Source organism: Miscanthus floridulus, chromosome 16, assembly GCF_019320115.1.
Source record: "Miscanthus floridulus cultivar M001 chromosome 16, ASM1932011v1, whole genome shotgun sequence".
Taxonomy (NCBI): Eukaryota; Viridiplantae; Streptophyta; class Magnoliopsida; order Poales; family Poaceae; genus Miscanthus; species Miscanthus floridulus.
Genome location: NC_089595.1, coordinates 69014703 through 69158881, shown reverse-complemented (window position 1 = coordinate 69158881; position 144179 = coordinate 69014703). Strand labels below are relative to the sequence as shown.

The window sequence follows — 144179 nt, the reverse complement described above, 5'->3', positions numbered from 1 at the left end:
TCAGAGATCTAATTCTACACTGAGAAACTGCACTGAAGTTTGCATCATATCCCTACCTGCATGCCTACCTAGAAAATCACTATATGGAGGCATCTGAGAGACAACAGCTAAGAAGGAGAGGCCCAGCACATGATCCTGACCACAAAAAAGGCCAAAGGTGAATGGTAGCACCTTAGGGCAGCAGGCCAAAAGATGAATCAAAGCGATTGACACAGGTTGGTTCCTTCTTCCATCATTCTTTCTCTCATGCAACTGAGGTCTGACATTTCTTTTTTTAGAAGAAAGGTTTCCCCCACTTTTATATCCCCAAAAAAGTACAAACATGAAGTTCAGCGTTTAGGCGCCCTAACTAAGTTACCTTGAGGCCAGAGCCTAAATCTTATTACATATAGTGATAGGTCTGACATTTATGCTTTATTTTGTTTATGAACTTATGGGATTTTGACCAGTGTTATGTGCAGGTAAGAGCGAAACCAGATAAATGCTCAGATGAGCAAGAGTTTTCAAACGCTAGGCTTCTTTCATACATCTCAGTGCTCCCTTCAGCATATTTAGATGATAACGCAAATCAGATATTTAATTCTGTGCCTAGCAACCGTGCACCTGACACAAATGTGCATCTAAGAAAGAGAGGCCAACCAGAGGGACCCAATCCTTCTTCAGAATTCGCCAAAAGGTCATGAATGGATCTAACACCTCATGTATCAATCTAAAAGCTGACTCTGGAAAACTGATGCAGGTGGGTTCCTTTTTCTAGAAACAATTTTGTTTTGAGTTGTAACGTGAATATGTGATATTCATTTAGTTACTTTTTTAGATCTTTGATCATTTTGGTGATAGCTGCATCTCTTTGCAAGCCAATCTAGAAACTACTGTGAGCAAATTAATATTTTCTGAGATGAATAGGAAGGACATAATATCTCGTGACATATCTCTTGTACTAATGGAAAAATATTGGAGGAGGCCTATTTACTTTCAGTGTTCTCCATTCCAAGAGATGTATCCTTTAGAATATTTGTTACTTTGTATTGGAGTATTTAATAGTTCTGATATTGGATGTCACTCAGAAACAATATTAATTTTTTGATATGATGTTGTAAGCCTAACCGCAGTAAAGTTGACAAAATTCTTTGATGGAGTTGATTTTGTATAGCATCAGCTGAATCATTAATTATGCATACACAAGTGTTTTTATCTGATTGGCAATCACAGTGTTTGGAAGACATCATGGTAGCACAGACCAAAATGTTGTCTGTAAGAGAAGGTGAAATGATGACATAAAGCTATGTACACCATAAAGCTTCTCTGCTACATATATGAAAGATTGTTTTTATGAAGATTGTTTTATTTTTTAACTTTTCCCCGTCTGGCTGAAAGGAAATGGAGCTTCTTTACATTTCAAATGACCGGAGATGCAATAATTGATTAAGGCTTTTAGAAACGTATGTGAGCACCCTTCTTCTAGCTATTTTGTATGCAGTGACAATATTTTCGGTCTCTGTTTTCTTTCTACTCACGTGCTTTGATTGATGATGGCCATGCCATTACTTAAGCAATTCATAAATTATTTATAGTATGTGAGATATGACTTTATTATGCCTTGTTATGCATGAGTGTTTTTTATATCATATACATAGTCATATATAATTGTATAAGACAAACTATGACAAAATATCGTTGTTTGGTTGTTTTTAATGTACATCCCTGAAATAAAGTCGTAGCGTTAGCACGAGCACTATACTAGTTTGGCTACATAAATCCTCTTAATTGATCTCTTCTCGTCTTTTGTTTGGGCCTAAGGCCTTCGAATATGTATATATCCCTTTTATGAATGAAAAATAGTTAGGAGGGCTCCCCTGCCCGGCTCCCGTTCCTGTAAAAAAGAACGTATGCAGCAGCCTAAGGGGTCGTTCGGCCTGGAACGGAGCCAGAAACCAATCCAGCTGATGAATTGTTACACAAATTAGTCAATCATTCCAGCTGAGAATAGTTCCAGGGCATAGATCCTAGGCAACCGAACTAGCCCTAAGGGTTTAAGTCGTTCCAAATATTTCATCATAAGCAACATGACAGAACGTGCACTTAGCCTATGTCACCACAACCCGAGCCTCTTTTTTATATGAAGGAACCTTGATCTCCTTAAAATACTCCCAACGTTGGGCTAACAAGTCTAGTAACAAAGAATAAATAAATAATAATTCGAGATTTCAACATTGGGCAGTTAGCCAGTTACAATATGTACCCACTCTGTTTCCAGCGCTACATCATTTGGATAAAAAGGAAACAACAGAACAAAACTGCATGCGCCAAACAGAAGAGCATTTCTCTTTTCTTTCAGCTAATCTGCTGTAAACTGCCCGTGCCAAACAGTAGCCATGCATTCAGCAAAAGAGTGCCTGTAGATATTAGAGAAACCGACATCTTTATCCATGTTTCTAACCTTCGATGTTGTTCTGAGTGTTCAGACTTCAGAGCGGATACCATGGCCACTCCCAAGCAGTCAGTGTTCAGAAATCACCAGGCCAACAAAAGATAATTTGATGTACACACTTCCTAATCCCGCATATTTGCTGTGCTAGTCAAGTCACAACACTACCAGTGTCAAGCAATCATCCCAGATCCCCAGTTGATCAATCCTAATATTTCCATCCTCCGGAAAAGGAACACAGCAAACAGACAGGAAAGCTGACTGCGAGGCTGGTGCGTTAGCACTGGCACCTAAAAACCCCAGGAAGGCAGGTGCCTCTCATCTTGGTGCAAGGAGTCCTTTGCTCCACATGCAGATGCAAAAGTTGCTTCTCACCACATGACCAATCCATATGTAGTGGCTTCTTTACCAGTAATAATCGTCTGAATTACTGTACCAACGTGAACATGATGCTCTGCTTGACTGCCACTGGCGTGGATTAAAGCGTCTGTTGCTGTAGTTCTGTTCAGGTGACCTATGCATGCTCCTTGAACTAGATACTCTCCTCCTAGCATTTCTTAGATCCTCTTCAAAGTTGTACTCTTGACGCTGCAAAATCCAAACAGGACAGGGTTCAAAACAAATTTCATTTATCTAGGAAGCGATGAAAATAAAGCAAAAAGCATAAGACTGATATTGAGACTGTAATAAGTTTGAAATAATTGTCATCAATACGTGATAAGTAACAAAAGTAAAGTCTCAAATAACCATGGATGATAAATCTTTTGTAGACAGGAAAACCTAGTGATAGTGGAGCTGTAAAGCACAATTTGTGGTAACTAAGGTCATGGATTCAAGTACACAAAGGCCCTGTTTGGTTGGGCTTTTGGCTTTGGCTTTTGGTCCCAAAAGCCAAAAGCCCAACCAAAGGGGCTGCTTTTGGAGGGTGCTTTTTCAGAAGCAGCTGCTTTTCCGTAGTTCATTTTTGAAAGCTGGTTTGACCCTGCTTTTGGCTTTTGGCTTTCTGCTTTTCGAAATTGGTGGAATAAAAAGTTCTTCCATAGTTGTTTCAAGAGAGATAAAGATAAAAGGTATATTTTATACTTGTTTAACCAAACAGCTTTCAGCTTTTCTACAGCTCACAGCCCACAGCAGCTTTTCCACAGCTCACAGCCCACAGCAGCTTTTTCCCACAGCCACAGCTCAACCAAACAGGGCCAAAGTCCTTAAAATCAAAAGAACCGTTGCTCCCGCTAAGTATTCTACACTTTTTTTGCTATTGCTAGTCTATGTGCCCAGTAGCAATGAGAGATCCCGCAAGGGTCGACTGATTTATCCTTTACTCCTCTTATTTCCAGCAGAATGTTTACACAACAATTGTGACTTGATATAATGGACTTAAGTTATTTTCCCAAACTCTCAATATTCTCCAACCGTATATATAATTAATTCAACACTATGCAAATCTACTGGTACTCGGTTATCATTACCTTGCCCGGGTCAGAAAGAACATTATATGCCTCCCCAATTGTTTTGAACAGATGATCCGCATCTGCATAGACTTCCTTGACAATATCCCTCCAAAATCCATCTTCAGCATTCTCGTTCCTTACTAATAATTGAGCAGCCTGCAGGCCAAAGCATTGTTAAAAGCAAGGTTCAATGTATAGAATCAATAAATAATAATCGTCAAAAGCAGTAAGGACCTTGTCTGGGTGATGTCTCAATGCAGCTTTCCGGTATGCCTTCTTAATATCTTCTGAAGAGCAGGATGCCTCCACTCCCCTGATACAGAAAAGGATAATTAGTAATTAGGTTTATCTCCACATAGTACCAGCAAAATAGAATCTGTCTCATGTCAGGATAATTCATCAGAAGTTAAGAGTGGAATATAAATGAAATAATTTTTTTCACTGTATTATGGCCTGAAACTCCGTCTATGTTGTCTCAACATAGCAGGTCCCAAGCCCTGGTAAAGGAGGGTTGTGATAGGCGTGGCGAGCCAACGTTAAATCTAGCCATTCTAATGGAGATGAAACCCGAAAGAAAACCGTTGGGACGTAACCCTCTTAGCGACGCGCCATATCGGAACCCGGGTATGATGTTAAATGAGCAAGGGCCGGGTCGTCACCCCCGTGACGCGCCGTGTCGCGATCTGGGCGCGGTGTCAAGAGAGGAAGGATCGGGTCGTCGCATCCTTAGTGGCGCGCTACATCAGCGCCCGGGTGTAGTGAAAAATGAGCAAGGGTCTTCAAATCTAAGTCGACGGGTGCGAAAGGTAAGGAAGCTAGTCGAACCAACTAGGATCCGTTTAGGTAGTTGGAATGTAGGGTCGCTTACAGGTAAGTTAAGAGAATTAGTTGATACCACGACTAGGAGGCGTGTAAATATATTATGCGTTCAAGAAACTAAATGGAAGGGTCAAAAGGCGAAGGAGGTGGACAATACAGGTTTTAAGCTTTAGTACACAGGGACAGTTGCGAATAGAAATGGAGTAGGAGTTTTGATTGATAAGAGCCTCCAGAATAGTGTGGTGGGAGTGAGAAGGCAAGGAGATAGGATTATCTTAGTTAAGCTTGTCATTGGTGATATGGTCTTGAACGTAATTAGTGCATATGCCCCTCAAGTAGGCCTCGACGAGAGTGCTAAGAGACAGTTCTATGAAGACTTAGATGGCCTGATTAGAGCTGTACCTAGTAGTGAGAAGCTTTTTATAGGAGGAGATCTTAATGGGCATGTAGTTACTACAAGCACAGGTTTCGAGACAGTTCATGAAGGTTTTGGGTATGGTAGTAGGAATCAGGAGGGGGAGGAAGTTCTGGACTTCGCGGTAGCTTTTGACCTGATGATAGCCAACACTTTCTTTAGAAAGAGAGAATCTCATCTAGTGACCTTCAGTAGCAGACAACGCTCTAGCCAGATTGACTTTGTCCTCACAAGAAGAAAGGACAAACGAGCATGCTTGGGTTGCAAGGTGATACCAGGGGAGTGTTGTTTCTCAACATAAGCTTTTGGTGGCAGACTTTCGTTTTCAGGTGCGTGCCCATAGGGATAAACAAGCTAAGATTGAAAGAACAAAGTGGTGGAAACTGAAAGGGGAGACGTCAAAGGTATTCAGGGAAAAGGTTATCAAAGAGGACTCTTGGAAGGAAGAAGATGACATAAACAACATGTGGGAGAAGATGGCAACCAACATTCGAAAGGTGGCCTCAGAGGTGTGTGGAGTAACCAAAGGAAGTGGAGGCGAGGCTAAAGGTACTTGGTGGTGGAACGAGGAAGTCCAAAGGGCTATTAAGGAGAAGAAAGAATGCTATAGACGTTTATACCATGACAGGAGTGTGGACAACATAGAGAAGTAGAAGGTGGCAAAGAAGACTGCAAAGCGAGCTGTAAGTGTGGCAAATGGTAGAGCGTACGAGGATCTTTACCAACATTTGAGTACGAAGAAAGAAGAGAAAGACATTTATAGGATGGCTAGGGTTCGTTAGAGAAAGACAAGGGACTTCAACCAAGTTAAGTGCATTAAGGATGAAAGGGAGCATCTCTTGGTGAAGGAGGATGAGATCCGACATCGATGGCAAGAGTATTTTGACAAATTGTTCAATGGTGAGAATACGGACACAACCTTTCACTTGGATGACTCTTTTGATGACACCAATATGCGCTTTGTGCGGAGAATCCAAGAATCTGAGGATAGAGAGACGTTGACAATGTTTTCAAGTCGTCTAGTCGACTCTGGTCGCCATGGGACCAACCAGACGATTTGTCGTGATTAGTCGTCGACCAGTACGACTAGTCAAGTCTGGTCTAGGCAGTAGGCACACCTACCATCATTGGAGGAAGAGCTCATCTTCGTGAGCTAGGGAGGAGCAGAGGCGCAGAGCCAAGGAAGAGCTTCACCAAGAGGCGTGCTGGCTGGGGAAGAGAAGCAGAGAAGAGAGAAAGAGCAGAGCAGCAGCAATCGTCACGCACAGGAGAGAAGAAAGAGCAGAGCAGCAGCAGCCGTCACGCACCGCAGAGAATGAGAGATGGGAACCCTTGAGACTTGGCCTCCTGTATATATATTACAGACCCTAGTGGGCCAAATTGGTAGCCCAACTACTCACCTGGAAGCCCAGTCAGGCAAGCCCAAAGAAGGCAGTGCCCAGCCTAGTCGTGCAGCCCCCTGGTGGGACGACTAATCGTGATTAATCATCGACTAGTCGGACAACCAAGTTTCTAGTCGAGCTAATCGAGTCGAAGTCTCTAATCGAGGTCATGGTACCAACCAGACCGACTAATCGCGATTAATCGGACGACTTGAAAACATTGGGCGTTGAAAAGGATGAAAGGAGGTAAAGCGATGGGACCGGATGGTATCCCAATCAAGGTGTGGAGATGCCTCGGGGACATAGCTATAGTATGGCTAACCAAGCTGTTCAACCATATTTTTTTCATCGAACAAGATGCCTGATGAGTGGAGAAGTATATTGGTACCGATCTACAAGAATAAAGGGGATATTCAAAGTTGTACTAATTACCGGGGAATTAAGTTGATGAGCCATACTATGAAGCTATGGGAGAGAGTTATCGAGCATCGCTTGAGAGCAATAACTCGGGTCTCTATGAACTAATTTGGTTTCATGCCCGGAAGGTCAACCATAGAAGCCATTTTCTTAATAAGACAAATGATGAAGCGGTATAGGGAGAAGAAGAAGGACCTACACATGATTTTTATTGACTTGGAGAAAGCTTATGATATAATACCAATGAATGTTATGTGGTGGGCTTTGGACAAACATAAAGTCCCAACAAAGTACGTCGGGCTCATTAAGGACATGTACAACAATGTTGTGACTAGAGTTCGAACAAGTGATGGAGACACGGATGACTTCCCGACTAAGATAGGACTACATCAAGGGTCAGCTTTGAGCCCATATTTGTTTGCCTTAGTGATGGATGAGGTCACAAGGGACATACAAGGGGACATCCCTTGGTGTATGCTTTTCGCGGACGATGTAGTGCTAGTTGATGAAAGCCGGACAGAAGTGAATCAGAAACTGGAGTTATGGCGGGAAACTTTGGAGTCCAAAGGTTTTAGACTCAGTAGAACTAAAACTGAGTATATGAGATGTGACTTCGGCACTACTACTCGGGAGGAGGAAGATATTAGTTTGGAAGGTCAAGTAGTGCCTACGAAGGATACATTTCGATATTTAGGATCAGTGCTACAGAGAGATGGGGATATTGATGAAGATGTTAGCCATAGAATCAAAGCAAGGTGGATAAAGTGGCGCAAGCATCTGGTGTCCTATGTGACAAGGATAACACAGAAGCTAAAAGACAAGTTTTATAGGACGGCAATTAGACCTGCTATGTTGTATGGTGCAGAATGTTGGCCTACGAAATGACGACATGTTCAACAGGTAAGTGTCGTGGAAATACGTATGTTGCGTTGGATTTGCGGTCATACAAGAAGGGATCGAGTTCAGAACGATGATATATGTGATAGATTAGGGGTGCACCAATTGAAGAAAAGCTTGTCCAACACCGGTTGAGATGGTTTGGACATGTCCAACGGAGACCTCTAAAGGCACCGGTGCGTAGTGGAATCCTAAGCCAAGATAGTAACGTGAAGAGAGGCAGAGGAAGACCAAAGTTGACTTGGGTAGAGGCAATAAAAGGAGACTTAAAAGGATGGAATATATCCAAAGACTTAGCCTTAGATAGGAGTGCTTGGAAGACAGCTATTCACGTGCCTGAACCTTGATGGCTTATGCTGGGTTTCAACTCTAGCCTACCCCAACTTGTTTGGTACTTAAAGGCTTTGTTGTTGTTGTTGTTATTGTTGTTGTACTGTATTATGGCCTGACTATCTCACAACACAATAATTCTCTCAAACATTTCTGAGATACTAAATAAAGTTCTAAGCAACTAGTGCTTTTTTTTTAAAAACGCAGGAGAGCTGCATTTCATTGTATTATAGAGATGAAAGGGGGGGGCAACAGGATCCTCACTCATACGGGGACCAAATATGAGTGAGGCAATTACACAGCCTTATGGTTTAAACACACATGACAATATGACTCGACCTTAGCTCAAAAAGACCTAGTCTGCAAGTGCGAGACCTAACCCCTGTAATTTTCTCGCCCCCGCCATGCACCAGAGGCTGTGCTCATTCTTCAGCTCACTCCAAATCATGTTAAGCAACTAGTGCAATTACCACTGCATCTCAAAAAAATGCAATTACCAATGTTTCCCATTCACTAAGCAACTTTATTGGTAGAAAACTATTATGCTAGCACCACTCACTTGATTGCTTTAGACTTGACAAAATGGGTGATTAAAGCAATTGACAAGAGGCCAAGAGGGTTTCTGTGGAAAGGTCAGGAGCAGGCCATGGAAGAAAGTCCAATGTCCATTGCAGTATGGTGGCCTGGGCATTCATAACCTTGAGTCTTTGAGCTAGGCTCTACGAATTAGATGGTTGCGGGCATAAAAAACTGATCGTTCACGACCTTGGGTAGGATTACCTATTCAAGTGCCGCAAATTGCCAGAGCCCTTTTTGACGTAGCTGTTGATTATATTTTGAGCAGCAGAGAATCTATAAAGTTCTGGAAAGATCGTTGGCTACAAGGAAGGACCCTGGCTGAGATTGCACCCAACCTGTATAATTTGGTTCCAAAGAGGGTAGTAAAGACTAGGACAGTTGCAAAGGCCCTTGTCAATCGTGGTTGGGTTGCAGACATAAGAGGTGCTCTATCTGTTCAAGTCCTGGTTGAATATTTGCAGGTTTGGGACTTGGTGGATGGGCTGATTCTGCAGCAAGATACCCCTGATCAATTTCGCTGGAAGTTCACACAATCCGGTTCCTACTCCAGCAAGTCAGCATATGCTGCCTTTTTTTTGGGAACCATCAAATTTTTTCCCTGGCAAAGAATTTGGAAGAGTTGGACTCCTCTAAAATGCAAATTTTTCATTTGGCTAGCCATCAACAACCAGTGTTGGATAACGGACCGTCTGGCCAAACGCGGCTTACCCCACCCATCGGGTTGCCCCTTCTGTGATCAAGGAGTCAATTCAACATATCCTGGTTTCCTGTGTATTCGTTAGACAAGTCTGGAGTCTGGTCCTGAATAGGCTAGGCCTCCTGCTACTCGGACTGATGTGACTCGTTTTTCCAAATGGTGGTGCCAAGCAATCAAGGGGTTTGATAAAAAGATGAGGAAAGGGCTGAATTCTTTAATTATCTTGGTCGCTTGGGAAATTTGGAAGCATCGCACCGCTTGTGTGTTTGAAGGAGCCCTTCCAGATGTCCAATTGGTGCTTCAAGCTGTAACTAATGAGGGTGTTCTTTGGTGCATGGCAGGAGCCTCTGCTCTAAAGCAGATGCTTCTTCAGCTAAGCAGAGATAGGAGTGGTGTTTTAGTGTACTGAGGTGTGAGTGTGGGTTTGGGAGTTTCTCTCCCTTGTTGTAGTAGACACTTGCCTCTCCGAACTTTTATCTCTTCTTAATGAAATTCTCTTGCATTGTTCGAGAAAAAAAAAAGTACCACTCTTATACTGAAAAGTAAGAGTCGCAATTGCTGCAAACTCAAGATATTCTATGTTGTTATCTCAGAATATTGAATTTAAAGCACTCTACACAGTACCAAATAATGATATTTTTCTGCCAGTTTCATTACATTTATTGTGAAACCAATGTTATTGCAACACACATATGGAAGAGGGTAGTTCCTTAAAGAGCTACTAAGTAAAGTGTATTTTGTACTAGTATCCATATAATAAGCAATGCTATTTTTATTGTCTGGGTCAGTAAAATTTATAACGAAAGGTGAAAATTAAATGCACGGATAAGCAGTAACTGCTTTCATGGAATACAAACATTCAGGTTAACCAGGCACAAACTGGGGCAAGAAAATCATACTGAAGGAACAAAAAGGTAAAACCAATTTGGAAAACTTACAAGATTAAATACAAATTCAGGGGGGTATCGTTTTTTGCTTCATCCTCTATGGATGAAAGCCTCGCATGTGCTTGCTTGAGATCTTTGTGCTTGTTGAAAGCTTTTGGTGATATTCCAGACACATGGACTTTCTTTTCAAGAAGAGAGATTAGCTTCCTTACATCATTAGCAGCTTGGTCATAATCCCTTATCATCTCGTATAAGGTGGCTCGTCTTGAAATTGCCTGAAATAGGTACATCACATAAGGTCTGAAAATAGCCATGTAAGGCTTAAAAGTTAAAAGAGTTTGCATGTCTCTCGGCGTTGGGAAATGGATCCTTTCAAAATGAAATGCTTATTATATAAAATAAAGAGCTGCAGCAGTATACCTTGGGATAATTTGTATCAAGAACCATGGCAAGTGAACAATCTGCTATTGCATCAGTAACTTGACCGAGTGCTTGATACGCAGCTGCGCGATTGCAAAAACAGACAGCTGAAAATGGGCGTGATTCACTATTGCATGCCAAAGCTGCTGAATACTGTTTGACAGCATCTGAATATCTACCAGCTTGAAATGATTCATTTCCAGCAGCCTAATGATTAGAAGGTAACAACAGATAAGTGATGCTAGTTCTGTCATCCGTATAAATGAAAATCAAAAGGGGAATTTATATTTTGCTGCTGCAAAGCATTAGGGTTTGCTAAACCATGCATCATGGATTTGCGATCATGTGGTCACATGTCAGCGAAAAAGGAGATGGAAATCCTGTTATCAACTAGATGGAGTGGCAAATCTCAATTTTCAAGGTCATCTAATTTCAGGCTTATTCTGTGATTTTGTACTAAACATTAAGAATAGATGGATATTTAGCTATATGAATTTTTCTGTTTTTATTAAGCAGCGTGCACTTTCTAGCACCAGTACATCCTATGCTCAAAAGAAGAAGAGCAGCATGAAAGCTCAGCATTTTCCCATTTTTAGAGCCAAACTAAACAGTCAAGGTAACTTGGGACATTATAGTACATTTAAAGAGAACAATCATTTGGAAACTATTTCTTTCCTCGAATTTGTGGGAGAGCTGCACATCACCACATTAAAAAGAGTACACAAACACGCACATCACTGGCTCATATCATCACTAGAAACTTATGCAACATGCCCACAAAGAGATGCCATATGCTAGGGTATTTTTCAGTGTTCGCCTAAACGGCCTAAACGGCCGATTAAACGGCCACTAAACGGTAAACGGTGGTAAATTGTTTTGTTTAGGGGGTAAACGGTTGACCGTTTAAACGGTCAAAAAACGGGAAAAAACGGTCTAAACGGCCTAAACGGAACGGAGATAAACAGTATTAAACGGGCTAAACGGCTGTTTAGGCGAACACGAGGTAAATCTAGTTCAGTTTTGTATGGATAAATTTGTATACTTAAGTTTATTATATTTATAAATGTGTACACTTGATATGTTACATGCATAAATATCTATATTTGGTTCTTTTCACATGCATAAATATATATACATACCAAAATAATTGATTTTTACTCGGATAAATATGTATAAATGCTAGAATACTTGATTTTTTACATGCACATATATAATTATATGTATTTTTTAAAAAAAAGTACAAAACCGTTTAGACCGTTTAACTTCGTTTAAACACCGTGTAAACAGCCTAAACGCTAAACGAAGGGCGACCGTGTAAAGACCGTTTACCGTTTAGGAAAACATTGGTATTTTTAGATCTACCACATGCTAGTTCTTAATCTCCATGAGAAGATAAATGTTGGAACACACATGGACATCAAAAGGAGAGCAAATAATAGCATATAATTACATAAAATGGGAAGTATTAGATATGACAAAAATACATCACCAAATTTCTGCCACTGCTACTCAGTAAGAGGACCAAAGATGCAACAAGAGAGATTTTAAAGCATACCTTAAGGGAAAGTAGTTCTCTTATAGTCGCTGACAATGATGAGAATTTTTCTTGATATGTGCTCACGTCACTGTGAGTTGCACCATTCAGAAGTCATACATAACAATTCACTAGACCAGCATGAACTGCCAAAACAAAGGAAATTCAAAAAACATGACAAATTTACCTTTCTTTGACAGGTGTGACTTGCTCATGTTTCTTTAACAATTCAAGAGCCTCATCAAGCTTGCCTGAAAGGAAATAAGACTTGCAAATGAGGTAGGGCTGCCAATACCTTCCAGAGAACTGCGTCTGTTCAGAGACTCTGGAATTCTTTGGTTCTCCATTGTCTTTGAATAAAACTGAATTTCTTTCAGTCGGATTTACAGACTCCTGACATAGTTGAATCACTTCTTCATATCTTCGTAGCTGTTCAGTGCAGCGATGACATTAGTAGCAAGAAATAAATATATGACAAAAAAAGGACATTCCCTGAACATTTGTTAGTATAGATGCTCTTGTAATTCATTGAAGTATAGGCGCTCTTAATAATTCATGGAATGAACCAAAAGAGAAAGAAATACAAACCATCAGCAATGCCTCTGCTTTCATCTCCTTGAGGCTGTCTGAATGTGGACATATGTGCAATGCATTGGAGATCAATTCTAAGGCTTTTGTTGCTTCAGGAGATGTTCTTTTCTCAAGAAGTTCCTTGCACTGGGATACCCAATCGGTCACTCTCTGCAGAAGTAATAAAAGCACATGAGTGTGGTAGAATGATAAACCTCATTTGTGGAGAAAAATTGACCTTAAATGAAACAGAGACTAAGTAATAATGAAACAGAACACATATCTAAATATAACCAAGAATAGATTATATGAAGTGTTAAAGCACAAACTAATAGCAATCAGGAAACAATTTTAATTTGGGCCCATGCTCCATGGAAAACTTTGCAATCTGTACCACCCTTTTAGGAATAAAATGTCGGTGAAAATTCAAATAATGCTAGCACAAACTAAATCTGAAATATGGAACTTGAAAGTTACTTTTAAACAAGAATCTGTGTGTATTTCGTGCCTGAATCAAACCAATCCGCTTGATTGCACCAAAATATTGGTTTATACTAGATATACATACCTCCAAACCAAGAGAAATAAATCTAGGCAAGGTACAGGATAACTCCATAAGTTGTCTAGTGGAAAAAATGGGCAGCTTTGCTGAGCCCATAGATCACAGCAAAAGTTTCTAGTTCGAAAAAAAAATGTATAGAAATTGTGGGGAATCCAATTAGGATGTTTCTAAAAACATCCAGGTCAAATTGAATGCAAAGTATAATGGGAAATCAAGTGCCGCTGCACTAACATGATCACACAAACAAGTATTCGTATCATGTTTCTGAATAACTTACAACAAATCCAGGGGTCATGAATGCAACCATGCATACAAAGATAATTTGATTACGCTGAAGAATTCAATATCAGTCATGCTCCTAAGTCAGCTTTACGCATTGCACAGCATCTTAAAACAAATGAATAACAAAACCCAAATGATTTTGTTAGACACTATTGAGAATTTGTTAGACACTATTGAGAATTCAAGGCTACATGATAACATATGCCATAGTCTGTAGAATGTATTCTTGGATTTTGTGGATCGTGGAGTGAACTCCGTTGCTAAAGCGTAATGCAAAATATTTAATTTTTCCAACTGCAATGAGCATTGTGGAGCCTGTTACAGAAGTAATAGCTGCCCTTTCTAGTATGCCCGTACAAGGCAACTACAGATACAAAGATAGCAAACAGGCCTGCTACCTGACGGGTTAGCCTGGATCAAGTATAACCCCAGGTCCTAGGTGTCCTTATGGGAGTGAATTTAAACATGCATGGGTAAAAAAACACCCCTCATCGGCTGTTTTTTTTTAGTGAAAAATACAGCAGGGGAGGCCCCCACTGTGAGATTTTATTAAAAAGCAAAAGCCAGAAACTGTATAGAGGAGAAAGAACAACAAAAACAAAAACCACCCAAGAGGCTGAGGGAGCCACTGGTCAGCTAAGAACTAAGAAAATGAGTCTATACAAAGGAGGAAAACATAGCGCTTGTCTTCAGACATTCTAAGAGCTTGAAGTCTAGCCTCATCCAAAAAGGAGCATTTCCAGGAGGAGAAAGAGGGTCGTCCTCTGTCAAATATAAAGTTATTTCGCTGCTTCCATATGTGCCAGGCAGCAATGATGAAGATCTCCATAAAGAAGGGGTTTTGATATTGCTGTTTCGACTGCATCATCATTTGGAAGAAATCACTTTGAAAGTTCCAGTGCATATTCAAGTGTTGCCAGCAGGCCTGACTGAATGGACAGCTGAAAAAGAGGTGGAAAGCAGTTTCCTCAACATTCTGATTGCAGAGAATACAGTTATAGTTATTGCCCTCCAACTTGTGTTTTTTCCTTTTAAGAAGGTTCCTTGTGTTTAGCCTATCCATAATCAGGAGCCAGGAGAAGACTTTAAGTTTGTTACTGCATTTTGAGTCCCAGATCCACAGAAAGGAGCGGGGGGGCTGAACATTTCTGTAGGGGAAATTGTAGAATTTAGAAGATGTATAGCTGCTGCTTCCCCAAATATAGTGCCAAGAGTCTTTTGTATCTTGTTGAACCTGTATAGATTGAATGTAATCTTGCATTCTTTGATATTCTTGATAAGCTTGTTCGGACAGAGGAAGGTGGAATTGTGACTGGAGGTTGTTGTTTGAAAGGAACTGCAACACAGAAATCTTCTTGTTTTTGGCAAAAGAGAAAAGTCTTGGAAACTTGCTCTGCATGACATTGTCATTCCAAAGATCTGACCAGAAAAGAACAGTAGATCCATCCCCGAGTTTGCAATTAGCGATTCCTCTGAAGAGATCACAAGTTTCAGGATATCCTTCCACCAAAAAGACCCTTTATCCATAGTTGCATGAGGGATGTCACCATTGGAGTAGTGAGCATGCCAAACAAGCTTGACCCAAGGAATCTCTTTCCTGTTGTAGAATTTGTCTAGGTGTTTAAGGAGTAGAGCAGAGTTTTGGCTTCTAAGATTGATGATACCAAGCCCTCCCTTTCTTTTTGGCTTGCTGCATTTTTTCCAAGCCACCAGAGGTTTCATTTTGGCATTGCTGTCAGAGCCTCTCCAAAGACAGTGTCTTCTTGCTCTGTCAATGTATTATATAACTGAAATAGGCAGCTGAAGAGTGCACATGGCATAGGTAGGAAGAGAGGACAGGACTGAGTTCACTAGCTCTAGTCTTCCAGCATGGGAGAGAAAATTAGAAGTGGCTGTAAGTCTTCTTTCAACTTTGTTCATGATGAATCCAAAGTGCTCCACTCTCGGCTTGGTGGTGCCCATTGGCAATCCAAGGTATGTGAAGGGGAGGGATTCCAGTTTGCATCCAAAAACCCCAGCCAACTGATGAGCTTTCTCAGGAGAGAGATTTAGAGTCACCAAACAAGACTTTTTATAGTTAACCCGAAGTCCAGTTGACTGTGAGAAAGATTCCAGCAATCCTTTTAGAGTGAAAAGTTCCATTTGGGAAGCTTTCATGATAAGAATGGACACCAAGTTTTAGAGTGAAAAGTCTGCATACTGGATAATAGGATACTGAGCTGTTTCATAGGAGGGGATAGGGAGATCAAACAGTCCTTCACTGTGACCTTTGTTAATAATGCACTGAAGGAGATCAGCAGCCAAAACGAAGAGAAGGGGAGAAAGCGGATCTCCCTGTCTCACTCCACGTCTGCATTGGAAGTGTTTTCCAGGGACTCCATTAAGAAGGATGGAAGAGGTTCCTGAATCAAGAATTCGTTGGATCAGTCACACCAAGTATCATCAAAGCCTAGCTGTTTCATCTTTTGTGAAATCAAGCTTGAGAATAATGATTTCTTTCTTGGATTGTTGACACTGATGAATATACTCATAGGTCCACGCCAAGCAGTCCTAGACTGTCCTGGATTTGATGAAGCCATACTGGTTGGTATGAATGAGTGATGTGATCTTGCCTTGGAGCCTATTGGCTAGGAGATTTGTGATAATTTTGAGGACACAGTTTAGAAGTGAGATGGGCCTGAAATCATTTACTGAGACAAGGTTGTTTGTCTTGGGAATCAGAGTGATGAAGGAATTGTTTATAGATTGCAAATCCAGGGTTCCATTGAAGAAGTCAAAGCAGAGGCTGTAGAAATCTCCTTTAATTGTTTCCCAGCAACTTTTGATGAAGTATCCATTAAAACCATCTGGGCCTGGTGCTTTATCAGCAGGCATTTGTTTGACTATATTATTAATCTCCTCAATTGTGAAGGGTCTGGATAGCTGCCTTAGGTTGTTGTTGGACTGGACCAGTTGACTTAAGTTGTATAGCATGTCAGGGCTAGTGGTGCACCCCATTCTTTGTTTGTATTCCTCAAGAAGCAGAGCAGCTTTTTCATTGTGATCACACACAGATCTTCCATCTTCAGTTTCAAGGGAAGTGATGGTATTTATCCTGTATCTTTCGGTTGCAGCAGCATGAAAAAAATTTGTACTTTCATCTCCAAATTTAGTCCATCTAATAGTGTATCTTTTCTTACAATAATCTTCTTGGTGCTTAAGGAGCTTGAGGATGTGGTTCTTCAAAATCTTCCTAAAATTGAATTCTTGAAGAAAATAAGGCCTTTGTTCTTCTAGTGTATCTAGGATCTCCAGTGTAGAATTGCAGTTTTTTATCAGGCAACTGAGGTTAGAAAGACCTTTGCTCCACTTTTTCAGGGCAGCCCTTAAAAGTTTGAATTTGGCAGTGATTCTAGTAGCACTATTAGTTGCTGAGACATTGGAATTCCATACCGAATTTACCATATCAAAGAAGCCAGGATGCTCTACCCAGAAATTTTCAAACCTGAAGACATAAGCTTTGGGAATAGAAGTCCCAATTTGAATCTTGCAAGGAATGTGGTCAGAGGTGGGTCTAGCCATTGGAAGAAGCAAAGTGTTACGGAAGTCACTTGTCCAGTTGGTCCTAAGTAATACAAGTAACCGCCTAAGTCGCTTTCAGCGAGATGCACATGGCCACAGGCATGCGTCCAGAGCACTCAGAGGCACAAGGTGGCATGTCGAGGGCAGCCGGCCATCGGGGTGTTTCTCGGCCTATGCACGAGAAGCTTCTTCTTAAGTGCCCGTGGGGGCAGTCTCTCCCCCGCAGGTCAATTCTTTTTTTACGAGTACAAAGATAGTTATATTAAAATAACTTCAGGTTACAGAACCATCAGTATACCTACTTTTCCTGATTTAAACTTATCATATTAGTCTTGGCATGAGGAAACAGATATCAAACTGAGCTGCTTACAATAGAGGTGTGCAAACAAGAAAGACACAAGAATTAACAATGCAAAAAGTGTGTGTTGCCATCAATTATTATGACGTAAAAGGTTGGTCAACTGAGAACTGATCCTTTCTATGTCGAGGGGTATATAAAGTGCCATGAAAGAATCAAATCAATACATGTATTTCACCCAAACAGATCAGTACTTCCGTCAAAGTTGCATCCTGAATTCTGATGATAAGATGCAAAGGGATATCATCACTTTTGGCAAATCAAAATGTCATATTGCGAATCAATAGATAGTCAATAACCAATTGAGGAATAATTAACCTACATCACAATAGTACCTGAAGGTGTTAAAGACAAAGATAAACTAGGTCTCCTTGCATCATTACTAATAAAGAGTACACATCGATTGAGCAGACCAGTTTAAGTTTTTAGTCATTCTTTTCATAACCTAATTCAGAGTTTTCCATGCTTGATTGTGCCAAATTATAGTTCCGAGCTAATCTCGACCATCTTCTTCAGATAGCACCAAGTGTTCTGCTAACCAGTCCTTATACACCAAGGAAAGCAAAAGCTTACACATGTGGTTCTGTGGAGCATTAGTATTTTTCAAAAATAGTGAATAATCTTGGGAACTAAATAAATAGGTATGTGTTTATATCCAGGAACAGATACATACATACTATAATTTATAAATTTTAGAACATAGAAATATCAATTTAAATATGTACAAAATATGGAATGTAAAAGTTAGATATAGTGAACAGGTGCATTTAAGGTCAGCCCTAGCAAAAAAAAAAGACAAAAATACCTTGACTCTTTCCAAACCATCAGAAGCCTCAGCGAATATTTTAGGGTCAGAGCTCCCAGTGTTACTGTTCAAACAGGACATGTAACTCGTTGATGCATCTTCAAGATCGCCCAATGCAAGCTGGCAACTGCAATTAAAGACGATAAAAAAAATCAACCTAATAGACATTTAAGGATGCAATAAAACAATAAAGAAAGAGAAAAATATGTGCAACTGAAGCTGCAGAGTCAATAATCTCTGCCAAGTCCTCAAATATAACACAAGTGAAGTAAACATATTCCCAGTAGAATACATTTCTGTCCATTTCAAATATAACATGGTTATATTCAAGCTGAAATATCAAATGAAACATGTACCTACGATTTCGCAACTAAGCATATGGTTGAAAACATTGATAAGCTATCATGGCGTGTTACATATAAAAGCAGCACATTCCACCAGTGGGAACATAACAGAATGTTCTTAGACGTACTATGCTTGCAGTCACTGAACTCACCATACTTACATGTTTAAAAGAATACTAATACATATTTAACAAATAAAAGAAAAGGTTGAATTGAGGATAAAAAAGTCTTACTTGGCAGCTCTAACTTTAGCTTTAAGAAAGGTGGGGTCAATTGATGTAGCAGTCAAACAATCATGAAGCGCCTCCCGCATCATGCCATGTGACATTCTTGTAGCTGCACGGTTGCTGTAACACAGCATCAATGCACGGGAACAATGTCCAGAAACGCCATAGTGGGTAACAGAGTTTATTCCACGGGTATAATAATCCTCTGCAGTAGCAAAGTGCCCATTTGCATAGGCTTTATTTCCACTGGAACAAATGAAACAACAGGCTATGTTATAGGAAATTGTGTGTAATCACTAATCACATGAGTTAATACAAACTTATATACAAGTCATGAAAATTGAGATATTAAGATAGCATTAACAGTGTTCACACAAACCTAGTACGCCAGGTTTCACAAGTCTCCAAGGCCGCAGAAGTAGAAGAATCTCTTGATGATTGCTTTTTCACTGAGTCTTCATTTTTACTTGTTTCACCGAAAAACCGCATGCCCTTAGTATCTTGTGAAGATTTTGGCTGTTCAAAAGAGCCGATAGTAGAAGGTTTCGATGCCAGACTGCCCTTTCTTCTTAACTTCCTTCTTGTGTTATGCCTTTGTGCTGCTGCAGAGATTTGTGGAGAGGATGACACACCAAATCTAAAGTTCAGCCCACTGAAATTTGATGAGCTTGATTGAAAAGCAGCAGCCTCAACAAAATCATGGGGAGTTCTGTAGGTATTCTCATTACAGTATTGCCCAATATTAGTGAAAGAATGTTGTGATGCATTACTTCGATCTCCTTCAAAACTAGAAAAGCTGCTACCAAAATTGCTCGCAGATGCATCTAGTTTCGGTCCTCTACCTTGATCTCCAAACATGAGTAGGTCTGCATCAATAACCAAGTGCTCAGTTGCAGAAACTACATCATCTTCAGCACAACTGGTGTTCAAGTTCGAGATAACACTATCACCTATGTGAACAGGCTCATATGCCTCTGTTGACACATGTTCAGCTTCTGCAGGATACGGCGAACAATCCATTGGTGAATAGTCGCCTGCTAAATCTGATGCTTCTCCATTGGTACAGGCTTCCTTAGAAACAACCTGATGGAGCTGAGCATGTTGCTTTAGCCTAGTTGGCCTTTTATTTTTCATTTTGCCTTTATGTGCTTCCCTTTTGTCCTTGTATGCAGATTTTATACTGTCTAAACCAAATAAGGTCTCTCTGGAATACCCAGGCAAATCCTGTTTGACAGAAAAATGATCATCTGGAGCAGTTTCTGTTTCTGCATTCATTGTCCCAAAACTGAAAGCAGGAACTGCATTCTCAAAAGTAGAGGAACTACATGAATTATTCAAATTTGTAAATGGGTATGACTCCTGAACTTTGGTTTGGGGAACAGCCCCATATCCTGAAGTTGCCTCTGCTTTGCTTTGAAAACAAAATTCAGGAGTTGTGGGATCATTCGATTTACTTGCAGTCTGGGCAGAAGAAAAGCTAGAAACATTACATCCAAATACAAATACTTCTGGTGGTTTAGTAGCAGTTTCATCTTTCCTGCTATGATATGGAACTCCGCATCCTATATTTAACTTTGTCATCTTCTCTGGGAGAGCACCTGCACACTCCACTGTACCACGAGCTGAACTACAGGTATCAGTATTATCATCATTGACAAAATTGCCACCGTCATCCATGGCTATGCTTGCAGAGTGCGAAACAGAGCTTCGGGTTTCATTTCTTTCAAATAAAAAGGTCTGCGGTGGACATTTAGAATTATCACTTTCCAAGCTCTGTGACATGACTCCGTCTCCTGCATTCAAATCTGATATCTTCTCTGGAGGCAAACAGTAAGTGCCATTAGCTGAATTAGAAGTGTTGCTATTTGCTGTAGAGAAAAAATCACTGCTTGAACTAGAAGTATTGCTATTTGCAGAGAAGAATTCACTGCTCCTATCTGATGTGCTGCCGGTTTCCTTCCCAAAAACAGCGCCTGGGACTCCTCCACTTCCAAATGTAAACACTTTGGGTTGATAACCACTTTTCATCTCATTCAAGGGCATGTCACTTCCTATACTCAACCGTGTTATCTTTTCCGGAAGCACATCTACATCATCCACACCTTTAGCAACAGTGGACGAACTGGTATTGGCACCAGAGTCGACATTGTTTATATTACCCACATGACCACTTACTGCGGTACTTCGAAACATGAAAGCTTCTGTTGCTCCATTAGTACGATCGATCCCCCCACCCCTGGAAGGTGCTTGACTGCCTATATTGAACTGCATCGACTTCCCAGCCACAGCTTTTGCATCAGTGCCATGAACTGAACTAGGATCATCTGAATGTGCAACAGGGGCAGCTGTGTTCTTACAGTCAGCAAAACTCCCAGCTCCATTACCTCCAAACACAAATGCTTGTGGCACACCATTAGCACTATCCCTCTTCTCACTTTGCAAGGGTTCTCTGTGGCCTAAATTCAATTGTGTAAGCTTCTCCTGGAGCAAATTAGTTTCCTTGTTATTAGAAAACAAACCAGATATATCAACACCAAATGCCGAACTTCCATCCTTTCGATCCCTTCCCTGACCAAGACCATTGCCAGCCTCACCCGACGTCCACAGGTTCAGCTTCTCCATCTTATCAGGGAGCTTTGATGAAGCAGACAATCCCTCGTCAAACCGAGGCAGGCTCTCCCTCACGCTCCCAAACACGAAGGGCGCCTCAGTGGGTGAAGCTACCGCCACTGCTGGCTCCGAAGGCTGCTGTCTCACTGCCGAAGCAGCACCAAACACAAAGCCTCCGGTCTGTCCATCCGTACCGCCGCCGCCGCCACCAAACGGGTTCCATGTTCCGGCTGAGGCCTGCGGCGCGCGGGATTGGGAGGAGGCGGGCGCGTGGCGCCGCTTGGCCAAGCGCGGCGCGCGGCGTGAAGACGGCGTCGCTCCGGCGGAGGGCCCGGCGCCCGGTGGCGCGAGGCCAAGCCCTAGGCCCGGGTTCGCCATGGAAGCCGCGGCGGCGGCGGCGGCGGGGAGCTCGGAGCCGCTAGGGTTTTGGCGCGGCGAGGCGGGCGCTACCGCCGGTGGCATCCCCCGCGTCGGCGGAGCAGCGGCCGGCGGCGGCGCCGGGCTCTGGAAGGCTGGGAATGGCCGAATGGGGCGGGGCGCGTGTGATCGATTGATTCCACACGGGCACACGGCGGTTTGGTTGGTTGGCCGATTTCGGAATTCGTAGTTGGGTTGGGGAAATGCCTTTCGTAGTGGTAGATGCCGATTTTGAGTTCGGATACGGATGGGTCTGTCGCACGTTCAAATTTCAAAGAGTTCCGACCTGTTTCTCCCATGTAGAAGAAGTGATCCTTAAGGGTCGGCAAAATATCCAATACCTAATTTTCGAACCCAAATTATGCGAACCCAGACCCGAAGTACCCGAACCCGAATTCATCAGCCTGTTCGGTTGGCTGGTTCGTATCGTTGCTGGTTTGTGAAGAAATACTGCTGGCTGGTTTGTGTGAGAGAAAAATAATGTTTCGGCCGGAAATTTACGATCGTTTACGACAAGTCACAGCCAAACGAATAGGCTGCATAATTTCGGATAGTGATTATAAAAACCCGAAATTAGTTTGGATAATTCGGATAATGTTTCCCGATACCCGAACTACCCGAATTACTCGAAATGTCTCAAATATTTGTTCTTCTATTCCTAATATGAAGACATGAGGTAGTTCAATGCCATATAAATATATTATTTGGTATGAATTAATGTAGATTTATGCTAACTTGATAATTGATTTGTTGGTAATTGATATGAAGACATGATGTGATTTAAAGGACTATTGTTTATTGCTTTAAAATGGTACTTGAATTCTTCCAAAATGGTTGGTTTTGTCAATTTTGGGTATATCGGGTAAAACCCGAACCCAAACCTGAATTATCGGGTACTTGAAATTTCGAGTAATATTTTTTCGGAGCAAAATTCAGGTAGCAATTTTTAATACCTGAATTTCCAACTACCCGAATTACCCAACCCGAAATTTTGGGTAACCCAAATGCCTAGCCTTAGTGATCCCAGTTGTCGGCGGGTTGAGCACGCAAGAGCGAGCTTGTGGAGTTGTCCCGAGCGAAACTCGAATCGAGTTTTGAACCACTTGAGCCTATTTCGCTCATTTCATTTGCAATTCGAGCCGACCCTGGTTCTCTGCAAAAGTATTCTCAGCAACACAGCTAACATCTCTAAGGAGCTGTTTGGTTGGTTGATTTTTTTTTTTTTGGTGTGATCTCGTCACGGTGTTATCAGATTGCGTTACTTTTTATTTGTTTGATGCACGATGCAAACGGATACCAGGAAAATAGATCGAAGCCTTCTGTGAGCTGACTAATCTCGCTGGAATCGGGATCGTCGATGATAGCTGATTGCACTCGCATCTAGTAACGTGCGATGGCCAACCAAACAAAGAACACAATAGTTGATTCTCCTCCCGTTGTCTCTCGGTATCTGTTCCATTTGTTTTAACATTGTCGGAGGTGAACCAAACATCAATTTAGCTGTTTTAGAAAGGCCTGGTTTAGATTGAGGTTAGGAATCAGTATTTGGCACTATAGCACTTTCGTTTGTATTTGACAATTATTGTCCAATCATGACCTAACTAGGCTCAAAAGATTCGTCTCGTAATTTACAATCAAACTGTGTAATTAGTTATTTTTTTATCTACATTTAATACTCAATGCATGTGTCCAAAGATTTGATGTGATGGAGAGAGAGTGAAAAAACTTACAATCTAAACAAGGCCCAACTTTAATTTTAGTGTCATAGAGACCGTGCGGAAACTTTCTTAACCCATCGGTTCACGAACCTTAAAAAATATGAATCGCGTCTATTGGTTATTTTATTCTTTTCCCAACTTATTTTTCTAAGACTCCCTAAACCTTGACTCAAACCCCCTTAACCAACTATCTCAAGTTGCTTGATGACGCACAGGCCTTCCTTGCCGAAGAACTGTCTCTTGACCTTCCTACATTCATGAAGGACCAATGTAGTTCTCTACTAGGGTAGGAACTTCAAATTCGCTATCCAATCTTATCGCAATGTAGTTCTCTACTAGGGTAGGAACTTCAAATTCGCTATCCAATCTTATCGGCTCTCTAATTATCCCAAGTCAACTAGGGTCAACCCTAGTCAACTCCTTAGTTGATTTGACAAAGATTCTCTAATATATCGTCCCAAGGACTTAGGTCAACCCCTTAATTGAAGGTGAAGGCCACTAGGTCAAAACCCTCTCCCTAAATCAAATTTTCCAAAATCAGTGATCCCTCTGTCTGATGACCTTACAAATCGTTTGGCCAGTCACTTATTCAGCAGATGCAATTTGGATGAGTTGTCTTCCTCTCCCCCCTTGGACCCACCTGTCAGCACGAATTGGAGAGCCAAGCCAGCAGAAACCAGCTCACTCCCACCCCACTTTCTCGATCACTCATTCATTCCCCACTCCCCCCCTCTCTCTCTCTATCTCTGCTCAAGTGAAAAACAAGATGAACTAGAGAGAGAAAGAAAGGAGAGAAGGAAGAGAAAGAAAAAAAAGAAGATCAAGGCATTCTCATGCATCACCATCTCAAGAAGAAGGTGGAGACCTTCGGCCCTGCTTGGTTGAGTTCCAAAATTTGCGATACCAAAGATTTGGTAAGCTAAAAGTTGGGCAAAAAAATACCATAGATTTGGCAAGACAAATACGAGAGTTTGGCAAGTTTTGGTAGCAAACCAAATACTAGCCAAAATCATGACTTGCCAAATCTTTGGTATGGCAAATTTTGGAAGCCAACCAATCAAACCCTTCATCTCCATCTCTATTCTTCGTGAGCTCAGGAAATCCACTTTTCATTTTTCTTGAAATCATCTCTCAAACCCTAACCCTTGGTTTCTCCATGCATGTATGCAAGATGAAGATTTTTAGTTGATCCATCGTCTCAAGTGTAAGCTTAATGTCATCTCTTGCTTAATCCTCTCACTACTAGAAATATCCACTTCTACGACGACCAGCTTTCATCACTGAAAGAGCTAAATTCGTCATAATTTCAGTTTTATGATGAATTTATGACGAAAAATGGTTCGTCATAGAAGTCGCATCATTCTTGCAAAATCGTCATAGAATTGGATAGATCTATGATGAAAACTGATCGTCATAGAACTGCTTTGGCATGCGTGGCAGGGGACAGCCACGCTAGCGGGTGCTTCCGTTAGAGATGCTTTCCACATGTACATGCAATAGCCGGGTTGCATTAGAAATAGTTTGGGTACATGTCACCTTCTTATTGCACAATGTGGCCATCTATGGTTCTTGCACGTTTCAAGTTTTTACTGGACCACATGTCGGGACCCTATTGTTCCACATGTCAGTTTTTATTGGCACACGTGTCGTGTTGCAGTTGGGTCACTTGTCACTTCTTCATTGGACCAAGTGTCGTATTTTTATTGGTCCACATGGTATGACCACAATACCCAGCGTGTCTTTCTTTTACTCGACCATGTGTCTTGATGTTGTACGTCCGCATGTCAGTATTTTATTGGGCCATGTGTCGCGTCCTGAGCTACCCATGTTTCTTTTTCTAATTCGACCACGTGGTAGGATGGATTTATACCATGAATTTTGTTTGTGTTGGCCCATGTGCCCTGTCGTAGCTGTTACATATGTCATTCACTGGTTCGTCCACATGTCACATTCTTATTTAATAACGTGCCTATGCCGGATCTACCACGTGCACACCAATCATTACATCAGAGAAAATGATTTTAGATCTACACTGCTGTACAAAATGACTACATACATAATTATATTGAACATAAATCAAATAACAGCAGTCCAGCTCAACAGCAAACCACTAACAGAGTTCACATATCAAACTACCAAAATTTCACATCAAAAGCAAACAAACCATATGTTCACTGCATCAACAAAACTGAGAGTTACCAGCGCTTAAGACCATGATATGCTCACAGCTTATTGTACTCCTCCTGTTGCTATTTCTTGAACTTCTCAAACTCCCTATTAGTGTTTTTTGTCTTCCTCTTCAGTTGATCCACTTGTTCGGCGAGGACAGCTAAACTTTCCTGATAAGCTACAATCCGTTCCTGAAGTCTGGAGCATCTTATCCTAATACCAGCATTCTTCAAAGAAAAGGTGTTGCAGCTGGCCTGGGAGAGGACCTTGGAAACAACATCAGCATAGTTTCCATAGTTTCCTACGAAAACCAAGGAGTAAACATTAGAAAGAGGACTTAAATCGTAGAACTAATAAATTATTTCAGTACAAGTAATGCACAGGTCTTCCTCAACCTACTACCGATAGAGATTCATAAGCACAATGCATAGGTAATATATTAACTGTTATAATATTATAATTTTAAAATGATGGTGCCACTTTAGGCTCTTCCTACTTTTCCTTCTTTTATGTCAATGGCTTTAGTAGATTTCAATGAAAGCAAATGAAGATACTTATCACTACTTCTCTTACAGCATCGCTTAGTCCCGTGTTGCTACTGGTATGGAAGTTGTTAAAGATTCCCACTGCATCAACATCTTCTTGAGGTCGATCATGTTCTTCAACGAGCACTTCTTGATCGTGTCATGCGTGCTTTCTGTTTTTTGTCATTCTGTTAAAATTGCACATACCTTTCTGTTGACACAAAAGACATTGCGTATTTGATATAAAAAGGGCAACACAACCATCACTTACATATGCTTGTAGGTGGGTAATATAGGAGTGAGATCCTGTAACATGGTGGCACTTGACTTTTGCACGGTTTCGCTTGTTTTGCTCCAAGACGGCCTATAACCATAATTGTGTTAAACTGCAGCACAAGTAGATCACATAAAGACTAGACAAGTGCACACCATTGTATGTCATTCATGCAAGACACATGAGAGGTCTTTTTTATTTCATCAACGGGAACACCGTTGAAGTAAGATCACTCGAACCTATACCATGTCTGCCGTACAATAGACTGTAATACACTCGTGCATGCTTCTTTTGTTGCTTCATCATTGTCATCAATGGCCAGCCTCAACTGTAGAAGTGTGAATGCAAATTAAATCCATTACTAAGTTGCTCAAGGCAGAGTTGAATGTCAATAGAGGATATACATACTTACAGATAGCTTGGCCACAAATCCATTGAGAAGTTCGATCCATTGCTTGTAATGTATCCAGTGCGGGAAAATTGGTACTTGAGACCTGACTACTATACCTGCCTCTAAGGCAAACTTGGCAGCTTGCAATGGATCATGTGGCCTTCTATTCCCCTTGACAGCCAAGATGGGCATCCTTGTTCCCATTAATTGGGTGATTTTGTGAAGCCCAACCCCCTTAGTTGCTTGCCTTGACTTCCTCGTTGTTCTCTACAATGGTACTACATAGTTTTCATACATTCATATTGTTAGAAAAGTAACATGGATATCAAGTAATGTGGCTTGATTTATAGACATGTCTAAGGTAGTACCAACCTTCGCAAGTTTAGTCATTCTACTGGTGGGGAGGTGCAGTCTCCTCTTCGGCATGGCTAAGGTCATCTTCACGTGACTAGTCTCTCACAGGGCTTTGTTCGCCTTGTGCGTGCTGACTTTTGGATCTAGTTGAAACTACAAGATGCTGCAACTCTGCTGGACTAGTTGTCTTCACTCTCTTGGATTGCCATCCCCCAGGACCCATATTGGTGCTACCTTTTACCCTGCTAGCAGGGACTTCTCTATGGCTTGTTCAACCCATAGCCTAAAATTGGAGAAACAAACTTAAGCGGCAAGTATGTAAAAATTGTATTGCTATCCACACAGCAAAGAATTGAATTGCACTACTACCTAAACCAACCCCCTCCCATCCAAACATGACAAAATAGAACAAGCACCTCAATTGCAAGGGGTACTAGCTCTTCTAAATTTGTATCTATATCACCGTATCCCTAAACACGCTCCCCTGCTTCAGGGAGATATTTTGGATGTCAACATGTAGATCACAAAGACATTTATTGAGTTAACCTTGTACCGAATGTCAACAAAACAGAGCAGGAGCGTGCAAATTAGGCACCTAAACTACAGCTTATACGGAAGCCATTACTTGAATAAAGCACATGTTAACTATAGCTTATACGGAAGCTATTATACTCGAATAAAGCACATGTGAAGTACAATCAACTAAGAAACATGTAACCCCATCACTATATATCTACATGTCCCAGGTTCAACCACTAGAGTACAACACGCATCATAAAAGGAATTTGGGTACCTCTTCATATTCCTGGCTATGATGCGTCATCGGTACCGCCCTCTTGTCATCCTGGTCATGAAAGTGGTACAGCCGGTGTCGACGAAGGGTAGCAAATCTGGTGTGGCGGTCATCAACGACGACGCTAGGACTCGATCGTGATAGGTACTAACATAGGGGGTCCGGATCTGGCGTGTACTACCGCTGACGGCGGTCCTTCCGCCGTTAGTGGACCTGCTATCGATGAAGGGAATTGGATCTAGCTCCAGCTCTGGCTAGGGTTCAGAAAGGTATGAGAGAGGGTGCGGCTAGAGAGTGGAGAGGGAATCAAGCTACTATGCCAATGTGCCTAGCTAGGGTTTGGACTGGGGTGGCAGAGGGGGCTCGGCTTTGGAGCGGGAGGAGAGACGGTGCGGCTAGTCCAACTCGAGAATGGAGATGGAGGCAGAGACGATGACTCCTTGAGTTTTTATGTGGCCATCACAATACCGCAAATACCCTTGTCTAAAATTGATGGCGTGGTAAACCAATTTCCACGAGGAGGGCAAAAGAGAGAGAGATCTAATTTTTAGTTCGTGTTGGCGGCACTGCTGAGCGCGGAGATTTCATTTTCATCTGGAATCAAATTTTTGCATGGACAGATCACCACCCCGTCTTGCGTCTTGTGAGTAGAGACCGAATTTTTATATGACGAATGGTGATGATATATACGGAGTAATACACTAATGTGTATTAACTGTCGGATCACCAATATTAATCCCCCCAAGTTTTGGTGGACCCTCAAGTTTCGGTGAACGGTGACTCTTGACAGTGTTTATGTGTCCGTGATGCAATTACGCGACACATGAGACAGTCCGCTACTAAAGGCATTCTCTGATCAGTACCCATCTTTTCCTCTTTTGTGCGCCACTTCTGTCGCCGTTCGCCCCCTCCGGCACCACCCACCCTATGCCACTTCCCCCTCCCCCCTCCACCCACCCCCTCCCTCCACACACAAAAACCTCTTGCCTAGATCCTTCCATGCCATGGGGATCTACTATGCCACAGTGATCTACCGTGCCACCGTCTGTCAGCTCACCACTCCTCCAGCGAGCAAGCTGGTCGAGATCGCCTTCTCGCCTCTACACGGTGAGGCCGTCTACGATCTCTTCTGTTTTTCTTCATGAATTTATGGTGTTGGATGAAACGCATATGTAATTTTTCCTGATTGTTGCAGATGGCCTGAGTTAAATCAAAGCGGGTAGAACTACCACATCATAGAAAGAGCCAGAGGCAGGCAACCATTCTCTAAGAAGCAGAGGAACAAGCACCACCACAACCTTGAAAGAGCTAGAGGAAGGCTCGTAGTGTCCTAGAAGTAGAGGAACAAGCACCACCATAGCCTAGGAAGAGGTAGAGGAAGGCAGACAGTATTCGAGAGGCAGAGGAAGAAGCAACCAAAGCTATGCTAGCCCTGGAGTCTAGGAATTCTTGTAGGCAAACTCAAATAGCCCACCGATAGTAGCAGCGTGAGGAGAGGGCTAAAATGGAACTCAGGGAGGAGGAGCTTACTGAGGAACAACTATAGTAAATGATCGAGTTTCACTCCAAAAACCAGACCAGTCACTTTGCGCCTTCATAGATCAAATCTATAGCTACTCATGGGGGCGTGGGCGCTCGCACTTGTGGAGGTTCGATGTGTGCCACAATTGGTGGTATGAGGAGCAGTTGAGGAGGTAATTTGATGTGTGCCACAATTGGTGGTACGAGGAGCAGTCGAGGAGGTTTGGTGTTTGCCAATGGTGCTATGAGGAGCAGTAATATTGAGAGAAAGAAAGAGGTGGTTCAGTTCTATGACTTTTGGTATTACAACTCAAAAAAGATACAGAGCATCAGGTTCTATGATATTGGGTTCTAGTTTCCACTCCTCAAAGAGCCTGGCATAAAATCATAGTTCTAGACTGTGACTCAGGAGAGTTTCTTCAGGAGCTACCATGCTAGAGGGATGGTGCTAGCATACCAAAGGATACTTGGTTGGGATGGGCTTGAGAGAGCAACTGGTATACCCATCCAACCCCTCTTTGAGCGGTTCCCGGGCTTCGTTCACCTTTTTAGTGAGGTTGATCGAATTGTGCTGGGTGCATCAGTTCTATGCAACAATGTGGATTCATCCAGATTATGACTTCATTGCTTTTATGCTCGATGGTCGGCTAGAGGGAATGTCCTATAACCGCCTACAACAACTCCTTAGGGTTGACACTTCAGACAGGAAGCTCCACTAGATAGTCTACGGAGATGCTCTTCCTCCGCATTGTAGCAAGGATGGAGGTACTTTTCCTACAAATGAGGAGATTCGGTCGCTCTTCATGGAGCCCTTCGCCAATAGCTCCTTTCATACATCGGACAGACTATGTCTAGAGGCTTACGTTCTACACATGGCTCTAAGGAAGACAGTCTTGCCTCCTGGCGGAAACAGGGAGTCATTGACCAACTTGCAGCAGTGGCTACTACTATCAATATGGAGAGGTGAGCAGTTTGACTTCTTACACTTTTTCCTATTTGAGATCGAGGATGTGATAGTTGATGCTATCAGTACTGGACAACAGCACGTGTACCCTCATATAATCAGCTATCTGCTACGCATAATTGACTCTAAAAAGAATGGGCCGCTATACAACGAGTCGACTTGCGAGGTTATGACCTACATGCGAGCAAGTTCGGACGATTGTTGTCATGGACAGTGTGCCCTTAGGTCCGTTCAAGAGCTGTTACCCATACAGGATAGAGAAAGACACGAAATGGTGGATGTAGCCCAAGAGCAGGTAGAGCACCAGTCTAGGATTGGAGGAATCTTGAATATATAAATGCAAGATTCAGACTTTGATGACAGCGACTACCGTGACCCTACGTTAGACGACCACGATGAGGGAGGGTCATCCTCTGGTGGTGTGGCCGACAAAGAGATGGATGATGTTCCACCTACTATAGAGATGTTAGCTAAGCAGGCACCGCCTCCAGTATCCATTCAGCAACCGTCGAAGCTTGGACAGATACTTGCTATGCTAGTTGTCGGCCAGGAAGAAAGCCAGAAGCGTATGGAATGACAAGAGAGGTGTTTGAAAGCAAGTATTGATAAGCAAGAGGAGAGTGTGGTCCTTCTCAAAGAGCAGATGAGCCAGCAATCATCTGCTTTTTGTGAGGCCATCAACCAACAAGGCCAAAAAATCGACCTGATGTGCAATGTGTTCACCAGTTGCTTTAATCAACTCTATAGTGCCATAGGGGCTAAGGCCCCTGACTTTCAAATGCTTCAGTTGCAATGTGGTAGTCAGGTTAACCCTATTGCTGGTTTTCTAACTGGACCTGATAATACAACTGTCCACACAGAGTTACCCATTACGACGATGCTACATAAGCAAAGTTTAGCTTCAGGTCCTAATTAGGCCAGTGATCCACCATCTTTACCCCCTCAGGTCGAGGTGCAAGTCACCATGGAGGCATATACAGAGCCTCTCAGGGCTTCTCCAATGCCCAAGATACCTAAGCTAGCTTTAGGTTCTGATGAGGCAGGTGATCCACCTTATTTGCTCCCTCAGGTCAAGGTGCAAGCTGCCACGGGGACACATATAGAGCCTGCTAATGCTAGCATTACTACAGTCGAACATAAGCAGAGTTCAGCTTCAGCTCATGAGGTAGTTAATCGACCTTCTCCACCTACGTGCGACATCACAGGGGCACATACGGAGCCTCCTAGGGCTTCCCCAACAATCGTAGAGCCTGATGTGACCATCGAGCCTACTAATCCTACCATTAATAGAGCTGAGTCGGCGCTAGGGTCTGGCATTACTACTTTAGTTCAGCAAAGTGGAGAGCCCACCATTTGTCCAAGCAACCACTTCACTGAGCATGATGAGACATCGGATTTGGACGATGAGATTTTAGCGTACTCACCAGGCGAGATGCACTCACTAGGCGAGTTCGACCTCAACAACACCGTCATGACTTCGATGCCTACTTCATCGTCATCACCACATTCTTCAGATGCGTAGTCACCTTGATTCCCTGCCAAGGAAGGGATGTACAAGAGATTGGTGATAGTTCAACAGTCAAAGGGAGGGATGTAGTAGAAGGTGAGGGAACGGAGGTGTTGGAAAATGGTGGTTTCTAGCAGGTGGGACTAGAAGGAGATTGCCGAAGCCTTCTCCTGGACAGGTGCCTCGGGCTAAGGCGTGTCAGGTGGAAAGTGGGTCTAGACCAACTTAGGGTTTCATAAATGCATTCAACTACCACCCACTGTATAGAGTTTTTGTTCCCTTTTTATAAGGCATTGTTTGCTATGGCTACTCTTTACAATTCTATCCCTTGATGGTTACAGTACATCCTCAGAATATCCCTGCACTAACATAAACCATTAAGGGTAATTTGGGTGCCTTCTTCTTTGACCGCCTTTTCTTGATGGGCCACAACCGTGAGTGCATCTGTGGCCCATGGCCTAGCACTGCCGCCCTTTAGGAAGTTCCTTGACCCTCTGAGCCTTCGTCTGGGGCTGCCTTCGGGCATACTTGCACGTCGACTCTCCATAGCCTTTGTAGGTATCACCAGAGCCTTCACCGCCGACAGTCTCTGGGTGCCTTTGCTCTGGCCACTAGCGCCTCCACCTTGGACCTCCTCTGGGCTCCTTTGCTGTGGCTTCCGGTCCTTTGCCCTAATTGGCCGATCAGGCGAAGGCTGTCATCCTCTTTCCCTGCACATCATCCACAAAATTTGTTAACCATTAGCTCTCATCACTGCCCTGGTCCCTAACCTCCGCGACTCACAACCGTGTCCCAATAGTTCCCCCTTGAGGACTTGGTCTGATGCTGGTGGGCCTTTCCCTCAAACATAGTTCTCAGGTTCTGAGGCGCGGAGACTCCTGCGAATGTGGCATGCAGAGGACTTCCCCCCTCTTTTAGTCCCTAGGTTCTAAGACATGGAGGCTCTTGCACATGCAGCGCATGGTGGCTTCTCCCCCCTTTCCCCTTGGGATGCCTAAATTAGACCGTTGCGCTATTGACGTGTCGCTATTTGCTTTGCCGCGAGGGTTGTGGAACTAGCGCGCTTTGAACGGACATGACTATTGGTCCTAGAATTCAAAGCATTGTGGTGAGGGCTATATAAGGGGTGGTAGGTGAAGGGCCCCCTATCCCTTTCCTCGCCATCGCTTTTGCTGCTATGGCCCCCTATGCTGCCGCATTCACCTAGTTGGTTTTTGCCTTCGCTCCTTTGCTAGGTTACTTGTGAGTTTTTAGAAGTGGCTATGCCTGTTAGCCCTCCTCCATGCTGGACTTCCTTCTTTGGGCTATACCAATGCCTTCTTAGTGTTAGGTCTAGTGGGTGGTATGCGCGGTTTTAGGAGTGTATGATTGCTAGCGTGGAGGCGTTAGGGATTGAAGAGGATTTTTCTAGAGTTGAGGCTTCTGTTGTAGACCTGATCACCGCTAAAGAGGGAAGAGACATGGCTGGCACCTCCAAGACATGGGATTTTGGGCCTTCACTCATGACCAAAGACATGATCGAGGATTTACGAAAGCTGGGCTGCTTCAGGGATGCTAAGGTGAAGCCTCCAGAGGGGAAGATGATTCCTAAGCTGAAGGTTGCTGATGCCGTTATTTTCAGGGATTTCTTCCTCTACGACCTTTGCTTTCTAGTGACGCGCTTCCTTCACCAAGTGTTGGAGGCATTTGAGGTACAGCTTCATCATCTAACACCCAATGGGATAGTTATCTTGGCAAGTTTTGCTAGGCGTGCTTGTCTTATGGCGCGAAGCCTAATGTTGGTACTTTCTGTGAGTACTATGAGCTCTAGTGCTAGCCCAAGCGAGTCGGCAAAGATCAGCTGGTGGCATAGTATGGGAGCTATGCTTTTATGCCACGAAGGGCCCAGAGGGGCGAAAAGTTTTAGATCTTCTTCGCCTAGAAGAACAAGTGGTCGAAGGATTGGATGCAATATTGGTTCTATGTGAGGACCGGAGGAATGACATCTACTAGCTCAGATGGAAAGAACACCTGCTACTCGCTGGCCTCCGTAATGACCCTAATGAGGCCCTGGACCTAGGGAACCCCAGGTCTAGGGACTAAAGAAGGTCGCGAAGCATGCGACAGGGCCTTTGCTCTAGCCTACCGGTACTCTGAAGGTCGTGACTTGGTCGAGGAGATGGTGGCAGCTAACTACTGGCCCTTTGAAAGGAACATGCCCGCTATGACCATAGAGATGGTTAGCCTGCCTATGTTTGGTGAAGGTATCGGGGTCCCTTCCTATGCTTTGGCTTTGAGAAGAAGGTGGGCCATGCTACAGAAAGGCTAGTGAAGTCTGCAAAGGTGGGGGCGAGCGAGATACTGGGTGAGATGTCTGATAGAGAGTATCTGGCGTGTCGGGTCATCGCTTATACGATGCCCCGGCTTAATAGAGTCTTTGAAGAATTCAGGATCCACCACGAGGAACATGAAGTTCCTACAAAGGTGTACAAGTCCATAGAGGACAAGGCGAGGAAGGCCAACACCAAGAATACAACTGCTATGGCAGAGGTGAGGAAGAGGAAAGGGGCTACTGCGTCCAAGGTCACTACCAGGGGGTGGAAAACTAGGGCTGCTTCTGCTGCCGCCTCTACCAATGTGGCTGCAGCTGCCTCTGCTAATGATGGTGAGGAGGTTGCCAAGAATGTTGACGAGGGCTCTGGCTCTGCTATTGCCAGGATGGGAGGCGAGTGCTCTACCGCCTCCCTAGATCTTGGCAGCAACGATTTGGCGGATACCGCGCTCCAGGGTACGCGCGGTGCCCTTGCTGCTGAGCCCTCCACCATGGCACCTATGTTCAGTGTTTTGGGTGATGAAACCTCTGACTCCAAGGGCGATGGCGCTGGTGATGGTGATGCTTCTCCGCCTATAGAGGGAGAGACCGCTGGTACTGGCCTTTGTCGACCTACGGCTGGTCTCGATGAGGTGTTCAAGGACAAGGTGGAGGCGAGCTCTCTAGTTACTTTGCCTTAGGGCATAGGGTTTTAGGCCACTAGACACCATGCTAAGGGTGCTAGATGCTTAGGCTGCGTCCTGAGTACTTTGCATCTTGGTAGGTCACTTTCTGGCTTTGCTTTTCCTTTAGTAGGTAAGCTTTCTTATTTTATGGGGACTTGTTTTCTATTTTTTCAAGGGACTTGATGTAGGCCCTTGGAAGGACTGATGAGAACCCTAACGACCCTTTGGGTGTGGACCTCGCTCGAATTGGCTTGGGAGCCCCTTCCATCGGCGCTGGCTTGGATGGTGACGAAGGTTACTTTTTGTTTCTTGATTTTTGTTTCTGCATTATTTTTATATTTGGTCTTTGCTGATTTTGTTTGCTGTTACAGGTGCCTCTAACAACACAATAAGTGGGTGGTGAATGTCCTTGAAGTTGTTTATAAAAAGAAGGTTGTTCTTCCTATATCCCTTATTGCATTATTTTTTGTCTTATGTATCTTACACTTAAATTTGCTGCCAGGCTGCCTTCGCCACCATCCGAGGAACGTGGATTACTTCAAGTTGCTGTGGATGAACTTGGATCAGCAATGTGTGGTATGTTTCTTTTTTGATTTCTTAGCTTGTTACTCTACTCTTTTTGTGGCTGACACTCGTTTGGGCAAAGCCATTATCTTTCGAAGGCCATTGAAGAGCGTGGCACGTGGGAGATGGTTGATTACAATTTGGCCATCAAGGCCTTGAAGAATGAAGTGGAGACTCTAGGGGCTGAGAAAACTCAGCTTGTGGGGGAGGTTGGTAGCCTACACATAGCCCGTGCTGAACTAGAGGAACTCTAAAAGAAGGTTTACTCGCTGAGTAAGGAGGTTGAAGGGGTGAAGGCTATAGAGTGACTGGCTGCTGAACGAGCCTTGAAGGCCATTTAGGTGGGCAACAACCTTCATAGGGAGGTGGATGCCGAGAGGGAGAGTGGCATATCTCTAAAGGAGCAAGTAGATGTGCTATCTAAGCACCTTGAGGATGCCAAGTCCATCGGCCTGGCGGTGGCTGAGCTTTATGTGGGGGCACTCGAGCAGTTCAGAGGCTCCATGCCGTTGTTGCCTTCTGAGCCTTCGGCCTTCAGCATCTTCTAGTGGTTGAAAGCCAACTTCATGAAGCTGCCTGACTTCGCTGGGGGTGCTGTGGATTTTGGAGCTTTGGCCTCCGCTATAAATCTTTTAAAGATGTTAGCGCAAGATGTCTGCCTGCACACGAGGGATGTGAAGGAGAGAGACCTTGAGGGCCCGGTTGACCTTGGGGTGACTTCGCGCGATATCAGTAGATCTGTCCGCCATTTCATGAAGTTGTTCTGGGTGACATTTGGCTGGGCGGAGGCTTGCTCCATTGCGGAGGCACGCCGGGCCGAGGTTAGTTTTCCCGTTTATAACATGTTTGTCTTTGTCTTAGGTACTTTACTGCTTGCTTGCTGTTTTTATAACTTGGTGTTATTTTTTGTAGGAGTTGTAGAAGAAAGAGGCTGCACGTGGAGCTGTTGGTGCATGATCTTCGCCGGCTGTAGAGGCACCAGCTCCGAAGGCTCCATCTTCGGCTACTGAGGCCCTGAATCCCCCGTAGCCCGCGACTGGTCCTGCTGATCCGGAGGTGTAGTGTAGGTTTTAGTTTTCTTTTAGGGTTTGTCAAAGGCGATACGCCATAGTTGTGTATATTTAGGTCTAAATTGAAAACTTGTCCTGCATAGCTCTCCTTCACTGGGACTGTGCAGGACGTGCCTCTTGTTACTATGTTTCAAGACGACATTTATGTTAATGGTGAATTATGGTGATATTGGCAGAAAACTTTTCCCCATTGTTCTGTTGATGATATGTTTGCTTTTGCAAAGTATGATATTGACAATGAGGGTGCAAAGTTTACGAGGTCGCTGGCTTGTCGAGGGCGTCGTCCTTAGTTTTTTAATTGACTTGTTTGGCTGGCCTTCGCGCCTTTGTAATGGTTATTTGGGAGGCCTTAGCGCCTCCTCTTTTTGTCTTGCTACCTTCGGGCTTTTGTACTATTGTGCTTCTGATGCGCTACTATTGTAATTGTATATGTTTTATAATAAACTTTCCCTTGATTGTTTAACTATGTTTTTCTTATTATAGGTGTTCCTATTAAGATTTTGAGTAGATCAAAGGGTTACATTTTCTTGCGCCTTAATTTCTCTTCTCGCCTCTGCCTCTTTCTTTTCTGACCGATGTTGAATATGAGTCTGTGCTTTTGGCGTGAAGGATCTGGTGGGTTGGTTTTTGAAATTGGGCGCCTTGTGGAGGCTTTGGTACTTGTTCTGCCGCTCTAGCCTCCGTCGCTGCTGCTGCTTGGAATTGATAGGGAAGCTCTAGCACATCACAACGGAGGAAGTTAGGTTCTCGTGTTTGATCTTGCCGATGCTGCGAAGGCTTTGGCGCAATTCGAGCATTCATTGGAGATGCTGGCTTTAATTCTTGCTGCTTCTCAAGAGGCCATAGAGCAATTTGGGCAAGCAACAGAGGTCAAAGAAGCATTTCTTGGACATTGGTTCCGCTTGCACTTGGATTTTTTTGCTTTTGCCTTTGGCTATGCTAGAGCAGCTACGCTCCCATCGAACATGGTTGATGTTAGGTTATGCCAGATGGTGTCTTCGGTTGCGGGGGGGGGGGGGTGTTACGAACCTTCACACGATACCCTTCTACAACCTCTAACACTGACTAGCTACTGCTGAACTCATGTTACACATGGCCATGCTGAGGCTTTATGACATCAGTTGTACGATGGGTACAACCTGAACGTGGCCTTCGCTGGGCAACCTGAGCTGCTAGATTTATGATTCTTCACATGATACCTCCTGGTCCCTCACTTCTAAGGAAACTCTGGCATCCATCTTTTCTCTATGATGGCTCTGTAGTGTGTTGTCTTTTGGCTGGTTAGTTTCCCTTTTGGCGCTCTTCTAGGGGAAGTGGTATGGAGATGCACTGACTGGGTCTATTGTGATGGCGGGGTGATGGGTTTTATAGCCTGCCCATTGTATGTTTTTAATAACTCTTGGTGGTTGGACAGTGTTTATTGCTTGGATATGTTTTAAAGTTGAGATTTCCCTATACCTGGCGTATCTTCTGGCCTTTACTATTATTGTACTTTAGCTATTAATTTCACCGATTAACTGAAGCTTGTTAGCGATAAGCCTCTCCTCGATGCCTACGCCGAAGGTAGGTCATTGTCGGGTTAGTTTTGGCCTTTTTGGTCGGTCTGATAAATCCTTGAAGCCTAAGTATGGACAGGACTTTAACAGGGTTGCAGGCAAATTTAGTCAAGAGGTCGTTCCATGCTTTAGAGCCCTTGTCTAAAGCCTTGGAGGGTCCTCTATTTTAATTCTATCGTTGAATATTATGGCTGCGTTGCTAGCCACTATCGATCTTCGCCTTTTGTGCTGTTTTATTTCCTTTTTTAGGGGGATTCCTCTTTATATTTTAGAGGTTTTTACATAGAACTTGCCTCATTAAAAACCTCACCTCCGCTAGGAGTCTCCTTTGTGAGGAAAAGAGTGCAAGCCCTTTTACATGAAAAGTAAAAATGCGAAAAAATAAAAAATGGTGACCTTTGCTTATAGTTCCGCGGAGGTCACCTTTTTACATTTAGATGTAAAACCTACACAACTGTTGATGTTCTTGGTGTGCGTTGTTGTTCTGCCTTCATTGTCGGTCAGGTGGAATGACCCAGGTCTTTCAACGGCCTTTGCCAACTAAGGGCCTTCCCATTTTGGTTGGTGCATTCCAACATTTTGTGGCAGAACCGTCCGAAATAACACACTTACGAAGGCGCTTATCTTCCACTAGACACTAAGCACCCTGAAGGTGAGCTACATCAGGCAGTTCCATTGAGCATACCACATGGGAGAACCTGAAAATCTACATTTTTCCATTAGGATCACAAATGAGAGAATAAAGCTTACAACATTTTAGTCATTTCTTATATCACTTTTCGTGCAACATTAGAGTATAATATTCATTGTTTATAATAGCAGAAAATAACCATGTTATCAGAGTTACAGCGAAAATAAATATATATTCATGACATGATGAAGCATTGATATATAAGCTATGACAACATATTATAGAACTTCTATTTATAAAGACATTTAGTGAGAGTTATAGATAAAAGCTATTATCGCAGCATAAAGAAATCCTCTCTAAGCCCATCAGGAGGAATCCACACACAAGAGTCAGCTATAGCAGCCGCCTATCACCTACAACAGGAGAAAAATAAAACCCTAAGTACTTAATTGTACTCAGCAAGACTTACCCGTCAGGAGGAAAGAAAAGACTCCAAGGGTATGCAAGGCTATCTGGCTTATGGGTTATTGCATCTATGGAAGCATCACTAATCGTGTGTCCTTATATTCAATTTCATTAGCAGTCATCATTAGTTCTTTAACTAACCATTCTATGTAAGCACATGTGCTACTTTCAAGCAGGTGGTAAGCAATCAGAACCATTTTACCATCTTTCATCTTTCAGTTCTTACTACGGTGCCAGATTGTAGACAAGTCATACCGGCTTAACCGGTGATTCATAAATCAATGTGCCTAGCTGGGTACCTCGAACCGCACATCCCGCTTGTACCCTAGGCACAAGCATGACCAACCCATCACTCTCCTATCAAGGGGTCGAGGTCCTCGTCCAAACTTGGACTCCAAGCCCCCACACTGGAGTCTCGGACTTAGTGTAGTGCTTAGACCTCCACCATCCCCGCCTCCAATCAGTCGGTTCGGAAAGAACCGAAACCCACGACAAGAGAGCAACGCGCCTTCCCTGCTCCCATAAACAAGTATGTGCTCAGGATAATAAATCTATGACCTGACTAGAAGCCAATGCAACGGATGGTCCTTAACCGACACAGGCAGAACAAGCACAATTCGAGCCTCGCTCGAATGCCAAACCAAGTCTAGATCCAAAGTACCATTCTGCCCGGTCTCCAATTATCATTCATATATATTTTCTAGGTGATAATAATATAATAGCAATAATAATATCTTTCCTATCTCTCGCGAGTGACAGGCAACCACTCGACTTCTATCGAAGTCCTATAGCAGAGCAATCTACACGATCCTATTAGACTAGTAGGACTCATAGGATAAGGATATATATATATATATATATATATATATATATATATATATATATATATATATATATATATGCAAGTGGGTTTTCATCCAACTCCTTAAAACTTAATGCACGAGCATAAAATAAAGTGCAGAATAATAGGGGTTATGCACCGAGGCTTGTCTGGGTAAGATATAACCAAATATTAGCATTCTATCATGGCGACACGATCAATATGGCACCATCTTTTCTTCTACTCTAGTCGACTCTAGATCCATCGTTGCTCCTATTATGACATTCGTGGATACACGCGAAAAACATAATTAATCAATGGCAACCGCAACTCTTAACATACTTTTACGCCTCTCACGCAAACGAGCTAGCTCTAGTGACTAACGTACTAGGCCACGTATCCATGTTGTCGAACAAGATGTTATTTCCCAATGAGTGTTTTAGTTATACAAACCCAAGTTGTTTCTTTATTCCATTCTATCGATTTAATATTTATTCGAAATAGGCATCATTATCTATCTAGCAAAATAATCATTCTGGTGCTTCAAAAATTATAGTAAGCAGCTAATAATATTATGAATTTACTATAAAATTTTTAGAGTTGACACTATCACCATTTTCTCACAAAAATTCCCACAAGTTCACCTTTTAACGATATTAAACATTTTAAAATAATTAGAGCAACCCTAGAACATTTTTAAACTAGATGAATCAATTACACTACCAGATAGATCATGATTTTAGGAGTCTAAGAAAATTAGTTTCACAATTTTTGGACTCCTATATAATTTTATATTAAATTTACAAGTTTGCCTTAGAAACTAAATTAGAAAAAACACTAGAAAAATACGAAGGGTCGGTGGCGACCGATTCGGCCTAGCAGCTAGGTCCGGCCCAATTCATGCGGATAGCACGCAATGCAACGGCCTAGCGATGGCCCAAGGCCGGGAGGCCCGCGTGTGCTGACGATTTTGCAGGAAAGCCCTCAATCTAACAAATTATCGCACGTCATCAAAAACACTATTGTAGCAGAGACAGACTTCGCAGCTAGCACCCTACAAAACCTTGTCTTTGCAACGGCCATACCTCTAGGCACGGGCGCGCGATGGCACGGTGGCCGGCGGCAACCCATGGTTGCATCGAGCAAACAGGACATATTTTGACCCGTCCAAAGGGCCGATCACCACTTACGGTACACACGACGGCGACGGGTAGCGGTGGGATACGGGGAGGTGCCCTAAGATACACTACAGTGGCAGGCATCAATCCGTAGCAATGGCGTAGTCATCCTAGCGAGCGAGGAGGACAGGGAAGGAAGGGAAGTGGTGCGTGAGCATCAGTGCCATACCATGAGTATAGCTGAGGTGTCGGTGAGAAGGGAGAGGCCCTGGAGGAAGTTGGCCATGTGCACGCGGCAATGATGGCGGCCTCCCGAGTTGGCCTGGCCACGTTAGCCTACCTCCGACGGACCTAAGGCGAGCATCGACATAAGGGGGTCAAGGTACGTCTGTGGCTAACTTGAATTGAACTAAGACTAAGTGTAGGGACTTACCACCACACGTGCTATACCACGATGGTGAGATGACCGACGACAAGTATAACGCCAAATTGGAGATGGCCAAGGCTTGTCTGGCTTGAGGAGAACAGCGCCATCAAGCCTACTGCCTAAGCCACCCACGAACATGAAGCGTTGCACTGTGGAACCCGATCTAGGTGATTAGGAGGAGAGAAAGAGCGACGGTTGTACGTACGACGCGGATGGAAAGGTCACCTGAGCGATCCACGTGACTTAAAATAGGGCGAGACTGACCGAGGAAGCAGCACGCACACATGAGCACAGTTGGGATACGAGAAGGTTTGGCACGGCGTGTATGAATTTGAGCAGCTAGAACCGGACAGAGTTCGCCGCCGTCGGCTAGCGAGTAAAGGCGAGGCGGTAAGGTGTCCATCGTCATGGTGAACAGGACCCAATGACCACGACACGGCGGTACTAGTATATGTCTAAGGTTGGACATGGTAGGTAGGTCGAGAGGTAGAGCGAGCGCCATGGAAGTCGTGCGATGTTGGCCATCGCCTTCTCATGCCCCGGTGCCCAGCACAGAAACCAGTCACCATCGATGGCGCGTGCTCGCTGTGGCAGCAGGGCCAGGACACGCAAGGCCTAGGCGGCACGGCACCGACCAGCACACGAGCTGCTAATGATCGTTGCTTGGCCACATTAGAAGCCCGGTGCCTATAGCGCCCCCACACACACGACGACCCTGACCTCCGGCTCTAAACTGAGGAACAATGCCACACACTCTTTTTAAAGTGGTTCAAAAACCGCTTACTAAAGCGATGAAGGCTCAACCAGCTACGCGAACCTAAAGTCCACACCACCTGCTATCCAACGAAGCAATCATTGAGACTAAAGAGTGACTAGAGATGGAGAGAGGAGGATGCCAAGATGGGTTTGTCAAGCTGGGCACTGGTTCGCGAACTGAGCCGCAATTCGCGGTCTGATGCACGTTCTAATGAAGTTAGGCAATTTCTATGAGAGTACCATGACACCTATCGCCACCTCGACCTACACCATTCTCAAGTGCTCATTTCGACGTAGCTGACGGTGTAAAAAACATGAAGTTGGTGTTTAGGAAATTTTGTGGATATTTAAATATTGAAGTAGCATTGTTATCATCTTTTTAGACTTAAATGGAATTCAAGGTTCCAGTTAGAACTAGCACTCCCTAGCACATTTGGTTGAATTTTTAAACGGTCTAAGCCCCATCAACCTCAACTAAACAACATGTCATGACCTAGCGCATACTTCGTGCTAACTCATAGAAATAAACAGCTAGGAATTATTTAACCCGTTTGTTCAGTACAATTCGCTAAAGATCGATACTTTTAACATAAACTCAAGTTCCTATCGATTCGCGATGAGCTCTTGTCAGGTTCATAAACCTAGGGTTCCCGATGGGCTCGCTTCCTAGCAAAAGCTTAGCCCAGCAGACGGCATTACAACAACGCGCAACTCCTGGGCTAGCCTAGATACCTAACGACCGGCCAGAAGGCCTGGCCAAGGAGGGGAGGATGCTCGCTTCCGACTCCGACCCGTGTCTCTTACTGTAAGGCCTGGCCAAGAAGGGGATGACGCTCGCTTTTGACTCCGACCCACATCTCTGACCGGAAGGCCTAGCGATGGAGGGGACGACGCTCGCTTTTGACTCCGACCCACTTTCCAACCGGGAATACATGAACCTCTACTTATGGCTCTTCTCCGACCGAGGCGGTCGAAACCGACTGGGAACGACTGAACGGGGATGCCTGCTTGGTAAAGACCCAAGAATCAGGCGGAATAGATAAGGCAAGGTGCTCAAGTCAACCGCAATACCAAGGACCGTACCCTGTACACATGTAGGACAGTACTGTCAGGCTATGCCAGAAGGGTGTTTTACAAACTTTCAGACATGTCACAACATGAACAGTGTTGTGGGCGCCGACATTTGTCCTATAGTATGGTAGGCACCGACATTTGCTATACCAGAAGAACATGATGGAGCCTACCACATGCATCTGGGCATCAATAGTATTGTGGGCGCCCACAAACTGTCTTGTACCCAATGGCATGGGCAACAAGACTAAGACACACACACACTCTCTCTCTACTTGTAAAGCCGTCCCCTTCACCTATAAAAGGGGATGCGCTCTCTCCTAAAAGGAGGACAATTCATTTTGACTCTCTCTCTGCTAGGCTCTTGAACTCTAAAGCCACACAGAGCATATGTTCCAATACTTAGCGCATGTTGGAGCTCCCGTCACTCTTGGCCCTTTGGTTCAGAGTCCAACCGGACCTTCAACATCCCCCTTCTTATTCCTATTCGTTTGTAACCCCACAACAAACTTTGAGTACCTAGGCTCATGAATAAAGTCTCCAATCGACTAGAACTAGATATAGGGCACGTTGCCTAAAGCGGTATAAACCCTGTGTCATTGAGTGCTAGGCCACATCCGATCACAACGTTCGACAAAACTACAAATATTTACTTATTGGTCACTTTTCGCACCGACGGTTGGCGCCGTCCATGGGGAGGATGCCATGCGTTCATGCTTTTGGTCATCAGATGGCCCACCTTTCCGCCATCTTCATCATGACGGGCTCAAGCGATAGGATTTGCTTCAGCTCGCTAGAGTTTCCCACGCTCCCACCTGTTGGGATGTGGGTTTCTCCCATCTTCGAGCTATCCTAGACCTTCCTCTTTGGAAGCCTAGGCTTCGTCACTGCCCAGCTCGGCGTGCTCCACCTTCACAAGGGGGCACTTGTCTCGACACCCATCGGAGGAGGAGCGCCCTTCATTGGCTCCAGGCCACCCAACGACCTCAATGACGAGACGCCTACGCTTTGCTTCGATCCCACACTGGGCTCAAACCCCACTATGAGTAACATACATATTGTTCTTTACTCGCTATTTGATATCTTCCACCGACTCTCTGGAGGGACCCCGTTGTCCCTACCGCAATAGCCATGCGACTAGTTCCCCTATGGCCTCGTGTCCCCATGGATGTGTACACATGGGGGCTCTAAAAGATGCTGACGCTGCCCCCTCTCACATCCAAATTCATGGGGATGGCGGGCTACCTCGTCAAGCACCTCTACAAGGACTGCGAACTCCTCAAGCGCTTTCTATAATAGGCCGATGGACCAATAGAAGGAAAGGGCAAGGAGGCAGCGGCCAAGAAAGGAGGCGCTATGGGCAAGGATGGGGAGAGCTTTCCCAATATCGAGGAATGACTCATGATCTTCGGGGGATCTGATGCCATCTACTCCAACTGCCAGTACAAAGTACGTTATAGAGAGGCATGCGTCGCTGAAATAGCCGTCCCCTCTTTCCTTAGCTGGTTAGAGTCTCTGATCACTTTTGATCAGAGGGACCATCCTTCCCACGTCGCCAGACTGGGTCGCTACCCGCTCATCGTCGACCCCATTGTCCATAAGAAATGCCTCACCAAGGTGCTGATGGACGGAGGCAGCGGCCTCAACATTCTCTACGTTAACACCCTCAACGCCAAGCGCATCCCCCGGTCGGAGCTTTGCCCAGTGAGCTCTCCCTTACACGATGTGATTCTAGGGACATAGGCATACCCTCTCGGGCAAATCAACCTGCCCATCACATTTGGCAACCGAGCCAACTTTTGCTCGGAGGTCCTCACCTTTGAGGTGGTGGACTTCCCAGGGTCCTACCATGCCATCTTGGGGCGCCCATGCTACGCCAAGTTCATGGCGATCCCTAATTACACCTACCACAAGTTGAAGATGCCGGGACCGAACGGTGTCATCACTGTGGGTAGCACCTTTTCGCACACCTACACATGCGACCATGAACATTTCAACCTCGCTACTGTCGTCATCAACTCAGTTGAGCTCCCTCAGCTCAGAAATTCATCGACTCCGGCAGTCCTAGACTACAACAAACCAACCTCCTCGACTACCTCCCGCCCAATCGAGGAAACTAAGGCGGTGGGGATTGACCCCACCGACCCAACCAAGACGGTGCGGATCGAGGCTGAGCTCTCGGCCAAATAGGAATGCGAGCTCACCGACTTTCTATGCGCCAATTGCGATGTCTTCGCATGGAAACCTTCTAACATGCCAAGGATACCGCGGGAGGTCACCGAGCATGTGTTACACATCATCCTGGGCTCAAAACTCACCAAGCAACACCTGCGTCGCTTTGACAATGAGAGGCGTAGGGCCATGGGCGAGGAGATCGCAAAACTCCTGGCGGCTAGATTCATCAAGGAGGTATACCCCTTCGACTGGCTTACCAATCATGTTCTTCTTAAAAAGAAGACTAGGAAATGGAGAATGTGCGTTGATTATACTGGCCTCAACAAGGCGTGTCCGAAGGACCATTTTCCTTTGCTATGCATAGACCAGATAGTTGAATCCACCTCAGGATGCAAAATCCTCTCCTTTTTGGATGCCTACTCAGGCTACCACTAGATCGCGATGAAAGAGTCCGACCAGCTCGCGACTTCATTCATCACCCCGTATGGTTCGTACTGCTATGTAACCATGCCTTTCGGTCTGAAGAATGATGGGGCCACCTATCAATGGTGCATGCAGCAATGCTTCGCTAACCAAATCGACCCGCTCGACCAGCCTGACCAAGTCAAGCGTCCAAAACCAACAATCGTCGTCTATGTTGATGACATAGTGGTCAAAATGGCTCAAGCTTGTGACCTGATCACGAACTTGGCCGCAATGTTCGTGAACCTCTGAAGGTTCAACATCAAATTGAATCCCAAAAAATGTGTTTTCAGGGTTCCAAAGGAGAAGCAACTTGGATACATCGTGTCCGAACGAGGCATCGAGGCCAACCTTGAAAAAATCACAGCGGTCTCCAACATGGACCCTATACGCAACATCAAAGGCATACAGAGGCTCACCGATTGTTTGGCCACCCTGAGCCGGTTCATCTCCCGGCTAGGCGAGTGGAGGATGCCTCTCTACAAACTTCTCAAAAAGACAGACATGTTCGTCTAGACTGAGGAAGCACAGCAGGCTTTGGAAAGCCTCAAAGCATCACTAACGTCGGCCCTAATCCTCGTCACTCCCAAATGGGGAGAACCTCTCCTCCTCTATGTCATGGCAAGCAACCACATGGTGAGCGCCACCCTAGTCGTCGAGAGGGAGGAGCCGGGACACCACCTGAAGGTCCAGCGACCCATATACTTCATCGGTGAGGTACTCACCAACACCAAGGTTTGGTACCCTCTAGTGCAGAAACTTCTATATGCCATGCTAGTGGCGACCCAGAAGCTCCTGCACTACTTCACTGACCATGAAGTCATGGTCATCACTTCATTCCTGCTGGGAGACATCGTCTGCATCCATGATGCCATGGGATGAATCTCCAAGTGGGCACTCAAACTAATGGGCCACGACCTTAGGTATATCCCCCACACCGCTATTAAGTCTCAGGCTCTCATGGACTTTGTCACTAAATGGATGGAGCTCTAGCTCCCAACCCTAGACATCACCCACGAGTATTGGACGATGTACTTCAATGGGTCTGTAATGGTGCCTGGCTCAGGGGCTAGAGTGGTTTTGATCTCCCCAGATGGGAGCAGGCTCCGCTACGCGATCTGCCTTCATTTCTCTACCTCAAACAATGCCACGGAATATGATGCCCTCATCAACGGACTGTGCATCGCCATCGAGCTTGGTGCTATGTGGCTGTACGTCTGTGGTGACTCGGAGTTGGTCATCGACCAAGTCATGAAGGAGTACTCTTGCAAAAGCCCCCTCATGGTGGCACACTGCCAGGAGGTACGTAAGCTCGAGGACAAATTCTAGGGGATCAAACTGCATCATGTCCCCCAAAAGGACAACGATGCTACTGATTTTCTCACAAAATTGACTGCCAGGTGGGTTCCATCTCAAGATGGGGTCTTCATCAACGATCTTCATGAGACGTCTGCCCGCATCCTAGAAGGCCCAATCTAGACACACTTAGACACCAACCCAAAGCTCGGGGGCTCCGACCTCAGTGCCTCCATGACAACGTCGCCCATCGACATCATCGTGGTGGTACTCGATCCAACCTACTGGAGATTCTCCCACTAGAAAGGATTGATGCATGACAAATCGCTCAATGCGCCAAGACGTTCATTGCGTTCGGTAACAAACTTTACAAGCAAAGTCTGTTGGGAGTACTCATGAAGTGCATCCCCACCAACAAAGGGAAATAGCTCCTCCTTAAGGTCCATGCTAGAATCTTAGGACATCATGTGGTCCTGAGGTCACTGGTTGGAAAAGCCTTTCATCAAGGTTTTTACTGGCCCACTACACGGTGAGATGTAGAGGAGGTCATCCACAGGTGCGAGGGATGCCAGTTCTACACATGACAAACTCATTTGCTAGCACAAAGAGCTCCAAACCATCCCCATCACCTGGCCATTCGTGGTCTGGGCCTCAACATGGTCGGACCCCTCAAAAAGGGCCCGGGTGGATTCACTTACCTACTCGTAGTAGTGGATAAATTCACCAAGTGGATAGAGGCGAAACCCATCACCAACATTTGCTCGAAAGTGGCGGTCAAGTTCTTCCTTGACATCATCTACCATTTCGGTGTTCCTAACTGTATCATCACTAACCATGGAACTAACTTCACCAGGAAGATGTTCCTGGACTTCTATGATGGATACGACATCAGGATCGACTAGGCCTCGGTCAGACATCCACGTACGAATGGTTAGGTCGAGTGGGCCAATGGCATGGTCCTCCAAGGACTCAAGCCACGCATCTTTGACTGACTCAATAAGTATGCCTCTAGAGCCTAAGAATGGCCCCAAACCGATCCACAGGGTTCACACCTTTCTTCCTAGCCTATGGAGCTGAAGCAGTGTTGCCCTCTGACCTCGACCACGGTGCCCCAAGAGTGAAAACCTTCAACCAAGACCGAGCCATGGAGGCTCAGCAAGACGCGGTTGACCTACTCAACGAGGCTTGTGGGACAACCATCATCCGCTCTGCTTGCTACCAGCAAACTCTCCGTAGGTACCATGAAAGAAAAATCAGAGGGAGGATCCTTGAGGTCTGAGACCTCATGCTCCAAAGAACCCAATCAACCAAGGAGAAACATAAACTCTCTCCACCATGGGAAGGGCCTTATATGGTGACCGAGGTGATCCAACCGAGCACCTACCGACTGAAGGACGACAACGGCAACATCCTCACCAACACATGGAACATCGAACAGTTACGTCGTTTCTTCCCCTAAAGTTTGGTCTTACCATTTTCTTTCATTCAATGTTTGCTCCTACAAGCACCCCAATCCAAGCACTCTAAGCCTGGGTCACTCGGGGGCTCCACGAGGGTGCGATACCACCTCTCTTTTTTACTATCATATAGTAATACTTTTCACCCAAATGAAAGGGTAGTCCATTCCTTTAATTACCCTACATAACTTATGTTTTAAACTCTCGACCGATCACACCCCGCCATGACCTACGGTTACGAGTAGCTGAGCCTCGCGGGCCATGCTTGGGTTCTTAAAGTTGCAGCCTATGGGTCAAACAGGTAGGTACGAAAAAGAAAGGATAAAAAACAAAGCTATGCTGGGGTCAAAACAAGGAACTAATGGGACAAGCTTCCCCTTACGAAGTGATTCCATCACAAAACAAAATTGAAGTATTCATGAATACAAAAAACTGTTCACATGGGGGCATCCCCATGAACTTAACTTTTACATATACTAACTACATCTGCTCTAAATTCTATTATGATCGACCGGCGACATCGGCTGATGGCACGGTCGATGAGGATAAGGGCTGCTTGCTTTCCGATGGGACGACATTCGGCTCGATCAAAGGCGGGATGACGCTCGCTTCCAACCCGATCTCTACTCTATCTATAGGCTAGATGATGTCTTCCCGGTGCATGCCTTTAGCCATGCTTGAATGATGAGCCTCCATCACCCACTACGCGGAGACTTGCTCAACAACCATCTATGCGTATGGCACCAAGCTCTCCTCGAGCGCATGGATGACATCCGCGCTCTAGTCATCGGTGTACCCTCTGCAGATGGTGGTGAAGTCCATATCTGAGTGGTGTGTCACCACTGAGGTCTGCACCCCTAATGTCTGATAGAACATGACATCGGAGATAAGTGCCCAAACTTTGTTCAGGACCTCCACTAGCTGGACAGCGGGCGTGCTGGTGCTCGGCGCTAACCCAAACACCTCCGAAACAACCACCTAGGTGACGTTGTGAATCTGGTCGAGCTCCCCCTCAAGGGCATGTCACTCTTCAAGGGACTTGGCTAGCACCTCCATGCTCTAACCGATCATCGCCCTGGCTGTCTCCAGCTCCCGCTCCAGCGAACCAATTTTTCTGCCCAGTTCTGGAAAAAGGACAACAAGCTCAGAAGTAAAGCAAAGGAAAAACCAAGGCATAAGCCAAAGGTGGAACATGTACATACCGAGGCGGGTGTTCTTGAGGATGGAGAGTCCTTCCTCCTGTCGGGTCACCTTCTCGAGTAGTCGAGCGTTCAACTCCTTCGCCCTAAGCACCTACCCCCGGAGCGTGAGCACTTCTCGATCAGACTCTGACCAGGCCTTTCGCTCTATCTCTAGAGCCTCCAAGGACTTCTGGAGCACCACCTCAGTCTCTGCCAGGTGGACCTTCGCTGCGTCGAGTCCCCACTCGGCAGCAATCGTCCGTTCCACCACGAGCAGTTCCATCACCAGCGCTCTCGTCGCCTCGGCCGCTCATTCTTGGGACTCACAACTGGCGTTCAAGCTCGTCTACCTACCATGATATCATGGCTTCTTGCTCCATCCGACCGTGTTTCTCCCGGAGGAAACAGGACTTATGGATCGACATCGCCTCTAACTCCTATAAAGCGAGAAGCAGGCATGCTGAAACAAACAATGGAATACCTAGGAGTCAAGGACAAACGCTAAAAACATAGAAAGCTTACCTCTGCAATGCATGGTAGGTCAACTGAAACTACCAGATGGATGAGCTCAACCCGCTCCAAGGCCTCCTTGAGCCTCGGCTTGGTTTGGGTGAGATCGGACTCCATCGGTAGTCCTCTCTCCTCTAGGAAGTGCCAGAGTGCCATCTCCTCCTCATCGCGAAGGACGAACTGAGCCTTCCTCGAGTCACCGAGGTAGGGCCACACCAGCTCGTGGGTCGCCCCCAACCTGCTGGAAGATCTAGCCATCGCAATATCGTGCGACGACCGGACCATCGCCAACTCCTACGATGATGGGATGACTGGTGACTCCACCCTAGTTCTTGCCTCGCTAGAGCAGGGGATCTCCACTATCTCGACTCCGTGGCCTACCGGCGGATGTTTTGCCTCTAGCCTGGCTACGTCTCCTCTAGACCCCTCCAGCTCCGACCAGGAGGGCGAGCCATGTGTTCCTCCACCAGGCAAGGCAGGGAGCCTGGTCTCCCTCCTCTCTTCCACCGTGACGGTTGGGGGAGGGATCACAAGGGTCACCTTTGACCCAGCCTCCACCGTCACCATGGGGATCGCCGCCATCACTGCCATCGCCACTGCCATAGTACTCGCAACCAGCTGGGAGGGCACAACCCCTAGAAGGGAAGGGTGCACCTTTGTCAGTCTGCTTTCCCCGCCGCTTGTTGTGACTTGCTATAGGCTGGGTCTCCACTCCTCCTGCATAGGAGGAGGGGCGATGCCTTGTCCCATCAATCCTTGGCCGCTGTCAAAAAAGTATAGGTCAGTCACGCTCAAAGAACTCAACTGTGAGATAAAAAAGGAACAAAGATGCATATCTAGTTGAAAGCGGTAGGGCCCTAAAGCCTTGACCTGCTAGCGACGAGCCTGCTAGACAAGGATAGCTTATGGGTCGTGACCCGTGCCCCCTTGCATCGACCGATCGAGGAGCCAACCCAACCAGTTCCTGATTGGCCCACGAATCGCCATGACCATCGGCTCGTGGCACACCCATCGGAGCAACTGAAGGGGCATCTCCCCATTCTGGGTTGCGCACACACACCGACCCCAAAGATGTGGGGGTACGTGCATGCTCCTCTGACTGACCAGCATGCCTCGCCATGCTCGGAGCAGGGGGGTACAAAGCCACCGACGCATTCGAATGGCATGGCGACCGTGCTTGCTTTGCCTCTCGCTCGACAGCAGCGTCCGAGCTCGCGGCACGCTTCCTTGATGCTAGAACGTCACTGCGCCTCTCGTATCCCGCCCACCGCTGACGCACGCGGCCGCAGGCTCACGACACTCCACCGAGGTCATGACGATGCCCTTGTCTCTTTTAGCCTCAGAGGTGCTTGTGTCACCACCCATCTCTATGGGCTCCTCTGACTCAAGCTCTGCCTCCACGTCGCTCTGGTTTTCACCGGCCCACACCCGCCGGTGATCTCCTTCTCCTTCTCGTGCCTCCTCTGAGCCTTCTCAGCTCTCTTCTTCTTCTTGGCGACCACTGCCTCCTTCAAGGCAGCTTGTCGAGCTGTGCCCTCTAGCCCCCTCAAAAGATGTGGCCATGATTTGTAACCCGCGAGTTACTACAAAACGGATGACTCAAAGTCAAAATACAGGAGAGCAAGAGAGAAAAGAACTTGGAATAAGGAGAGGGGAACATACTAGTTTAGATAGCTTCGTGGCGTGGAGAGGTCCAAGCTTTCCTTAAGGGACTCCTTATCCCTCAATTGCAGCACCTGGTCGAGTCAGCTCTAGACCTCATTCTTCGGCAACTCCTCTGGCGACGCGCGGTTGGGATCCATTGGGCTAGAGTTTACCCACATTGGCCGCTTCCTCTCCTCAAGTGGGGTGACTTGATGATAGAAGAAGGTGTGGAACACCCGCACCCCATCGAGGCCGTGCCGCACTAGCTTCTAAAGCTGCACCTCGATGACCTCCAGCTTGTTCTGCCGACTAGAGGGACCCCACGACCTCTGGCTTTGTTTCGGTGAACGGCAGGAACAGCGCCTCCGCTGGGTTCCTGATGTATAACCACTCCCCATGCCACCCCTGATTGGAGTCACAGGGGGAGTATGCAGGGTAGGAGCTAATGGGAACGGGGATCCCGAACTTTCGTCAGGTAGAGGTAACTATCGTTGTGGCAGAGAATGACACACCGATCTGGCTTCAGATCGAAAGATCGAACCCTGCAATCTTAGCACCACAACTCCTCTAGTTATCAACCAAGACATGGATCCGGTTGACCTTGCCAAGAAGGCTAATCCCTACCTACGCAATGAAGAACACAAGCAAGAACAAGAAAGAAAGCAACCAAATTGCAGATGAATGATTAATCTCATGAAGTTGGGGTCTCACAAATCGATGAACGACGAAACTATTCTTGACAGATTAATCTAAGCAAAACCCAAAACCTAATAGCGGCAGCGGCATATGATTATAAAGGTCTTAGGGTCATCGCCTACCCTAGACGTGCCCCCTAATGGGCCAAACACGATACACGGTCCAACAGACCAAAAGACGGTGTCATAGCACCCTGGCAGATTCTGGACACTAAATTATTTCGACGATTCCCATTGATTCTGAAGGGCTTTTGATGTGAGACCACATGTATTAGCTTCCTTATCAAATTAGCTTTCCAACCATATGTGGATCGTAGAAAACAGAGTCCAGATGCGTCCTGGGTGACCAGTTTAAGGTGTACTAGTCCTAGAGGCCGAGACAGACTCAAAATCATATTGGATCGGGCCTCTAGTTTCTGTTGGACGTCCTCGCTAGTCATCATCGCCTCCACCACGTCCTCTAAGTCCCTCATGACCCTCTCCAATGTTCCTAAGCAAGATAAATTCATTAGGTAGTAGTCTATTCTCAAAAGTATGAAAATGATCGCTTAAGAACGAGCTCACCTCTAAATTGAGTTGACGCATTCGAGCTCGGGTCATTGGACCTTGCATGACGGTTGGAGGATCAGCGGGTACATCTGAAGGAGTGATGTCCTCATCATCCTCCCCCTCTTGAATTTGAGTCATCCTCGACTCAAGCTCATCTTCTTCTCCCAAATAAGACTTCAGATCTGTAATGTTAAAGGTGGGACTAACCCCGAACTCGGGTGGCAACTTAAGTTTGTAGGCATTATCATTTATTTTCACAATTATCTTAAAAGGACCAGTTGCTCTTGGCCTTAATTTAGACTTACGCAGCTCAGGAAATCTATCTTTTTCTCAAATGTAACCAAACCAAATCACCCGGTTCAAGTTTAATTTCTTTTCTACCTTTACTACCAGCAATTCTATACTTTTCATTCATTCTTTCAAAATTTGCTTTAGTTGTTTCGTGCAACTTACGAATGAATTCAGCAGGCTCAACCACCACAAAAATACTATCCCTCCCCCTCTTAGTCCTTGGTAGACCCAACACAAAATCCATAGATATATCGGCCCACGGAGTAGAAGGAACAGAAAGAGGCATATACAAACCATGTGGGTTCAACCGTGACTTAGCTTTTTGACATGTGGTGCACCGAGCCACGTACCGTTCTACATCTCGCCTCATCCTAGGCCAAAAGAAATGTGTGGACAACACCTCCTCTGTCTTCTTAGCTCCAAAATGTCCCATCAATCTGCCTCCATGTGCCTCCTGCAACAACAAAAGACGAACAGAGCCAACTGGAATGCATAGGCCATTAGCTCTAAACAAAAACCCATCATTGATCATAAACTTATTCCATATACGTCCCTCTCTACAATTTAGCAACACGTCCTTAAAATCAGGATCAAGTGCATATTGTTCTTTTACTGATTCAAGCCCAAAAATCCGACAATCAAGTTGGGACAGTAGTGTATATTGTCTAGACAAAGCATCAGCAATCACATTATCCTTCCCTTTCTTGTGTTTGATAATATAAGGAAAAAAATTCAATAAATTCAACCCATTTAGCATGCCTATGATTTAGAATATGTTGAGAGCGAAGATACTTAAGTGATTCATGATCAGAATGAATAACAAATTCTTTAGGCCACAAATAATGGCGCCATGTCTCAAAGAACGGACAAGGGCATACAATTCCTTATCATACGTGGAATAATTCAGAACAGGACCATACAATTTTTCACTAAAGTAAGCAATAGGTTTACCATCTTGCATCAAAATGCCCCCAATGCCAACTCCACTAGCATCACATTCTAGCTCAAAAGTCTTACCAAAATTTGGAAGTTACAGCAATGGTGCATGTGTGAGCTTGTCCTTCAAAGTGTTAAAGGACTCCTCATGTGCCTTTTCCCAGTGAAACACCACCCCTTTCTTCATCAACTCATGCAACAGGGCAACAAAGGTGCTGAAATCTTTGATGAAGCGGCGGTAGAATCCTACAAGACCAATAAAACTCCTCACCTGTTGTCACACCCGTTGTCACACCCAATTTTAAGGATAAAATTGAATGCACAATACTCATGTGTGCCTAGGAAACAGTCACACACACAAGTCGACAAATCATATAAAGTATCATCACGGTGTCTCTTACATCAGATCCATAATACAACTTAGTCTTACATCACATAGCGGAAAATAAAAGATAATAAACTCTCATGGGCTTCATCACAGGGAAGGTCAACTGGTTGACCACAAGCCTAAAAATCCTCCGGGAATTCCTCATACCCGTTGTCATCTGTTACCCATCTGGGATTTTTATCCAAATAAAGAAAATAAACAAGTGTAAGTACATCCCGTACTTAACAAGCTAACATGGGGTTATGAAGCTCAAAAAGGGTTGACACAGGTTTACTGCAGTTAGCATTTTTAGTGAGTCAAGCTTTTATTCTTAGGTATTATCAAGTTATGCTTAAGGTCCTATTTAATCCCATAAAAACATATATCAGTGTCAAGTGTACCATATATCATCATAGAACAACTTAAATGATCAACAACAAGTATTCAGTTATTCTGTGAGTTTTCCGGGCCGCTTGTAATCGTGAGCACGGCTGTTATAATAGTTTGTTACCCTCTGCAGAGGTGGTGCACATTCACCGCGAGTCATGATCCCCATATGCCCGGGTTAATTACTCCCATGTCACTGCCAAGGTGAGCGGGTAGGGTACACTATGAAGCCATTTCATAGGTTTCCCTAACAAGTTAGGGCCGCTAGGTTTCCTTGGCAGGCAGATGTAGGAACCCCCCCTTTCCTATGGCACATATCCATCGCGGCTATACTCATAGGAACAGAGGCAGCCCTATACCCAACGTGGCAAGCCCCATTTGCGCCAAAAAGGTAACCTCTAACTAGCTAGAAAAGATCCTATTACTGAGCTAAAGTCAGAGCCATATGACTCTCCCGGTTGCACTGTCAGTCCCAGCTTTTGCCGACAGATAAGTCCTTATGGAGAGCTGGGAGCAACATGAACAAAGGTCATTTGCACCTTCGCCCTATAGAACAGTTGTTATGAATCATGTTAAACTCTTAGTTCCATAGTATCATTCATCATCATGTATATCAAGTTCAGTTAGAGCACTAGCAATCTACCCATATGCATTTAACCCATAGGAGACAAGGAACAAGATAAACAATCACTAGGATGTCCTTACGGGTATCAAAATTAGACACATGCAAATGAGTAATTGATTAAAGTGAAATAGGATATCAAGAAAGGCCCATGCTATACTTGCCTTGGTTCACAAACTCGTGCTGGTCCCGCAGGTCGTCGAAGAATTCTTGGTCTCCAACATTTTCCTCACCGTCTGAACGCGACCAACACAGCAACATACAACATTCCAAAAGCATTCATGCAAAGCAAACATTCCTATCATTAGAATAGTACACCAACAGTATTGAAAACAAGATAAAATGTTTGTAAACATAATCTACGTCTCGCTACGATCACGTCAACGCGAAGTTCACAAAAAACGGAGCTAAAATGCGAAAGTTATGATTTAAACGGGTTTTCCTATAGCCATATATTTAATTAAATCTAATCATGAAATTAAAAAGTTCCAAACTTGACTAACAGTAGTTCCAACATGTAGCTTATGAAATTATGAAGCTAACGCGATTTGAATGGATCAATTCGGAGCTAAAACGACAATTTTATAAGCGAAACAGTTCAAATGGCATTTCTGTAAATACTGAAAATGTATTTTTGACTTAAACCGTGAAGTTTACGCTTTCCAAACGAGATTACGCATTCGGGGAACTATGCCTTGGACTGTGGGTTAGGACTTAGAAAAGTCTAGGGTCTCTTATGCAAATCAGCCACGCGAAGGGGTATTGGATGATCTCGGCCGTCGGATCATGGATGGAGGGCTCGGATTAGACCTAGGGGGGAGAGAAGGATTTCGGCCAGGCACAGTGACGCCGGCGGTGAGGCGCCATTGCCAGCGGCGTGGAGGTCTCGGTCGCACGCGGTTAGGGGGCTGGGTTCACCAAATGCGAAACCGAGAGCACCGATGAAGGCGGGGGAAGAAGGGGGTCTCGGCCATGCTGATACAGCGGCCGGGAACAACGGGTAGCGCAGTGGCCGCCATGGCCAGCGGCCAAGGCTCGCGGAGCTCGTGGCCAGGGCTCGAGAAGCCAAGAAAAGAGAAAGTAGGGGTACCGGGAGATAGAGGGAGGCCAGGGGGTTCTCACCGCGGGGAGGAAGGAGGACGGGGAAGCTCGGCGGCGGCGGTCCGTGTGAAGGAGAAGTTGGCGGATCCCGGCGACCACGGAGCGGTGGTTGCGGGGCTTCCTCGGTGCTTGGCGAGCACGAAGACGAGAGCGGGGAGCAGCAGGGTGCGCAAGGGAAGGCTCGGCTGCTATTTGTAGCGGCCGGGGTGCGAGGGGGGGCGCTCCCACGATGTCAGTCGTGGGTGGCGGTTGCGGCCAGGCCGGGCACGGGCGGTTTCGAGCCGTGCGGGGAAGAAGGATGGCGCCGACAAGTGGGGCTCGGGTGTCAGCGGCAGGGCACGGGGGAGCATGGGTGACGGTTGCCAGGCGCGGCTTGCTGGGCTGAGCGACCAAGGCACGCGGCTGGGCTGGCGGTTGGCGCGGTGCTGGGCCGTGGGGCGAGGAGGAGAGCTGGGCTGCGGTGCTAGGCCGCGGGGAAAAGAGAGGGGGCCAGCGGGCCGAAATTCAAGAAGGGAGAGGGAAAAAGATTCTTTCCTTTTCTATTTCTTCTACAATTTTCCAAATCCCTTTTTAAATTCAAATTTCAATTCTTTTTGAAATCTTTAACAAATTCCTAACATTCACAAAATGATATGCAGCAGCATGTATGCATCAAAAAGTTTTCTAACCTTATTTTTAAATTTTAATTCCACAAAATTTATTATTTCCCTATCTTTTAATGCACACACCTTTGCTTAAATAAATCATATTTACTAATTTTAAAAGAATGCAAATTTTAGGATGTTACAATTCTACCCCCCCCTTAAGATGAATCTCGTCCTCGAGATTCGGGTGATTGCTTACTCAAACAGTTGGGGATAAGTCTTTCTCAGATCCTCTTCTCTTTCCCAAGTAGCCTCATCCTCTGTATAACGATTCCACTGCACCTTGCACATCTTTACTGTTCGGCTTCTCGTAACTCTTTCGGCAGTTTCCAAGATCTTTATCGGATACTCTTCATAAGTAAGATCTTCCTTGATAGCAAGTTCTTCCAAAGGAATTTGTTCTTCTGGTACCCTCAAACACTTTTTCAATTGGGAAACATGGAACATGTCGTGCACACCGGACAAGCTCTCAGGCAGTTCCAACTGATAAGCTACTTCTCCATGTCTCTCTAGGATCTTAAAAGGTCCTATATACCTTGGTGCTAACTTTCCCTTCATATTGAATCTTCTCACACTTCTCATTGGTGACACTTTCAAGTACACATAATCACCAATCTCGAAAGTCAGCTCTCTTCTGTGGGTATCTGCGTAACTCTTCTGTCGGGACTGCGCTACTCTCAAATTGTCTCTAATCATTCTCACTTGTTCTTCTGTGTCTCTAAGGACATCGGGACCAAACACTTGAGTTTCTCCGGTCTGATTCTAGAACAAAGGCGTTCTACACTTACGTCCATACAACGCCTCGAAAGGTGCCATCTTGAGACTCTTCTAATAACTGTTGTTATACGAGAACTCTGCGTAAGGCAGACTCTTATCCCAACTATCACCATACTGAAGTGCACAAGCTCTCAACATATCTTCCAAAATCTAGTTGATTCTTTCAGTCTGTCCATCAGTTTGCGGGTGGTAAGCAGAACTGAAATTCAACTTTGTCCCCAAAGATCTATGTACTTTATGCCAGAATTGCGATGTAAACTGGGTGCCTCTATCTGACACAATTTTCTTGGGAACACCATGTAAGCACACTATTCTTTCCATGTACAACTCTGCTAATCTTGCACCATTATAGGTAGTCTTGACTGGTAAAAAGTGAGCAACCTTGGTGAGTCAATCCACTATTACCCATATTGAATCATAACCTCTTTGAGTGCGGGGTAATCCTACAATAAAATCCATACCAACTTCTATCCATTTCCATTCAGGAATCTTCATTGGTTGTAATAACCCTGTAGGTCTTTGATGCTCAGCTTTCACTCTTTGACAAGTGTCACACAAAGCCACATATTCTGCCACATCTCTCTTCAAACCATATCACCAATACTTCTCCTTGAGATCCAAGTACATCTTGGTACTTCCGGGATGTATAGAATAAGCAGACTCATGGGCCTCTTGCAGAATTGCATCTCGGATAGCTTTCACTTTAGGTACACATATCCTTTCCCGAACCAAAGAGTACCATTCTCATCCATTCTGAATCCGGGTGCCTTTCAAAGCACTACATTCTCTGCTATCTCTTTAAGTTTTTCATCCTCCAATTGACCTTTGCGTATCTCTTTTTCCAAAGTAGGCTCTATCACCAATTCCATTGCATTAGTGACCAGGCCCAAGTTGAGATACTCCATTTCAGCACACAACTCTGCTGACATAGATGTTATCTGAAGTCCATTGGCATAGCTCTTTCTACTAAGTGCATCAGCTACGACATTTGCCTTTCCCGGGTGATAATGCACTTCCAAATCATAGTCTTTGATCAATTCCAACCAACGACGTTGTCTCAGATTCAGATCTGATTGGGTAAAGATATACTTCAAACTCTTATGATCAGTATAGATATCACTCTTATGTCCAATTAGATAATGTCTCCAGATCTTCAAAGCATGAACCACAGCTGTCAATTCCAAGTCATGAGTAGGATAATTCAACTCATGCTTCCTTAGTTGTCTAGATGCATATGCCACCACTCTTCCTTCTTGCATAAGCACACATCCAAGACCCAAACGGGATGCATCACAATATATAGAGAAGTTCTTGCTTAAATCGGGCAAGATTAATACTGGAGCTGTAGTCAATCTCTTCTTTAGCTCTTCAAAGTTTGCCTGGCATTTATCCGACCATACATACTTAGCATTCTTTTCCAACAGAGCTGTCATAGGCTTGACTAGCTTGGAAAAACCTTCGATGAACCTTCGGTAATATCCAGCTAATCCCAAAAAGCTACGAATCTCACTTACAGTAGTTGGTGGTTTCCAATTCAGTACATCTTGCACTTTGCCTGGATCCACTGCTATTCCACCATTGGAGACAATATGACCCAGAAAAGAGACTTCCTTTAACCAAAACTCACACTTGCTCCGCTTAGCGTACAACTTATGTTCTCTAAGCTTTTGCAAGACCAACCTTATGTGTTCTTCAAGTTCTTCTTCAGTCTTGGAGAATATTAGTATGTCATCTATGAATACTACAACAAATTTATCCAGAAACACCATGAACACCTTATTCATCAGATACATGAAGTATGCAGGTGCATTGGTCAATCCAAAAGACATAACGGTGTACTCATATAATCCATACCGTGTTGTGAATGCTGTCTTGGGTATGTCCGAGTTCTGAATCTTAAGCTGATGATAACCAGATCAGAGATCAATCTTGGAGAACACATGAGCTCCTCTCAATTGATCAAACAAATCATCAATCCTAGGCAAAGGGTACTTATTCTTGATGGTAACCTCATTAAGTGAGCGGTAATCCACACACATCCATTGACTACCATCCTTCTTATCCACAAAGATCATAGGGGCCCCCCATGGGAAAGAACTGGGGCGTATGAAACCTTTTTCTTGCAACTCTTTTAGTTGTTTCTTAAGTTCTTCTAATTCATTAACTCCCATTCTATATGGACGTTTAGCTATTGGTGCAGTTCCAGGTAATAATTCAATAATGAATTCCATGTCTCGGTCAGGTGGCATACCTGGCAAGTCATCAGGGAAGACATCCGGGAACTCCTCCACGACACGGTCTTGTTCATTGACTTCACTATCTAGCTGGTTCACTATGGCTGTAGGCTGAGCTTGCACCACCACTTCTACACAGATTCTATCTCCATTGAGTGATGTCACAACCACAGATTTCTCCTGACACTGAATCACTGCCCGGTGTTGTTTCATCCAATCCATCCCCAGGATAAGATCAATTCCCACTGTTCTCAACACAATAGGCTTCACTTTGAAGTCTACCCCCCATAAGGAAATGCTAGTTGAGGGGCTCCAATAAGAAGCTGGCATACTACCTCTCGGGGAATTTACTAGTATGGGGTTTTTCATGGCACACAAAGGTATGCTATGCATTCTAACAAAAGCTTGGGAGATAAAAGAATGCGAAGCACCAGAATCAAAAAGTACGGTAGCAGAGATAGAGTTGACGCTGAACGTACCCAACATGACCTCAGGCGTCTCCTGAGCTGCATCAGATGACACATAGTTCACCTTCGCCATGTGAGGTGGTCGGGCGTTGAACTTCTGATTGTTGGTCTAGTTCTGAGGTGCTTGTTGGTTCTGCTTCTTAGGACATTGATGAGCATAGTGACCTACTTCTCCACATCGGTAACATGCATTGGGATTGTTGGGTGCACCACTCTTCACAGGAGCATTGTTGGGCACTCCCTGGTGTGTTGCAGGATTGCTGGTCTATTGCGGGGGACGCCGATTTCCAAACTGTTGCTGATACTAAGGGCGTTGCTGGAACTGGTTCCGCTGAGGATACTGACCACGGTTTCCCTGGTGTGTTGGTCCTTGATTCCTCTGCTAGAAACCTTGCTGGGGATAAGCACGTGGGCGAGTGTTGCTTCCAAAAGCTTGCCCTTGGAGCCTTCTCTTCTTAGCTTCCATCTCCTTGCGCTTATCATCAATCACGATTGCGCGATTCACCAAAGACTGGAAGTTAGGGTAAGTATTAGACATCAGCTAGAGCTGTAGTCCATCATAGAGTCCCTTGAGGAAATGGCGTTGCTTATCCTTGTCATCCGCTACATCATTAGGAGCGTAGCGTGATAGTTGTGCGAACTTGTCCTGATACCCCACCACAGTCATTGATCCTTGCTTGAGAGATCTGAATTCTTCCTGCTTTGGTTCCACTAGTCCATCAGGAATATGGTATGACCAGAAATTGTACTTGAATTCCTGCCAAGTGATAGCAGGAGCATTGTTGGGACGTCCAAACTGGAATGATTCCCACCAATCCTGAGCAGCTCCTTGGAGTTGCCCAGAAGCGTACAACACCTTCTCAAGGTCGTTGCATTGTGCTATGTTTAGTTGTTTCTCCATAGCACGCAACCAATCATCTGCCTCCATAGGGTCTGAGGCATGGGTGAACACCGGTGGACGACCTTTCATAAACTCTCCATGCTTATCTCTAACCTAAACAGGCGGTGGCCCTCTTGCAGGTTCATTGTCCAAGCGCTGCATCATAGCTTGCATCAGCTGCGCTTGCATTCCCAATATCTGTTCCATGGTCACAGGTGGCGGTGGTGGATTTATGAGAGCATCACGGCCTCTGCCTCTTCCTCATCTTGCGGCCATCTGTTTTCCAACAAATGTGCAAAATTTAGAGATTTTTCCAATTATAGAGAGCTTACAAAAGATAAGAAACAATGCTGAGAATTTTCTGGACAAGATTCAAATTCAGTAGTTTAGTAAAACTGTTATAACTCGAGTTTCAGAGATCCAACAGAGGTGCACCAAGATTCGTTAGAAAGCTTAGGACATCAGCTACAACTTTCATTTAGACCACTTTTATAGATTCTGACACGCACATGGTCAAAAGTAGAGCTAAACCGAAACTGTTCTGAGTTCCAGACAGCGCAGGCACAACTTGTGTCAGCTAGATCCCACAATTCTGAATAGCTAATGACGTGATTCCAGAGACACTAGAAAGATACAGAGGTCTAGTTATCTCCACAAAAATTTTAGAATTTTTATCATCCCAGATTTTGAGATACCAGATAAAGAACACAGGCTGCTCCAGAATTCAGCACAGCAGAGATAAGATAAAGCGAAACATCTGCATTAAGATTTCATTCTAACTAAAAGTTCCAATCTAAGGAAGTTGTGGATATGCCCACAAACTTCCAGCAATCAAGCAAAATACCAAATCAACCAAGTTCACAAATTAAACATCTAATCAACCAAGTTCACAAGACCAACAAGACTAAATAAGAATACGAACTAACGACGTGGTAATCTAGATCAAGGCACCTAACACCTATGGAGCGGTGTCAATCATGGTGAAGGACCGGCGCTTCTTCTTGTAGATGGAAGGCTGTCCAAGTTGTGCTCGAAGTTCATCCACTTGTTTCTAAAGATGTCTCTGCGCCCTCTGAGATGCACGTAGTTCTCCTTTGACTTCCTCATCCACTTCCTGCATAGCGTGGACATGCTGCACCGTTGCCTCCAGAATTGGGTCGTTCTCTGGTGGAGCCAAAACCTGCCAAACACCCTCATGATCATTTCGAGGAAGGAACCTGAAGCGATCCTCCCTCATGGCCTCAAAGCGACGACCATGGTAGTGGATGTAGGCGTTCTGGGCTGCATCCTCCATGCCATCCAAAGCATGGGCTCTCCTAGCAGGGGCACAGTGGACAGTCTCCACCTCATGTCCATTCTTGATATCGTTCCAAGCGGTGACCACCAGCTCTACCTTCTAGAAGGTAGCCTCCAATGGATGCTGGTACTTGGCGCAGTGGTAGCTGATGGAGGCGTGCAAGTCGAGGTAGTAGTCGTCCAGCATGTGAGTGAGGCGAGTGTGGTAGTAGGCTATCTTTGGAGCTGGCTTGAAGTAGTACTTGCACTTCCAGCCAATCTCCTTGTCCTCCATGGGGACAGCTGGGGAGGGTGCAGGTGTAGGGGAAGTAACCGTCGACTCCTCAGGTGTAGCTATAATAGGATAGACGGGCATGGCGACTGGTGTAGGAGCAGGTGTAGGCGTCGGTGTAGCCATCTCCTCGTCGTCGGAGATGATCACAATCTCCCTCTCCACCGGTGGGGCACGCGGGGTGAACATGGCACGATAGCCGGCGGTGCTGAGTCGAGCAGTCTTCGGATTATGAGACATCTATAGATTTAAAGTGAGATAGAATTAGAATCAACAATTTTAAATAATAGATTAAGGTATGAAAAGCATAAATGTTTTAATAAAATAACAAGAATAAGACAGTAAGCAAGAAACCATAGGAGCAAAGATGCTAAAACGACCATTTTCTAACTAAGCTTGCGTCCTACAGTCAACACGGCTCTGATACCAATTTGTCACACCCAATTTTAAGGATAAAATTGAATGCACAATACTCATGTGTGCCCAGGAAACAGTCACACACACAAGTCGACAAATCATATAAAGTATCATCACGGTGTCTCTTACATCAGATCCATAATACAACTTAGTCTTACATCACATAGCGGAAAATAAAAGATAATAAACTCTCGTGGGCTTCATCACAGGGAAGGTCAACTGGTTGACCACAAGCCTAAAAATCCTCCGGGAATTCCTCATACCCATTGTCATCTGTTACCCATCCGGGATTTTTATCCAAATAAAGAAAATAAACAAGTGTAAGTACATCCCGTACTTAACAAGCTAACATGGGGTTATGAAGCTCAAAAAGGGTTGACACAGGTTTACTACAGTTAGCATTTTTAGTGAGTCAAGCTTTTATTCTCAGGTATTATCAAGTTATGCTTAAGCTCCCATTTAATCCCATAAAAACATATATCAGTGTCAAGTGTACCATATATCATCATAGAACAACTTAAATGATCAACAACAAGTATTCAGTTATTCTGTGAGTTTTCCAGGCCGCTCGTAACCGTGAGCACGGTTGTTATAACAGTTTGTTACCCTCTGCAGAGGTGGTGCACATTCACCGCGAGTCGTGATCCCCATATGCCTAGGTTAATTACTCCCATGTCACTGCCAAGGTGAGCGGGCAGGGTACACTATGAAGCCATTTCATAGGTTTCCCTAACAAGTTAGGGCCGCTAGGTTTCCTTGGCAGGTAGATGTAGGAACCCCCCTTTCCTATGGCACATATCCATCGCGGCTATACTCATAGGAACAGAGGCAACCCTATACCCAACGTGGCAAGCCCCATTTGCGCCAAAAAGGTAACCTCTAACTAGCTAGAAAAGATCCTATTACTGAGCTAAAGTCAGAGCCATATGACTCTCCCGGTTGCACTGTCAGTCCCAGCTTTTGCCGACAGATAAGTCCTTATGGAGAGCTGGGAGCAACATGAACAAAGGTCATTTGCACCTTCGCCCTATGGAACAGTTGTTATGAATCATGTTAAACTCTTAGTTCCATAGTATCATTCATCATCATGTATATCAAGTTCAGTTAGAGCACTAGCAATCTACCCATATGCATTTAACCCATAGGAGACAAGGAACAAGATAAACAATCACTAGGATGTCCTTACGGGTATCAAAATTAGACACATGCAAATGAGTAATTGATTAAAGTGAAACAGGATATCAAGGAAGGCCCATGCTATACTTGCCTTGGTTCACAAACTCATGCTGGTCCTGCAGGTCGTCGAAGAATTCTTGGTCTCCAACATTTTCCTCACCGTCTGAACGCGACCAACACAGCAACATACAACATTCCAAAAACATTCATGCAAAGTAAACATTCCTATCATTAGAACAGTACACCAACAATATTGAAAACAAGATAAAATGTTTGTAAACATAATCTACGTCTCGCTACGATCACGTCAATGCGAAGTTCACGAAAAACGAAGCTAAAATGTGAAAGTTATGATTTAAACGGGTTTTCCTATAGCCATATATTTAATTAAATCTAATCATGAAATTAAAAAGTTCCAAACTTGACTAACAGTAGTTCCAACATGTAGCTTATGAAATTACGAAGCTAACGCGATTTGAATGGATCAATTCGGAGCTAAAACGACAATTTTATAAGCGAAACAGTTCAAATGGCATTTCTGTAAATACTGAAAACGTATTTTTGACTTAAACCGTGAAGTTTATGCTTTCCAAACGAGATTGCGCATTCGGGGAACGACGCCTTGGACTGTGGGTTAGAACTTAGAAAAGTCCAGGGTCTCTTATGCAAATCAGCCAGGCGAAGGGGTATCGGATGATCTCGGCCGTCGGATCATGGATGGAGGGCTCGGATTAGACCTGGGGGAGAGAAGGATTCCGGCCGGGCATAGTGACACCGGCGGTGAGGCGCCATTGCCGGTGGCGTGGAGGTCTCGGTCGTGGGCGGTTAGGGGGCTAGGGTTCACCAAATGCGAAACCGAGAGCACCGGTGAAGGCGGGGGTAGAAGGGGGTCTCGGCCATGCCGATACGGCGGCCGGGAACAGCGGGTAGCGCGGTGGCCGCCATGGCCGACGGCCAAGGCTCGCGGAGCTCGCGGCCAGGGCTCGAGAAGCCAAGAAAAGAGAAAGTAGGGGTACCGGGAGATAGAGGGAGGCCAGTTGGTTCTCACCGCGGGGAGGAAGAAGGACGGGGAAGCTCGGTGGCGGCGGTCCGTGCGAAGGAGAAGACGGCGGATCCCGGCGACCACAGAGCGGCGGTTGCGGGGCTTCCTCGGTGCTTGGCGAGCGCGAAGACGAGAGCGGGGAGCAGTAGGGTGCATGGGGGAAGGCTCAGCTGCTATTTGTAGCGGCCGGGGCGCGAGGGGGGCGCTCCCACGATGTCAGTCGTGGGCGGCGGTTGCGGCCAGGCCGGGCGCGGGCGGTTCCGAGCCACGTGGGGAAGAAGGATGGCACCGACAAGCGGGGCTCGGGCGTCAGTGGCAGGGCACGGGGGAGCGTGGGTGACGGTTGCCAGGCATGGCTTGCTGGGCCGAGCGACCGAGGCGCGCGGCTGGGCTGGCGGTTGGCGCGGTGCTGGGCCACGGGGCGGGGAGGAGAGCTGGGCTGCGGTGCTGGGCCGCGGGGAAAAGAGAGGGGGCTAGCGGTCCGAAATTCAAGAAGGGAGAGGGAAAAAGATTCTTTCCTTTTCTATTTCTTCTACAATTTTCCAAATCCCTTTTTAAATTCAAATTTCAATTCTTTTTGAAATCTTTGCAACATAGCTAAGAAAAGAAACTTGATCTGTGCAAAAGATGCACTTCTCAAGGTTACCAAATAAACGTGCATCACGTAAAGCATTAAAAACAGCACGTAACTGATCCATATGTTCATCAAAAGACTTGCTGTAAATCAATATATCATCAAAGTAAACTACCACAAAACGACCAATAAAAGCTCTAAAAACCTCATTCATTAAGCGCATGAAAGTGCTAGGTGCATTGGTCAAACCAAAAGGCATTACTAACCACTCATACAACCCAAATTTGGTTTTAAGTGCGGTTTTCCATTCATCTCCAAGTTTCATTCTAATTTGGTGGTAGCCACTTCGCAAGTCAATCTTGGTGAAAATTATAGAACCACACAACTCATCAAGCATGTCGTCTAGCCTAGGAATAGGATGATGATACCAAATAGTAATATTATTGATGGCTCTACAATCAACACACATACGCCAAGTTCCATCTTTCTTAGGAACCAAAAGTACAGGAACAACACAAGGACTAAGGCTTTCACGTACATACCCACGGTCTAAAAGGTCTTGGACTTGCTGCTGAATTTCCTTAGTCTCTTCAGGATTGATTCGATAGGCAGCTCGGTTGAGCAAGGTTGCTCCCAGAATCAAATCAATTTGATGCTCTATCCCTCTCATAGCTGGCAGCCCCGGGGGTATCTCAGCTGGAAAAATATCCTCATACTCCTGAAAAAGGTTAGTGACAGCAGGAGGCACCGAGCTAACAATATCATCAAGTGAAAACATAGCTTGTTTGCATACCAAAGCATAGCAAATATCATCATCAAAAATTTTAGCAAAGTCACATTTTGTTGCAAGCATAACACCACCCTTCAATTTAATCCCCTCGGCCTTAGAATTAGATGTAGACTTATCCTTTTTAGGTGGGAGAATAGAATTAGCAACTTGCTGATTTTCAGATTGAACATCATTCAAACTAGCAGCGCGTTCTCTATTAGCTTGTACAATTGGAGCAGGGGTCAAAGGTACCAAAGTAATTTTCTTTCCTTTATGTACAAAAGTATATTTATTACTTCTACCATGGTGTGTAGCATCATTATCATGTTCCCAAGGATGACCCAATAAGAGTGAACAGGCTTGCATAGGTACCACATCACAATCAATAGAATCAGCATAAGAACCAATGAAAAATGAAACTCTACAAGTTTGTGTTACCTTTGCTTTTCCAGAATCATTTAGCCACTGAATATGGTATGGACGTGGGTGTGGGCGTATGGTCAAGCCAAGCTTCTTGACCAAATTAGAACTCACCAAATTATGACAGCTACCTCCATCAATAATGACACATGCTCGACTGTTCCTAATAACAAAGAAAATCTAGAACAAGTTATGGCGTTGTAGCTTCTCAGGTTGCTATACTTGTGAGCTGAGCACCCGCTGTACAATGATGCTCCTATAGGCCGCTGTGGCCTCATCACCAAGGACTTCACCGTCCTCCTCATCTACATCTTGGTCTTCTTCATCATCAATGTTGGAGGTGCTGATGTAACCATCTTTTGTAGCAATATATGCCCGCTGACTTGGGCAGTCCTTCTGCATATGGCCAATGCCATGGCAGCGGTGGCACTGAATGCCCGAAGTGTATCCCGTCGATGCAACAGATGAGGCACTCTTGGTAGGCACCTGCAAAGAATTTCTACCTGAATTTGAAGGTCATGCAGGAGGTGCCTTAGGTGTAGCGGAAACTCCAGAGGCTGTTGGTCGTTTGCTCACTGGTGGTGGTGGCCAAAAAGTGGTTGGCTTAGTCAGCCCCGAAGATGGTGTCGATCATGGTGTGTACGTGGTGCTGACCTTGCTCTTGCTGTAGTGTTCACACCCCTACAATTCTTTTTCCGCAAGCATAGCAAACTAAAACAACTGGTTGACAGTGTTAAATTCTTTATAATCAACAACATCCTAAATCTCATGCCTCAAACCTGAATAAAAACGACAAATGGAATCTTCGTTCCCCTCGACAACACTACAACGGATCAATCCCTTTTGGAGCTCACCATAGTAATCATGTACAAATTTATCTCCTTGTTCTAAATGCATCAATTTCTTACGCAAGTCTCTATGATAAGAAGGAGGTACAAAGCGATCATGCATAGCTACCTTAAGTTCTTCCCACGAACTAGGTAAAGCATCCTGTGCAGCTAGCCCATTCCACCAAATAATGGCAAACTCCTTAAACTCACTAGTAGCTTGTCGAACTCTATGATGCTCAGGCACAAGGTGGCGCTAAACTTTTGTTCTACTGTCATCTCCTAATCAAATATCCCTCAGCATCATAATGACTCAAAAAAGATGGTATTGTGAACTTAATCTTAGCATAAGGATCATCGGGCACTCGGTGATTATTACCTTGATGGTGGTGGATACCACCCATACCTATCGTGTTGCGGCGTAGACATTGTCGTAATCTTGCTTGTTGGAAGGTTGCTCAATCTATGTTCCCACTGGCATCATGCACCATGTCTTCTGGCAAGAGACCATCGGTGTTGCTGTCGGAGACATTGTTATTGCCCGCCAAAAAGGTTTCCAACTCAGTAACCTTGTCGGTTAGCGTGGAAATTCATTTATCCAATCTCTCCATGATGTTGCCAATGTTGAGTTCATTGAGTGCATCAGTGATGGCCTTCCTAGTAGCCTCATTCTTCCTTTTTTGGGCATCCTCTACAACAGCTTGCAGTTGCTCTTGGCTGACACACTCGTTGAAACCCTTAGGATTATTATCTCCAATCTGTTCATCTCCTGCCATTGTAAACACAAAAATAGGAACAAACAGTGAAAGTTATCCCTACCAAATGACTACGTGATTGTAGTTGCAGTGGTGTCACTTTTCACAACAAGTGGAAGCGTCTTACCAAGCTCTTACAAAGTTCTTACCAACACAAGCAGTGGGCGGTACAACCGGTGGCTAGTTCGTGATACCTATGAGGCAGTGGTATCGAGATTGTAAAGCCCTTTTTCTGTACCGATCTGAAGAGTTTGTGGAGCTTGGAAGGCACACAAAGAATAATATATATATATGGCACACAAGTCAGTAACAGAAAGTAATGCTGAATTATAGTCCAAAGTACTTGTTCTCGTTGTTGGTCTAAAATGTTCCAAGTGCCAGGTGTGTAACAAACAAGTATGGTGGATAGCAAGATGACAGGGGTGTGAAAAACAACTATGGTGGATGGCAACAGCAACACAAATAAGAAACCAGACAACACACGCTAACACAGCTCACTTTGGCCTTCTCTATGTGCTCCTCTAAATATTGTTTCTCTTTTGCCCCTCTTTTTTCTATTTTTTGGGCTGTCGTTATTTTTTTGGGAAATTTTGACTTTATATTTTTTTGATATTTTTCCTTCACTTAGGAGCACAAAAGAAGTAACCACAGAAAATATGAGCCTAAACAAGTGAAAGACGTGGCCTATGGAAATTTTAGAAGACGTGCTCAAAAACGACAAAAAGCTTATGACCACGAAAAGAGGATCTTGTGACCAGTTTTTGACTAAATTAAAATTCTCTAACCTCGAGTTTATAGGGGATGGACAGATCCAAAAAAAATTCTAATCAATTTTGATATATGGAACGTCGAAAGCCGAGTTCGTATGCGAAAATTAGACCAGTTTTAAGAATTGGCTCCAAATTAGAGGACAAAATGGAAACAATGTGCGCAAAATTGGTCACCGAAGCAAAGATTTGATAGAAACGATGGGGGAAAACACACGAACTAGACTCTAACATGACCTAACCAGCAACAAGACCTTGACTAGGACACAAACTCAACACGACAGACTCTGAAACTAAAATATGCAAAGGCTATGGCGCAGAAGGTTCTAGGACAGGAAAAAACAAGTATGGTACTGGACTATGGGACGAATGCGAAACACTCAAAACTAGGGGATAAATATGAACCTAACAGTATACCTTAGCTCTGATTACCACTTAATGGGAACAGGGATCCTGATCTTCCGTCAGGTAGAGGTAACTATCATTGTGGCGGAGAATGACACACCGATCCGGCTTTAGATTGAAAGATCGAACCCTGCAATCTTAGCACCACAACTCCTCTGGTTATCAACTAAGACACGGATCCGGTTGACCTCACCAAGAAGTCTAATCCCAGCCTGTACAACGAAGAACATAAGCAAGAACAAGAAAGAAAGCAATCAAATTGCAGATGAATGATTAATCTCACGAAGTTGGGGTCTCACAAACCGATGAACGGCGAAACTGTTATTGACATATTAATCTAAGCAAAACCCAAAACCTAATAGCGGCAGCGGCATATGATTATAAAGGTCTTAGGGTCATCGCCTACCCTAGACATGCCCCCTAATAGGCACAAACACGATACACGGTCCAATGAACCAAAAGACGGTGTCGCAGCACCCTGGTAGATTCTAGACGCTAACTTGTTTCGATGATTCCCATTGACTCTGAAGGGATTTTCATGTGAGACCACATGGATTATCTTCCTTATCAAATTAGCTTTCCAACCATATGTGGATTGTTGAAAACAGAGTCCGGATGCATCCTGGGCGACCAGTTTAAGGTGGACTGGTCCTGGAGGCTGAGACAGACTCGAAATCATGTTGGATCGACCTCTAGTTTCTGTTGGACGTCCTTACTGGTCATCATCTCCTCCACCACATCCTCTAAGTCCCTCATGACCCTGTCCAATGTTCCTAAGCAAGATAACATCATTAGGTAGTAGTCTATTCTCAAAAGTATGAAAATGATCGCTTAAGAACGAGCTCACCTCTAAATTGAGTTACGAATTCGAGCCCGGGTCATTGGACCATGCATGACGGTTGGAGGATCAGTGGGTACATCCAAAGGAGTGATGTCCTCATCATCCTCCCCCTCTTGAATTTGAGTCATCCTCGACTCAAGCTCATCTTCTTCTCCCAAATAAGGCTTCAGATCTGCAATGTTAAAGGTAGGACTAACCCCGAACTTGGGTGGCAACTCAAGTTTGTAGGTATTATCATTTATTTTCTCAATTATCTTATAAGGACCAGCTGCTCTTGGCATTAATTTAGACTTACACAGCTCTTGAAATCTATCTTTTCTCAAATGTAACCAAACCAAATTACCCGGTTCAAGTTTAATTTCTTTTCTACCTTTACTACCAGCAATTCTATACTATTCATTTATTCTTTCAATATTTGCTTTAGTTGTTTCGTGCAACTTACGAATGAATTTGGCACGCTCTCTAGCATCACTATGTGTTCTCTTAGTGGTAGGTAAAGGCAAAAGATCAATAGGAGCATGAGGGTTAAAACCATACACTACCTGAAAAGGACTTACCTTGGTGGTGGAATGTTCCGCCCTGTTATATGCAAACTCCACATGTGGCAAATACTCTTCTCACATCTTCAAATTGCGCTTCAAAATTACTCTCAACATGGTGGACAATGTTCGATTCACCACCTCAGTTTGCCCATCAGTTTGGGGATGACATGTTGTAGAAAAAATAGCAGCTTGGTCCCTAATTTATTCCACAAAGTGCGCCAAAAATGACTCAAGAATTTTGCATCGTGATCTGAAATAATAGTAGAAGGCATACCATGCAAGCGAACGATTTCATAAAAGAAAAGGTTAGCAATATGAACAAGATCGTCGCTCTTATGACAAGGAATAAAATGTGCCATCTTAGAAAAATGATCAACCACCACAAAAATACTATCCCTCCCCCTCTTAGTCCTTGACAGACCCAACACAAAATCCATAGATATATCGGCCCACGGAGTAGAAGGAACAGAAAGAGGCATATACAAACCATGTGGGTTCAACCGCGACTTAGCTTTTTGACATGTGGTGCACCGAGCCACGTACCGTTCTACATCTCGCCTCATCCTAGGCCAAAAGAAATGTGTGGACAACACCTCCTCTGTCTTCTTAGCTCCAAAATGTCCCATCAATCTGCCTCCATGTGCCTCCTGTAATAACAAAAGATGAACAGAGCCAACTGGAATGCATAGGCGGTTAGCTCTAAACAAAAACCCATTATTGGTCATAAACTTATTCCATGTACGTCCCTCTCTACAATGTAGCAACACGTCCTTAAATTCAGGATCAAGCACATATTGTTCTTTTACTGATTTAAGCCCAAAAATCCGACAATCAAGTTGGGACAGCAATGTATATCATCTAGACAAAGCATCAGCAATCACATTATCCTTCCCTTTCTTGTGTTTGATAATATAAGGAAAAGATTCAATAAATTCAACCCATTTAGCATGCCTATGATTCAGATTATATTGAGAGCGAAGATACTTAAGTGATTCATGATCAGAATGAATAACAAATTCTTTAGGCCACAAATAATGATGCCATGTCTCTAAAGAACGGACAAGGGCATACAATTCCTTATCATACGTGGAATAATTCAGAATAGGACCATGCAATTTTTCACTAAAGTAAGCAATGAGTTTACCATCTTGCATCAAAACGCCCCCAATGCCAACTCCACTAGCATCACATTCTAGCTCAAAAGTCTTACCAAAATTTGGAAGTTGCAGCAATGGTGCGTGTGTGAGCTTGTCCTTCAAAGTGTCAAAGGACTCCTCATGTGCCTTTCCCTCATGAAACACCACCCCTTTCTTCATCAACTCATGCAACGGGGCAGCAAAGGTGCTGAAATCTTTGACGAAGCGGCGGTAGAATCCTGCAAGACCAAGAGAACTCCTCACCTGTGTGACGGTTTGGGAAACCGGCCAGCTCTTCATGGCTTCAATTTTCATCTCGTCCACCTCAATTCCCTGTGGAGTTACAATATAGCCAAGAAAAGAAACTCGATCCGTGCAAAAGATGCACTTCTCAAGGTTACCAAATAAACGTGCATCACGTAAAGCATTAAAAACAACACGTAACTGATCCATATGTTTATCAAAAGACTTGCTGTAAATCAATATATCATCAAAGTAAACTACCACAAAATGACCAATAAAAGCTCTAAAAACCTCATTCATTAAGCGCATGAAAGTGCTAGGTGCATTGGTCAAACCAAAAGGCATTACTAACCACTCATACAACCCAAATTTGGTTTTAAGCGCGGTTTTCCATTCATCTCCAAGTTTTATTCTAATTTGGTGGTAGCCACTTCGCAAGTCAATCTTGGTGAAAATTATAGAACCACAAAACTCATCAAGCATGTTGTCTAGCCTAGGAATAGGATGATGATACCAAATAGTAATATTATTGATGGCTCTACAATCAACACACATACGCCAAGTTCCATCTTTCTTAGGAACCAAAAGTACAGGAACAACACAAGGACTAAGGCTTTCACGTACATACCCATGGTCCAAAAGGTATTGGACTTGCCACTGAATTTCCTTAGTCTCTTTAGGATTGGTTCGATAGGCAGCTCGGTTGGGCAAGGTTGCTCACGGAATCAAATCGATTTGATGCTCTATCCCTCTCATAGGTGGCAGCCCTGGGGGTATCTCAGCTGGAAAAATATCCTCATACTCTTGCAAAAGGTTAGTGAGAGCAGGAGGCACCGAGCTAACAATATCATCAAGCAAAAATATAGCTCGTTTGCATAGCAAATATCATCATCAGAAATTTCAACAAAGTCACATTTTGTTGCAAGCATAACACCACCCTTCAATTTAATCCCCTCGGCCTTAGAATTAGATGTAGACTTATCCTTTTTAGGTGGGAAAATGGAATTAGCAACTTGCTGATTTTTAGATTGAACATCATTCAAACTAGCAGCGCGTTCTCTATCAGCTTATACAATTTGAGCAGGGGTCAAAGGTACCAAAGTAATTTTCTTTCCTTTATGCACAAAAGTATATTTATTACTTCTACCATGGTGTGTAGCACCATTATCATGTTCCCAAGGATGACCCAATAAGAGTGAACAGGCTTGCATAAGTACCACATCACAATCAACATAATCAGAATAAGAACCAATGGAAAATGAAACTCTGCAAGTTTGTGTTACCTTTGCTTTTCTAGAATCATTCAGCCACTGAATATGATATGGACGTGGGTGCGGGTGTGTGGTCAAGCCAAGCTTCTTGACCAAATCAGAACACATCAAATTATGGTAGGTACCTCCATCAATAATGACACGTGCTCGACAGTTGCTAATAACGAAGAAAATCTAGAACAAGTTATGGCGTTGTAGCTTCTTAGGTTGCTATACTTGTGAGCTGAGCACCCGCTGTACAATGATGCTCCTATAGGCTGTTGTGGCCTCATCACCAAGGACTTCGCCATCCTCCTCATATGCATCTTGGTCTTCTTCATTGTCAATGTCGGAGGTGCTGATGTAACCATCTTCTGTTGCAATATATGCCCGCTGACTTGGGTAGTCCTTCTACACATGGCCAATGCCATGGCAGTGGTGGCACTGAATGCCCGAAGTGTGTCCCATCGATGCAACGGATGAGGCACTCTTGGTAGGCACCTGCAAAGAATTTTTACCTAAATCTGAAGGTCATGCAGGAGGTGCCTTAGGTGTAGCGGGAACTCCAGAGGTTGTTGGTCGTTTGCTCGCTGGAGGTGGTGGCCGAAAAGTGGTTGGCTTGGTCAGCCCCAAAGATGGTGCCGATCATGGCGTGTAAGTGGTGCTGACCTTGCTCTTGCTCTATTGTTCATGCCCCTGTAATTCCTTTTCTAAAAGCATAGCAAACTGAAACAATTGGTTGACGGTGTTAAATTCTTTATAATCAATAATGTCCTAAATCTCACGCCTCAAACCCGAATAAAAATGACAAATGGAATCTTCGTTCCCCTCGACAACACTACAACGCATCAATCCCTTTTGGAGCTCACCATAGTAATCCTGTACAAATTTATCTCCTTGTTCTAAACGCATCAATTTCTTACGCAAGTCTCTATGATAAGAAGGAGGTACAAAGCGATCACGCATAGCTACCTTAAGTTCTTCCCACGAACCAGGTAAAGCATCCTGTGCAGCTAGCCCATTCCACCAAATAATGGCAAAATCCTTAAACTCACTAGTAGCTTGTTGAACTCTATGATGCTCAGGAACAAGGTGGGAGCTAAACTTTTGTTCTACTGTCATCTCCCAATCAAATATCCCTCAACATCATAATGACCCAAAAAAGATGGTATTGTGAACCTAATCTTAGCATAAGGATCATCGGGCACACGGTGATTATTACCTTGATGGTGGTGGACACCACCCATACCTATCATGTTGTGGCGAAGACATCATTGTAATCTTGCTTGTCGGAAGGCTACTTGATCTATGTTCCCACTGGCATCATCCACCGTGTCATCTGGCAAGAGACTATCGGTGTTGCTGCCGGAGACGTCATTATTGCCCACCAAAAAGGTTTCCAATTCAGTAACCTTGTTGGTTAGCATGGAAATTCGTTTGTCCAAGCTCTCCATGCTGTTGCCAATGTTGAGTTCAAAGAGTACGTCAGTGACGACCTTCCTGATGGCCTCATTCATCCTTTTTTGGGCATCCTCTACAATAGCTTGTAGTTGCTCTTGGCTGACACACTCGTTGAAACCCTTAAGATTGTTATCTCCAGTCTGTTCATCTCCTGCCATTGTAAACACAAAAACAGGAACAAACAATGAAAATTATCCCTACCAAATGACTACATGGTTGTAGTTGTAGTGGTGTCACTTTTCACAGCAAGTGGAAGCATCTTACCAAGCTCTTACAAAGTTCTTACCAACACAAGCAGTGAGCGGTACAACCGGTGGCTGTTTCGTGATACGTGTGAGGTAGTGGTACCAAGATTGCAAGGCCCTTTTTGTACTGATCTGAAGAGTTTGTGGAGCTTGGAAGGCACACAAAGAATAATATGTATATCTGGCATACAAGTCAGTAATAGAAGGTAATGCTGAATTATAGTCTAAAGTACTTGTTCTCATTGCTGGTCTAAAATGTTCCAAGTGCCAGGTGTGTAACAAACAAGTATGGTGGATAGCAAGGTGACAGGGGTGTGAAAAACAAGTATGGTGGATGGCAATAGCAACACAAACAATAAATCAGACAGCACATGCTAACAGCTTACTTTGGCCTTCTCTATGTGCTCCTCTAGATATCGTTCCTCTTTTGCCTCTCGTTTTTCTATTTTTTTGGGCTGTCGTTGTTTTTTTAGGAAATTTTGACTTTTTCTTTTTCTTTTTTTGATATTTTTCCTTCACTTAGGAGCACAAAATAAGTAACCACAGAAAATATGAGCCTAAACAAGTGAAAGATGTGGCCTATGGAAATTTCAAAAGACGTGCTCAAAAACGACAAAAAGCTTGTGACCACGAAAAGAGGATCTTGTGACCAGTTTTTGACCAAATTAAAATTCTCCGACCCCAACTTGGTAAGGGATGGATGGATCCCAAATTTTTTTCTAATTGATTTTGATATATGTAATGTCGAAATCCGAGTTCGTATGCGAAAACTAGACCAGTTTTAAGAATTGGCTCCGAATTAGAGGACAAAACGGGAACAATGTGCGCAAAATTGGTCACCGAAGCAAAGATTTGATGGAAACGATGGAGGAAAACACACGAACTAGACTCTAACACGACCTCACCAGCAACAAGACCTCAACTAGGACACAAACTCAACACGACAGACTCTGAAACTAAAATATGCAAAGGCTATGGCGTAGAAGGTTCTAGGACAGGAAAAAATAAGAATGGCACTAGACTGTGGGACGAATGCGAAACACTCGAAACTAGGGGATAAATATGAACCTGATGGTATACCTTAGCTCTGATTACCACTTAATGGGAACAGGGATCCCGATCTTCCGTCAGGTAGAGGTAACTATCATTGTGGCGGAGAATGACACACCGATCCGGCTTCAGATCGAAAGATCGAACTCTACAATCTTAGCATCACAACTCCTTTAGTTATCGAGCAAGACATGGATTCAGTTGACCTCACTAAGAAGGCTAATCTCTGCCTATGCAACGAAGAACACAAGCAAGAACAAGAAAGAAAGCAACCAAATTGCAGATGAATGATTAATCTCACGAAGTTAGGGTCTGACAAACCGATGAACGGCAAAACTGTTCTTGAAAGATTAATATAAGCAAAACCCAAAACCTAATAGCAGTGGTGGCGTATGATTATAAATATCTTAGGGTCGTTGCCTACCTAGGATGCCCCCCTAATGGGCCCAAACACGATACACGGTCCAACGGACCAAAAGACGGTGTCGTAGCACCCTGGTAGATTCTGGACGCTGAATTGTTTCGACGATTCCTGTTGATTCTAAAGGGCTTTTGGTGTGAGACCACTTGGATTAGCTTCCTTACCAAATTATCTTTGCAACCATATGTGGATCGTCGAAAACGGAGTCCGAATGCATCTTGGGTGACCAGTTTAAGGCAGACTGGTCCTGGAAGCCGAGACAGACTCGAAATCATGTTGGATCAGGCCTCTGGTTTCTGTTGGACGTCCTTGCTAATCATCATCACCTCCACCATGTCCTCTAAGTCCCTCATGACCCTCTCTAATGTTTCTAAGCAAGATAACATCATTAGGTAGTAGTCTATTCTCAAAAGTATGAAAATGATCGCTTAAGAACGAGCTCACCTCTAAATTGAGTTGACGCATTCGAGCCCGGGTCATTGGACCTTGCCTGACGGTTGAAGGATTAGTGGGTACATCCGAAGGAGTGATGTCCTCATTAGGAGTCATATAGCCTCGGCTTCTTCTGCAAGGCGAAGCCCCCCACAGGCGTGGTCCTAGGTGGCTTCCCCTCTAACAAGGCTTGCCCGATGAAGATCCGCCAGAAGAGGTCCATGTGCGGCTCCATCCCGAGGAAGGCCTCACAGACGGTGATGAAACCTTCAACGTGCAACACCCTAGTTGGATTGAGGTGATGCAGCTCTAGGCCCTACTCGTTGAGGAGCCCGCACAAGAACTAGTGCATAGGATATCCAAGCCCACGCTCATGAAAGGCGAGGAAGGACACAACCTCGTCGGACCGTGGTCGTGGAACAGCTTCCCCTGACGTAGGAGCCCTCCAATGCGTCACCTCCTTCAGTAGGAGCAGCCCTTCTAGGTGAAGGTGGCTAGCACCACCTCGTCTACATTGGATGGCCTCTAGTTTGACATCACGCTCCAGATTCATGAATGAATCTATGAGTTTTCCTCTCCCTCGCTTTACCCTCTTTCTCCCCTAGAAACCGCCGTGGCGCACGAACGGGCTTGGTGAAAAGGAAGAAGGAGGAGAGGCAGTAGTTGGAGAAAGGCGAAGGAATGGGACGAAAACCCTCTCCCTTCCCCTATTTAAGGAGGAGAGGCAGCAGTTGGAGAAAGGCGAAGGAATGGGATGAAACCCCCTCTCGCTTCCCCTATTTAATGTGGATAGGCATGCGGTGGGACATGTCCTGACTGATGGGACGCGCCCGGCCCACAAAACATTGCCCGGTAAAAATAGGATGTGGCCTGGGTTGGACCACCACTACCACAACCCAGGCATAGGAAACAAGGCACAGCCACATGCAAATGACCCTCCGCCTTCCCAGGCAGGATTTGGAAAGGCCCACCAATGGGATCTCCATCAAGGAAAGACCAACGGGCTACCTGAGTCGGTCGGATGGCTCAGGTGACTACCGAGAGAAAGGTAAGGAGCAGTGGGATGGCCCATGTAGTCTATGTTGACTCCATCAAGAATGATGAACACAGATTCCATTCAGACATATCCAATAAGAGCTCCTCAAACCCGCCACTCGAGTCATCAAGGTATCTTTACCAAACCTTCATACTTTATTTTATTTTTCTAATGCATAATAATTCATTCATCCTTCCTCATACACACATTCACACATTCATCCATCCAATCATTCATTCATCCCATACATCCAAAGCACTGCATATGCAATTGATGCATCACAATGCTTCGCGTTGCATCATGAAGCGGTAGTCGCCTCATTCAACATGAGCGACGATCGACCGGGGTTCGAAGGCTGGCCCATGAAGGGCTCAAGGATGCCTCACATCAAACAAAGCTAGGGGAGAAAATGCAAATGAGCCCCAGCGGCCCTTGCCTGATCTGCTTGGAAGCAGACAGGGTCATCTCAACCTTCTCCTTCGATCCTAACCTCGAGCCATGCCCATAGAATCTCCATCGAGGGGATGCCAGCGGGCCACCTGAGTCAGTCTCCGGAATGGCTTAGGCATCTATCGGGAGGCAGGTTAAGGAGCAGTGGAATGCCACATGAGGACTATGCCAACCCCGTTACGAATGATAGACCCGGATTCCACTTGGACCTACCCATTAGAGAGCTCACCGAGTGCGTCACTCGAGCCATCGAGGCAAGCGACATTAGCTCAACCCCTCTGGTTGCAGGAACCACGCATGGGGTAACGAAAGAAACTAAACCAACCCCTCGGCCATGCCCGACACTTGGGTCCACGCTCCATCTCGCCCGACCCCCCAGCTGTGCCTAATGTCTGGGTTGGTGCCTAACGCCTTTGTCCACGCTACTGGAAACAATGCCTTAGAACATTGGCAAGTCGAAAAATCCCCCAGACAATTCTTCCCAAATTGCTCGAGGGCTCGGGGGCTACACCCACCGGGTATGCTCGTGTGTACTCACTAGCAAGTCGAAAAATCCCCTAGGCAATTTCTAGGACCACCAAGGACACACCCATGCTAGGCTCCGCCTCGTCTGACCCCTGAGGGTTGGCTCCACCTCACCCGATGTCCGAGGGCTGGCCCCGCTTCGCCCGATCCCTCGGACACAGTTCGTAATGGAAGCTCACGCCACCGCCAACCACTATGGGCTAGAAAGTACAACCCCAGGTCAAACTTCTGACATCGTATAGGGAGTGGTCGCGTCTCAGCACGATTTGTCTCCATGACATGACATTCTAGGGGACTCACATCAACCTAGAGTGACGGACGCATGGTCACTATGTTGCCTACACCCTGTACGACCACTGATCAGCATGCTGGTTCATCAGTCCGACGCCTGGGTCTACGCTCCGTCACGCCCGATGCTTGGGTCCACGCTCCATCGCGCCTGACCCCTCGGCCACGCCCGATGCATGGGTCCGCGCTCCGTCACGCCCAATGGTGGTTCATGATCTTACACCCATCCATTGCTCTCATACAAATGAGTATAAACAACCCATTCACAACTTCAAGAAGTCCCAAAAGGGCTTGGGGGCTCCTGTCGGGTTCATAAACCTAGGGTCCCCGATGGGCTCGCTTCCTAGCAAAAGCTTGGCCTAGTAGATGGCATTACAACAACGCGTGACTCCTAGGCCAGCCTAGATACCTAACGATAGACTAGAAGGCCTAGCCAAGGAGGGGACGATGCTTGCTTCTGACTCCGACCTGCATCTTTGACCGGAAGGCCTAGCCATGAAGGGGACGACGCTTGCTTCTGACACCGACCCACATCTCTAGCCGAAAGGCCTGGCCAAGGAGGGGACAACGCTCGCTTCTGACTCTGACCTGCTTTCTGACCGAAAGGCCTGGCCAAGGAGGGAACGACACTCGCTTCTGACTCCAACCTGCTTTCTAACCAGGAATACACCAAACCTCTACTTATAGCTCTTCTCCGACCGGCACGGTTAGAACCGACTAGGAACGACCAAATGGGGATGCTCGCTCGGTAAAGACCCAAGAATCAGATGGAGCAGATAAGGCAAGGCGCTCAAGTCAACCATAATACCGAGGACCATACCTTGCACACCTGTGGGATAGTACTATCAGGCCATGCCAGAAGGGTGCTTTACAAACTTTTAGACATGTCAGAACACGAACAGTGTTGTGGGCGCCGACATTTGTCCTATAGTATAATAGGCGCCGACATTTGCCATACCAGAAGAACACGATGGAGCTCACCACATGCATCTAAGCGTTAATAGTATTGTGGGCACCGACAAACTGTCTTGTACCCGACAGCATGGGCAACAAGACTAAGACGCACACACTCTCTCTCTCTCTACTTGTAAAGCCATCTCCTTCACCTATAAAAGGGGATGCGCTCTCTCCTAAAAGGAGGACGATTCATTCCAACTCTCTCTGCTAGGCTCTAGAACTCTAAAGCCACACAGAGCATACGTTCCAATACTTAGTGCACGTTGGAGCTCCCATCACTCTTGGCCCTTCGGTTCAAAGTTCGACCGGACCTTCGACACCCCTTTCTTATTCCTATTTGTTTGTAACCCCACAACAAACTTCGAGCACCTGGGCTCAGGAATAAAGTCTCCAACCAACTAGAACTAGACGTAGGGCACATTGCCTAAACCAGTATAAACCCTGTGTCATTGAGTGCTAGGCCACATTCGATCACAACGTACGACAAAACTATAAATATTTACTTGTTGGTCACTTTTCGCACCGACAGCTCTTGTTCTAAATTTTGGGTTTGATTCCCAAGCTATCAGATTTACTATTAAACAACTTCCACTCACTAAAACAAAAGTTCCATTCTCATCTACTAACTTGCACTTCAAATTTTTATTTAAGTACAAAATACAAGTTATATTTTATGGTGGTCAATTCATTCCTATCCAGCTTTCATCCTGCATTCACTTCGCTCTCGACAACCGCACAAGGTTTCTTTGAGAGGAGCAAGTCTCGGCAACCAGAAAGTCTTGCCGCCGTATATTTGAACATGTCAGATAGTATTCATGTCGTACACATTTGTGCAAACATTTTCATTTATAAACGAACATTTACAATTATCTCGTTGAACACGTGATAGTCCGAGCATTATAAATCTGACCGGGCTGAACACATCTCAGTCTTGCCAACCACGTAATGGTTGCTTTGTGCCTCTGTTTGGTGAACCAAACATGTATCAGTAGTGGTAGTAGTCATGAGTCGCTCTGATCATGCTAAAAATGAGTGGCTTTGGTTCGTCGTGAACCCAACTCGTCTTATTTGCATGTGTCTAATAAAAATTGTTGAATTTGTAATAGCCATGCAGCGAGGAGTTCATCTAAACAAGTCTCGGCTCGATCTAATCACAACAGAGGAGGCATAGATGTTGCATTTTTATTGCACACGCTAGAAAGTCCCTGGCTGTCCAATGGATCTTTCGTCGGATAGTAAGTGTACCCATCTCTAGCTAGCCGGTGCATGTCTCTTCAAAAGAGAAATTGCTTACCAAAGCAACTCCTCTTCACTCTTCTGTCTGCCCCTCGACTATTGTGACTGCTTGGATAGAAGTGAAAAGACCTATCACAACCGCACCAGGCTTTCAAGTCTCAAACATGTTATGGTGGTTAAAATCTTTTAAATTTTCACTCCTGTCCAGCTTTCATCCTGCATTCACTTTGCTCTCAGTAACCACGCAAGGTTTCTTTGATAGGAGTAAGCCTCGCCTAATGCAGAACAAATGAGCCATAGGTGTTGAAAATTCAACTACACATGCAAGAAAGTACCGCCGCCTTATATTTGAACGTGTCAGATAGTATACGAGTCGTACGCATTTGTGCAAATGTACTCCCAGCCACATGTCATAGATTATGAAAAATGTTACTTTCTTTAAGGAATTATTAAATTAAAAGCCAAGGAGAACACAATCACGTGACCACACCCCTACTACTTGTAATAATAATATTGGATGAAATGATGAGTGAGTGTAGTCGATCTCAAACTATGAAATTTTACTGTGCATGCTAGAAAGTCCGCTGGCCACACAATTGATGTCGTCATGCCGAGACTCACTCTATCTCTTCAGTGTAAATGGAGGAGACGTGTTCTATTTTTGCAACCATCGGTGTAAATACGGTTGCGATTCCTGAGGGAGCGCGACGGCACCCACCTCCGGGAAAGATAAATCTTCATAGAGTATCTTGCCTTAGAAGCCATAGTGTCCCTATGTATAAATAAATCTTTATGGAGTATCTTGCCTTAGAAGCCCTAGCATCCATTGCTCAAAAGCCCTCTCCTCGCCACCCACCTCCGCCACCCCGTCAGTTCCCATGAAGGCCGTCGGTGGCTCGGCAGCAGTCCCCTCTTTCGTCTAGTGGTTCAGCGGAGGCGGGGCCGATGGTGCACCTCGGGTTGGTGTTGGTTGAGGCGGCAGCGATGTCCAGTCCCCGTAGATCGATGTTCCCATCATCGAGACTCACGCCATCTCCTAGGCTGCTGCTCTCCCCATCGCCCTCGGCAACAACACTGATGCCACGAGCACTAGTGGTTTGCTTGCCACCGCCAGCCCTGGTGTGGTCCCGCTCGCCATCTCTAAGTCTGCTCACCGTCGCCGGATCTGCTCCACATGTGGGTGGGTCACCTGCACCGTTGCGGTCCCCCTTGCCATCCGTTGAGGCCGATGATGAGGTCGACGATGAGGCCAAGGCCGAGGCTGACATCTTGGCCAAGGCCATGGCCGACATCTTGGCCAACGCTGAGGTTGAGTCTGATGGCTTTCCAGGCTACGTCACGATGGACTCAGAGAATGATTGTCTGCACGGCTACGCAACGCCTATTCTCCCAGACCCGAATCTGTTCTTGCATGTCAGCTAGTATGGCAGCCTGGTGTGCCTAGTCTGCCCCAACCATAAGGCCCATGGTTGGATCAAGGCCAATGCTAGGGCGCATATGCTAGCAAGGGCACATGCCCCCTAGATGGCACCTACCCCAACAACAAAAACATTGCTCACCATCGTGCCCTGGCAAGGAAAAAGGGCTAGATGGCCTGAAGGGATCATCCAACCACGCTGGTTCACCATGGCGGAGAGGTTTACTGGCTTCAACCAAGGCTGGTTTACCTTGTAGGCATTGGATTTTGTTCGCACCTGTTGGTGCCCTTGTTGCATGACTTGCGTAGAGATGTGGGATGGCACTCCTCATTAGTAGTATCAAGTCATGTCAACATATGTAGTTAGGACTAGTTTGCCGCCAGGCGCCATTAGAATTAGTATGAAATCATGTTAATCATCTGTAGTTAGAAATAGTATGTCTAGGTAGTAGTTGGATGACTTTGAGTAGTGGGATGGTACTGCTCTCCTCTTATTATTATGGCAGATGAAAGCATGGTTATGTAGGCTAAACTCATATCATTGCTGTAATCCACATATATATGAAGTCTGGTTTGCCATTATCTTTCTATCTAGTAGCACTGATATCCTCTTATTATGCATGTAATGTGTGCATTTGTGCAAACATTTTGGTTCACAAAGTATTGTTTACCATTATCTTTGTGCGCACATGATGGTCTGAGCATTGTAAACCTAAATGGGCCAGATATATCTCAATCCAACCGCACAAGGGTTGCTTTGTTCCTTAGTTTGGTGAACCAAACACGTATCAGTAGTGGTAGTAGTAGTCATGAGTGGCTTTGATCTGTGTTGAACCCAACTTGTCACTTCACTCTTGGCAACCGCGTAAGGTTTCTTTGAGAGGAGCAAGCCTGGCCTAAATGTAGAACAGAGTAGCTATATGTGTTGAAATTCTACTATGCACGTATCTGTGGTGAACCCAACTCGTCTTGTTTGCATGTATCTGATAAAATTTGTTGAACTTGCAACAACCATGCCATGAGGTGTTCATCTGAATAAGTCTCGCCTAGACAGAAAGTTCAATGGCCATACATTTGGTATCATCGTGCCGGTTCACCGTGGTAGAGAGGTCTAGTATGCTGCCTCGTGTGAACTCATGTTAACCATCTGTAGCTAGAACTAGTGTGTCTAGGTAATAGCTGGATGCCTTCGAGTAGTGGGATGGCACTACTCCCTCTTATGGTCAGATGGCACTACGCATTTGTGCAAACATTTTGGTTCACAAAGTAACATTTGCCACTATCTTCGTGCGCACTTGATGGTCTGAGCATCATCCATCTGACCGAGCCAGACACTTCTCACTCTTGCCAACCGCACAAGGATACCTTTATGCCTCAGTTTGGTGAACAAAAAACATATTAGTAGTGGTAGTAGTCATGAGTGGCTTTGATCTGTGGTGAACCCAACTCATGTCTTCGATAAAATTTGTTGAATTTGCAAGAACCATACAGCGAGGAGTTCATGTGAACAAGTATCACCTCGATCTAATGCACAACGGAGGAGGCACAGCTATTGTATTTTTTTACTGCTCACGCTAGAAAGTTCGCCGTTGTCCATTTGATCTCTTGTCGGATAATAAAAAGTGTAGCCATCTCTAGCTAGCTGTTGCATGCCTCTGCAAATCCAACCAAGAGAAATTGCTTACAAAAACAACTCCTCTTCACTCTTCAGTCAGCCCCTCGACTGTTGTGACTGCATTTTTTTGGAGTGAAATAACTGTAGAGGCTTTCCTCCTGCATCCAATTCACTATTGACAACCGCGTAAGGGTTGCTTTGTACCTCGGTTTGGTAAACCAGACACGTATTAATATACATACTTGGCATGCTGGTCAAACTGATTAATGATCTCGTCGTAGTGGTTGAAGCATGTTGTGTGAAGGGAATGCTTTATGCCAATGGCTTATGTAGTGTATATGAACCTATAACAAGTACTAGTTCTAGTTGAATGGAATAGTCATGTACACAACAGACATTCCACATAGTGTAGTACTGACCCCGATGGACAAAGCCTATGTGTCCGCTGAAGCATAAGTTTATAACAACTGAGCATACCGAACATGTTCAGAATATAAAGCCAGAAATCCAAAGCAAAGTGTAGTTTTAGAATACATGTTCTCCCAAAGATTATACATGAAATCTCCTACAAGTCATCGTTATCTTCAAACATGTGATCTCTGTCGCCATAGTTACTATCGTCACTGCAATACTAGTTTCCAGTATCATCTTCATCCTCGCTGCCTTCAAGTATGCCAACTGCTTCCCTCTTATCTCTTAGGTCTTCTAAATTGGTTTGAATGATAGTGCCTTCTCCACCATGACTAGCTTCGTGCATAACTTGATCACCATCACCCAGTAGGACTTCATGCTCGTTGTTAGAATAGTGATCATCTTAGTGCACTATAGGCTCTATTTCATTCACGTCATACATATCCCTATGTTCCAACTTCTACATGACCTGCCGATCTTTGCCTAAGGAGTTGTCCTATAGATAAAAAATCTTCCTTGCTTGTGTCACGAGAATGAAAGGGTCATCCTTGTACTAGAATGATTTAATGTTGATAGATCTATAATGTCTATTATCATCAATGCCTGCAGACTTGGCAGTGCCATCTAGATTGTACCGGTCATAGCGCAGAACAACCACCGTCCTATCACTTTGTATGCTGGAGTTATACATCAACTGAATAACTTCTCTAAGGACACCATAAAATTCCACTGATTGGCCTTCATTTGTGACGGCGGTCATGACACCACTGTTCTGTGTACGCAGGGATTTCTCATGGTCAACAGTGCTATACCTGACTCCATTAATATAAAAAGCTACACAAACCCAGACTTAGGTATGAGGACCACATGATAGTGCATACAAACTTTCACTGATCTCTATTGGTTTCTCTCTACGTAGCTCCTCGATCTGCACACAAATATGAAACCACCGTCACCACTAAGTTGTCATATAATTCTGCCAATGATTGACCTAATAGAACTAAAAATATGCTAATCATGTACATGAGACTTAAACCACACTGGAAACTCTGCTGCTAGCCTACTATCAACATCATCACTTGCCCCATGTTCCTCTATAATTTGTCCATATATTCTATAGCACATATAAGCATTATTATTGGTAACATTTCTTATGTAATATAGGAAACAACAAATCAGCATATAAAAATCATACTTACTGCACATATGGTCCAACCTTGTTGCAGTTATTAAGCACATACTAAGCTAGCTTATTGATTTTGGCTTTATCCTTGATGTCCTTTACCCTAACCTAGCCAATGGGCTTGACACCATGCATGAAAACAAAGGTCTCACCAGGTGCTGGCCCATCATGTGACATATTGTTGTCCTGGTTATCATCATCCATGAACCTCTCCCAAAATGCCAACGTTTCATTTTCTAAGTAAGCCTCCGCAATTGATCCTTCAGGCCTGGCCCTACTCCTTAATAAATTCTTCAATGTGCCCTGTCGTTGTTCTATTGGGTACATCCATCCATACTATACGGGCCCTCTAAGAAGTGCCTCGTTAGGTAGCTGGACAGCCAAGTATACTATAACAACGAAAAAGGTCGGTGCAAAAATCTTCTCAAGCTTTCATAAGATGAGTGGGATGTCCTGTTTTAGCTTTTCCACGACTTCTTTCCTCAGAGTTTTACTACACAATTGCCTGAAGAAGTTTCCAAGTTCTGAAATAGCTTTGTATAAATCTTTGGGAACAAAACCTCTTAAGCCAGCGCTATGATCCTCTGGAGAAGGACATGGCAAGTATGCGTTTTTAGCTTGCCAACTACCTTGGTACCATCTGCATTTATGGATTTTGCTAGGTTGGCTGCATAACCATCTAGAAACTTGACACCTTTAAGGAACTTGCAAAATTCTGCTCTATGTTTTTTCGTCATGACATTGTGAGCTTTTGGGAATTTAAGCGAGGTGCCTTGCTGCATGCCGTGATATTGTGGCCTTATCTTCGTATCATGCAAATCTAGCCTAGCGTTCGTTGTGTCCTTTGTCTTGCCCTCCACTTTTAGCAATGTCCAAAGAATATTTTCACATATGTTCTTCTCAATGTGCATGACATCAAGATTGTGTGGTAGCAACAGATCCTTCCAATACGGCAGCCCCCACCAAGCAGATTTTCAATTATAAATCACTGGCTCTTCTCCACTCTTTCATTTTCTTTTTTCACCGTACTTACCTGGGTAGACATCTTTCACCTTCTCGACTTCCTCAAGGACCTCCTGTAAGGTGAACTTTTTTGGCGCATCTCGGTCCTCAGTTTTTTCATCAAAATCCAAGCTCTTCCTCCAAGGGTGATCCCTAGGAAGGTAACAACAGTGTCTAAGGTAGCCTAGCTTCTTTCTTAGGCTTCTTGACAATGGATTTTGTCACAATAAATGCATGCATAATAACCTTTTATAGTTCAGCCTGACAAGGTGCTCAATGCTAGAAAATCATGTCTGCACCAAAGCACGATAGCACGTAGAGTGAAGCCTTTCTTATTATCATGATGTAGTACATGAAAAGTGTTGACACCCTTCCATAGTTCTTTTAGTTCTTCTATAAGAGGCTCCAAGAATACATCAAAATCCTTTCCTAGAGAGGTTAGGCCCGGAATCAGTAGAGACATAAATGAAAGGATCTTGATGTCGCCTAGAGGGGGTAAATAAGCGATTCTAAAAATTAACAATAAATAAAATTTGTAGCGGATTAGTATAGGTGCGGCAGTACTGCTCCCAAGGTGCAGCACTACCGCACTGCAGCATTGCATCACTAAAATTGCAGCACTGCCGCGCCTGCGCAGAGAGTTCAGCAATAGCTATGTCTATAACCCAAACTTGGTGGTGTGTGTGGAGATGTCCAGTGGCAAGTCCACTAAGTATCTGCACTCACAAGCACGCACAACCAACTAGATCGAGTGTAACACAGATAATGCAATTCAAAACATAAAAAGAGAGAAGACACACGATTTATCATGTGGTTCAGCTCGTCACTAAGGCTTGCCTATGTCCATGTTGTTGAGGCAGCCACTAAGGCTTGGGCTTTGCAACCCTTATCCTCGTTCTTAAGTCAAGAGAGTGAACTCTTGAGATGAGGGGTTTCCACTAGATCGATGGGGTGATTAACAAACTTTCCCATGGCTCACCACAAGTACGGGAGCTCACTGGGCGACGCTTAGCCATCCATGAGGCTTCACCTCTAAGAGTAACAAATGCTCAATGAAGATCGACAAAGCTCGACAAGTGCTCAAGGATTGGCTTGCTCTTAATTGCTCTCTAATAGTTAATCAATCACTAATCACTCACTCTCACAAAGAGAGGGGTTAGAGAGATCTCACAAATGGTTTGGGAAGGGTTTGGAATGGTTGGAGCATCAGCAGCCCGTCCAGGGGCTGTGGGATAGGTATATATAGACCCAATCTCAAAACTAGCCATTGCGGTTCAAAAACTAGCCATTTGAACATGTACAGGTGCAGCATTGTCGCGACGCGGCAATGCTGCAAAAATTCACGACACTGCCGTAGTTCCGAGAAACAGCACAGGTCACCTCATAAAAATGCCATAACTTTTTACTCTGTACTACGTTTTCAATGATCTTGGACTTTTCGAAAAGCTTGTTTCGAGGGCTATCAAATCTTGTTGAGAACAAGCCCCAAGATCAACCAGTGCAGGTGCAGTGCTAAGTGTTTTCTCTCATGTTAGCACTTAGGTTCGGTTAGTTTGAGCACTTGAGATTTGTCTATGATTCGTATTGCACCCCCCTTGATAGTATGGCATACCTATACTTAAGGTCAAGAGAATATAGCCATTTCAACCACTTGAGTCTTCAATGTCTTCATATACCATTTCTTCTCAAATTCACTTTATAAGGGGTTGTAATCAAATGTCTCACCTCTTCGAGCCATCATACCTTGAGCATGTGACTTGAGCTATTTCCATATATACGAGTTCATCTCATAGCTTTAAGTCACTTCTACTAATGATTTAATCCTCAACACAATATGACTCCTCATAGTTTGATTAGTTCCTTAACTCAATTCAAGTACTCTCTTCTTCACCTTAGCCATGGTACCTCGGTCCTCAAGCCATTGCTTGCCCTTCACCTTCGCTTAGTCCCTCGAAGCCCTTTCCTTGGTATCTTCACCCTATCGAGCCATACTCAAGTCATATCATATTAAGCATCCATTAAAAACCATTTCTTTAATATTTATAATCATTGTTTGAATATCTTCTAGATATGAATGTTGAGATCAATCAAACTTTAGTTTGACTCACATAGAGACATCTATGGATCAACATCAATATAGTCAAGCCAATTCATGATTCCTTATATCCTCTTCATTTTGGCTTGACACTCCTAACACTCACTTTAATCCCAATCTTCATACTTCTAGCTTGATCATATTAATGCAAAGTGATTTTCTAAATTTTTATCCATACAGGCAAACAAACATAGAGACCGACTTATATCCAATATGAGTTGTGTCCTTTGTCATTTAACCTTTGCTTGGTACTTCTTCACTTATGCACTCTTGATTCATTCTTCAATCCATGATCAATGGTAGTCCACTATTAAACTCTTTTTGTTCATGCAAAGCAAGCCATTATTGAGATCAATCCTAAATCATCAACTCATGTCTCATTTGCCATTTGCCAAATATGCTTGCTCTCACAAGATGCTATGATAACCCACAACATAGAAGCCATTTTATCAATTTCATTTGCATTGTTGTCTTCTTCTTGAACTAGATCGTTTTTATAATCTTCCAACACAACAATACTTAGTTTTGGTCTTCATTTGAACATTATGTGGAATATCATCAAGTTTGCCTTCTTGTTGAACCTATATACATTTCTATATTCGTCATAAAAAGCGCTCTTCTATGACGATTTTGGATTCATCATTAATATTTTTATCATAGAAGTAGATATTTCTAGTAGTATCTCATGCATCTCTCCAATTTCTCTCTAATGGAATTTCTATGATTTTTACAAGAAAATCATGATAAGGTCAAATCCATCTCTTTCACTTGGAAGCAAGGAAGAACAAGGCTCAAGCATGGCCTTGGTGGGCCAAGGGTCACCCAAATCTCAGAGATAAAGTGCCATGTTCAAGTTCATGAATTTTCCCCTCTTTTTCATGGATGGGCTAATCTATAATCACTAGTTTCATTTTTGCACTTAGGAGCCAAACTCTAGCTGTCACAAGCCCAACACATCACCTAAACATCTCTAGAGACCCCGGCACATGTATGGTAAACATCACCCACAAGCTAGGTCACCTCAACTAAGAACACCAAGAATATGTGAACATAGTTTCTATTGCCGTTCTCGCGGACCAACCGCGCTGAACTCTCCGTGCGAACACCCACAGAGCACATCCAACATTAGCCGCTCAGAGCTGGTCCATTGTAGGTTCCCAAAGACAAGACAAATATGAGTAATTTCTAAGTACCAAAGCTATAAATTAAACCTTAAAATTTGCTCACCTAACTCTACCTACTTGAATCATTGTCTTGTTTCTAGACAATTTGGTTGAAAAAAATAAGAAAACAAAAATATATAGGCATATGCCTCACAAAGTCAAGGCTGGTTGTAAAAGCACGGGTTTTTTGAGTTTTGATTGACGTGTTTTATGATTTATATAAGCTGATCTTGAAATCAAGTTAAAACAAACTACCAGTTATATTAAAAAAGAGAAGTCTAGATTGGGCTAACGATAGACTTGAAGGCTCATAAAAAAAGAGAAAACAACTCTAACTCTGGCCAGTGGGCACTCAGCAACTCACCGTTCTCCAACATAGCAGCCTCAAGAGCCAGACCTCCACCGCGCCAAGAAGAACAACACCATTTGGTAGCTTAACACCGAATTGGACGATGTTCTCTAGTTGCCGTGGAAGTTATAGTGGCTGCCACTGTTGTCGTAATTGCCACCCTCACGCAGTGTTTTCCTAAACGCTAAATGGTAAATAGTCGGTCACCTACCGTTTAGCCATTATTCGGGCAAAACGTCCCATTAAACAGGCTAAACGGCCAATTAAACGGGGTAAACGGGTGATTAAACGAAAACAGCGCACCACCGTGTGGCGTTTACATGGTATTTAAATGGGCTAAACGACCATTTAGACGAACAGTGCCCTCACGACGACTGCCATAGCCGCCACATGCAGGTAGGCAAGGCTCGTGCGTGCGACTAGCAAGCCTGCGCAGAAAAGGAGATATTTCAATATTTGACATCTAGTCCACAAGCCTCACAAGATTTGACATTCAATCCGTCTACCTTTTGAATTTGGACGGTAGCGAATTGGTTTGACTCGAGGGATTTCAATTATTTTCTCTCATTTTTCTTTTCCTATAATCTTTTCACCTCTTGGTCACCTGAAAGGACTAAACTACCCCTGCCTAATTGAATACAACGGTTCCCTTCTGCTTCTCCCTTCCGTTGTGACTCAGGCTATCTGCACTCTCAACCTCTATTTCCATACTCTAAAAGGAATATTCTATTCTAGTCATTGAGATTCTCTATTCTATATCCATTTCTTCCACACCCATATTATCTTTATTCCATACTCTATACCTACTATTCCATATTTTATTCTCCTTCCCCCCTTTCTCTCTCTCCACTACACTCTCTCTCTCTCCACTACAGTGTCACAGCAATGGCGCGAGAGGAGCGTTGCTAGTGTGGTGGACGGGATAGCGTTCGTCTCCCACTGCGCTAGGTTTGGAGATGCCATGTAGCAAACGGAGGGATTAGGGATGAAATAGAGAGCAACGGTGTGAGCCTTTCCTCTCTATATTTCCAGTACAGGCTTGGTTTCGGGCGCGCGGTGCGAACAGAAGAGGCAGCCGGACGGGACCAGTGGCCGCCTGTGCGCTCCCGTCCGTCGCCCGTCGGCGGGCCCTCCACTGCCGGGAAGGCCCCTCCCCCCTCCACTGCCCTCCCCATCCACTCCCAGACTACCCAGCGCCGCCTGACGGCTGCTGTGAAATTTCTCCGCGGGAAGCCAGCCGGGAACGACCGAATGGGGGCGTTGCCCCGGGCTGCGGTCGCAGTTTTTTTTTTTCAGGTTTCCTGTTTTTTTCCCAACACACACGTGACACGTTTGGGTTGGGCACGTCAGATGAGCCTCGGTCCGACTCCAGCCGGGTACTTGGCTGGCGTCACTGCTCACCCTGCTGAGCTCGCGTGTCGCGTCTCGCTCTCGCGTTCTCTTCCGTTCCATGCCTTTCCGGCGAGCTAGTCTTGGTACCCACCGGCGAGCACGCGGCTGTAACCTCCCCCACCCCCATCAAACTCCACCTGCTCCCCGATCCGCTAGATCTCGGCTACGCGCAGGTACCCAACCCCCCTCGTCTCTCCACTCAGATCTCATTTGGAAGCGCGCTGGCCGCTGGCGCTGCCCTGTAGTGGTGGGCGCGTCCTGGGGAAGTGGACGGGTAGAGCTCTGCGGTTTGGACCACCGGTGGGCAGTGGGCTCGTTGCTTCGGCGTCCGTCGCTTAATCTCGGGCGCGCGTGGGTCTGGCAGGAATGGAGCGCGGGATGGTTCGTGAGTTGGGCATTTGGGGTTTAATCAGCGTGTGTGAGAGTCAAATAGGGCGCGGGTTTGTTTGGCATTGTGTGTTTCCTCTCATTTTGGCACGAGTTGCGTGGTTGGCTGTGGCGTTGCTTTGCTCCCTAATTTGGTTGGATCAGGCGTGTCCTGGGAGCTATGGGTACAGCCTGTTCGTTTGGCTGTGGCTCGTCGTAAACGATCGTAAATTTCCAGCTGGAACAGTATTTTTGTCTTACCCAAACCAGCCAGCAGTACTTCTTCACGAACCAGCAACGATACGAACCAGCCAACCGAACAGGCTTGCTAAGTCATAAATGTTGAGTCTCTGACTGTTTAGTGAGGATTCTTATTTGCTAATCATGAATTTGTCTGCGTGAAATTCCATATGGATTACCTCAATTTTTTTCACACACGGACATCTACCACTAGATGAGAATTGCAGTTCACTGACAATTTTTTTGTACACAACAATGCATACTTCATCAAGAGTGCAAGTTACTTTTGCAACTGATTATCGAACATCTCCTATTACGCACCATGCTGCATGTGATTTTTTGTTAGATGTAATAGTATATAATTTTTTTTTCTATTCCAGTTATGCTGATTGTGAGGAATTTGGTAGCACCTCTATCACGGTTTTAAAACTAGAGCGCTGCCGCCTCAGCATATATAATATGGACGAGTAAGAATTGCTGCAGAATAAATCCTTCTTTCCTAAAGATGTTACATTTACTTGCATAGTGACTGTTTCATGTTTCCAATTAACCAGAGAAAAATGTTGTTGAGCTGCTGCAACGTTATCGCCGTGACCGTCAAGTATTACTCAACTACATTCTTTCTGGCAACTTGATCAAGAAAGTTGTAATGCCACCTGGTGCAATCTCTTTGGATGATGTAGATATAGATCAAGTCAGTGTTGATTATGTCCTCAACTGTGCTAAGAAAGGTGAAGTATAGCTTTATCGGAGTTCCTTTTTTGTTTGTTCTTGCATCAATTCTGAGAACGCTTAGAAAATGTAGGTGAACCTCTTGACCTCGGAGATGCCATCCGCCTTTTTCATGATAGCCTTGATTATCCATATGTGGTGAGTTGGTTTATATTTTGTTTTCTTATAAATCTTTTTGTCTTGCTGAAAAGTTCTTTTGTTGGTTTTCGTTTGAGTTAGTTCTTTTGTATCACATCTCATTTGAACATCTAGATACTTCTGTCTCCCTTATTTTGATGTAAAAAAATTCTCAGAGCATACATTTTATCCATGTACCTAAATACTATTATTTCTTTGGCCAGAATAACACTGGAGCTGTAGAGGAGTTCTATTTGCTTACAAAACCAGAATATTCAGGACCAGCTCCAACAAGAGAACCACCACCTATCCCAGCCACTGCATCATCACCAGTTGTGATACCACCACCGGATGTGGAACCAGCACCAGTTATTGTGTCATCGCCAGTCGCAGCTACCAACTTGACAAAATCACAATCATTTGATTCTCCGACCGAGAAGGAATTAACTATAGATGACATTGAAGACTTTGAGGATGATGAAGATGAATTTGATGGTCGAAGGGCTTCTAGAAGACATCAAACTGATGCCAGTGATCTATCGTTGCGGTTACCACTATTTGAAACAGGTACGAGTTATGAATTGATGAACAGCTATCCTGAAATTACATGTTCAATAACAGATACATATAAAGTGCTATGCCTTTGATGATCATCCATCTCCTCTGTTTCCGTTTGGGTATTTTATTGGTGATTTTGTCGTATCATACTAGTCGTGTGCTATTTTTTTTCTCTCGAATGTGCATTGTAGGAGAGCTGCATATCATTTCAATCAATAATAAAAAGATGAAAAAAAATAGTAATGAGAGGGCTATAGCACCCTCCACAATGATTAACAGTGTGACTAACACGCCATGGGAAAATATACAAATGACCCGACAAACAAAACCTGGCCTAAACTAAGACACTGACAGGGAGCTGAGCTCCCTGGCTCCAGCTGCACACTAGACCTCCCTCCTCTTTAGTTTTATTTTTTTAGTTGCCTGAAAGATTTCACTCTAATGAAGTAATGATTGGGATAACTAGGCCATTAGTCATTAGTTACTTCTTGAACCTTGTCCGACTTTGAGCTTGAAAGTTATTGGTAGCTACGCTACTTTTTCAGGTATCACAGATGATGATCTTCGTGAGACAGCATATGAGATCCTTGTTGCAGCTGCTGGTGCTTCAGGGTAGGCCTGTGCATCTCTTTACATCCACATAGTTGTTTCATTAAAAGATAACAAATCTTCCTAGGGTACAATATAACCTAGCCTATTTTGGTACATTTAGGGGTCTTATAGTTCCTCAGAAGGAAAAGAAAAAAGAGAAGAGGCACAGATTAATGAGGAAACTCGGTCGTAGTAAGAGTGAAAGTGTGGATACCAACACTCAACGTACAACCTGGTTTAGTTGGTTTGCTTGAAACCATTGCGAGCTCAACTTGAGGTTTGATGTCCTAACTTTTTTGTCCCTGATGACTAGATTAGCATGCCACTTTTCTTAACTTATTAATCCACTCAATTTTAATTATATTTCTACATTTGTATGCTTCTACCTTCTTAATTTCTTTTGAGTATTACACAAGACTTCATGAAGAACTTTGTAGTCTGAAATGTCATTATTGCCATTAGCGTTTTAAATGCAAACTTTTGATGTGATTAGGATGGCATTTCTGTGATACTAACTCATTTTGATGAAGAAAATTTCTTAAGGGATTTTTGTACCTTAAATCAAATGAATATAAGCAGTCTGTTTCCTGTGTAGATTACCAGAATTTTTTAGGAAAATTGCTGAATATAGTGGAACTGCTATTTGTCTAATCGAATCTAGTGACTGACTTGCTATTCAAAATTATTAAGTGAATAGCTAGTTTTTGGTTAGTTGGCAACTTGGCACTTGGAAGTCTACAGTTCCCTAGGTTGTATCTTGGTGATTCCAGGTCTCATAAAGCATTTAAATATGCTCATTTTACATTTGCTGACTGCATCCCCCCTTTTTTTTGCATAGATAACAGAGTCCATGGATATTCGAACTAGGCAAGGATTACTCAATGCTATGGTTGGCAAAGTTGGAAAACGGATGGACAATCTTTTGATTCCATTGGAACTATTATGCTGCATATCCAGAGCTGAATTTTCTGACATGAAAGCATACCTTCGTTGGCAGAAGAGACAGGTTAGCATCGCTTTGGTTCAAGTTATTTTCTAAATGACCTTGAACCATATACTCATTTCATAACATTATATCCTTCATCTGTGTTTTTGGGGTTCAGTTAAACATGCTGGAGGAAGGCCTCATAAACCATCCAGTTGTTGGATTTGGGGAGTTCGGTCGAAAAGTCAATGAGCTAAGGAGCCTTTTTAGAAAGATTGAAGAATCTGAGGTTTTATTCATACACAACAAAAGTATCATGCTTGACCTCTTATAACCCTTTCACAAAATCTCCACTAATTCAGGATTATCCTTGTGTATTTTTCGCTAGTCCTTGCCACCATCTGCTGTGGAGGTTCAACGCACAGAATGCTTAAGATCACTGAGAGAAGTTGCCACTTCTCTATCTGAAAGGCCTGCCCGGGGTGATCTTACTGGTGAGGTTTGTCACTGGGCTGATGGATACCAATTGAATGTAGCATTGTATGAGAAGATGCTTGGCAGTGTTTTTGACATCTTGGATGAGGGAAAACTTACAGAGGTCGCTATCTCAAATTCATGATTGCAGTTTTCCACTGACTAATTTCACCATTAGCCATGATGTTTCTCTTACCTTTTTTCTTTAATCCACCAGGAGGCAGAGCAAATCCTTGAACTCTTGAAGTCAACTTGGCGGATACTAGGAATCACAGAGACTGTTCATGATACATGCTATGCATGGGTATTATTTCGACAGGTGAATCCATGATGAAATAAAATTAAGGCTAAATTTGTGGAAATTCTGTTTTTTTTCTGTGTTGCCCCCAAATATCTTTACAACAGCAACCAGTGTGTTTCTTCACTGCTGATTATTGTCCACGAACTGCTTACTGAATTGAGCCTATTTTAACATCTTGGGATTTTGCTTAAAAGTTCCGCATCTGTCAAAAGCAGGGAGGAGGTTGTTCAGGATAGGGGTTCAAGTTTTGTGTTTATATATATATATGTTCAGTAAATCTGATATGTCAACTATCCCTTTGCACAAAATCCCAATGGTCTTGGCCAGTTAAACCTATCATGAAGTAGGAAATCTACGAGTGTAGAATCAAATCTAAAACTCTTAACCACACTTATTTTTGTCTCTTGAGGCAAATAGAGTCTCTTGCATATGCAATAGTTCACTGGAGGCTAGATGTTCTACAAAGTCCTATTCTGCACTGTGCTACTGGTTTAGCTCAAATAGGTTTGCCTCCATAAGAGTGATAATCTCCTGCATGTTCAAGAAAGAAAGAGTATGATAATTGACGTAGGTTTCTGCAACTCAGTTTGTTCTTACAGGTGAACAAGGACTTCTGAAAGTTGTGATTGGCCATTTGAGGAAGATACCTTTGAAAGAACAGCGTGGTCCGCAGGAAAGATTACACTTGAAAAGCCTGCGTAGTTCTGTTGATGCTGAGGGTAGCTATCAAGACTTCACATTTTTCCAGTCTTTCCTGTCTCCAATTCAGAAATGGGTGGACAAGAAACTAAATGACTATCACCTACATTTCTCCGAGGTTTGTTTTCCAACCTCCTGGTTTGGTCTTGTGCTACACTGTATGCATGGGCAGTTATTCTATGGAAAATATACCCTTTACTATTTGGAAGCTAATCCCTTTGTTTCGACAAATGTTTGATTTTGTTAATTTGTTTTCTTTATGTAGCAATATTTACAATACCCTTTTTACTGAAGATTATTTTTGTAACGTGTCCCACTCATGTAATCTTTTGTTCATTTGTTATTTTGAACTAATCCTCAACACACATGTGCATAAGGTTGTCCATCGTTATTTAGCTAAGTTAAATGTAATTGCATTACCTTTCTAGTCCAATCAATAAATGTAGTTCTGCAATCTCTTATGAACATTGTCATCTTTATCTCTCTCTCATTTTGGCCTCTTATATGTTTCATTCATTTTCACTTCCTATGCATAAGATTTACCACATGTTTTTCTCTTGATCCACCATTTTATCCATGGGTGCATGTCGCTATTATTCAGATTTCAGTACCTGGCATATGCTACTCTACGCATTTCATACATTATATTATACTAGCAAATATGCCCGTGCGTTGCAACGGGAGAAAAAAATCATCAAATGTTCATGAAAACACGACGGTGGAAATTCTACGTATTTATTTATGTTTGTTTATCTTTTGTATAAATTTTTAAGCTACAATTAATTATTTATAACCATAACATCGACAATATAATATAAGTTAATGTTTACATTAATATGATAGTGTCCTTGTATGGATCATGCATTGGCCGATTAATTGCCATGCATGTTGGTCACATGCTCGCACGCATATGTATTAGGCAATAGGAGATTGTATATTGTATATTTAGGCAAGGCGGTCAATTAGGATCAGAGATTTATTCCTGTCCTTGTATTTGTAAACTGCCATATATAGCAGCAGCCGCTGCCCTATAATACAGGCGCCCCTCTCCCATTGAGAGTGTGGCTAATTGCCCCAACTTCATCTTTCTACATGGTAATCAGAGCAATCTGATCTTGGCCCTCCCTCCTTCCCCAAACCTGCGTCGCTCTCTCCCTGAGTGCCGCCCAACCTTGCTGCGCCTCCCAACAGCCGCGCCATCATGTCCACAGAATCCTTCACCACCTCCGCCACCTCTCCAGCCATGGCTGACGCCATCAACCCAGCCGTTTGCCCATATGCTCTGGTAAACGTGAAGACCCACATTCCCATGACCCTCGAGCTGCGACCCTCCAACTACACCAAGTGGTCCACAGCTTTCCACGCCATGTGTGGCAACGGGCTGCTCTCGCACCTTGCCGTCGTCTCCCCTACGCCCACCGATGACGCATGGGTGCAGGCTGACTTTTGCATCCGCAGTTGGATCTTCGGCACCGTCTCCGACTCCGTCCTCAACCTCGCTATGACCGGCGCCCAGCAGACCGCCGGCCAGCTTTGGACGGCCATCGCCGCCCTGTACCAAGCTAACAAGGAGCCCCGCGCCGTCTTCCTGAGTCACGAGTTCCACTCGATGACCCAGGGCGACTCCATCGACGAGTACTGCGTGCGCATGAAGGAGGCTGCCGACAATCTTCGCGACGTCGGGCAGACCATCACCAAGCCCAACCTCGTCCTCAACCTGCTCCGCGGCCTCAACGAGAAGTACCAATCCGTCGCCGACAACATCGCCGCCCAGGAACCTCTCACTTTTGCTGTTGCCAGGAACCAACTCCTCCTCAAGGAGCTGCGTCTCAAGAACGAGGACAAGGTCCGCGCCGCTTCGGCCCTTCTCGCTGCCTTCAACGGCGCCCCTGGTGGCGCCCCACCGGCCGGAGTCCAGCGGCAGCAGTCGCGCCAGCGGCGGCAGCAGCACGGCGGCCGCCGCGACAACACTCGGCGCGACAGCAAGCGTCAGCCCTGGGGTTTTGATCCTTGGACTGGCGCACGTGTCAACCCCGGCGAGCGCGTCATACCTCCCTGGGAGCGCGACCAGGGTGGTTCCGGCGCCCCTGGCAGCCACCCATGGCAGCCCCCACGCCAATAGGGGGTGCTCGGTGCCCCTCAGGCGCACACGGCGTTCGCCCCCGTCCAGGCTTCCTCCACCAACACTGGTGGACCGACATGGGACTCGGCCGGCCTCATTGCTGCCCTGCAGCACCTGGCTGTCCAGGGCAGCCCCTCATGGGTTGTTGACTCCGGCGCTTCATCCCACATGACGTCTTCCGATGGTATGCTCCTCCAACGCCTACCCCCCTCCACCTCCTCTATAACAGTAGGCAATGGCACTAGCATTCCGGTCACGTCTAGAGGTCACTCCATCCTACCCACCGCCTCAGCAAACTTCTCCTTCAATAACATTCTCGTCGCCCCTTCCCTCGTTCATAATCTTTTATCCGTTCGTCAATTCACCCGTGAAAATCGCTGCTCTCTTGAATTTGACGCTCTTGGTTTTTCTGTTAAGGATACCCAGACGGGACGCGTGATTCATCGCTGCAATAGTACCGGCGATCTCTACACCATACCTGCTATCCCTCCGACCGCTGGCGCCTCCTCACATGCTCTCCTGGCTGTTTCGTCGACCCTGTGGCACCAGCGTCTCGGCCATCCAGCCCCTGCTGCATTAGAACATTTAAATAAAATACACGCTGTTTCCTGCAATAAAGTAGACCGCTCCCTCTGCCATTCATGTCAGCTAGGCAAGCATACACGTCTACCCTTCAGTGCCTCTCAGTCCTATACTCATGCACCGTTTGAACTAATTCATTGTGATGTTTGGACCTCTCCCATCCCTAGTATATCTAGTTTTTCATACTATTTAGTCTGCCTGGATGATTACCGTCACTATTGTTGGGTTTTTCCTCTCCGCCGCAAATCCGAGGTCCACCAACACTTAGTTGAGCTCACAGCTCTTGCACAAACCCAATTTAACCTCCCTGTAAAATGCTTCCAAACCGACAATGGCACCGAATTCGTCAACACAGCCACCACCACCTTCTTCGCTGCTCGGGGAACACTTCTCCGTCTCTCCTGCCCATACACTTCCCCTCAAAATGGCAAGGCGGAACGCACCATCCGCACCCTCAACAACTCAATTCGCACCATGCTGCTCCACGCTTTCATGCCGCCTGCATACTGGGCTGAGGCTCTTGCTGCCGCCTGCTACTTACTCAACAGGCGCCCTTCCTCCTCCATATCCCATGAGGTTCCCTTCACTCGCCTCCATGGACAGCCACCCACCTACAGCCACCTTCGCGTCTTTGGGTGCCTATGCTACCCAAACCTACAGGCCACCTCCCCACATAAGCTCGCACCTCGCTCCGCAGCATGCATTTTCCTTGGGTATCCATCCTCTCATAAGGGTTATCGGTGTCTTAACCTAACAACTCAACGCATCATTATTTCTTGTCATGTTGTGTTCGATGAGACTGTTTTTCCCTTTTCCTCCACCAGCGTCATCCCATTCCCTCGCTCCCTGGATTTCCTTCTCGACAACGATTCGGTTTCGGTGCCTTGCTCTACTGTTCCTGCAGGTGGAGGTCCCTCAACGACCACGGTTGCTCCGTCCACCTTGGACGTTGTGCAGCCGCCCCCTGATGATGAGCCGGACTCGGCTCTTCTCCTGCCTGGGGGGCGCGCCCCTAGCCCTAGTTCGGCTTCTCCACCACCGGGCGGGTGTGGTCACGTGCCCCCGCTGGCCTTCCTGTGGCTCCGTTCCCACGGACCTACAGTCGACGACCCCAGCCGATGCCTGCGCCATCGGCTGCCCCTGCAGCACCGGCGCCCCAGGCTGCGTCCGTGGCCGCAACCCCATCTCCGCCGCTCACGCGCACCAGGACCGGCGCCCTCCCGCGTGTGAGCTACGAGGGGCTCGCTGCCACCTCCTCGCCCTCACCATCGCCTCTACCGGCGAACTACCGCAGCGTCCTGGCCGATGCCAACTGGCGGGCTGCGATGATGGATGAGTACCAGGCACTCGTCGACAACAACACCTGGCGTCTTGTTCCGTGCCCTTCTGGCGCGAATGTTGTGACGGGCAAGTGGATTTTCCGGCACAAATTCCATGCCGATGGGTCCCTCGCTCGTCACAAGGCCCGCTGGGTGGTCCGCGGGTTTTCTCAACGAGAAGGCATTGACTACGACGAGACCTTCAGTCCGGTGGTCAAATAGGCCACCATTCGGACCGTTCTCAGCATTGCCGTCTCCCGCGCCTGGCCGATCCACCAGCTAGACGTGAAGAATGCCTTTCTTCACGGCCACCTCGACGAGACGGTCTACTGCCAGCAGCCACCAGGTTTCGTCGACCCCGCCGCTGCAGATCACGTCTGCCTCCTGCAGAAGTCCCTGTACGGACTGAAGCAGGCCCCGCGAGCTTGGTACCAGCGGTTCGCGGCCTTCCTTCAACAGCTCGGCTTCGTCACCTCCACCTCCGACACGTCCCTATTTGTTCTCACCGAGGGGACGAGTCTCGCCTACTTGCTGCTCTACGTCGACGACATCATCCTCACCGCCTCGACTCCCGCTCTTCTGCAGCGACTCATGGCCCGACTCCAGTCTGAGTTCGCCATGACCGACTTGGGTGCTCTTCACCACTTCCTCGGCGTCGTCGTTACCCGCACCTCCGACGGCCTGTTCCTGTCGCAGCGACAGTACGCCGTCGATCTCCTCCAGCGGGCGGGCATGGCTGAGTGTCATCCTACGGCAACCCCTGTTGACACTCAGGCCAAGCTCTCCGCCCATGAAGGCAACAAACTGTCAGACAAGGACAGCTCAGAGTACAGGAGCATAGCAGGGGCTCTTCAGTACCTGACTCTGACGCGTCCTGATCTGGCTTATGCAGTTCAACAGGTGTGTCTCTTCATGCACGCCCCGAGGGAGCCCCACCGTGCGCTGATCAAGCGCATTCTGCGCTATGTGAAGGGCACGCTATCCTCCGGTCTTCACATTGGCGCCGGCTCCATCCAGACGCTGACCGCATACTCTGATGCTGACTGGGCTGGTTGCCCTGACTCCAGGCGGTCCACTTCTGGCTTCTGCGTCTATCTCGGCGACAACCTGGTCTCCTGGTCCTACAAACGCCAGGCCACGGTCTCCCGCTCTAGTGCTGAGGCAGAATACCGTGCTGTGGCTCACGTTGTGGCCGAGTGCTGTTGGCTGCGGCAACTCCTTCAGGAGCTCCATCTTCAGCTGCCCCAGGCTACGGTGGTCTTCTGCGACAACGTCAGCGCCGTCTACATGACGGCCAATTCGGTCCACCACAAGCGCACGAAGCATATTGAGATTGACATTCACTTTGTGCGCGAGAAGGTGGCCCTTGGCGAGATTCGGGTCCTTCATGTTCCTTCGTCTCATCAGTTCGCTGACATTATGATGAAAGGGCTCCCAACGCCACTGTTTACAGATTTCAGAACCAGCCTGTGCGTCCGCAAGCCTCCCGCTTCGGCTGCGGGCGGGTATTAGGCAATAGGAGATTGTATATTGTATATTTAGGCAAGGCGGTCAATTAGGATCAGAGATTTATTCCTGTCCTTGTATTTGTAAACTGCCATATATAGCAGCAGCCGCTGCCCTATAATACAGGCGCCCCTCTCCCATTGAGAGTGTGGCTAATTGCCCCAACTTCATCTTTCTACAATATGCATGACTGGAATCCTGGTTTGATGAAAGCAACACACAATACTTTAATATTAATTATATATCCAAATACAAAAATAAGTGACTACCTTTATCTTCTCCTCAACTCTGCGTGCATCCATCCATCCCCTGCGGCCCTGCAAGCTCTCTCTCATCTGTATCTCCCCATCCGAACTCTCCTCTCTCCACTTCCCTAAAAGTTGGTGTGTGCGGTGGCGACACTGGCGAGGCTGCGATGCGCAACGGCGCGCTCTCCGTCTGGTTCTACGTGATCCGGGCCGAGGCGCCGTGAGGCGTAGTCAAACATGGCACGGTCACCCAAATTACAAGTTGACCATTCATTTATTCTATATTATATTTTTTTATTATTATAAAATTATGATCATTGGATAGTATATTTGATCACGAATCTAACCATATCAAGTTTATATTACAATTGTTCACCAAATAATTGGTCAAAGACTGAAGTTTGAACCTTGTTTTGCGTGTTCGCCTTATAAACTGGATCGGAGGGAGTATATAATATACCGCACTGAACCTTTTTACTCTCATTTGCTTGCAACAAGAGATCATTATTTTCTGCACATTCAGACTTTCTTTATATTTACAGGGCCCCAGCTTGATGGCTGATGTTGTGACAGTGGCAATGCTGACAAGGCGGATCCTTTGTGAAGAAAATGACAAGGTGCTTTTACTTTACTTTTGTTTCTGACCACTGTTGTTGCCACATCACTTTAACAGTAACAATTTCTTGTTCTATTTGAATACAATCACTGCAGAGTATAGAGAGCAGAACTGTTCACTGTTTGCACATTTAGAAAATTCTGATTAACAATTTCTTGTTCTATTTGAATACAATCACTGCAGAGTATAGAGAGCAGAACTGTTCACTGTTTGCACATTTAGAAAATTCTGATTTTGGGCACCCATTTGCTTTTGTGCATCAGGCACTGGAGTCTCCTGACAGAGATCAGATTGACCGTTACATCACTTCTTCAGTCAAAAGTGCTTTCTTGAAGGTGACATTTGTGCAGCAGCCATTATTATTCCATTGGTAGTGTAGTTCTAATTTATATGGACTAAATTTCCTATCTTTGATTTAACCCCATTTTACCATGAGATGGTTATCGATGACACATTTATGTTCTCATATGTCATATGTGAAACCTCAAATCTTTATCAGTTGTCACTGGTCATTGCACCTGTACATTGCTTTTTCACATTTCATTTCTATCTGTTTGAGAACCTTGACTCTTAGGGAAACATCATATTGCATTATTCCTAGTGTGGACAAGATTCTTCTTAGCTGGATGTGTTAGATGATTGTTCTTTTTCTTTTTATGGTAGAGGACATCAAAGCCTGATATGAGATGTATGGTCTGGATGGTTGTTTTTGTACCTTTGCCTAAACATTCCTGTGGATACTTCTGGCCATGTTGTTATAAAGGATTTGTAGTGGTGCCTTTGTGTCTAAACATTTCTGTGGATCACTTCCCTGTGTCTAAACCTGAATTGGACATCATCGTTAAAATTCAGATAGCACAATAAAGAATTGGCACATACTTGTGTTCCTTTTGATGATATGTTACCATCATACCATTTCTTGTAAGAAAAATATGCTACCATTTCATTGGTTGATGAAACATTCTACTCTTTTCCTTCCAGATGGCACATTCTGTAGAGTTCAAAGCGGATTCTACACATGAACATGTTTTAGCGTCTCTAGCTGAGGAGACAAAGAAATTTCTGAAGAAAGATACAACCATTTTTACACCTGTTTTGACAAAATGGCATCCACAGGCAGCAGTTGTTTCTGCTTCTCTCATCCATAAACTTTATGGAAATAAATTGGTAGGTTATATCCAGCATATCTGTTAAATGTTTTTGACTTTGTAACTTCGTGATTCTGCATGCTTACATAGAATTGTTTTGCCAGAGACCATTCCTTAAGCATGCTGAGCATCTTACGGAGGACGTGGTTTCTGTATTTCCTGCAGCTGATGCTTTGGAGCAATACATAATGTCTGTGATGGCCTCTGTTACTGGAGATGATGGTTTGGATAGCATATTCAGACATAAGCTAGCTCCATATCAGGTCAGCTTAACCTTCATGAAGTAGTATTAAAACTTAGATAAGCGCAAAGCAATCCATGTGTTTACCTTACATTTTTTTGCCATTTTATCAACCAATGTGTGCTGCACAGTGAAAGATAGATAATGTGTTATGTATTTAAGAGCATTGTTGGTGTAGTGTTGTTTATCCTAATTCTCTGCTTTCCTTTTCTTAGATTGAAAGTAAATCTGGTACATTAGTTTTACGCTGGGTGAATGGGCAACTTGAGAGAATTGAAACTTGGGTTAAAAGGGCTGCTGACCAAGAGGTAACACATTTGTGACTTTTTTTGTTTATATATAATTTCTTTGTTCTAATTGTCTTATTACTAGTACGCCCATTCACCATGGGATTTGAAATGAAATATCCAAATTCTTTATATCCTTAGAAGTATCTTTCAGCGTATTTGTTAGTTTGATGGTTCGACCTTTAGTTCAAGAAAGTAAAAACATATGCTCTTAGTGACAAATTTTATATAATGTTTACTTGAGCTTTATGTTTTAAATAGTGACTATATATTTGTGATATTTAAAGCTGCTATGATTTATGGAATTTTCCAGAATTGAACGATGGATTTCTGGAATCTATTGAAACTGTTACTTGGTCTAGTTCTGTTTTCAAATATATATAATTGCAGTTTTCTATCTGTGAGTTTGTGTAAGGATCCAATAACAATTTTGACCACTGCTTGCATTTCCTTCTCAGTTCTTTGCTGGCTTATTTTTGCTTGTAACATTAGTTATTATAAACTACAATTATCGTTTTCTATGTTCCTATCTTCTCTATTCTAATTTTTATTCTCCACAGGTTTGGGACCCTATATCCCCTCAACAACGCCATGGGAATTCTATTGTAGAAGTCTATAGAATCATAGAAGAGGTGCTTCTTTTGTTCCTCATTATTTTGAAATTTCATTCATGCTAAAAGTTGTTTTGATTAAAATGAAGTTTTTCTTTCATGCTGTAATCTCAGAATTATTTTATTTGCACTTTGTAATTTGTTATGATATTATGTTTGCAACTCCGTGTTGTTAAAATGTTGATTTGGATGAAAGAATATCATTGCTTAATCAAAAGCAGAAACAGTGCCCAGGAGGACGCACGTCCTTGAGATCATGACCGTCCTTGTGTAGCTCCTCACCAGAACGAAGTAACAGAGGATAACAGAGGCGCTTCAGCCGTCTGTCTTCCTCACCCATACAGAACCAACTCCTCCATTGACCTCCACCCAGCACGCCATGGTCCCCCACCTGCCCCTCCCGGAGCTTCTGCCCTCCACCACAGCTGACACTAACCTCCTTCCTTGCCCAACCACTGTCTCACCACCACTGGCTGGTGGGCACCCTGCTGCCTCGCCATCCCGCCCACCAGCCACCGGCACCGCAGGCCGGTAACCTCCTAGGACATCCCTCTACAGCCAGAGGTCCCAAAAATCCCCAACCCGAACCCCAATCCGTAACCTTGCAGGGGCCGCAGACGTGGTCACAGCGGCATCGAGAGGGATGCGAAGCAGAGGGCCAAGGAAGAAGGTTAGGCAAGGAGGGAGGAAGAAGTCTGCTGTTAGAAGCCTGTCATTAGAACTAATCATGATGATCCAATCTGATGGACCCGATGTCCAGGACATGCGTCCTCCTGCACACCAAATAATTTTTGTTGTTTAATTATAACTTAACTATGCAATCATTAATAATAAACTCTCTGTATGTATTCCCATGCCATGACGTTAGTAGTGTAGGTGATGAGAGTTTTTGCGCTTTAACTCCTTGGAGCATCTACGTATAGTCTGGTAATTTGTTTCTTCCTTTTTTTTCTCTGAGGGCATGGTAAAGTTTTCATGCATCCTTGCCTGCTGTTATATGTTTTCATTATTACCCAACAAAATAATACTCCATTCCAAATCGTAAGTTGTTTGGCTTTTCTAGATACTCCCTCCGTTCCAAATTATAAGACGTTTTGGCTTTTCTAGATACATAGACATACAATATGTCTAGATACATAGTAAAGAAATGTATCTAGAAATGCCAAAACGTCTTATAATTTGGAACAGAGGGAGTACATAGCTTTTACTATGCACCTATATGTTATGCTTAGATACGCTATGTATCTTGGAAACCTAAAATGACTTACAATTTGGAATGGATGGAGTAGTAATGTTGTCTTTCATGATTTTGGCTTTGTGCCAGTGTGGCTCTGTAGTTGGTCCATTAATGCAACAACAGTGTCTGGTCTCCTATTTATAGAGCCGGTTATTTGACAAGATCTAACAAATCTGATTTACATGTCCCTAGCAAATCATCTACATTAAGGGTTAAGCAACTAAAAATTCTATGGAGGGCTGCTGCTTCTACTGTAGCCATGGCTTTACTGTGCTATGGCAAGCCCAAAGCTCAGCTTGTCATCCTAAAAATAAAGAAATAAGTAAACAAATATTGAACTCAAATATGAGTGGTTAAAAATGTGACAGAAAAGTATCAAAAAGTCATTTGTAAATTGTATCTCTAAAGGCGAGCCATAAAATTTGGGTTCTATGTAATGTACATGAAGATACATTTGTGTGTTAGAGATATATGAAATCATCTTCGATCACCATTTTATATGTTTCCTTATTTACTTCTTTTTACTACTTCTACTGATTTTATGAGTGGTCCTTTCACACATGTTGTGCAATGATGCAGATTTGTCATTTCATTAAGAAAGGGGAACACATGTCATGTAAATTAACATTTAAATTGTACTGAAGACGTCAAGATAGTGCCCCCAAGCGAATTGTTGCCAAGTGTTCCAACCAAATTTATAGGTGTTACTAGTGGCTTTAGTGTCTATTTTTTAGGTACAATATGACTACCAGTAATTAACATGTGAACATGATGAGTTTGTTATAGTTGCTGTACCTACACTCCATGAATATTTCTCCATGCTCTTTCCTTCCTAGCTTTAATTCTTGTGATGCAGCATACTACATATAACTCAACTGCTGTATCAACGTTTTTGGTGATTTAACTGAGCTGTTTATAATCCGCTTCCCACTGATCTCTAAAGAGGAAAATGCTGATTCTTCACAAACTATTGCAGACTGCAGATCAATTTTTTGCATTTAAGGTTCCTATGCGAGATGGAGAATTAAATAGTCTATGCCGTGGTCTTGACAAGGCATTCCAAGTTTATACACAGCTTGTCACTGCACCCCTAGGTTTGCACGATCATGTTCTTTTCTTTAGAGCTTCTTGATATCTAAGGCAGATATTTTCTTGTGCATGCGTGCTCAATAATGTATACTGTACAAGTATAGACACCTACTTTTCAGTATAAAAATAGAGAAATATCCATCACATTTTGCTAACTCTTTTTCTAATTAAAATATCTTCATTTGTCTAGCTATCAAGTGACAATGGCTTTTGTCTGCTTGTAGTTGATAAAGAAGATTTAGCTCCGCCTGTTCCTGTTCTTACTCGATATAAAAAGGAGCTTGGAATCAAGGCTTTTGTAAAAAAGGAGGTCCAAGAAGTTAGAACAGTTGATGAGAGGAAAGCTAGTGAAATTACTCAGCTTACAATGCCAAAGCTGTGTGTACGGCTTAACAGTCTATATGTGAGTCTCTTATTGCCATAGCTCATGATTATTTATAATTAGTTCCTGAGCATTTTGGAGTGGTCGGCACTGGGACTGCAGACACAATCGTGTAAATTTCTGTTGTAGTCTTCAAAGATTTTTTTTCTGCGTACCTTTATATTAAACTATTAAAGAGAGAGAAAGGGGAAGAAACCTCGTACAAGGCAACCATGTTACCACCTCTAGGAACTAAGAAGTGGTTGCACGAGAAAATATATAAGTTAAAACACCTGCACTAAAACAGTAGCATGATCCAACCAGAAAAAAAAGCCCAACCAATACCCTCCCCCTGACCAGGAAATAACATCTGGAGCTTTCGGGCACCAGCGAAACACCAATGCTGCAACTCTTCTTTAAAGAACAACTGGGCAGCTGGCAAAGGAGGAGCAACTCCTTCAAACATATCTGTTCCTGAGATTCCACAGGTCCAAGAGCCCAAGATCACAGCACTGTTGAACCCTTTTCTTTGAGCTTTATGAACCTTCACATTGGCTTTCCTCCAATCAGCAAAGCAGTTATCACTGATTCACTGCGTCTAGGTACAGTGTGATCCAAACCAACAGGGGCCAGTAAGCTGTACCACAATTGCCGAGCAAAGACACAATTAGTGAGAATATGTTGCACCGTCTCCTCTTGATTACACAGCACGCATTTCTCTGGATGAGGGAGACCCCTTTTAGCTAGTATGTCAGCAGTCCAGCACTTGTTTCTAAGTGCAAGCCAAAGAATACCTTGCACTTGAATGGCAACCAAGAGTCCAAGATTTGCAGAGTCGCTTCCAAGGCTCAAAGGTTATAGCACGAAAGAGGAATGCTTTGTAAGTGGATTTAGAAGAGAAAATACCACTTCCCTCATGCCGCCAAGAGAGTTGATCCTCATCTTCAGGGCCACCTCTTCTAAAGTGCGCAAAATTTGAACATACTGCATCAAGCCTTCCTAGGAGAGTCCATCTTGAATTTCCCTTACCCAGGTTCTGTTTACAAGAGCTTGAGCGACAGTCCTTGGCACGCAAGCAACCAAATCAGGCCTCAGTCTGATAAAGAGCATCCATGTAGCCATTGATCAGACCAAAACAGGTTTCAAAGATAGTGCACGTTCTTATATTATATGCATTTTCTAATCAATTTTGTCTTTCACGTTTCCTAGTATGGCTACCTCCATTTTAAATTTATAGCTATAATTAATATGGTGCGATGGAATATCCTAGTTTAATACCAGTAATTTAGATTATGCTGTCTACATTTCAGTGTTCTGAAACCTTATATTCCATCATGGTGTCTATAGTGTTATGCTTTTGCCAGGATTTACATCAATGGATCACACTCCTTGTCTTTCAAATGCTTTCCCTGTTTATTGTATTAAGGCCCTGTTTCGAGGGGCTCCTCCCGGCTCCTGTTCCTACCCTGCAGCAGTACTGTAGCGGAGCCAGGAGAAGCCCCAAATATGCAGCTCCTCCCTTTCCCAGTTCATTTTTGCTGGAGCAAGAGACATTTTTCTCCTTGTCACAGTGCGCTACAGTACAAACAGTGTTGCACAGTGCTTTGGGAGCCAAAGCTGGAGCCCCTCGGAGCAGCATCAAATGGGGCCTAAGTCTCGTCTTTGTTAGAGCTTTCTAATCAGAAGCACTTATTACGCAGTATGGTATCAGCCAGTTGAGTAAGTTGGAGGACAGCATTAATGAGAGGTGGGCTCGGAAGAAAAGTGAAAACACTAACATCAGTAAGTTCTCTGTCTAGTAGTTTCATACAGTTTATCTCTTGATAGGTAAGCTTCCCAAAATTACTTGATCTTCCTAGTCGAGTCCTTGTAGATTAAAGCCAATCATATATATGATTGTAATTTATTTGCCAGGACGAACAACAAGTGAAAAGTCAAAGAGTGCCGTCCATAATCAGAAAAATCAATTTGATGGCAGTAGAAAAGAAATCAATACTGCTATTGATCGTCTGTGTGAATTTACTGGTAAGGAAATATATAGAGGCAATGTTTCAGTAGAAGCTTATTGCTATTAATATTTGAACCTTTTCTTTTCTTCCTGTAGGGACAAAGGTTATATTCTGGGACCTGCAGCAGCCATTTATTGAGAATTTATACAGAAACGGTGTTTCTCAAGCTCGATTGGACACCATAACAGAAGTGCTTGATTTGGTACGTTACATAATATGGATTAGCTATTCAAGGAATTCATTTTCTCCGTTCTTTTTTCTTTCAAACTGGACACATCATGTTTGTGTTTGACCTGAACAATTTATGGAATACTGACATGTCATCCCCAAGCATGGTAAAGATCATATTTAACTGTGAACATGCAATGATGTGTCCATATTTGTCTGTTTCTCATTCTGTTGTTAAGAGGAACAGTAACATGATTTTGTTACCCTAGAGTTCTATCTGGCATTCAGACCAAAGTGCAAGCATAAGCTGTTACATTAAAAACCTTAAAAATCTGGAGGCACATTAGTTTCTCTTGAACTATGGTGCTCCTTATTTATGCTACAGCTCATTTTCAGGTCCTTAATCAACTTTGTGATGTCATTGTGGAACAACTGAGGGATCGTGTGGTTACAGGGCTTCTGCAAGCATCCCTGGTAATCACTTTAGCTACTACTTTTAGGATGGGATTTCATGACATTCTGAACTATGTTCTTAAAGCTCTCTTGATTGGTAGGATGGCTTACTTCGTGTGATACTGGATGGAGGTTCTACACGTGTCTTCTCTCCAAATGATGCAGCTTTTTTGGAGGAAGATCTTGAAACCCTGAAGGTTATATCATTTACAGAATTATTTTGCCTGCTTTGCTGTATTTTATTTATTTTCTTAAGGGACATCAGAATAGCGGTTCCATTTTATGCTAGATGGCTGTTTATCGGATTTTTTTTGTATTTTTAACCCATTTTAAGTTATATTTTAAAAATAACCCCACCCACCTTTTGTTTTTATTCATAACACTTTTGGCTGTGCCAATTCATGTGGCGTGGCAAATCACTTTCCGCGTCACATGCATTGGCACAACAAGGTATGCCACGCTGGAGTCGTGGGAGGGTCTATCGGCGCATATTCCACATGGAAAGCTTGCCATGCCACTCCCGTTGGCATGGCAAAATAGAACAGCCATGCCACCTGGACTAGCATGGCAAGGCTAAACCTTAGAAAAATCATATCTTTTTCATAAGCCGTCGGCTGGAGATGTTTTTTTTTAACAAAAATTGTAACACTAGATGAGGTCTAGAACTTCCTAGTTTTGAGTTTTTTCATTTGTTACAAACTTTCAACAGCATATTAAGCACATACCAGGGCTTGTCACATTAGAAAAATCATATATTTATCATACGAGGTCGGATGGGTATAAAATTTGCAGAAAATTGTAGCTCTTGACAAGATCTACAACATTATGGTTCGTGTTTTTTCATTTAAAGTCGTTAAGATGTTTAAATAATTGATACAAACTTCCAGCACCATATTAATCACATACTGGGGTGTCACCAGAAAAATAATATTTTTTCCATACAGAATTGGATGGAGATGAAATTTATATGAAAGTTGTAGCTCTCGAAAATATTATGAATATTAATTTAAGTCAACTTGAGTGTGTGATTGTTTCATGTTTACATCAGTCTATGTATTCGAAGTTCAATTCACCGCTTTGAGCTACATTATGATCACATATGCTGCAACCGGAGTATATATATGGTTGGATGAAGTTTTCTAAATTGGACCGAACTTATAGAAAATACAACACCTAGGGCCATCCAATTAGTTTCATTCAAATTTCGATCAAATATATGTTTTGGTAGTGTATTTATTTGAATTAAATAATTAATACATGCCAATATGTATATTTTTTTTTTCTAAAAACTGCGCGTTCGGCTGGTCGTTTTCGGCTGGCTGGCTCGCCTTTTTTTTCAGCCGGAGCAGTGTTTTTCTCTCACAAAATTTCAGCATGAACAGTAAAATCCAGCGTGAACAGTGCCCAATTCAGTCCAGCCGAACAGATTCTTAGTCAAAATCTGAGTTTTTTGACTTGTACAAACTTAAAATGGCATATAATCTGGAATGGAGTATCATGCCTTGACAGGATTGGACACTGTTTTTGCTGTCTTTATTGACCAAACAATTAACTGTGATCTAAATATTCATGTACTTGCTGTAGGAATTTTTTATTTCTGGTGGAGATGGACTGCCTCGGGGAACTGTTGAAAACTTGGTCTCGCGTGTACGTCCTGTAATAAATCTGATCAAGCAAGAGGTAAAGTTTGGATTATGTTCTCATTAATCAGGTGCTCATGTGTTGCCATAGCTTTTAGAAAATGACAATTCCTAATATCTATGCTAATCTACATAGAACTTAAGGTTTTGGTTTGGGGGCAAGACAGGGACAAGGTGGGATATCTCACCTCATCCTACTGTTGGTTCAGAGACACCGGAGGACGGGACAGTTTGACTAGGGAATATTCCCTCATATCCGGAACTACCTCGTCCCTAAAAAAATGGCGGACCGACTCGTCCCTTGCTCATGCTGTCTCCCCCTGTTTCTTGCTAGTCCTAACTCCTCGCATTGGAAATGGGCAGCACCGAGCTCACCTCCGCTTGTGCCGCCTGCATGCCTTGCAGTGGCCCTCCACACCGTGGCCCCATGCCACCGCCTCCCTCCTCACCTCGCAGTCAGCAAGGGGGCGGCCTCAGCAGGCATAGACGCACTGCCAGACAGGGGCCACGGGTGAGCTGACTTCACAGCCCTGTGGTTCCCCCTGCTCTTCCTTCCGCCGACGCCTGGTGCTCTTCCTCCTGCTGACGCCTGATTTCCTCTCCCAATATTGCCGGTGGGCGCCAGCTGCCTTGTCTGTCCCGGTGGCCTTGCTGAGCTCATTCTGGGCCACATGCCCAGGGAGAAGACAAGGCATAGGGAGACTGGCACGTGGACCCCACAAACAACAGTTGGTAATGGAGTGAATTAGACATCCATCCCATTATTCTCAATCCCTCAAACCAAACACAAAACAGGGATGGCCCGATCTGCACAACCAAACAACAAAGAGATGGAATCATCCCAACCCAGAAAACTGAGATGGAAACGTCCTGGTCACAAATGTAATCAACTAGTTCGTTTGGCTGTGGCTTGTCGTAAACGATCGTAAATTTCCAGCCGAAACAGTATTTTTCTCTCACACAAACCAGCCAGCAGTACTTCTTCACAAACCAGCAACGATACGAACCAGCCAACCGAACAGGCTATCATGAAGCAAGATTCTTTATATATCATCTGATCTTGTCACATATACGTGCATATAAAGTTCAGTCCACAAGAATATCCTCCAAGGTGGAGAGTGAAACCTACCGCTAGCCACAACCATCACCAACCAGATATAGCGGACATAACTTAGGCTGGGTGCTAGAAGCTAGTGGTTCATTGTAACTTCGTACTAGCGTCCTAAAATCCCTTAGGGACCACTGGCCCAGTATTCTCACTCAAGTGAGCTCTTTTAGCCTAGCTGAGGCCTTGCCCATCGCTAGAGAGGAATTATACTTTTGGGGGATTTGACCAGGCTAGGGGCATTTCATTTCTCCTTGCCCTTGTGCCTAATAGCAGTCAGTAGGAGTCTGTCTCTCTGGTGTTAGTAGGGTGTGCTTGTAGAGGGTTCTTTCCCCCTTTTTCTTCTTAATATATAATGATACATAGCTATCCTTCATGTTCAAGGAAATCTGTACATACCTTAATGTTATCTATATAGCATCACATGTTATTAGTTCATCATATATCTGCAGACCCGTGTGCTTATTGATGACCTACGAGAAGTTACTCAAGGGGGCAAAAGCAAATTTGGAGCGGACTCCAAAACTCTTCTTAGGGTCCTGTGTCACAGAAATGATTCAGAGGCATCACATTATGTAAAGAAGCAATTCAAGATACCCAGTTCAGCTCCGAGCGCTTGATTGATTGCAAACCAAAACAAATACCGAACAGGACAGCGCAGCCTTGCTCGTAAACCAGGAAACGGTGTTCCACCGCCCACTTGCAAGTTTGTGTAACAGTTGTGCATTAGTAACACTAGGATTTAGGGTGGACGTGGTAGTAAACATGTACACAATTTCTAATACATTGATCCTGTATTGATGGTAGTTTTGGCCCATTGGAGCTTCCCTATTTAGATTCCTTTTGTGGACTGAAGCTTTGAAGGCATTCCTGATCACAATGTCAGGTTGAAATGCATGTTTCACTATTATTTGTAGCATGTTTTTGTAGAACACTAGAATACGATGAATCGTTTGCATTGCACCATTTGATGCAAAATTGATGCTGCTGAATTGCTTAAAAGTAACATGACCTTCGACGTGAGCATGACAAGAGAATACGATGAATCGTTTGCAATGCCGTCGACGTGAGCATGACAAGAGGATCGCCGGATTCGGCCAACGGAGCAGAGGACTGCCTCTGTCTCACACGATTTACTTAATAATAATAATAATGCAATAATTCTTACAGGCAACAGTTCAGAAAGACTAACTACACTTAATATTACACACTATCTAGCGTTACGACTTTTGCCTTGGAAAACGCCTCCTCTTTACGCCTTCACTGCTGGGTTGTGATAGCTCCCTTCGCCGAAGACACCGCATCAGGTTACCTATGCTTAACGACGTTGAAGTCTTCCCAGATCACCGTAGTCGACGGCAGACCTATCCAGGAAACAAGTACCTAAGGGATTGCATTGTTCCCCTTCTTAACGACTTGACGCTCCCAGATCTCCTTGGGTATGGCTGCTGTTGCCTGCAAATCAGTGAGCATTGGAAGTGTAGAATACACTGGAGTGTAGTCTAGGTGAAATAGCTTTAACTGTGAGAAATGTGGAAGACTAGGTGGATTAGACTGTCAGCCCGAATTTCCAAACGATATGCTACGGCGCCCACCTTCTCCAAGATCTTATAAGGACCGTAGAACTTGTAAGCTAGTTTGGGAAATGGGCGATTTGTCACTGAGGAATATGTGTAGGGCTGTAAGCGAAGCAAGACCTGATCTCCCACTGAAAACTGTTGGTTAGTCCTAGGGATGACAGCGGGCAAGTAAAGTGCAGGTAAAGCATTTACCCACCCGAAAGCAAACCCGTGACCCTAGGTTTTACCTGCCCACGAATATACCCGCGGGTAAGTTTTTATACCCATGTCCGTGCCTATCGGGTATCTACCGGGTATATTCAAGGGACATCAAATACAAAGTGAGATGAAATAAATAATTATAGTTAAACAACCCACGAATACGTTAACCTCACTTAGACTGTCTCCAATAGTTGACTCATATGGACACCTAAACTCAAAATGGATAGCAGGAGACTCAAAATCAGCCTCCAACAAAGTACCTATATGAGAGACCCATTTTAGGTTGTCTGAAAGACACAACCCAAATATGACTATCCTCTATCCTGAAAACACATTTGCAAAAAGGATTATCTTTTGGGTCCTGTTGTGGGAGAGGATGTCGAATGTATATTAAACCCTTTAACTGTAGCGCTACCCAAACGTTAAATAAGTGTTGTATTTTGAGTGTTGTTGGTGGAGATAGTCTTACATAGAGTTCACTAACTAGAAGTCTAGAATAATATATTGTAGCTCACAAGCACAATACATCATAAATTTGTAGTTTCGTCGTTAGGGCACTCCCAACCCAGATTCTATGATAGACTCCATCCTTATTTATTATGGTGCCACATCAGCATTTTGATGACGTGGAAGGCAATTTAATGAAGAAAGAGAAGGAAACAGAGTCTTATTTGGACGCTGGGTCTTTGATACTCCCGAGGCCGCAAGAAACCACCATGCCTCGCGTTGTGGAGGGCAGCGTAGAGTCGATGGATCCCATACGCCATCCATGCGCCGCCGCCGCAACTCCTCCCTCTCCCGCGCTCCTCCTCCTGCGCGCGCGCTCGCCCGAGCCCGCCATCGATCTCCAGCGTTTTCTCGACCTCCCGCGCATGCTCGTGGAGTTGAAGCCGCCGTCGTCGCCAAAGTTTCGAGGATGCGCGCCAATTTCAGCCCCTGCCCCCTCCAATCCCCCCCGGTAATCTCCCTCCGTCTTTCGCCCATCTCCCATCGGTTCATATCCAGGTCCATCCATAGCTCCCTTCGATTCCATCTCCTCCCTCATACACTGTGACCCAAGAAGATCCCCAAATCTCACAGATGAATTGATTAACAAAGACTGATTCTCGGCGAGGCAGAGGCGTCCCTAAAACCCTTCCTCCATCCGTCCATGGTGCTGGGATCTATGCTCCGGTCGCCGGTGCTGCAGCAGCCCGTGCTCAAGTTGGAGCCACTGGCGTTCCTCAAGATGTTGGTCTTCCTCGAACAGGTGCTTCACCCGTTGGTGGATGGTGGCCAATGTCATCTCCTAGCGAAGGGTAAATAAACTCTGACTAAATCTCCTAACGAAGGTGCTCTTGTTGCTGATTATGTGTTTCTAAATTCTGGTGTATGGAAATTCATATGGTTGCAGGTTATACCCACCAGGACGGTTCTCAAATTTTCTGCAGTCAAACCCATTTGCTAACCATCCAAATGGAAATGAAAATTTTCACTTTGTTGGTGCTGGATTGAGTCAATCTTCAGTTTCACCAATTGACATGGGTGCTACAAGAACTACCTCTCCAGCACAGCAAACTATTGACATAGTGGATGATATAGATGCAGAAGAAGATGAAACAATTAACATTGATGAGACTTCTAGAACAGCCAACCATTTGAATTGGTCGGTCTATGAAGACATACGACTGGTAGGTTGAAAGCATGCTATCTCCATGCACACTTGAAGATTAACTATTGTCTTTTTTTCATTCTGTTCTTTTTGTTGTCTAGGCCAGTGCTTGGTTGCGTAATTCAAAGGATCCAGTAGATGGAAATGACAAGAAGTCAGATGCTTATTGGACAGATGTTACTAAAGAATACAACAAGACCACAGAAAATAGTCGTAAGAGGAACCGGAACCAACTGAAAATACGTTGGGATCGTTCTAAGAAACCATTGATTGATTTTCATGGATGTTGGGTAAATGCCAGTAGAGTGTGGGAAAGTGGGATGAGTGATTGTAATAGAACCGACCAAATCATAAGAACGTAAGTACAAAAATAATCACCGAAGCGATCAAATTCCTGTACTTAACCTCCCATAATCCCGGTAGTCCGGAAATCACGAAGGATTTCAACCAACTCTCGACATACAAACCAAGATCATAGTGATTCAACACAACACATCATCCGTTACAACATTTCATAAGTAGCATTTGGATTACATCCATCAGAGTTTAAATAGAATATTACAAACCAAGTTTGAGTGTGCGGAAGCAACATAGTTTGGTACAAAACATCATAGTTTTCGATTACATTGCCAAGTTTGAGTCATGTCCCACAAAAGCATTATCAGGTACGAGAACTAGTAGAGACCGCGCCCAATGGTCTAGTCTTCATCCCCAGCTAGGAGAAGGCAGTACTTGCAGCAACCAAAGTAGAACTGGTCATCTGCAACAGGTGGGAGATAAACCCTGAGTACGAGAAGGTACTCAGCTAGACTTACCCGCCAAAACCAGAAATAAAAGACACCAAGGATCATGCAAGGCTTATGAGGTGGGCTAGCTTGACACAGTTGCATAAAAGAGCTTATGATTATAGTAACCAATTTAAACTTAGCATCAAGCTTACCATTATTTACCTGTCCACTAGATTAGCACATGTACTAGAGCACTCACTTATTAGGAGCAAACAATATTAACAATAGCAGGTATAATAAGGCTGTCATCATCATATCATCATTTCTGAACCATTATGTTATTAAGTGTATCTACATTGGAGATAAGCCCGTCAAGTTCTCACTAACCAGGAGAGACGGCGACTCGAATCGAATTACAACTCAGCTGAGGGGGTATTCCTAACTCTCACCCTGGCATACTTAGCAAGGGTAGCCATGGGTTACCTTTGGTACATCTTAGGAACCAAATTTGCGGGTTCGGTCAGCGCCAGCACTCTCAGGGATTACCCTTCTGCCAGGACGATCAGGACTTTTAAATCACCTGCCCTTGGACTCACGCCTACGGCTCCCTTCCGAGGCGCACTTTATACTTATCGACTCCCGGCCTGAGGTGAGCTACTCGGCTTCGCGGTCGGTCATCGGACACAGCCAACTAAGAGAGAGGCATGCGTTCAACATGAACAGGAAAGGCTCCAAGAATCAGTCCTTAAGCGACACAGACGGAGTCACTGCAAACCGGCAAGTCTCCGTCCAGTCTTCATTTCAAATTAAGACTGGTTCTTTTCCACGATAGTAAATATAGCCAACCGTGCCATATGTATCTTCCTATATTTTGCAGGTGATAGGAAATCACCCGACTTCTACCGCGTTTAAGCAGGGCTAAGCACTACTCGAGCCTGAGCTACATAGGATTTAGGGTAACAATATCTGGACAAGGATTGGGTAACCAATGCAGCAATTGTTTGCATCCAACACCTAAACTTAATGCAACAATATATATATGTAACAATAATACTGTAACTGCATTTCGGAAATTAGGAGGCTTAATATGCTCCGGGGCTTGCCTTTCACAAAGTTGCAAGGACGGTGGTCCGGGCACTCAACGGCGACCTCGTCTGGCACTTCTCCTGAAGGCTGCTCCTCCTGAATCTCCGGCGTCGGCTGCTGCTGCTCGCTCGGTTCCTCGAATTCCAGCAGGGTTACTCCTTCCGGTACACCTATTGCATGCCGATGCAAAAGATAAATATCATGGATGCATAAGGAATGACATGATGCTCATGATGAATGAATCACAGTAAGTGTTTACCGAAAACATCACTGGACACTCGTTTACCGAGTAAGACTAGCCCTATTCAAATCACTTTAAGCATGTATCTAACTTAACTTAAAGAACAAGATCAACTTACCTAACTTGCATAACCTAAGATAAAGATGCTCATCTTCGGTTAAAGGCCTAACACCTAGGAACATTACCACAACTTAGAAATAGTAAAGGTATACATAATTTAACATTTAAAGTTTCATATGCATACAAGTAGTCCCTTAATTCAATCACAACCAAAGTTCTACAATTCCAAATGACTTGTATAAGGACATTCTGGAAAGCTTATGAAATTCTCTACAAAACATTTGTAAACACCAAAGCATGATTCTTATGTTAACCAAATCGAATTCCAGTAAACTTAGAATCTGTCCAGAAATGACAGGGTTACTAACTTAATTATTTAATGATTGTGCAAAAGCATAATTTGATCAAACCAAGTTTACCAACTTGTTTTTCATACCTAAGAAACATCAGAAAGTATAGTGCCAACTTCTAAATAAATTATTTAATATCTTTTTTCCAATTTATTTAGTTAATTAGGTGATTTAAGCAATATATAGTAAAACTATTCATAAAAATCTACAAAAATTACAGTAGCTATCTCATGCTTCACATAAACTACCATAAAAATTTCAAAGCCATTGAGCAAGTAGAACTTGCTATATCCAAAATAACAGGTGGCATGTCTATTTTTAGCATAATTAGGAAACCTTATTAAAAAGTGTCAAGTAACAGATTTCCCATTTTTCCTAGCATCCTTATAGTATAAGAATAGCACTCACCAAATTTTACCTTTACTGGATCTATAGAAAAATTATGAAAATTCACACAAGCTCCATCCATTAATAAAAGGAATTTCTATAACTTAAACACTACACATGCACTAGCTCTGAAATTTTAACCAGAGCTTCTAATAAGCAATAATAGACTACCCACAAAATTTCATAATTTTTGGACCAAAGAAACTCAAGATAAAATTCAAACAAGTTTGCATGCATCTAAAAACACATTTCAAAGTCCTATTTAATTCATCAAAAATTTCTAAAACATGTGCTCATATAATATTTTTGTTAAATACTAGACATGACCAGGAACTTAACAAAATTGGAACCATATCCTTTGGATCTACCAAACTTGAGTTACATATTTTTGAATCTATACACCAAACTGTGAAAAACAGTTAAACAAAACAAATAAGGAAACCATTTCAGTGATGTTGGGCCGGCCCGAGGAAACGGCGGCCCACGAATACGCGCTGGCGCGGCCCAAGACGTGGCGCAGCCCACGCTGGGCTCCCGCCTCAGCCGCGGCGACTGACGGGAGGGGCCCGCGCGTCAGCGAGACAGACAGGGGAACGGAGCGGACGGCGGCGTAGTTCATCGCCGGTGGCTTCTCCAGCGACGGCAACGGCACCAACTTGTTCACCTCACCCGAGCGGACCTAGGGGGACCCTCTATTGCAGCTACTGACGCCGCTAGCGGGGGTGGCGATGGCCACGGCGGCGCTCGGCCATGGCACGGCCGGCTCCGACGACGATACGACGTCGCAGCCCAATAGGGCGACCCTACGAGCTACGGCAGCATTCCTAGACCCTAGCGCGAGATGGAGGAGCAATGGTAAGGGCGCAAGGATAGCTGGCCGCGTGGAGCGCCAACTCCGGCGAGAGCAGCCATGGCGGCGGTGGAAGAAAACCGACGATTGGCCCTTACCGAGGCTCGATTGACACGATTGCACGGTGGATACGGGAGAGGGGATCACGGCGAGGCTCAGGGTGAACGGAGCAACGCGTTTTTGCGGTGGCGAGCGTGCACGATGACGGCGATGCGTGGTCGGCAATGGCGGACGACTGCGGTGGCTTGGCGCTGCGCGCGGTGAAGGCGAGAGAGGGAAATGGCGAGACACAGAGAGAGTGGCGAGGCATGGCTTTCATCTGGAGCTCAAGCACGCGACGTGGAGACCTCGGCCGAGCATGTGCGCCATGTGGCGAGAAGCTCCTACATCGGTCGGCCATGACGGTCACTGACCGTTTTCTGAAAATGGCGATTCAGTCATCGATTGATCCGACTGACAGCGAGTATTCCTCGTGTCAACACGGCTAAACCAATGACCCTTTGCAAAAACTATGTACATGAAATTTGTAGGTGTACCATCCCTCTACAATTTCTTTTCAAGGACCAACACCTAAATCGTCGTGGATCCAAAGTTACATGAAGCCAAAGTGAGCTTGATGCAACAGAAAATGTAACTACGACTTAGAATATTTTCTAAGTGTGAAATCAGCATGAACTACTGACTTGTGGGCCATGTTTGACCATGTTCCACACATTTTCATGAGTTGGCCATAAAACAACTTTTGTTCCTTGATAAATTAGCTACAACTTTGGTAAAGAGTGCACAGCCATGCAAAGTCTCTAAGTTGGACTTTTGAATCAGTCAAACAGTGACACACCAAGGGTCAATTCTAGTCAAACCTTCACTTGAGGGCATTTTGGTCATTTTGATCTACATGAACAATGTTCCAACAAGTAACCTAAGTATAGTTAAGGTGTAATAGACCATAATCAACCACTTTTACAAAATTGTTATTCCACTTCTAAAGATCACATGTGATAAAGCAATTAAAACAAGCAATTCATTCATATGTTTCACTTCCATGTTTCACATGTTTCATGACCTTGTGGTTATTTTATACTTGTCATAATACTACCATGTTGGCATGTTTCAAGGTATGAGAAACTCAGGTTGCATTCACATGTAACACCATTACTATTCACAACACTCAAGTATGAAACATACACAATTAGAAAATATTGCATATGCATGTTTTAGTAATCAAAGGCATGATGAGATAGATGATGCACATGTTTATGAAATGAAATGCAATTAGTAGAAGCCAAACACCTAGGGTGTTACAGCCCTCCCCCCTTAGAAAAATCTCGTCCCAAGATTTGGAAAGCGTACCAATCAGTATAGAAAGCTGGATAGTTTTCTTTAAATAATCTTCCCGCTCCCAGGTTGCATCCCATTCACTATGATTACTCCAAACTACCTTGTATAATTTAACCACTCGTGTACGAGTCACTCTTTCTTGAGTATCCAGGACTTGCACGGGCTTTTCCTCATAAGAAAGATCAGATTTCAAGTTGACTTTCCTTGTTGCTATTCTTTCCTCAGGAATACGAAGACACTTCTTCAGCTGGGACACATGGAATACCGGGAATATAGCTCCCATCTCATGTGGTAGATCGAGCTTATATGCTACTCTTCCACTTTTCTCAATAATGCGGTAGGGTCCAACATATCGAGGCTCAGCTTCCTTTTAATTCCAAAACGCTTGACTCCTTTCATAGGGGATACCTTCAAATAAACATGATCACCTACTTCAAACTCAATAGGTTTTCTTCTCTTGTCAGCATAGCTCTTTTGCCTAGCCTGTGCGGCAGTCATATTCTTCTGTATAGTTCAGACTTGCTCTTCGGCTTCTTTTACAAAGTCAATACCATAGAATCTTCTTTCCCCGGGTTCCACCCAGTTCAAAGGAGTTCTACACTTGCGGCCATAAAGAGCTTCAAAAGGAGCTATTTTGATACTCTCTTGATAACTGTTGTTATAAGAGAATTCAGCGAGAGGTAACCAGTCTTCCCAAGAGCCTTTGCAAGAGATAAGACAAGCCCTAAGCATGTCTTCAAGAATTTGATTAACACGCTCAGTCTGTCCTGATGTTTGCGGATGATAGGCAGAACTGCGGATTAGATGAGTGCCAAGATTCTGATGTAAGCACTCCCAAAAACGAGCCGTGAATTGTGGTCCTCGATCAGAAACAATGGATTTGGGTACACCATGGAGACGTACCACTTGTTGAAAATAAGTCTCAGCATAATTGTGAGGGTGATAGGTAGACTTGACTGGAATAAAGTGAGCAGATTTAGTTAGACGATCTACGATAACCCAGATAGAATCATAACCCTTTTTGGTAGTGGGTAATCCAACAATAAAATTCATGCTAATTTCTTCCCACTTCCAGCCAGGAATAGAGAGTGGCTGCAATAGTCCTGGGCCTTATGTGAATAGCCTTGACTCTGCAACAGTTATCACACCTTGCCACGTAAGTTGCGATTTCTTTCTTCATCTTGGTCCACCAATAATACAGCTTGAGATCTTGATACATTTTACTGCTACCAGGATGGATGGACAATTTAGAAGAATGGGCTTCAGCCATAATTTGATTTCTAAGTTCTTTGTCTTTGGGGACCACAAGCCTATCATTAAACCAGAGAATTCCCTTGTCATCGACCTTAAAGTGCTTGGTCTCTTTCTCTTTCATTTTCCGCTTGATGTGAAACACACCCACATCAGTCTTCTGGAGTTCGATAATTCAACTTCTAAGAGAGCAATCCACAGTGATATTGTGGAGTACTACAGGATGAAGGAGGTGTGCCAGATGAAAGTCTTCACTAACCAAGGAATTGCAATGGGCCTTTCTGCTTAAGGCATCAGCAACCACATTTGCCTTACCAGGATGGTAGTGTACTTGAAGGTTATAGTCTTTGATCAATTCTAACCATCGCCGTTGACGCATGTTCAACTCGGGTTGAGTAAAGATGTACTTGAGGCTTTTATGGTCAGTATAGATGTTGCACACATTACCCAGCAAGTAATGTCTCCAAATCTTCAGGGCATGAACAACTGCAGCTAGTTCTAAGTCATGGGTAGGATAGTTGACTTCATGCTTTCGAAGCTGGCGTGAAGCATAAGCAATTACTCAGCCTTCCTGCATAAGAACACACCCCAAACCGGTGCCACATGCATCACAGTAGACATCAAAAGGCTTCTCGATGTTAGGTTGTGCCAATACAGGAGCAGAGGTTAGTAAGGTCCGCAAAGTGTGGAAAGCCTCTTCACACTTCGGAGTCCACACAAACTTCTCATCCTTTTGCAGTAGTCGAGTCATGGGCTTGGCGATTTTTGAGAAATCTAGGATAAAGCGACGATAATAGCCAGCCAAACCCAAGAAACTTTGGACTTTAGTGACCGTAGTAGGTGCCTTCCACTCAAGGACTTCTTGCACCTTAGTAGGGTCAACCGAAATTCCATCACCAGATAACACATGACCTAGAAAAGGTATCTTGTTCAACCAGAACTCGCACTTGCTGAACTTAGCATAAAGCTGGTTGTCACGTAACCGAGTTAAAACAATTCTCAGATGTTCAGCATGCTCTTCTTCATTCTGAGAATATACAAGGATATCATCAATGAACACGACGACAAACTTGTCCAATTCTGGCATGAATACAAAATTCATCAGGTACATAAAGTGTGCCGGAGCATTGGTCAACCCAAATGACATGACGAGGTATTCGAACAAGCCATAACGAGTAGAGAAAGCTATCTTTGGTATATCTTTAGGACGAATTTTGATCTGATGGTAGCCAGACCTCAAATCGATCTTGGAGAATACCTTAGCTTTGGAGAGCTGATCAAACAGAATATCGATGCGAGGAAGAGGGTATTTGTTCTTGATAGTAACAGCGTTTAGGGGGCGATAATCCACGCACATGCGCAAAGATTCATCCTTCTTCTTCACAAATATAGCTGGACAACCCCAAGGAGAAGAACTAGGCCGAATCAACCCTTTCTTCAATAGCTCATTCAACTGACTCTTTAGCTCAGCCAACTCATTGGGCGGCATTCTATAGGGCCTTCGAGAAATAGGAGCCGTACCCGGAATGAGTTCTATCTTGAATTCTACCTCACGGTCCGAAGGTAATCTAGGCAAGTCATCAGGAAAGACATCTGGAAACTCATAGACAACTGGTAGATCCTTAATGGCTTTAGCTAGGGTAGCATTGGCTGTATTGTGGATAGAGATATCATGAGGTAACTGCACTAGAAAACCTTTCTTATCCATAGGATCCCTCAACATTACCACACGGGTTGAGGTATCGACGAACTCGGGAGCATACCTTGCCAGGTTGTTGAATGCCTGGAGGTACTCATTGAGACTCTTGTTGCCTTGGGTGAGCTTCATAAACTCAGTATGCTTAATGGCCATGAGACCAGGAGGGATAAAGTGTCCCCTGAAGGCTACCTGGAACTGGTTCCAAACGATCTCAATGTTAGCAGGGAAGGTGGTCCTATGATGGGTCCACCAGATGCCTGCAGGGCCTTGGAGCTGGTGTCCTGCATACGAAGCCTTCATACCTTCAGTTAAACGGAGCAATCCAAACCTTTGCTCTATCATGCTCAACCATTCATCCGCTTGTAAGGGTTCTTCTGCCTCACGAAAGATAGGTGGTTTTGTGTCCATGAAGTCCTTAAAGCTGCTGTACTGGTTCGGCTCGGGTCCCTAGCGGACATGCCGATCCTCATGGTTAGCCATCTGGCGCATAGCCTCAGCTAGCATGCACTGACTTTCCACTACCGTCTGCATTAGCTCAGCTGGTGTGGGCGGTGGAGGAGGTGGTTGTTCCTCATCTCCCATGCTACGACCGCGATGAAGGTTATAAGCCATCTACAAAAGGTATAGCCAATGAGCACTGACGATGTGGAAATTTTTGTAGATGAATTATATAATTATGCCAAACTGATTCCATTAGAGAGAATGCATTTCTATAATCGACAGAGGCACAATCATTCATCACAATCACACAACTCATCAAGTGCATCAATTGACACATAAATGCAATGAACTTAACCAACAACGAGATCCATAGACCGCAAAGACGAAATTCAGCAAAAGCTCACATATGTGGAGCACAACACGTTCGATAGGTTACATCCAAGCCATAGTGGTTCCAAACTTACATCAAGGTAACATAGGGTTCGATATTACATCCCAACGATTAACTTGATACAAAGCTACTTGTTCATGCATGAGGATCAACAAAAGACTAGATCTAGCGCATTAGCTAAGTAGTAAGCTAAACTACGCATCATCCTCGGAGTCAGTGTCGAAGATCTCTCCTCCATCTTTATCACTAGCAGGCTCTAACTCCTCATCTTCCTCCTCATCAGGTGGAACGTCCTCAGGTCCATTGACCTCCATGTCATCATCACCTTCAGCCATGATGACACCAGAACCCATCTCATCCTCATCATCAGGTGGTAGGAGAGGGTGAAGTTGATTGTGTAACAAGTGGACCTCCTCATGGAGATTGTCATTGTACTCTTCAGCAACTGCCACTTGCTGCTCTAGCTCCATCTGTCGCGCTCTCAACACATTCTCTTCGTGCCAGGCTTCATTCCGTTGGTTCATCACGTGAATCAACATACGTTCACAATTGCGGTGAGCAACTGTCAACCTCTGAACCTCAAGGGTCTCTTGGTCCCTTTCCTGTGTTACTTGCTCCAAACGGTGCTGAGCCGCATTCCTCTCAGCAGTCACCCGGGCCAGCTCTGTCCTCAGCCTTTCCACCTTAGTAGGCTCAGGATGGGGCTCACGAGGAGCTAAACGGTGATGAGGCGCCCTGCCTCCAGCGGACTTGCGAGCAGTGCGTTTCGTGCGCGCCATCTGTAGCAAAAAGTTGCAACGTAAGGGGAGAATCATTTAAGGGATACGAAATTTAATTAGTCGGGACAATCAAATTTTAAGGGAGGGAGTAATGCAAGAATGCCATGTATGCTTGAACATGATGCATGCACGATCCGTACGTCCTCACAAACCTAGAAAAATTTATAGGCTAGCAAAATATATGGTGGCATACATACGTTCTCTCGTATAAGGTAGATAGTCGATCTACAACGATACGTTGTTAGTGTACCTGCAGAAAATTTCATTTCAGCCCAGTAATTTCCCAAAATGCATAAAAGCATGCAGTAAACTAAATACTTTCATACATACATTCCCTGATGCATATACTCTAGTATCACAGCTACCTGTCAGAGATACCCACATTTAAGTACTCTCATAGATACATGATCGAACATATAAGTATGCGAGCAACCACAACTACTCCCTCCTAGACCAGTGGTTGGACGGTCATGCTCTCACAACTCTCCACTTACCAGAGCGTAGAGGTATTTGGATCCATACATTACCACCCAAGCGGATGGCATCCATACAATAGCACGCCATATGGACGACAAAACAGAAACAAGCAGGAACCCCCAAGTTAGTACTTTAATAAGCCACCTAAGAGTCCTTATTTGGGCATAAGGGATATGACCACTGGCAATACTTAGTATTTAATTTAGGATTTGTACAAATACTTTTGTTTTAAATACACAAATGACATGTTTAATGTCGAATCTTGCTCTGATGCCAGCTGTAACAGAACCGACCAAATCATAAGAACGTAAGTACAAAAACAATCACCGAAGTGATCAAATTCCTATACTTAAGCTCCCATAATCCCGGTAGTCCGGAAATCACAAAGGATGTCAACCAACTCTCGACATACAAACTAAGATCATAGTGATTCAACACAACACATCATCCGTTACAACATTTCATAAGTAGCATTTGGATTACATCCATCAGAGTTTAAATAGAATATTACAAACCAAGTTTGAGTGTGCGGAAGCAACATAGTTTGGTACAAAACATCATAGTTTTCGATTACATTGCCAAGTCTGAGTCATGTCCCACAAAAGCATTATCAGGTACGAGAACTAGTAGAGACCGCGCCCAATGGTCTAGTCTTCATCCCCAGCTAGGAGAAGGCAGTACTTGCAGCAACCAAAGTAGAACTGATCATCTGCAACAGGTGGGAGATAAACCCTGAGTACGAGAAGGTACTCAGCTAGACTTACCCGTCAAAACCAGAAATAAAAGACACCAAGGATCATGCAAGGCTTATGAGGTGGGCTAGCTTGACACAGTTGCATAAAAGAGCTTATGATTATAGTAACCAATTTAAACTTAGCATCAAGCTTACCATTATTTACCTGTCCACTAGATTAGCACCTGTACTAGAGCACTCACTTATTAGGAGCAAACAATATTAACCATAGCAGGTATAATAAGGCTGTCATCATCATATCATCATTTCTGAACCATTATGTTATTAAGTGTATCTACATTGGAGATAAGCCCGTCAAGTTCTCACTAACCGGGAGAGACGGCGACTCGAATCGAATTACAACTCAGCTGAGGGGGTATTCCTAACTCTCACCCTGGCATACTTAGCAAGGGTAGCCAGTGGGTTACCTTTGGTACATCTCAGGAACCAAATTCGCGGGTTCGATCAGCGCCAGCACTCTCAGGGATTACCCTTCTGCCAGGACGATCAGGACTTTTAAATCACCTGCCCTTGGACTCACGCCTACGGCTCCCTTCCGAGGCGCACTTTATACTTATCGACTCCCGGCCTGAGGTGAGCTACTCGGCTTCGCGGTCGGTCATCGGACACGGCCAACTAAGAGAGAGGCATGCGTTCAACATGAACAGGAAAGGCTCCAAGAATCAGTCCTTAAGCGACACAGACGGAGTCACTGCAAACCGACAAGCCTCCGTCCAGGTCTTCATTTCAAATTAAGACTGGTTCTTTTCCACGATAGCAAATATAGCCAACCGTGCCATATGTATCTTCCTATATTTTGCAGGTGACAGGAAATCACCCGACTTCTACCGTGTTTAAGCAGGGCTAAGCACTACTCGAGCTTGAGCTACATAGGATTCAGGGTAACAATATCTGGACAAGGATTGGGTAACCAATGCAGCAATTGTTTGCATCCAACACCTAAACTTAATGCAACAATATATATATGTAACAATAATACTGTAACTGCATTTCGGAAATTAGGAGGCTTAATATGCTCTGGGGCTTGCCTTTCACAAAGTTGCAAGGACGGTGGTCCGGGCACTCAACAGCGACCTCGTCTAGCACTTCTCCTGAAGGCTGCTCCTCCTGAATCTCCGGCGTCGGCTGCTGCTGCTCGCTCGGTTCCTCGAATTCCAGCAGGGTTACTCCTTCCGGTACACCTATTGCATGCCGATGCAAAAGATAAATATCATGGATGCATAAGGAATGACATGATGCTCATAATGAATGAATCACAGTAAGTGTTTACCGAAAACATCACTGGACACTCGTTTACCGAGTAAGACTAGCCCTATTCAAATCACTTTAAGCATGTATCTAACTTAACTTAAAGAACAAGATCAACTTACCTAACTTGCATAACCTAAGATAAAGATGCTCATCTTCGGTTAAAGGCCTAACACCTAGGAACATTACCACAACTTAGAAATAGTAAAGGTATACATAATTTAACATTTAAAGTTTCATATGCATACAAGTAGTCCCTTAATTCAATCACAACCAAAGTTCTACAATTCCAAATGACTTGTATGAGGACATTCTGGAAAGCTTATGAAATTCTCTACAAAACATTTGTAAACACCAAAGCATGATTCTTATGTTAACCAAATCGAATTCCAGTAAACTTAGAATCTGTCCAGAAATGACAGGGTTACTAACTTAATTATTTAATGATTGTGCAAAAGCATAATTTGATCAAACCAAGTTTACCAACTTGTTTTTCATACCTAAGAAACATCAGAAAGTATAGTGCCAACTTCTAAATAAATTATTTAATATCTTTTTTCTAATTTATTTAGTTAATTAGGTGATTTAAGCAATATATAGTAAAACTATTCATAAAAATCTACAAAAATTACAGTAGCTATCTCATGCTTCACATAAACTACCATAAAAATTTCAAAGCCATTGAGCAAGTAGAACTTGCTGTATCCAAAATAACAGGTGGCATGTCTATTTTTAGCATAATTAGGAAACCTTAATAAAAAGTGTCAAGTAACAGATTTCCCATTTTTCCTAGCATCCTTATAGTATAATAATAGCACTCACCAAATTTTACCTTTACTGGATCCTATAGAAAAATTATGAAAATTCACACAAGCTCCATCCATTAATAAAAGGAATTTCTATAACTTAAAAACTACACATGCACTAGCTCTGAAATTTTAACTAGAGCTTCTAATAAGCAATAATAGACTACCCACAAAATTTCATAATTTTTGGACCACAGAAACTCAAGATAAAATTCAAACAAGTTTGCATGCATCTAAAAACACATTTCAAAGTCCTATTTAATTCATCAAAAATTTCTAAAACATGTGCTCATATAATATTTTTGTTAAATACTAGACATGACCAGGAACTTAACAAAATTGGAACCATATCCTTTGGATCTACCAAACTTGAGTTATATATTTTTGAATCTATACACCAAACTGTGAAAAACAGTTAAACAAAACAAATAAGGAAACCATTTCACTGATGTTGGGCCGGCCCGAGGAAACGGCGGCCCACGAATACGCGCTGGCGCGGCCCAAGACGCGGCGCAGCCCATGCTGGGCTCCCGCCTCAGCCGTGGCGACTGACGGGAGGGTCCCGCGCGTCAGCGAGACAGACAGGGGAACGGAGCGGACGACGGCGTAGTTCGTCGCCGGTGGCTTCTCCGGCGACGGCAACAGCGCCAACTTGTTCGCCTCACCCGAGCGGACCTAGGGGGACCCTCTATTGTAGCTACTAACGCCGCTAGCGGGGGTGGCGATGGCCACGGCGGCGCTCGGCCACGGCACGGCCGGCTCCGACGACGATACGGCGTTGCAGCCCAATAGGGCGACCCTACGAGCTACGGCAGCATTCCTAGACCCTAGCGCAAGACGGAGGAGCAATGGTAAGGGCGCGAGGACAGCTGGCCGCGTGGAGCGCCAACTCCGGCGAGAGCAGCCATGGCGGCGGTGGAAGAAAACCGACGATTGGCCCTTACCGAGGCTCGATTGACACGATTGCACGGTAGATACGGGAGAGGGGATCACGGCGAGGCTCAGGGCGAACGGAGCAACGCGTTTTTGCGGTGGTGAGCGTGCACGATGATGGCGACGCACGGTCGGCAATGGCGGACGGCTGCGGTGGCTTGGCGCTGCGCGCGGTGAAGGCGAGAGAGGGAAATGGCGAGACGCAGAGAGAGTGGCGAGGCGTGGCTTTCATCTGGAGCTCAAGCACGCGACGTGGAGACCTTGGCCGAGCATGCGCGCCATGTGGCGAGAAGCTCCTGCATCGGTCGGCCATGACGGTCACTGACCGTTTTCTGAAAATGGCGATTCAGTCATCGATTGATCCGACTGACAGCGAGTATTCCTCGTGTCAACACGGCTAAACCAATGACCCTTTGCAAAAACTATGTACATGAAATTTGTAGGTGTACCATCCCTCTACAATTTCTTTTCAAGGACCAACACCTAAATCGTTGTGGATCCGAAGTTACATGAAGCCAAAGTGAGCTTGATGCAACAGAAAATGTAACTACGACTTAGAATATTTTCTAAGTGTGAAATCAGCATGAACTACTGACTTGTGGGCCATGTTTGACCATGTTCCACACATTTTCATGAGTTGGCCATAAAACAACTTTTGTTCCTTGATAAATTAGCTACAACTTTGGTAAAGAGTGTATAACCATGCAAAGTCTCTAAGTTGGACTTTTGAATCAGTCAAATAGTGACACACCAAGGGTCAATTCTAGCCAAACCTTCACTTGAGGGCATTTTGGTCATTTTGATCTACATGAACAATGTTCCAACAAGTAACCTAAGTATAGTTAAGGTGTAATAGACCATAATCAACCACTTTTACAAAATTGTTATTCCACTTCTAAAGATCACATGTGATAAAGCAATTAAAACAAGCAATTCATTCATATGTTTCACTTCCATGTTTCACATGTTTCATGACCTTGTGGTTATTTTATACTTGTCATAATACTACCATGTTGGCATGTTTCAAGGTATGAGAAACTCAGGTTGCATTCACATGTAACACCATTACTATTCACAACACTCAAGTATGAAACATACACAATTGGAAAATGTTGCATATGCATGTTTCAGTAATCAAAGGCATGATGAGATAGATGATGCACATGTTTATGAAATGAAATGCAATTAGTAGAAGCCAAACACCTAGGGTGTTACTGTGATGACCAGTTGACTAACAAAGCACTAGAGATGTGGTCCAGCCAAAATAATGGTAAGGCCTTCCATCTGCTGCATATGTGGAAGGTAGTACGTGGACAACAGAAGTGGTCAGCATATCTTGCTAGGTTGAAGAAGGAAAAGGAAAAGAGTGCAAAGGCTGGTCCAGCTCAAATGGTGGATTTGGAATTAGACGGAGAAAAGCGACCTATAGGACATAAGAAAGCAAAAAAAGAACTCAATGGAAAAAAGAAGTCATCTGATGCTTTGGCTAATTTTAGTGGAAAAGTTGAGAAGTTCATTGAAGCAAGCATGAAGAATAGGGAAGACAGAGAGAAGATGACTGAAATTCAGCAAAGCTTGGCTGATAAGAAGATCGAAGCAGCTAGGCTTAACCATGAAGTAGCTCATGAACAAACTAAGTGCAAAATGCTAGAAACTTACACACAGCTATTGCTTGCGCCTACTGATCAGCTTAATGCAGAAGCTTTGGCTAAGAGAAACAAGGCATTGGAGAGCCTAAGACTTACTTTATTTCCTAAGGTATGACTGCAGTCAACCCTTGTTTAATTTGCATATATATTAATTGCTTCGAAGTGTTAACTGATGGATTTGTAATTTTGTAGAATTGATTATGTAGTAGCTGAATGGTAACTAATGGTCTTCTAATTTTCATGGAATTGATTTATGCAAGGTAATTGAAATCCTTTTATTTCCTATGACCAGTGCTATTTTAATTCCTGTGAACACCCACTAGCGTGAAACTATAATGCATTCAAGTGTGAACTGAAATAGCATGCAAGTGGGAAAACATACAACCACGACAATTGTGACTATATATAGCACAGCCATGGTACCTTGTAGTCACCGCTTCCCTTTCTTATATGCTACACGCTGCTACTGCTTCCCTTTCTTCTCCGCTACCCGCTGCTATCCTTTGCTGCCATGGATGGAGATGATAGCATGGACCCTGCTGATCTGTACTCCATGGATAATTATCTTTAAGAGCAAGAAATTCTAGATGATTTGGGCGATCATATAGTAGCTGAGATGCAGTCCATTGCTGATGTCATACAAGGTGGAAGAAGTAGGTGTGGTCCTAGGCGATATGTGGACATGCCTCGTGAACAAGCCAGCAAGCAACTAATGGATGACTATTTCTCTCCTAATCCAGTCTACAATGAGACACAATTTCGTAGAAGATTTAGGATGAGGAGACCCCTCTTTCTGAAGATTGTTGAGGCCTTGAGTGGGTGGTCTGATTATTTCACCGTAAGATTGGATGCTCTGAATCGTCCCGGGTTTTCACCAGTTCATAAGTGTACAGTAGCGATCCGTCAATTAGCATATGGTGGTTCTGTAGACCAGCTAGATGAGTACTTGAAGATGGGAGAAAGTACTGGTGTGGAGTGCTTGAAAAAGTTTGTTCAGGGAGTCATTGAAGTATACGGTGAAGAGTACTTGAGACGCCCCACAGTACAAGATGTGGAACGATTGTTGGAGATCGGTGAGCGTCGTGGTTTTCCTGGCATGATAGGGAGCATTGACTGTATGCATTGGCATTGGGAAAAATGTCCGTATGCATGGAAGGGACAGTATACCCGTGGTGATCAAGGTGTGCCAACAATCATTCTAGAGGCTGTTGCTTCACATGACAGATGGATATGGCATGCTTTCTTTGGAGTGGCGGGGTCCAACAATGACATTAATGTGCTTAATCAATCTACTTTGTTCGTCGATCAGTTAAGAGGAGAAGCTCCCCAGGTGTAGTACTTTGTGAATGGAAGGTAATATAGCAAACCTTATTATCTTGCAGATGGAATATACCCAGAGTGGGCTGTTTTTGTCAAGTCCATACATGCACCACAATCAGCTAAGCACAAGCTGTTTTCAGAACATCAAGAGGGGGCAAGAAAAGATGTTGAATGTGCATTTGGGATTTTACAATCTCGTTTTTGCATTTTGCGTCGGCCAGCACGTCTATATGAACAAGGGGATCTTGAGAATATCATGTTAGCTTGTATAATTCTTCGCAACATGATAATCGAGGACGAGAAGGATATAGAGGACGATTCATTTGACTTGAACGAGGAAGCAACCACGTCTACTGTTCAACCATCTACAATCACTCAAGGACATGATCCGGCGATGGAGGAGGTACTACAGAGAGATACCGAGATTCGTGACCATGAAGCTCATAGGCAACTACAATCTGATTTGATTGATCACATCCGGCAAAAGTTCAGGAATCGAACTAATTAGGTAGAAATATTAAATTTATATATTATATACTACCCTGTTACATGAATACTTTCATATGACTATGTCACAATAGTTCTGTCCATCTCTCTTTTTCTTATTACGTAGTTGTTTATTTACTATCTCATCTTATTTTACATGTTGATGATCAGGGCATAAAAGTGTTGATGGCTTCTATCTGGAGGATGGTGGATTGTTTTCTGTAGGCAGGAAGACTTCTGAAGCCACGGCTGGAGATTATCTAAATACTATTATCTAATTATTTTAGTTTTCCTATCTATATTTCTGTTTTTATTGTAATGGACGTCAGTCTCGGTCATGGTGCATGCTATATTTCTATCCTTATTGCTATTGTAATGGATGACTCGTGGCTAGCTTATCTAAACTTTCGTTGAAGTTCTGTGTAGAGTATCTTTGTCGGCTAACTGATATATTGTATGCGTTGGGTTCATTCACATATTGCTTCTGATGATATATATCATATATGCGGATGGTGATATTGTTGAGAGGTGTAGTGTGGGTCACATAGTTTATGCCACAACTGATCACCTTTCTTTGTGTTGAGTAATAAATGTTTTTATCTATAGAAACTACTATTACAAGTTCTACATTGGGGATTATGGTTTCTTGTGATAGAGTCTTGGACGTTAAGACTCTATGGGTAGAGTCTGGGTTGGGAGTGCCCTTAAATAACACAACACAAGTTACAACAAGAACCAAGTCACAATGACACTCACTTTATTCAATCATCCATAGAAAATTAAAATCGTTTTTAAGGCCGCGGCCCAGAGGCAGGAGTCACAAGAAAGTCTGCGCCTGCCCCGTCGGCCGTCGCCGGCCCGGGTCGGCCTCCCAGCTTTTTTCAATTTGAAACCCTGACGCCGAGCCGCCGCCGCCGCCTCAGCCGGCAGCGCGGCGGTGTTTCGTCGAGCACCAGGTGAGCTCCCTCCGCCATCCTCCCTTCCGCGGCGCACGATCGTACGCCTCGGTTCTGCGCGATGCTTATCGTAGTGAGGGGTTCCTCTTCCTCAGGTGAACACGCGGGGGTCAGGAAAATTGTGCCGCGCGTTTCGCGTCAATGGACAATAGTTGTGTGCGTGTGGCCGGCTTAGCTTGCAGGCTAGGTTGAAGCGCAAACCCGCAAAACTACGCGGAGGGGATTGGAACTGTGGTCAGCTACATCCAGTTCAGCCTATGGCCTATGGGTGCTCCATTTTGGTCGGCAAATGCTTGTAATTGACTGGTTTAGTGTTAGTCCACAAACCACAATTAATAAGAAAGATTTTCAGTTCTGATCCTGGAGTTTTAATTATCTTGCATTGCTTCAAAGATACACACATTTGTTTAGATTGAACATATCTTATTTCTGAGTTTAATGCGCATGGGGGTGGTAGGGGGTTGTTGCTCCCCACCACCTGAAATTCATTTCTTGGCCACACAAAGGTTCTACATTTTTGGATTCGGGGTTGATTAACTCGTAGGCTGGCATCAGCTATGTAGTGATGTTGCAGCGCTAGCCGCTAGGTGGCAGCTCCACAGCCGTGCATCTCCCATGCAGCCAAGCAGTAGTCGAGCCAAAGATGATACAATCCTTCGGAAGACTACATCATGCCTATGCTGCCATATATGCTAACAACAGTAGGAGGAAGACATGGTAGTGGACATGTATGGTACATTGGGCTCGCTGGACACACCAGAGCGAGCTAGCCGTTTGTGTCGCAGTGTCTCCAATGCCAACAGCAGTCCAAAATTAGTGCATTGCTGAGTTTTAACTACTCCCATTTACATTGGTGACATTTCCCTTACATGATCTGACTTGACCACTATCTCTTAGGTTCTGAATGTCAGGTACATCTGCAGTTTTCCATGTGCTTTTTTTGGCAACTATTATCCAAATGGCAGCCCACAACAATTGCTCTATAATCACTAAGGCTAGTGCAAGACTTCGGCATTTTTATCGATGCCTAAGTGGGTACAATGATTGTTTTCCATGGAGTTACACCGCACAGTCATACAGACACACTTCAGGGCACTGATATGACAGACTACTTTTTTGTGACTTCATTTGTCTAGATAAGCCATGATCGAACACATTTCAAAGACCATTCATGACATATAGCCATCAGCACGCGTGATCACAATATTTCTCTATATGTTTATTACCCCTTTTAGCTGCTGCAGGAAAGGATAAGGTGAATCAGACCTTCCCCATTGGCCAGTTGAATGTTGTCAATCACCAATAGTAGTTATGGCCCCGGGCTACCCTTTTGGTACACAATCAATTTTAGGTTTCTTGACAAGGACTGATTTCAGCCAATTGATGTCATGTTCAGGAAGCAGTGAAGCACTACTATTTCCTTTATGATACATTGTAGTGCATAGTAAAGAACTAAAATGAAATGCTATTTCTGTTTTGGTTCTTAATTACAGAGTTTGTCTGCAAAGTTGAGATTTAATATATTGTCAATGTTACATACTTGATGCACCTCTGCTGGTATCTGTACGGAATGCTGAAGGTATGAACTAAAAAGTTGTCAGAAAATGCAGAGCGCCCTGTTCGTGACTTTTTCCCTTCTGATGATTTGCATTATCAATCACTATGAAGCCATTTCTCCAGTCTCCACAGAGTGTTCACATACATACCAGGTTAACCTTCCATACAATGTGATCAAAGCAAGCATGAATTCAAAAGTACGCTGAATCTGATGATTAATTGATATTATTCTATTTTAAGTACAACAGATCTTTTCTTGATCTGAATATAATTTCTATAGTGACCATGGCATATTATTTGGAAACAGAAGATAATAGAAGCACATGGTTTAGGATTTTGCAGGAAGTTTTTTTCGAATGGTAGGGCAAAAGGGGCGGGAAAGTCTAAAATACTCCCTAAACGATAGGCGTATTTGATCATAGGAAAAGTCATACAAAATAGATTTTGACCCGCAGTTTCTCTTATACTATGTAGTCAATTGCTAAAGAATCAATATCATCTTAGAGCCACTTTGAATACAAATCTATTGATGTAAGTTTTATGCTCTAAACCTGCACATAGTTTGACTAATTGTTGGTCAAACTTTGTAAAATTTGACTTTTCCTCCAGTCTAATATGCTTATCATTTCTAGACGGAGAGAGAGAGCAAAATGCATTCCCATTTTTTCTAGAATAATATTGTTTGGTGGATCCTCCTTGGATTGTTAAATTGATTGGATAATTTTATTCCCTTTTCTGTTTAATAATTTCCATGATGATAATCCGTCTTGTTAGTGTTTCTAGTTTAGGTAGGTGTGCTATAGCTTGCAAGGTTCACATTCTAACGCTGATGATAATATCTGTTGAGGTGTAATGTCTAGATTGATTTGGACAAGCACTAAGCAATACTTTAGCATGACCAGTACTCAGCAAGTGTGTCCGGCTCGTTAATGCCCATTCTTCCTTGCACAGATGGAGCCAGAAATGGCTTCCACACAGGGCTGCGCCAGGATAGGTACTGTGCTAGCTGAATTTGGACAAAATTATAACGGTCTGGGCCTAAAACCTTACATATATTTACGTGAGATAAATTGGGAGTATCCATGTTGCTGCAACATGCCTAGCATGGGCCCCGGCTCTGCCCCTGGATGAGCTGATATAATCATCAAATGCTTGCTTCCAGAGAGCATCAAAGATGACTAAAAGATAAGGTATTTCTTCTCTATTTTCTTGCTAATAGTTCTGCTGGTCACCAGTTCATCACAACAACCTATTTCATTGTACGTTGTGTTCATTATAGTACGTAGATTGCAAGAGAACTTTTACCTATGGTTCTATACTAACATATGCTCCACAGAAACTACAGTAGATAGGGTCACTGTTGTGATAGAATCGTCCAATTTATACAAGATAAGTACGGTAAACCCGGTAATCCACGAGTGTCACGAAGGACCTCGGTAAATGAACTTCATAACCAACATCGCGTGATTAAGCAAATACACATCACATACATAGAATTGCAGCGGAAATAATATTACAAATGGGTTCACAAATAATAGTAAAGTTTGAGTTTCAAAACCGGTTAAGGGAAAACAACATAGCTTTCAAATGATTACATTAATATAAGTTCCAAATATATTGCTAGTATAAGTGACATCCTCTGATAAAAGCATATAGATGAGAAATAAATATAGAGTCACCGAGCCCACCGCGGTTAGCCACCATCTTTCTCAGGTCGAAAATTTCACCTGCAACATGGTGGGATAAACCCTGAGTACTCAAATGTACTCAGCTAGACTTACTCGTCATAAACTAAAAATAAAATGACTTCAAGGATCATACAAGGCTTTATAAGTGGAGCTAGCTTGACCACATTCTATATAAAAAGCCACTAATTCAGCTATAAATTTTATAATTCGATTATCAAGTTAATTATAGCTATTCATCTCTAGATTAGCAACTAACTTGTGCCAAACATGTGGTATATCATTTAGTAGCATAACAATAGTAACCATAGCCGGTGTAATCATTATATTCCATAATCCACTTACTACGATGCTGGAGCTAGTCGAGTTTCTCACTATCCGGGAGAGACGGCGATTCGAATCGATTTGAACCATCTGGGAATTTATTCCTAACACAAACCCAGATCTACCAGCCACGGTAGCCTTAAGTCACTTTTGGTACAACTTAGGTCCACATTTCGCGTGTTCGACCAGCGCCGCACAATCAGGGACGACCAGCTGCCAGGACGATTAGAACTACCCTGCTCTTGGGCTAACGTCTAGCTCGCCGCACATCCTTACTACCATCCAGAGTGCACACTTTTATAGAATGGGGCCCGGCCTGAGTTGAGCTACTCAGCTTCGCAGTCGAAACAAGTTATCCGGCCAGCTAAGTGAGAGGCATGCGTTCAATCTCGGTAGAAGTGTGAGCAACGGTATGGTCCTTAATCGACATATACGGGATAAAATATGCACACAAGACCTCCATGTTCTGCTGCCTCTCAATCCCCAGATCCCGTCCGGTCTCCGTTTATTCATCATCACATGGTTATTTTCCACGATACTAAATATAGCCAACCATGGTTTGGTATTCACCTATATCTCGTAGGTGACAAGAAATCACCCGACTTCTACCGGTCTAAGCATTGCTAAGCATACATTCGATCATGGACCTGCATAGGGTTCAAGGTATATTTCTGAATAAGGTAGTTCTATGCATCAAGTGTTTCCAACCAACTCTTATAACCTAATGCATCAAACATAAATGACTCAAGTTGATATTTGTAAAACATAGGAGGCTTAGAATGCTCCGGGGCTTGCTTGGGATCCAACACTAGACCAGTGTTTGTTAGATGACACTCGCTTGGTGAGTATCTCCCATCTCGACACTTGCTTAGTCCTTCCGTCTTCTGGATGGATTCACCAAACTCCATCTTCGGGTTTGGCTCCAATATCACGTCCTTTACGTGGTGCATCTAGCATACTTAGATGAGATGAAAAATACAGATGTATGAATGCATAGAAAACAACTCATGATGCACTACAACAGGCATACAAAGGCAAGGACAAGGTAACATCATATTGACTTAAGCACTAGAGAGCAAGTCATTTAACTAATTATTGCACATGCCTATCATGGTAAGGTAGCAAGAAAATAACACCAAGCATTCACCAATGAGGCACTCAAATTAATCTACTTTAAGGAATCAACTAGCACAAGCTAATCCTAGTAATCATGCAATCAAGATTAAGCATAAACAATCAACTCCAAGTATATGCACAAAATCTGGGCAACAATATAACAACCACTCAATTTAACCATAACTGGAGTTATAGGCCTCCAAGGATGATCCTAGACTTTCTGGATAGCGAATGAGATTATATAAAACTTTGTTATTATCATCTAAGGGTGACTTCATAGCTAAAAGGGTTAAACAACGCAATGAAGACATCTCTGTCTAGATCTGGACAGAACTTGCCATTTCACTTTGAATAGCAATAACTAGAGTTCTAGACCAACAAAAGTAGTGATCTCAGACACATTTATAAAGCTCAGAAAAAGCACTACAACTCTCCTATTATCACCAATACATGACTCCATGTTTCAATGAGCCAAACAATACAATCTTTCAGATCTGTCTAGAGGACATGCAAAACTTGACAGCAAATTTGTAAAATCTATAACTCTTAAACCATCAGTCCTAAAATCATGAAATTTTAGAAAAAGCAAGATAAGGAAATTATCTACAACTTTGTATTCACCATATTTGCAGAAAACATCATTTGATCCATGAAGTTATCATCACAACAGAAAATGCACATGCAACCATTTCAGAATGTAACAATTTGACGTTTCACTTGTTTTGCTAACAAAGAACATGCACACATGAGCTATTCAAGAACTCCAACCACCACTAACATACTTAGCAACACTTTATTGAATCCCAATCACTCAAAGCATCACCAAATACAATTACAAGCTTTATCTACAATTATGCTTTTATTAATTCTTCTTCTAATAAACACACACACATATATATAATGTTAGTGATATACGAGAACAACTAGTTTGTGGCTGAGACTTTTATGAGTGGTAGTTGTTATCAAAACATGGTTACTGCACAAATTTCACATGCTCAGGATTTATAATTTAATTACTATGAAAAAGACAAATTGCTATTGCAAGAAAACATGTAAAAGCAAGATAAATCTAAAGATCATCATTTTCTATAAACATATAGCCATATTATACATGCAAGGGCAAAGGAACCACATTTCACATTTTTGCATATATACATTATTTATAAATCATTTAAAACTATTTATCAAGCATTAATCAAGTTAAATTCATAACTTGGTCATACATGCACCAAAAATTATGAAATTTTATCAAGAGCTCACACATGCTATAAGTATACTAGCATTTGGAGCAGTACAACAGTAGATATGATGATAGCAAGCAAAGTAAGCTAGAATTAACCATTAATCATGATTAAATCAAAACATCATAAAACAGTGATCAAACAACATGTTTAATATTTTTCTTAGCCAGAACATGTCAAAACAAGACTCCCAAAACTGGAATCACGATTTTAGGACATTCCTACCTCGAGATATGCATCTGACAAACTTAAAATGATTTCTAAAAGCACTTTATAAGAATAAATAAAAACAGCGGAAACTTTTCACTAACACATATCATATTATGCATCTACTGCATAGATCTACTCTTAAGGATTCTAAAAAGTATTCATTTGCTATTTTACGGTTTTTCTATGATTTATTACGATTTTCCAAAGTTTCAGCCATAAAAGAAAAATAAACTTGCACCGAGGACCTCGAACTTCCACGAAAATAAATTCCAGCGAAACAGACCTTCCAGCCACTATTTACACGAGTCACGACTCTGTAGAAAACCCCTTCCCTTTCTTCGAATTTGAGTGCGACGTCCTTCATGCGATTTGAAACAGAGGAGGCACGGGAGCTCGCCGGTTCAGGCGACGGGGTCGCCGGCGGTGGCCATGGCGGGGCCATGCGCCCATCTAGGGGCTCATGCGCGGCCGCAGGGCTGTCCGTCTTGGGCCGCGACTGACCGAGGCAGCCTAGCCACATGAGCGAAGGGCCATAGTGCCCTAGCGAAGGCTCGAGGTCAGCAGTGACTGACTGCTCCGGGCGAAGAAGAGCAGTGCGCCGGCTGCGGCGCACGACGACGAAGGTGCCACAATGCACGGGAGAAACAGAGGTGGCTCAGAGAATGAGCGAGGATGGTGGCTGCGGAGCTCGGTTGGTGGCCATGGCGGTGCGTCTGCGCTCGCGAGCTGTAGAGCGAGGAAGGGAGCGAGCGGAGGCGAGGGAGTGCGAGTGAGGGGATGGGGAGCTCGGGCGTCCACCTTTGGAGGGCGCAGGGGCGCGGCAGGGAGGTAGGTACATGTGGCA

General features: G+C 44.2%; 2 protein-coding genes and 1 pseudogene across 2 annotated transcripts; 2 read left to right on the top strand and 1 right to left on the bottom strand.

Annotated features, from left to right (window-relative positions):
- Nucleotides 1-2098: 2098 nt before the first annotated feature.
- Nucleotides 2099-22188, bottom strand: LOC136511438 (uncharacterized). Its single transcript, XM_066505500.1, has 11 exons — nucleotides 19345-22188; nucleotides 18972-19211; nucleotides 18395-18521; nucleotides 12845-12997; nucleotides 12444-12685; nucleotides 12278-12347; nucleotides 10723-10929; nucleotides 10354-10577; nucleotides 4114-4192; nucleotides 3898-4035; nucleotides 2099-3016 (listed from the first exon to the last, which is right to left on the bottom strand). Exons 1-11 carry the CDS (start codon nucleotides 22035-22037, stop codon nucleotides 2834-2836), a joined length of 4356 nt encoding a protein of 1451 aa, XP_066361597.1. The 5' UTR covers nucleotides 22038-22188; the 3' UTR covers nucleotides 2099-2833.
- A 9476-nt stretch (nucleotides 22189-31664) lies between these two features.
- LOC136510795 (protein unc-13 homolog) lies at nucleotides 31665-116433 on the top strand (annotated as a pseudogene).
- Nucleotides 116434-135026: 18593 nt separating this feature from the next.
- On the top strand, nucleotides 135027-136268 carry LOC136510794 (uncharacterized). The gene is given in 1 exon segment (XM_066505132.1): nucleotides 135027-136268. A coding segment is annotated over 1 exon segment (1212 nt). The 5' UTR covers nucleotides 135027-135056.
- Nucleotides 136269-144179: the final 7911 nt, after the last annotated feature.

What these genes read in the sequence shown, in the direction of transcription:
- LOC136511438 (XM_066505500.1), bottom strand. Translation starts at nt 22,037, where the DNA reads ATGCCACCGGCGGTAGCGCCCGCCTCGCCGCGCCAAAACCCTAGCGGC. An exon ending in TTGATACAAATTATCCCAAG is followed by an intron (nt 10,578 to 10,722) that starts GTATACTGCTGC and finishes TACCTATTTCAG; the next exon opens with GCAATTTCAAGACGAGCCAC. An exon ending in TTCTTTCTGACCCGGGCAAG is followed by an intron (nt 3,017 to 3,897) that starts GTAATGATAACC and finishes TGGATTTTGCAG; the next exon opens with CGTCAAGAGTACAACTTTGA.